The sequence below is a fragment of the Haliotis asinina genome, chromosome 15 (assembly GCF_037392515.1).
Source record: "Haliotis asinina isolate JCU_RB_2024 chromosome 15, JCU_Hal_asi_v2, whole genome shotgun sequence".
NCBI lineage: Eukaryota > Metazoa > Mollusca > Gastropoda > Lepetellida > Haliotidae > Haliotis > Haliotis asinina.
The window spans coordinates 29,985,457-30,109,721 of record NC_090294.1 but is presented as its reverse complement, the minus strand read 5'-3'; the positions used below and the strand labels follow the sequence as shown (position 1 = coordinate 30,109,721).

Sequence of the window (124,265 nt, the reverse complement as noted above, 5' to 3'; positions counted from 1 at the left end):
CTTCTGTCCATGGAGCCTCTTCTCGGCCGTCGTCACTGCCTCTGGGGGACTTCACGGTCCATTTCTGCCCCCAGGATGATGATGTCCACGGTCCTGATGGTAAAGATAATGAGAAGTTTAATGTTTGAAATAATTGATGTTATTTGATATACTTGCCTTTATGGTCCTCTGTCGTCCCTCCCGTGGTCCACTTCTGTCCATGGAGCCTCTTCTCGGCAGTCGTCACTGCCTCTGGGGGACTTCACGGTCCATTTCTGCCCCCAGGATGATGATGTCCACGGTCCTGATGGTAAAGATAATGAGAAGTTTAATGTTTGAAATAATTGATGTTAATTGATATACTTGCCTTCATGGTCCTCTGTCGTCCCTCCCGTGGTCCACTTCTGTCCATGGAGCCTCTTCTCGGCAGTCGTCACTGCCTCTGGGGGACTTCAAGGTCCATTTCTGCCCCCAGGATGATGATGTCCACGGTCCTGATGGTAAAGATAATGAGAAGTTTAATGTTTGAAATAATTGATGTTAATTGATATACTTGCCTTTATGGTCCTCTGTCGTCCCTCCCGTGGTCCACTTCTGTCCATGGAGCCTCTTCTCGGCCGTCGTCACTGCCTCTGGGGGACTTCACGGTCCATTTCTGCCCCCAGGATGATGATGTCCACGGTCCTGATGGTAAAGATAATGAGAAGTTTAATGTTTGAAATAATTGATGTTAATTGATATACTTGCCTTTATGGTCCTCTGTCGTCCCTCCCGTGGTCCACTTCTGTCCATGGAGCCTCTTCTCGGCAGTCGTCACTGCCTCTGGGGGACTTCACGGTCCATTTCTGCCCCCAGGATGATGATGTCCACGGTCCTATTTGTAGAATTAAAGAATAAATTAATGTTTCAAATCATTGATATTGACTACATAGATAATGAATGCCAAAAGTATGTATATCTTCGGAATCGGGTCCTATTTGTAGAAATAAAGAATAAATTACCGTTTCAGATCATTGATATTTACTACTTGCATAACGAATGCCAAAAGTAGGTATATATGCGGTATTGTGGAAAAATTTGTATCCTGAAATGCATGTTGTAAGGTGCACATGACGCCATGTTAAACAACAAGAGATTGAAACACTTGCCTCCCTGGTACTCGTCGGGTTCGTGGCACTCGTCCTCCCTCCCTCCCTCCCTCCGCGGTCCACTTCTGTCCATGGAGCCTCTTCTCGGCAGTCGTCACTGCCTCTGGGGGACTTCACGGTCCATTTCTGCCCCCAGGATGATGATGTCCACGGTCCTGATGGTAAAGATAATGAGAAGTTTAATGTTTGAAATAATTGATGTTATTTGATATACTTGCCTTTATGGTCCTCTGTCGTCCCTCCCGTGGTCCACTTCTGTCCATGGAGCCTCTTCTCGGCAGTCGTCACTGCCTCTGTGGGACTTCAAGGACCATTTCTGCCCCCAGGATGGTGATGTCCACGGTCCTATTTGTAGAAATAAAGAATAAATTAATGTTTCAAATCATTGATATTGACTACATAGATAATGAATGCCAAAAGTATGTATATCTTCGGAATCGGGTCCTAATTGTACAAATAAAGAATAAATTAATGTTTCAGATCATTGATATTTACTACTTACATAACGAATGCCAAAAGTAGGTATATATGCGGAATTGTGGAAAAATTTGTATCCTGAAATGCATGTTGTAAGGTGCACATGACGCCATGGTAAACAACAAGAGATTGAAACACTTGCCTCCCTGGTACTCGTCGGCTTCGTGGCACTCGTCCTCCCTCCCTCCCTCCCTCCGCGGTCCACTTCTATCCATGGAGCCTCTTCTCGGCAGTCGTCACTGCCTCTGGGGGACTTCACGATCCAATTCTGCCCCCAGGATGATGATGTCCACGGTCCTGATGGTAAAGATAATGAGAAGTTTAATGTTTGAAATAATTGATGTTAATTGATATACTTGCCTTTATGGTCCTCTGTCGTCCCTCCCGTGGTCCACTTCTGTCCATGGAGCCTCTTCTCGGCAGTCGTCACTGCCTCTGGGGGACTTCACGGTCCATTTCTGCCCCCAGGATGATGATGTCCACGGTCCTGATGGTAAAGATAATGAGAAGTTTAATGTTTGAAATAATTGATGTTGTTTGATGTACTTGCCTTTGTGGTCCTCTGTCGTCCCCGTGGTCCACTTCTGTCCATGGAGCCTCTTCTCGGCAGTCGTCACTGCCTCTGGGGGACTTCACGGTCCATTTCTGCCCCCAGGATGATGATGTCCACGGTCCTAATTGTAGAAATAAAGAATAAATTAATGTTTCAAATCATTGATATTGACTACATAGATAATGAATGCCAAAAGTATGTATATCTTCGGAATCGGGTCCTAATTGTAGAAATAAAGAATGAATTAACGTTTCAGATCATTGATATTTACTACTTACATAACGAATGCCAAAAGTAGGTATATATGCGGAATTGTGGAAAAATTTGTATCCTGAAATGCATGTTGTAAGGTGCACATGACGCCATGGTGAACAACAAGAGATTGAAACACTTGCCTCCCTGGTACTCGTCGGCTTCGTGGCACTCGTCCTCCCTCCCTCCCTCCGCGGTCCACTTCTGTCCATGGAGCCTCTTCTCGGCAGTCGTCACTGCCTCTGGGGGACTTCACGGTCTATTTCTGCCCCCAGGATGATGATGTCCACGGTCCTGATGGTAAAGATAATGAGAAGTTTAATGTTTGAAATAATTGATGTTAATTGATATACTTGCCTTTATGGTCCTCTGTCGTCCTCTGTCGTCCCTCCCGTGGTCCACTTCTGTCCATGGAGCCTCTTCTCGGCAGTCGTCACTGCCTCTGGGGGACTTCAAGGTCCAATTCTGCCCCCAGGATGATGATGTCCACGGTCCTGATGGTAAAGATAATGAGAAGTTTAATGTTTGAAATAATTGATGTTCATTGATATACTTGCCTTTATGGTCCTCTGTCGTCCCTCCCGTGGTCCACTTCTGTCCATGGAGCCTCTTCTCGGCAGTCGTCACTGCCTCTGGGGGACTTCACGGTCCATTTCTGCCCCCAGGATGATGATGTCCACGGTCCTGATGGTAAAGATAATGAGAAGTTTAATGTTTGAAATAATTGATGTTATTTGATATACTTGCCTTTGTGGTCCTCTGTCGTCCCCGTGGTCCACTTCTGTCCATGGAGCCTCTTCTCGGCAGTCGTCACTGCCTCTGGGGGACTTCACGGTCCATTTCTGCCCCCAGGATGATGATGTCCACGGTCCTAATTGTAGAAATAAAGAATAAATTAATGTTTCAAATCATTGATATTGACTACATAGATAATGAATGCCAAAAGTATGTATATCTTCGGAATCGGGTCCTAATTGTAGAAATAAAGAATAAATTATCGTTTCAGATCATTGATATTTACTACTTACATAACGAATGCCAAAAGTAGGTATATATGCGGAATTGTGGAAAAATTTGTATCCTGAAATGCATGTTGTAAGGTGCACATGACGCCATGGTGAACAACAAGAGATTGAAACACTTGCCTCCCTGGTACTCGTCGGCTTCGTGGCACTCGTCCTCCCTCCCTCCCTCCCTCCCTCCGCGGTCCACTTCTGTCCATGGAGCCTCTTCTCGGCAGTCGTCACTGCCTCTGGGGGACTTCACGGTCTATTTCTGCCCCCAGGATGATGATTTCCACAGTCCTGATGGTAAAGATAATGAGAAGTTTAATGTTTGAAATAATTGATGTTATTTGATATACTTGCCTTTATGGTCCTCTGTCGTCCCTCCCGTGGTCCACTTCTGTCCATGGAGCCTCTTCTCGGGAGTCGTCACTGCCTCTGGGGGACTTCAAGGTCCAATTCTGCCCCCAGGATGATGATGTCCACGGTCCTGATGGTAAAGATAATGAGAAGTTTAATGTTTGAAATAATTGATGTTCATTGATATACTTGCCTTTATGGTCCTCTGTCGTCCCTCCCGTGGTCCACTTCTGTCCATGGAGCCTCTTCTCGGCAGTCGTCACTGCCTCTGTGTGACTTCACGGTCCATTTCTGCCCCCAGGATGATGATGTCCACGGTCCTGATGGTAAAGATAATGAGAAGTTTAATGTTTGAAATAATTGATGTTATTTGATATACTTGCCTTTGTGGTCCTCTGTCGTCCCCGTGGTCCACTTCTGTCCATGGAGCCTCTTCTCGGCAGTCGTCACTGCCTCTGGGGGACTTCACGGTCCATTTCTGCCCCCAGGATGATGATGTCCACGGTCCTAATTGTAGAAATAAAGAATAAATTAATGTTTCAAATCATTGATATTGACTACATAGATAATGAATGCCAAAAGTATGTATATCTTCGGAATCGGGTCCTAATTGTAGAAATAAAGAATAAATTATCGTTTCAGATCATTGATATTTACTACTTACATAACGAATGCCAAAAGTAGGTATATATGCGGAATTGTGGAAAAATTTGTATCCTGAAATGCATGTTGTAAGGTGCACATGACGCCATGGTGAACAACAAGAGATTGAAACACTTGCCTCCCTGGTACTCGTCGGCTTCGTGGCACTCGTCCTCCCTCCCTCCCTCCGCGGTCCACTTCTGTCCATGGAGCCTCTTCTCGGCAGTCGTCACTGCCTCTGGGGGACTTCACGGTCTATTTCTGCCCCCAGGATGATGATTTCCACAGTCCTGATGGTAAAGATAATGAGAAGTTTAATGTTTGAAATAATTGATGTTATTTGATATACTTGCCTTTATGGTCCTCTGTCGTCCCTCCCGTGGTCCACTTCTGTCCATGGAGCCTCTTCTCGGCAGTCGTCACTGCCTCTGGGGGACTTCAAGGTCCAATTCTGCCCCCAGGATGATGATGTCCACGGTCCTAATTGTAGAAATAAAGAATAAATTAATGTTTCAAATCATTGATATTGACGACATAGATAGTGAATGCCAAAAGTATGTATATCTTCGGAATCGGGTCCTAATTGTACAAATAAAGAATAAATTAATGTTTCAGATCATTGATATTTACTACTTACATAACGAATGCCAAAAGTAGGTATATATGCGGAATTGTGGAAAAATTTGTATCCTGAAATGCATGTTGTAAGGTGCACATGACGCCATGGTAAACAACAAGAGATTGAAACACTTGCCTCCCTGGTACTCGTCGGCTTCGTGGCACTCGTCCTCCCTCCCTCCCTCCCTCCGCGGTCCACTTCTGTCCATGGAGCCTCTTCTCGGCAGTCGTCACTGCCTCTGGGGGACTTCACGGTCCATTTCTGCCCCCAGGATGATGATGTCCACGGTCCTGATGGTAAAGATAATGAGAAGTTTAATGTTTGAAATAATTGATGTTAATTGATATACTTGCCTTTATGGTCCTCTGTCGTCCTCTGTCGTCCCTCCCGTGGTCCACTTCTGTCCATGGAGCCTCTTCTCGGCAGTCGTCACTGCCTCTGGGGGACTTCAAGGTCCAATTCTGCCCCCAGGATGATGATGTCCACGGTCCTAATTGTAGAAATAAAGAATAAATTAATGTTTCAAATCATTGATATTGACTACATAGATAATGAATGCCAAAAGTATGTATATCTTCGGAATCGGGTCCTAATTGTACAAATAAAGAATAAATTAATGTTTCAGATCATTGATATTTACTACTTACATAACGAATGCCAAAAGTAGGTATATATGCGGAATTGTGGAAAAATTTGTATCCTAAAATGCATGTTGTAAGGTGCACATGACGCCATGGTGAACAACAAGAGATTGAAACACTTGCCTCCCTGGTACTCGTCGGCTTCGTGGCACTCGTCCTCCCTCCCTCCCTCCCTCCGCGGTCCACTTCTGTCCATGGAGCCTCTTCTCGGCAGTCGTCACTGCCTCTGGGGGACTTCACGGTCCATTTCTGCCCCCAGGATGATGATGTCCACGGTCCTGATGGTAAAGATAATGAGAAGTTTAATGTTTGAAATAATTGATGTTGTTTGATATACTTGCCTTTGTGGTCCTCTGTCGTCCCCGTGGTCCACTTCTGTCCATGGAGCCTCTTCTCGGCAGTCGTCACTGCCTCTGGGGGACTTCACGGTCCATTTCTGCCCCCAGGATGATGATGTCCACGGTCCTAATTGTAGAAATAAAGAATAAATTAATGTTTCAAATCATTGATATTGACTACATAGATAATGAATGCCAAAAGTATGTATATCTTCGGAATCGGGTCCTAATTGTAGAAATAAAGAATGAATTAACGTTTCAGATCATTGATATTTACTACTTACATAACGAATGCCAAAAGTAGGTATATATGCGGAATTGTGGAAAAATTTGTATCCTGAAATGCATGTTGTAAGGTGCACATGACGCCATGGTGAACAACAAGAGATTGAAACACTTGCCTCCCTGGTACTCGTCGGCTTCGTGGCACTCGTCCTCCCTCCCTCCCTCCGCGGTCCACTTCTGTCCATGGAGCCTCTTCTCGGCAGTCGTCACTGCCTCTGGGGGACTTCACGGTCTATTTCTGCCCCCAGGATGATGATGTCCACGGTCCTGATGGTAAAGATAATGAGAAGTTTAATGTTTGAAATAATTGATGTTAATTGATATACTTGCCTTTATGGTCCTCTGTCGTCCTCTGTCGTCCCTCCCGTGGTCCACTTCTGTCCATGGAGCCTCTTCTCGGCAGTCGTCACTGCCTCTGGGGGACTTCAAGGTCCAATTCTGCCCCCAGGATGATGATGTCCACGGTCCTGATGGTAAAGATAATGAGAAGTTTAATGTTTGAAATAATTGATGTTCATTGATATACTTGCCTTTATGGTCCTCTGTCGTCCCTCCCGTGGTCCACTTCTGTCCATGGAGCCTCTTCTCGGCAGTCGTCACTGCCTCTGGGGGACTTCACGGTCCATTTCTGCCCCCAGGATGATGATGTCCACGGTCCTGATGGTAAAGATAATGAGAAGTTTAATGTTTGAAATAATTGATGTTATTTGATATACTTGCCTTTGTGGTCCTCTGTCGTCCCCGTGGTCCACTTCTGTCCATGGAGCCTCTTCTCGGCAGTCGTCACTGCCTCTGGGGGACTTCACGGTCCATTTCTGCCCCCAGGATGATGATGTCCACGGTCCTAATTGTAGAAATAAAGAATAAATTAATGTTTCAAATCATTGATATTGACTACATAGATAATGAATGCCAAAAGTATGTATATCTTCGGAATCGGGTCCTAATTGTAGAAATAAAGAATAAATTATCGTTTCAGATCATTGATATTTACTACTTACATAACGAATGCCAAAAGTAGGTATATATGCGGAATTGTGGAAAAATTTGTATCCTGAAATGCATGTTGTAAGGTGCACATGACGCCATGGTGAACAACAAGAGATTGAAACACTTGCCTCCCTGGTACTCGTCGGCTTCGTGGCACTCGTCCTCCCTCCCTCCCTCCGCGGTCCACTTCTGTCCATGGAGCCTCTTCTCGGCAGTCGTCACTGCCTCTGGGGGACTTCACGGTCTATTTCTGCCCCCAGGATGATGATTTCCACAGTCCTGATGGTAAAGATAATGAGAAGTTTAATGTTTGAAATAATTGATGTTATTTGATATACTTGCCTTTATGGTCCTCTGTCGTCCCTCCCGTGGTCCACTTCTGTCCATGGAGCCTCTTCTCGGCAGTCGTCACTGCCTCTGGGGGACTTCAAGGTCCAATTCTGCCCCCAGGATGATGATGTCCACGGTCCTGATGGTAAAGATAATGAGAAGTTTAATGTTTGAAATAATTGATGTTCATTGATATACTTGCCTTTATGGTCCTCTGTCGTCCCTCCCGTGGTCCACTTCTGTCCATGGAGCCTCTTCTCGGCAGTCGTCACTGCCTCTGGGGGACTTCACGGTCCATTTCTGCCCCCAGGATGATGATGTCCACGGTCCTGATGGTAAAGATAATGAGAAGTTTAATGTTTGAAATAATTGATGTTATTTGATATACTTGCCTTTGTGGTCCTCTGTCGTCCCCGTGGTCCACTTCTGTCCATGGAGCCTCTTCTCGGCAGTCGTCACTGCCTCTGGGGGACTTCACGGTCCATTTCTGCCCCCAGGATGATGATGTCCACGGTCCTAATTGTAGAAATAAAGAATAAATTAATGTTTCAAATCATTGATATTGACTACATAGATAATGAATGCCAAAAGTATGTATATCTTCGGAATCGGGTCCTAATTGTAGAAATAAAGAATAAATTATCGTTTCAGATCATTGATATTTACTACTTACATAACGAATGCCAAAAGTAGGTATATATGCGGAATTGTGGAAAAATTTGTATCCTGAAATGCATGTTGTAAGGTGCACATGACGCCATGGTGAACAACAAGAGATTGAAACACTTGCCTCCCTGGTACTCGTCGGCTTCGTGGCACTCGTCCTCCCTCCCTCCCTCCGCGGTCCACTTCTGTCCATGGAGCCTCTTCTCGGCAGTCGTCACTGCCTCTGGGGGACTTCACGGTCTATTTCTGCCCCCAGGATGATGATTTCCACAGTCCTGATGGTAAAGATAATGAGAAGTTTAATGTTTGAAATAATTGATGTTATTTGATATACTTGCCTTTATGGTCCTCTGTCGTCCCTCCCGTGGTCCACTTCTGTCCATGGAGCCTCTTCTCGGCAGTCGTCACTGCCTCTGGGGGACTTCAAGGTCCAATTCTGCCCCCAGGATGATGATGTCCACGGTCCTGATGGTAAAGATAATGAGAAGTTTAATGTTTGAAATAATTGATGTTCATTGATATACTTGCCTTTATGGTCCTCTGTCGTCCCTCCCGTGGTCCACTTCTGTCCATGGAGCCTCTTCTCGGCAGTCGTCACTGCCTCTGGGGGACTTCACGGTCCATTTCTGCCCCCAGGATGATGATGTCCACGGTCCTGATGGTAAAGATAATGAGAAGTTTAATGTTTGAAATAATTGATGTTATTTGATATACTTGCCTTTGTGGTCCTCTGTCGTCCCCGTGGTCCACTTCTGTCCATGGAGCCTCTTCTCGGCAGTCGTCACTGCCTCTGGGGGACTTCACGGTCCATTTCTGCCCCCAGGATGATGATGTCCACGGTCCTAATTGTAGAAATAAAGAATAAATTAATGTTTCAAATCATTGATATTGACTACATAGATAATGAATGCCAAAAGTATGTATATCTTCGGAATCGGGTCCTAATTGTAGAAATAAAGAATAAATTATCGTTTCAGATCATTGATATTTACTACTTACATAACGAATGCCAAAAGTAGGTATATATGCGGAATTGTGGAAAAATTTGTATCCTGAAATGCATGTTGTAAGGTGCACATGACGCCATGGTGAACAACAAGAGATTGAAACACTTGCCTCCCTGGTACTCGTCGGCTTCGTGGCACTCGTCCTCCCTCCCTCCCTCCGCGGTCCACTTCTGTCCATGGAGCCTCTTCTCGGCAGTCGTCACTGCCTCTGGGGGACTTCACGGTCTATTTCTGCCCCCAGGATGATGATTTCCACAGTCCTGATGGTAAAGATAATGAGAAGTTTAATGTTTGAAATAATTGATGTTATTTGATATACTTGCCTTTATGGTCCTCTGTCGTCCCTCCCGTGGTCCACTTCTGTCCATGGAGCCTCTTCTCGGCAGTCGTCACTGCCTCTGGGGGACTTCAAGGTCCAATTCTGCCCCCAGGATGATGATGTCCACGGTCCTGATGGTAAAGATAATGAGAAGTTTAATGTTTGAAATAATTGATGTTCATTGATATACTTGCCTTTATGGTCCTCTGTCGTCCCTCCCGTGGTCCACTTCTGTCCATGGAGCCTCTTCTCGGCAGTCGTCACTGCCTCTGGGGGACTTCACGGTCCATTTCTGCCCCCAGGATGATGATGTCCACGGTCCTGATGGTAAAGATAATGAGAAGTTTAATGTTTGAAATAATTGATGTTATTTGATATACTTGCCTTTGTGGTCCTCTGTCGTCCCCGTGGTCCACTTCTGTCCATGGAGCCTCTTCTCGGCAGTCGTCACTGCCTCTGGGGGACTTCACGGTCCATTTCTGCCCCCAGGATGATGATGTCCACGGTCCTAATTGTAGAAATAAAGAATAAATTAATGTTTCAAATCATTGATATTGACTACATAGATAATGAATGCCAAAAGTATGTATATCTTCGGAATCGGGTCCTAATTGTAGAAATAAAGAATAAATTATCGTTTCAGATCATTGATATTTACTACTTACATAACGAATGCCAAAAGTAGGTATATATGCGGAATTGTGGAAAAATTTGTATCCTGAAATGCATGTTGTAAGGTGCACATGACGCCATGGTGAACAACAAGAGATTGAAACACTTGCCTCCCTGGTACTCGTCGGCTTCGTGGCACTCGTCCTCCCTCCCTCCCTCCGCGGTCCACTTCTGTCCATGGAGCCTCTTCTCGGCAGTCGTCACTGCCTCTGGGGGACTTCACGGTCTATTTCTGCCCCCAGGATGATGATTTCCACAGTCCTGATGGTAAAGATAATGAGAAGTTTAATGTTTGAAATAATTGATGTTATTTGATATACTTGCCTTTATGGTCCTCTGTCGTCCCTCCCGTGGTCCACTTCTGTCCATGGAGCCTCTTCTCGGCAGTCGTCACTGCCTCTGGGGGACTTCAAGGTCCAATTCTGCCCCCAGGATGATGATGTCCACGGTCCTAATTGTAGAAATAAAGAATAAATTAATGTTTCAAATCATTGATATTGACGACATAGATAGTGAATGCCAAAAGTATGTATATCTTCGGAATCGGGTCCTAATTGTACAAATAAAGAATAAATTAATGTTTCAGATCATTGATATTTACTACTTACATAACGAATGCCAAAAGTAGGTATATATGCGGAATTGTGGAAAAATTTGTATCCTGAAATGCATGTTGTAAGGTGCACATGACGCCATGGTAAACAACAAGAGATTGAAACACTTGCCTCCCTGGTACTCGTCGGCTTCGTGGCACTCGTCCTCCCTCCCTCCCTCCCTCCGCGGTCCACTTCTGTCCATGGAGCCTCTTCTCGGCAGTCGTCACTGCCTCTGGGGGACTTCACGGTCCATTTCTGCCCCCAGGATGATGATGTCCACGGTCCTGATGGTAAAGATAATGAGAAGTTTAATGTTTGAAATAATTGATGTTAATTGATATACTTGCCTTTATGGTCCTCTGTCGTCCTCTGTCGTCCCTCCCGTGGTCCACTTCTGTCCATGGAGCCTCTTCTCGGCAGTCGTCACTGCCTCTGTGTGACTTCAAGGTCCAATTCTGCCCCCAGGATGATGATGTCCACGGTCCTAATTGTAGAAATAAAGAATAAATTAATGTTTCAAATCATTGATATTGACTACATAGATAATGAATGCCAAAAGTATGTATATCTTCGGAATCGGGTCCTAATTGTACAAATAAAGAATAAATTAATGTTTCAGATCATTGATATTTACTACTTACATAACGAATGCCAAAAGTAGGTATATATGCGGAATTGTGGAAAAATTTGTATCCTAAAATGCATGTTGTAAGGTGCACATGACGCCATGGTGAACAACAAGAGATTGAAACACTTGCCTCCCTGGTACTCGTCGGCTTCGTGGCACTCGTCCTCCCTCCCTCCCTCCCTCCGCGGTCCACTTCTGTCCATGGAGCCTCTTCTCGGCAGTCGTCACTGCCTCTGGGGGACTTCACGGTCCATTTCTGCCCCCAGGATGATGATGTCCACGGTCCTGATGGTAAAGATAATGAGAAGTTTAATATTTGAAATAATTGATGTTATTTGATATACTTGCCTTTATGGTCCTCTGTCGTCCCTCCCGTGGTCCACTTCTGTCCATGGAGCCTCTTCTCGGCAGTCGTCACTGCCTCTGTGTGACTTCAAGGTCCATTTCTGCCCCCAGGATGATGATGTCCACGGTCCTATTTGTAGAAATAAAGAATAAATTAATGTTTCAAATCATTGATATTGACTACATAGATAATGAATGCCAAAAGTATGTATATCTTCGGAATCGGGTCCTAATTGTAGAAATAAAGAATAAGTTAATGTTTCAGATCATTGATATTTACTACTTACATAACGAATGCCAAAAGTAGGTATATATGCGGATTTGTGGAAAAATTTGTATCCTGAAATGCATGTTGTAAGGTGCACATGACGCCATGGTGAACAACAAGAGATTGAAACACTTGCCTCCCTGGTACTCGTCGGCTTCGTGGCACTCGTCCTCCCTCCCTCCCTCCCTCCGCGGTCCACTTCTGTCCATGGAGCCTCTTCTCGGCAGTCGTCACTGCCTCTGGGGGACTTCACGGTCCATTTCTGCCCCCAGGATGATGATGTCCACGGTCCTGATGGTAAAGATAATGAGAAGTTTAATGTTTGGAATAATTGATGTTAATTGATATACTTGCCTTTATGGTCCTCTGTCGTCCCTCCCGTTGTCCACTTCTGTCCATGGAGCCTCTTCTCGGCAGTCGTCACTGCCTCTGGGGGACTTCAAGGTCCATTTCTGCCCCCAGGATGATGATGTCCACGGTCCTGATGGTAAAGATAATGAGAAGTTTAATGTTTGAAATAATTGATGTTAATTGATATACTTGCCTTTATGGTCCTCTGTCGTCCCTCCCGTGGTCCACTTCTGTCCATGGAGCCTCTTCTCGGCAGTCGTCACTGCCTCTGGGGGACTTCACGGTCCATTTCTGCCCCCAGGATGATGATGTCCACGGTCCTGATGGTAAAGATAATGAGAAGTTTAATGTTTGAAATAATTGATGTTATTTGATATACTTGCCTTTATGGTCCTCTGTCGTCCCTCCCGTGGTCCACTTCTGTCCATGGAGCCTCTTCTCGGCAGTCGTCACTGCCTCTGGGGGACTTCACGGTCCATTTCTGCCCCCAGGATGATGATGTCCACGGTCCTGATGGTAAAGATAATGAGAAGTTTAATGTTTGAAATAATTGATGTTATTTGATATACTTGCCTTTGTTGTCCTCTGTCGTCCCTCCCGTGGTCCACTTCTGTCCATGGAGCCTCTTCTCGGCAGTCGTCACTGCCTCTGGGGGACTTCAAGGTCCATTTCTGCCCCCAGGATGATGATGTCCACGGTCCTATTTGTAGAAATAAAGAATAAATTAATGTTTCAAATCATTGATTTTGACTACATAGATAATGAATGCCAAAAGTATGTATATCTTCGGAATCGGGTCCTAATTGTAGAAATAAAGAATAAGTTAATGTTTCAGATCATTGATATTTACTACTTACATAACGAATGCCAAAAGTAGGTATATATGCGGAATTGTGGAAAAATTTGTATCCTGAAATGCATGTTGTAAGGTGCACATGACGCCATGGTGAACAACAAGAGATTGAAACACTTGCCTCCCTGGTACTCGTCGGCTTCGTGGCACTCGTCCTCCCTCCCTCCCTCCCTCCGCGGTCCACTTCTGTCCATGGAGCCTCTTCTCGGCAGTCGTCACTGCCTCTGGGGGACTTCCCGGTCCATTTCTGCCCCCAGGATGATGATGTCCACGGTCCTGATGGTAAAGATAATGAGAAGTTTAATGTTTGAAATAATTGATGTTATTTGATATACTTGCCTTTATGGTCCTCTGTCGTCCCTCCCGTGGTCCACTTCTGTCCATGGAGCCTCTTCTCGGCAGTCGTCACTGCCTCTGGGGGACTTCACGGTCCATTTCTGCCCCCAGGATGATGATGTCCACGGTCCTGATGGTAAAGATAATGAGAAGTTTAATGTTTGAAATAATTGATGTTAATTGATATACTTGCCTTTGTGGTCCTCTCTCGTCCCTCCCGTGGTCCACTTCTGTCCATGGAGCCTCTTCTCGGCAGTCGTCACTGCCTCTGGGGGACTTCAAGGTCCATTTCTGCCCCCAGGATGATGATGTCCACGGTCCTATTTGTAGAAATAAAGAATAAATTAATGTTTCAAATCATTGATTTTGACTACATAGATAATGAATGCCAAAAGTATGTATATCTTCGGAATCGGGTCCTAATTGTAGAAATAAAGAATAAGTTAATGTTTCAGATCATTGATATTTACTACTTACATAACGAATGCCAAAAGTAGGTATATATGCGGAATTGTGGAAAAATTTGTATCCTGAAATGCATGTTGTAAGGTGCACATGACGCCATGGTGAACAACAAGAGATTGAAACACTTGCCTCCCTGGTACTCGTCGGCTTCGTGGCACTCGTCCTCCCTCCCTCCCTCCCTCCGCGGTCCACTTCTGTCCATGGAGCCTCTTCTCGGCAGTCGTCACTGCCTCTGGGGGACTTCACGGTCCATTTCTGCCCCCAGGATGATGATGTCCACGGTCCTGATGGTAAAGATAATGAGAAGTTTAATGTTTGAAATAATTGATGTTATTTGATATACTTGCCTTTATGGTCCTCTGTCGTCCCTCCCGTGGTCCACTTCTGTCCATGGAGCCTCTTCTCGGCAGTCGTCACTGCCTCTGGGGGACTTCAAGGTCCATTTCTGCCCCCAGGATGATGATGTCCACGGTCCTGATGGTAAAGATAATGAGAAGTTTAATGTTTGAAATAATTGATGTTAATTGATATACTTGCCTTTGTGGTCCTCTGTCGTCCTCTGTCGTCCCTCCCGTGGTCCACTTCTGTCCATGGAGCCTCTTCTCGGCAGTCGTCACTGCCTCTGGGGGACTTCAAGGTCCATTTCTGCCCCCAGGATGATGATGTCCACGGTCCTATTTGTAGAAATAAAGAATAAATTAATGTTTCAAATCATTGATTTTGACTACATAGATAATGAATGCCAAAAGTATGTATATCTTCGGAATCGGGTCCTAATTGTAGAAATAAAGAATAAGTTAATGTTTCAGATCATTGATATTTACTACTTACATAACGAATGCCAAAAGTAGGTATATATGCGGAATTGTGGAAAAATTTGTATCCTGAAATGCATGTTGTAAGGTGCACATGACGCCATGGTGAACAACAAGAGATTGAAACACTTGCCTCCCTGGTACTCGTCGGCTTCGTGGCACTCGTCCTCCCTCCCTCCCTCCCTCCGCGGTCCACTTCTGTCCATGGAGCCTCTTCTCGGCAGTCGTCACTGCCTCTGGGGGACTTCACGGTCCATTTCTGCCCCCAGGATGATGATGTCCACGGTCCTGATGGTAAAGATAATGAGAAGTTTAATGTTTGAAATAATTGATGTTATTTGATATACTTGCCTTTATGGTCCTCTGTCGTCCCTCCCGTGGTCCACTTCTGTCCATGGAGCCTCTTCTCGGCAGTCGTCACTGCCTCTGTGTGACTTCAAGGTCCATTTCTGCCCCCAGGATGATGATGTCCACGGTCCTATTTGTAGAAATAAAGAATAAATTAATGTTTCAAATCATTGATATTGACTACATAGATAATGAATGCCAAAAGTATGTATATCTTCGGAATCGGGTCCTAATTGTAGAAATAAAGAATAAGTTAATGTTTCAGATCATTGATATTTACTACTTACATAACGAATGCCAAAAGTAGGTATATATGCGGATTTGTGGAAAAATTTGTATCCTGAAATGCATGTTGTAAGGTGCACATGACGCCATGGTGAACAACAAGAGATTGAAACACTTGCCTCCCTGGTACTCGTCGGCTTCGTGGCACTCGTCCTCCCTCCCTCCCTCCCTCCCTCCCTCCGCGGTCTACTTCTGTCCATGGAGCCTCTTCTCGGCAGTCGTCACTGCCTCTGGGGGACTTCACGGTCCATTTCTGCCCCCAGGATGATGATGTCCACGGTCCTGATGGTAAAGATAATGAGAAGTTTAATGTTTGGAATAATTGATGTTAATTGATATACTTGCCTTTATGGTCCTCTGTCATCCCTCCCGTGGTCCAGTTCTGTCCATGGAGCCTCTTCTCGGCAGTCGTCACTGCCTCTGGGGGACTTCAAGGTCCATTTCTGCCCCCAGGATGATGATGTCCACGGTCCTGATGGTAAAGATAATGAGAAGTTTAATGTTTGAAATAATTGATGTTAATTGATATACTTGCCTTTATGGTCCTCTGTCGTCCCTCCCGTGGTCTACTTCTGTCCATGGAGCCTCTTCTCGGCAGTCGTCACTGCCTCTGGGGGACTTCACGGTCCATTTCTGCCCCCAGGATGATGATGTCCACGGTCCTGATGGTAAAGATAATGAGAAGTTTAATGTTTGAAATAATTGATGTTAATTGATATACTTGCCTTTGTGGTCCTCTGTCGTCCTCTGTCGTCCCTCCCGTGGTCCACTTCTGTCCATGGAGCCTCTTCTCGGCAGTCGTCACTGCCTCTGGGGGACTTCAAGGTCCATTTCTGCCCCCAGGATGATGATGTCCACGGTCCTATTTGTAGAAATAAAGAATAAATTAATGTTTCAAATCATTGATTTTGACTACATAGATAATGAATGCCAAAAGTATGTATATCTTCGGAATCGGGTCCTAATTGTAGAAATAAAGAATAAGTTAATGTTTCAGATCATTGATATTTACTACTTACATAACGAATGCCAAAAGTAGGTATATATGCGGAATTGTGGAAAAATTTGTATCCTGAAATGCATGTTGTAAGGTGCACATGACGCCATGGTGAACAACAAGAGATTGAAACACTTGCCTCCCTGGTACTCGTCGGCTTCGTGGCACTCGTCCTCCCTCCCTCCCTCCCTCCGCGGTCCACTTCTATCCATGGAGCCTCTTCTCGGCAGTCGTCACTGCCTCTGGGGGACTTCACGGTCCATTTCTGCCCCCAGGATGATGATGTCCACGGTCCTGATGGTAAAGATAATGAGAAGTTTAATGTTTGAAATAATTGATGTTATTTGATATACTTGCCTTTATGGTCCTCTGTCGGCCCTCCCGTGGTCCACTTCTGTCCATGGAGCCTCTTCTCGGCAGTCGTCACTGCCTCTGGGGGACTTCAAGGTCCAATTCTGCCCCCAGGATGATGATGTCCACGGTCCTAATTGTAGAAATAAAGAATAAATTAATGTTTCAAATCATTGATATTGACTACATAGATAATGAATGCCAAAAGTATGTATATCTTCGGAATCGGGTCCTAATTGTAGAAATAAAGAATAAGTTAATGTTTCAGATCATTGATATTTACTACTTACATAACGAATGCCAAAAGTAGGTATATATGCGGAATTGTGGAAAAATTTGTATCCTGAAATGCATGTTGTAAGGTGCACATGACGCCATGGTGAACAACAAGAGATTGAAACACTTGCCTCCCTGGTACTCGTCGGCTTCGTGGCACTCGTCCTCCCTCCCTCCCTCCCTCCGCGGTCCACTTCTGTCCATGGAGCCTCTTCTCGGCAGTCGTCACTGCCTCTGGGGGACTTCACGGTCCATTTCTGCCCCCAGGATGATGATGTCCACGGTCCTGATGGTAAAGATAATGAGAAGTTTAATGTTTGAAATAATTGATGTTATTTGATATACTTGCCTTTATGGTCCTCTGTCGTCCCTCCCGTGGTCCACTTCTGTCCATGGAGCCTCTTCTCGGCAGTCGTCACTGCCTCTGGGGGACTTCAAGGTCCATTTCTGCCCCCAGGATGATGATGTCCACGGTCCTATTTGTAGAAATAAAGAATAAATTAATGTTTCAAATCATTGATTTTGACTACATAGATAATGAATGCCAAAAGTATGTATATCTTCGGAATCGGGTCCTAATTGTAGAAATAAAGAATAAGTTAATGTTTCAGATCATTGATATTTACTACTTACATAACGAATGCCAAAAGTAGGTATATATGCGGAATTGTGGAAAAATTTGTATCCTGAAATGCATGTTGTAAGGTGCACATGACTCCATGGTGAACAACAAGAGATTGAAACACTTGCCTCCCTGGTACTCGTCGACTTCGTGGCACTCGTCCTCCCTCCCTCCCTCCCTCCGCGGTCCACTTCTATCCATGGAGCCTCTTCTCGGCAGTCGTCACTGCCTCTGGGGGACTTCACGGTCCATTTCTGCCCCCAGGATGATGATGTCCACGGTCCTGATGGTAAAGATAATGAGAAGTTTAATGTTTGAAATAATTGATGTTATTTGATATACTTGCCTTTATGGTCCTCTGTCGTCCCTCCCGTGGTCCACTTCTGTCCATGGAGCCTCTTCTCGGCAGTCGTCACTGCCTCTGGGGGACTTCAAGGTCCAATTCTGCCCCCAGGATGATGATGTCCACGGTCCTAATTGTAGAAATAAAGAATAAATTAATGTTTCAAATCATTGATATTGACTACATAGATAATGAATGCCAAAAGTATGTATATCTTCGGAATCGGGTCCTAATTGTACAAATAAAGAATAAATTAATGTTTCAGATCATTGATATTTACTACTTACATAACGAATGCCAAAAGTAGGTATATATGCGGAATTGTGGAAAAATTTGTATCCTGAAATGCATGTTGTAAGGTGCACATGACGCCATGGTGAACAACAAGAGATTGAAACACTTGCCTCCCTGGTACTCGTCGGCTTCGTGGCACTCGTCCTCCCTCCCTCCCTCCCTCCGCGGTCCACTTCTGTCCATGGAGCCTCTTCTCGGCAGTCGTCACTGCCTCTGGGGGACTTCACGGTCCATTTCTGCCCCCAGGATGATGATGTCCACGGTCCTGATGGTAAAGATAATGAGAAGTTTAATGTTTGAAATAATTGATGTTATTTGATATACTTGCCTTTATGGTCCTCTGTCGTCCCTCCCGTGGTCCACTTCTGTCCATGGAGCCTCTTCTCGGCAGTCGTCACTGCCTCTGTGGGACTTCAAGGTCCATTTCTGCCCCCAGGATGATGATGTCCACGGTCCTAATTGTAGAAATAAAGAATAAATTAATGTTTCAAATCATTGATATTGACTACATAGATAATGAATGCCAAAAGTATGTATATCTTCGGAATCGGGTCCTAATTGTACAAATAAAGAATAAATTAATGTTTCAGATCATTGATATTTACTACTTACATAACGAATGCCAAAAGTAGGTATATATGCGGAATTGTGGAAAAATTTGTATCCTGAAATGCATGTTGTAAGGTGCACATGACGCCATGGTAAACAACAAGAGATTGAAACACTTGCCTCCCTGGTACTCGTCGGCTTCGTGGCACTCGTCCTCCCTCCCTCCCTCCCTCCGCGGTCCACTTCTGTCCATGGAGCCTCTTCTCGGCAGTCGTCACTGCCTCTGGGGGACTTCACGGTCCATTTCTGCCCCCAGGATGATGATGTCCACGGTCCTGATGGTAAAGATAATGAGAAGTTTAATGTTTGAAATAATTGATGTTATTTGATATACTTGCCTTTATGGTCCTCTGTCGTCCCTCCCGTGGTCCACTTCTGTCCATGGAGCCTCTTCTCGGCAGTCGTCACTGCCTCTGGGGGACTTCACGGTCCATTTCTGCCCCCAGGATGATGATGTCCACGGTCCTGATGGTAAAGATAATGAGAAGTTTAATGTTTGAAATAATTGATGTTAATTGATATACTTGCCTTTATGGTCCTCTGTCGTCCTCTGTCGTCCCTCCCGTGGTCCACTTCTGTCCATGGAGCCTCTTCTCGGCAGTCGTCACTGCCTCTGGGGGACTTCAAGGTCCATTTCTGCCCCCAGGATGATGATGTCCACGGTCCTATTTGTAGAAATAAAGAATAAATTAATGTTTCAAATCATTGATTTTGACTACATAGATAATGAATGCCAAAAGTATGTATATCTTCGGAATCGGGTCCTAATTGTAGAAATAAAGAATAAGTTAATGTTTCAGATCATTGATATTTACTACTTACATAACGAATGCCAAAAGTAGGTATATATGCGGAATTGTGGAAAAATTTGTATCCTGAAATGCATGTTGTAAGGTGCACATGACGCCATGGTGAACAACAAGAGATTGAAACACTTGCCTCCCTGGTACTCGTCGGCTTCGTGGCACTCGTCCTCCCTCCCTCCCTCCCTCCGCGGTCCACTTCTGTCCATGGAGCCTCTTCTCGGCAGTCGTCACTGCCTCTGGGGGACTTCACGGTCCATTTCTGCCCCCAGGATGATGATGTCCACGGTCCTGATGGTAAAGATAATGAGAAGTTTAATGTTTGAAATAATTGATGTTTTTTGATATACTTGCCTTTATGGTCCTCTGTCGTCCCTCCCGTGGTCCACTTCTGTCCATGGAGCCTCTTCTCGGCAGTCGTCACTGCCTCTGGGGGACTTCACGGTCCATTTCTGCCCCCAGGATGATGATGTCCACGGTCCTGATGGTAAAGATAATGAGAAGTTTAATGTTTGAAATAATTGATGTTAATTGATTTACTTGCCTTTGTGGTCCTCTGTCGTCCTCTGTCGTCCCTCCCGTGGTCCACTTCTGTCCATGGAGCCTCTTCTCGGCAGTCGTCACTGCCTCTGGGGGACTTCAAGGTCCATTTCTGCCCCCAGGATGATGATGTCCACGGTCCTATTTGTAGAAATAAAGAATAAATTAATGTTTCAAATCATTGATTTTGACTACATAGATAATGAATGCCAAAAGTATGTATATCTTCGGAATCGGGTCCTAATTGTAGAAATAAAGAATAAGTTAATGTTTCAGATCATTGATATTTACTACTTACATAACGAATGCCAAAAGTAGGTATATATGCGGAATTGTGGAAAAATTTGTATCCTGAAATGCATGTTGTAAGGTGCACATGACTCCATGGTGAACAACAAGAGATTGAAACACTTGCCTCCCTGGTACTCGTCGACTTCGTGGCACTCGTCCTCCCTCCCTCCCTCCCTCCGCGGTCCACTTCTATCCATGGAGCCTCTTCTCGGCAGTCGTCACTGCCTCTGGGGGACTTCACGGTCCATTTCTGCCCCCAGGATGATGATGTCCACGGTCCTGATGGTAAAGATAATGAGAAGTTTAATGTTTGAAATAATTGATGTTATTTGATATACTTGCCTTTATGGTCCTCTGTCGTCCCTCCCGTGGTCCACTTCTGTCCATGGAGCCTCTTCTCGGCAGTCGTCACTGCCTCTGGGGGACTTCAAGGTCCAATTCTGCCCCCAGGATGATGATGTCCACGGTCCTAATTGTAGAAATAAAGAATAAATTAATGTTTCAAATCATTGATATTGACTACATAGATAATGAATGCCAAAAGTATGTATATCTTCGGAATCGGGTCCTAATTGTACAAATAAAGAATAAATTAATGTTTCAGATCATTGATATTTACTACTTACATAACGAATGCCAAAAGTAGGTATATATGCGGAATTGTGGAAAAATTTGTATCCTGAAATGCATGTTGTAAGGTGCACATGACGCCATGGTGAACAACAAGAGATTGAAACACTTGCCTCCCTGGTACTCGTCGGCTTCGTGGCACTCGTCCTCCCTCCCTCCCTCCCTCCGCGGTCCACTTCTGTCCATGGAGCCTCTTCTCGGCAGTCGTCACTGCCTCTGGGGGACTTCACGGTCCATTTCTGCCCCCAGGATGATGATGTCCACGGTCCTGATGGTAAAGATAATGAGAAGTTTAATGTTTGAAATAATTGATGTTATTTGATATACTTGCCTTTATGGTCCTCTGTCGTCCCTCCCGTGGTCCACTTCTGTCCATGGAGCCTCTTCTCGGCAGTCGTCACTGCCTCTGTGGGACTTCAAGGTCCATTTCTGCCCCCAGGATGATGATGTCCACGGTCCTAATTGTAGAAATAAAGAATAAATTAATGTTTCAAATCATTGATATTGACTACATAGATAATGAATGCCAAAAGTATGTATATCTTCGGAATCGGGTCCTAATTGTACAAATAAAGAATAAATTAATGTTTCAGATCATTGATATTTACTACTTACATAACGAATGCCAAAAGTAGGTATATATGCGGAATTGTGGAAAAATTTGTATCCTGAAATGCATGTTGTAAGGTGCACATGACTCCATGGTAAACAACAAGAGATTGAAACACTTGCCTCCCTGGTACTCGTCGGCTTCGTGGCACTCGTCCTCCCTCCCTCCCTCCGTCCGCGGTCCACTTCTGTCCATGGAGCCTCTTCTCGGCAGTCGTCACTGCCTCTGGGGGACTTCACGGTCCATTTCTGCCCCCAGGATGATGATGTCCACGGTCCTGATGGTAAAGATAATGAGAAGTTTAATGTTTGAAATAATTGATGTTATTTGATATACTTGCCTTTATGGTCCTCTGTCGTCCCTCCCGTGGTCCACTTCTGTCCATGGAGCCTCTTCTCGGCAGTCGTCACTGCCTCTGGGGGACTTCACGGTCCATTTCTGCCCCCAGGATGATGATGTCCACGGTCCTGATGGTAAAGATAATGAGAAGTTTAATGTTTGAAATAATTGATGTTAATTGATATACTTGCCTTTATGGTCCTCTGTCGTCCTCTGTCGTCCCTCCCGTGGTCCACTTCTGTCCATGGAGCCTCTTCTCGGCAGTCGTCACTGCCTCTGGGTGACTTCAAGGTCCATTTCTGCCCCCAGGATGATGATGTCCACGGTCCTATTTGTAGAAATAAAGAATAAATTAATGTTTCAAATCATTGATTTTGACTACATAGATAATGAATGCCAAAAGTATGTATATCTTCGGAATCGGGTCCTAATTGTAGAAATAAAGAATAAGTTAATGTTTCAGATCATTGATATTTACTACTTACATAACGAATGCCAAAAGTAGGTATATATGCGGAATTGTGGAAAAATTTGTATCCTGAAATGCATGTTGTAAGGTGCACATGACGCCATGGTGAACAACAAGAGATTGAAACACTTGCCTCCCTGGTACTCGTCGGCTTCGTGGCACTCGTCCTCCCTCCCTCCCTCCGCGGTCCACTTCTGTCCATGGAGCCTCTTCTCGGCAGTCGTCACTGCCTCTGGGGGACTTCACGGTCCATTTCTGCCCCCAGGATGATGATGTCCACGGTCCTGATGGTAAAGATAATGAGAAGTTTAATGTTTGAAATAATTGATGTTTTTTGATATACTTGCCTTTATGGTCCTCTGTCGTCCCTCCCGTGGTCCACTTCTGTCCATGGAGCCTCTTCTCGGCAGTCGTCACTGCCTCTGGGGGACTTCACGGTCCATTTCTGCCCCCAGGATGATGATGTCCACGGTCCTGATGGTAAAGATAATGAGAAGTTTAATGTTTGAAATAATTGATGTTAATTGATATACTTGCCTTTGTGGTCCTCTGTCGTCCTCTGTCGTCCCTCCCGTGGTCCACTTCTGTCCATGGAGCCTCTTCTCGGCAGTCGTCACTGCCTCTGGGGGACTTCAAGGTCCATTTCTGCCCCCAGGATGATGATGTCCACGGTCCTATTTGTAGAAATAAAGAATAAATTAATGTTTCAAATCATTGATTTTGACTACATAGATAATGAATGCCAAAAGTATGTATATCTTCGGAATCGGGTCCTAATTGTAGAAATAAAGAATAAGTTAATGTTTCAGATCATTGATATTTACTACTTACATAACGAATGCCAAAAGTAGGTATATATGCGGAATTGTGGAAAAATTTGTATCCTGAAATGCATGTTGTAAGGTGCACATGACGCCATGGTGAACAACAAGAGATTGAAACACTTGCCTCCCTGGTACTCGTCGGCTTCGTGGCACTCGTCCTCCCTCCCTCCCTCCCTCCGCGGTCCACTTCTGTCCATGGAGCCTCTTCTCGGCAGTCGTCACTGCCTCTGGGGGACTTCACGGTCCATTTCTGCCCCCAGGATGATGATGTCCACGGTCCTGATGGTAAAGATAATGAGAAGTTTAATGTTTGAAATAATTGATGTTATTTGATATACTTGCCTTTATGGTCCTCTGTCGTCCCTCCCGTGGTCCACTTCTGTCCATGGAGCCTCTTCTCGGCAGTCGTCACTGCCTCTGGGGGACTTCACGGTCCATTTCTGCCCCCAGGATGATGATGTCCACGGTCCTGATGGTAAAGATAATGAGAAGTTTAATGTTTGAAATAATTGATGTTAATTGATATACTTGCCTTTGTGGTCCTCTGTCGTCCTCTGTCGTCCCTCCCGTGGTCCACTTCTGTCCATGGAGCCTCTTCTCGGCAGTCGTCACTGCCTCTGGGGGACTTCAAGGTCCATTTCTGCCCCCAGGATGATGATGTCCACGGTCCTATTTGTAGAAATAAAGAATAAATTAATGTTTCAAATCATTGATTTTGACTACATAGATAATGAATGCCAAAAGTATGTATATCTTCGGAATCGGGTCCTAATTGTAGAAATAAAGAATAAGTTAATGTTTCAGATCATTGATATTTACTACTTACATAACGAATGCCAAAAGTAGGTATATATGCGGAATTGTGGAAAAATTTGTATCCTGAAATGCATGTTGTAAGGTGCACATGACGCCATGGTGAACAACAAGAGATTGAAACACTTGCCTCCCTGGTACTCGTCGGCTTCGTGGCACTCGTCCTCCCTCCCTCCCTCCCTCCGCAGTCCACTTCTGTCCATGGAGCCTCTTCTCGGCAGTCGTCACTGCCTCTGGGGGACTTCACGGTCCATTTCTGCCCCCAGGATGATGATGTCCACGGTCCTGATGGTAAAGATAATGAGAAGTTTAATGTTTGAAATAATTGATGTTATTTGATATACTTGCCTTTATGGTCCTCTGTCGTCCCTCCCGTGGTCCACTTCTGTCCATGGAGCCTCTTCTCGGCAGTCGTCACTGCCTCTGTGTGACTTCAAGGTCCATTTCTGCCCCCAGGATGATGATGTCCACGGTCCTATTTGTAGAAATAAAGAATAAATTAATGTTTCAAATCATTGATATTGACTACATAGATAATGAATGCCAAAAGTATGTATATCTTCGGAATCGGGTCCTAATTGTAGAAATAAAGAATAAGTTAATGTTTCAGATCATTGATATTTACTACTTACATAACGAATGCCAAAAGTAGGTATATATGCGGATTTGTGGAAAAATTTGTATCCTGAAATGCATGTTGTAAGGTGCACATGACGCCATGGTGAACAACAAGAGATTGAAACACTTGCCTCCCTGGTACTCGTCGGCTTCGTGGCACTCGTCCTCCCTCCCTCCCTCCCTCCCTCCCTCCGCGGTCCACTTCTGTCCATGGAGCCTCTTCTCGGCAGTCGTCACTGCCTCTGGGGGACTTCACGGTCCATTTCTGCCCCCAGGATGATGATGTCCACGGTCCTGATGGTAAAGATAATGAGAAGTTTAATGTTTGGAATAATTGATGTTTATTGATATACTTGCCTTTATGGTCCTCTGTCGTCCCTCCCGTGGTCCAGTTCTGTCCATGGAGCCTCTTCTCGGCAGTCGTCACTGCCTCTGGGGGACTTCAAGGTCCATTTCTGCCCCCAGGATGATGATGTCCACGGTCCTGATGGTAAAGATAATGAGAAGTTTAATGTTTGAAATAATTGATGTTAATTGATATACTTGCCTTTATGGTCCTCTGTCGTCCCTCCCGTGGTCCACTTCTGTCCATGGAGCCTCTTCTCGGCAGTCGTCACTGCCTCTGGGGGACTTCAAGGTCCATTTCTGCCCCCAGGATGATGATGTCCACGGTCCTGATGGTAAAGATAATGAGAAGTTTAATGTTTGAAATAATTGATGTTAATTGATATACTTGCCTTTATGGTCCTCTGTCGTCCCTCCCGTGGTCCACTTCTGTCCATGGAGCCTCTTCTCGGCAGTCGTCACTGCCTCTGGGGGACTTCACGGTCCATTTCTGCCCCCAGGATGATGATGTCCACGGTCCTGATGGTAAAGATAATGAGAAGTTTAATGTTTGAAATAATTGATGTTAATTGATATACTTGCCTTTGTGGTCCTCTGTCGTCCTCTGTCGTCCCTCCCGTGGTCCACTTCTGTCCATGGAGCCTCTTCTCGGCAGTCGTCACTGCCTCTGGGGGACTTCAAGGTCCATTTCTGCCCCCAGGATGATGATGTCCACGGTCCTATTTGTAGAAATAAAGAATAAATTAATGTTTCAAATCATTGATTTTGACTACATAGATAATGAATGCCAAAAGTATGTATATCTTCGGAATCGGGTCCTAATTGTAGAAAAAAAGAATAAGTTAATGTTTCAGATCATTGATATTTACTACTTACATAACGAATGCCAAAAGTAGGTATATATGCGGAATTGTGGAAAAATTTGTATCCTGAAATGCATGTTGTAAGGTGCACATGACGCCATGGTGAACAACAAGAGATTGAAACACTTGCCTCCCTGGTACTCGTCGGCTTCGTGGCACTCGTCCTCCCTCCCTCCCTCCCTCCGCGGTCCACTTCTATCCATGGAGCCTCTTCTCGGCAGTCGTCACTGCCTCTGGGGGACTTCACGGTCCATTTCTGCCCCCAGGATGATGATGTCCACGGTCCTGATGGTAAAGATAATGAGAAGTTTAATGTTTGAAATAATTGATGTTATTTGATATACTTGCCTTTATGGGCCTCTGTCGTCCCTCCCGTGGTCCACTTCTGTCCATGGAGCCTCTTCTCGGCAGTCGTCACTGCCTCTGGGGGACTTCAAGGTCCAATTCTGCCCCCAGGATGATGATGTCCACGGTCCTAATTGTAGAAATAAAGAATAAATTAATGTTTCAAATCATTGATATTGACTACATAGATAATGAATGCCAAAAGTATGTATATCTTCGGAATCGGGTCCTAATTGTACAAATAAAGAATAAATTAATGTTTCAGATCATTGATATTTACTACTTACATAACGAATGCCAAAAGTAGGTATATATGCGGAATTGTGGAAAAATTTGTATCCTGAAATGCATGTTGTAAGGTGCACATGACGCCATGGTGAACAACAAGAGATTGAAACACTTGCCTCCCTGGTACTCGTCGGCTTCGTGGCACTCGTCCTCCCTCCCTCCCTCCCTCCGCGGTCCACTTCTGTCCATGGAGCCTCTTCTCGGCAGTCGTCACTGCCTCTGGGGGACTTCACGGTCCATTTCTGCCCCCAGGATGATGATGTCCACGGTCCTGATGGTAAAGATAATGAGAAGTTTAATGTTTGAAATAATTGATGTTATTTGATATACTTGCCTTTATGGTCCTCTGTCGTCCCTCCCGTGGTCCACTTCTGTCCATGGAGCCTCTTCTCGGCAGTCGTCACTGCCTCTGGGGGACTTCAAGGTCCATTTCTGCCCCCAGGATGATGATGTCCACGGTCCTATTTGTAGAAATAAAGAATAAATTAATGTTTCAAATCATTGATTTTGACTACATAGATAATGAATGCCAAAAGTATGTATATCTTAGGAATCGGGTCCTAATTGTAGAAATAAAGAATAAGTTAATGTTTCAGATCATTGATATTTACTACTTACATAACGAATGCCAAAAGTAGGTATATATGCGGAATTGTGGAAAAATTTGTATCCTGAAATGCATGTTGTAAGGTGCACATGACTCCATGGTGAACAACAAGAGATTGAAACACTTGCCTCCCTGGTACTCGTCGACTTCGTGGCACTCGTCCTCCCTCCCTCCCTCCCTCCGCGGTCCACTTCTATCCATGGAGCCTCTTCTCGGCAGTCGTCACTGCCTCTGGGGGACTTCACGGTCCATTTCTGCCCCCAGGATGATGATGTCCACGGTCCTGATGGTAAAGATAATGAGAAGTTTAATGTTTGAAATAATTGATGTTATTTGATATACTTGCCTTTATGGTCCTCTGTCGTCCCTCCCGTGGTCCACTTCTGTCCATGGAGCCTCTTCTCGGCAGTCGTCACTGCCTCTGGGGGACTTCAAGGTCCAATTCTGCCCCCAGGATGATGATGTCCACGGTCCTAATTGTAGAAATAAAGAATAAATTAATGTTTCAAATCATTGATATTGACTACATAGATAATGAATGCCAAAAGTATGTATATCTTCGGAATCGGGTCCTAATTGTACAAATAAAGAATAAATTAATGTTTCAGATCATTGATATTTACTACTTACATAACGAATGCCAAAAGTAGGTATATATGCGGAATTGTGGAAAAATTTGTATCCTGAAATGCATGTTGTAAGGTGCACATGACGCCATGGTGAACAACAAGAGATTGAAACACTTGCCTCCCTGGTACTCGTCGGCTTCGTGGCACTCGTCCTCCCTCCCTCCCTCCCTCCGCGGTCCACTTCTGTCCATGGAGCCTCTTCTCGGCAGTCGTCACTGCCTCTGGGGGACTTCACGGTCCATTTCTGCCCCCAGGATGATGATGTCCACGGTCCTGATGGTAAAGATAATGAGAAGTTTAATGTTTGAAATAATTGATGTTATTTGATATACTTGCCTTTATGGTCCTCTGTCGTCCCTCCCGTGGTCCACTTTTGTCCATGGAGCCTCTTCTCGGCAGTCGTCACTGCCTCTGTGGGACTTCAAGGTCCATTTCTGCCCCCAGGATGATGATGTCCACGGTCCTAATTGTAGAAATAAAGAATAAATTAATGTTTCAAATCATTGATATTGACTACATAGATAATGAATGCCAAAAGTATGTATATCTTCGGAATCGGGTCCTAATTGTACAAATAAAGAATAAATTAATGTTTCAGATCATTGATATTTACTACTTACATAACGAATGCCAAAAGTAGGTATATATGCGGAATTGTGGAAAAATTTGTATCCTGAAATGCATGTTGTAAGGTGCACATGACGCCATGGTAAACAACAAGAGATTGAAACACTTGCCTCCCTGGTACTCGTCGGCTTCGTGGCACTCGTCCTCCCTCCCTCCCTCCCTCCGCGGTCCACTTCTGTCCATGGAGCCTCTTCTCGGCAGTCGTCACTGCCTCTGGGGGACTTCACGGTCCATTTCTGCCCCCAGGATGATGATGTCCACGGTCCTGATGGTAAAGATAATGAGAAGTTTAATGTTTGAAATAATTGATGTTATTTGATATACTTGCCTTTATGGTCCTCTGTCGTCCCTCCCGTGGTCCACTTCTGTCCATGGAGCCTCTTCTTGGCAGTCGTCACTGCCTCTGGGGGACTTCACGGTCCATTTCTGCCCCCAGGATGATGATGTCCACGGTCCTGATGGTAAAGATAATGAGAAGTTTAATGTTTGAAATAATTGATGTTAATTGATATACTTGCCTTTATGGTCCTCTGTCGTCCTCTGTCGTCCCTCCCGTGGTCCACTTCTGTCCATGGAGCCTCTTCTCGGCAGTCGTCACTGCCTCTGGGGGACTTCAAGGTCCATTTCTGCCCCCAGGATGATGATGTCCACGGTCCTATTTGTAGAAATAAAGAATAAATTAATGTTTCAAATCATTGATTTTGACTACATAGATAATGAATGCCAAAAGTATGTATATCTTCGGAATCGGGTCCTAATTGTAGAAATAAAGAATAAGTTAATGTTTCAGATCATTGATATTTACTACTTACATAACGAATGCCAAAAGTAGGTATATATGCGGAATTGTGGAAAAATTTGTATCCTGAAATGCATGTTGTAAGGTGCACATGACGCCATGGTGAACAACAAGAGATTGAAACACTTGCCTCCCTGGTACTCGTCGGCTTCGTGGCACTCGTCCTCCCTCCCTCCCTCCCTCCGCGGTCCACTTCTATCCATGGAGCCTCTTCTCGGCAGTCGTCACTGCCTCTGGGGGACTTCACGGTCCATTTCTGCCCCCAGGATGATGATGTCCACGGTCCTGATGGTAAAGATAATGAGAAGTTTAATGTTTGAAATAATTGATGTTATTTGATATACTTGCCTTTATGGTCCTCTGTCGTCCCTCCCGTGGTCCACTTCTGTCCATGGAGCCTCTTCTCGGCAGTCGTCACTGCCTCTGGGGGACTTCAAGGTCCAATTCTGCCCCCAGGATGATGATGTCCACGGTCCTAATTGTAGAAATAAAGAATAAATTAATGTTTCAAATCATTGATATTGACTACATAGATAATGAATGCCAAAAGTATGTATATCTTCGGAATCGGGTCCTAATTGTACAAATAAAGAATAAATTAATGTTTCAGATCATTGATATTTACTACTTACATAACGAATGCCAAAAGTAGGTATATATGCGGAATTGTGGAAAAATTTGTATCCTGAAATGCATGTTGTAAGGTGCACATGACGCCATGGTGAACAACAAGAGATTGAAACACTTGCCTCCCTGGTACTCGTCGGCTTCGTGGCACTCGTCCTCCCTCCCTCCCTCCCTCCGCGGTCCACTTCTGTCCATGGAGCCTCTTCTCGGCAGTCGTCACTGCCTCTGGGGGACTTCACGGTCCATTTCTGCCCCCAGGATGATGATGTCCACGGTCCTGATGGTAAAGATAATGAGAAGTTTAATGTTTGAAATAATTGATGTTATTTGATATACTTGCCTTTATGGTCCTCTGTCGTCCCTCCCGTGGTCCACTTCTGTCCATGGAGCCTCTTCTCGGCAGTCGTCACTGCCTCTGTGGGACTTCAAGGTCCATTTCTGCCCCCAGGATGATGATGTCCACGGTCCTAATTGTAGAAATAAAGAATAAATTAATGTTTCAAATCATTGATATTGACTACATAGATAATGAATGCCAAAAGTATGTATATCTTCGGAATCGGGTCCTAATTGTACAAATAAAGAATAAAAAATGTTTCAGATCATTGATATTTACTACTTACATAACGAATGCCAAAAGTAGGTATATATGCGGAATTGTGGAAAAATTTGTATCCTGAAATGCATGTTGTAAGGTGCACATGACGCCATGGTAAACAACAAGAGATTGAAACACTTGCCTCCCTGGTACTCGTCGGCTTCGTGGCACTCGTCCTCCCTCCCTCCCTCCCTCCGCGGTCCACTTCTGTCCATGGAGCCTCTTCTCGGCAGTCGTCACTGCCTCTGGGGGACTTCACGGTCCATTTCTGCCCCCAGGATGATGATGTCCACGGTCCTGATGGTAAAGATAATGAGAAGTTTAATGTTTGAAATAATTGATGTTATTTGATATACTTGCCTTTATGGTCCTCTGTCGTCCCTCCCGTGGTCCACTTCTGTCCATGGAGCCTCTTCTCGGCAGTCGTCACTGCCTCTGTGTGACTTCAAGGTCCATTTCTGCCCCCAGGATGATGGTGTCCACGGTCCTATTTGTAGAAATAAAGAATAAATTAATGTTTCAAATCATTGATATTGACTACATAGATAATGAATGCCAAAAGTATGTATATCTTCGGAATCGGGTCCTAATTGTAGAAATAAAGAATAAGTTAATGTTTCAGATCATCGATATTTACTACTTACATAACGAATGCCAAAAGTAGGTATATATGCGGATTTGTGGAAAAATTTGTATCCTGAAATGCATGTTGTAAGGTGCACATGACGCCATGGTGAACAACAAGAGATTGAAAGACTTGCCTCCCTGGTACTCGTCGGCTTCGTGGCACTCGTCCTCCCTCCCTCCCTCCCTCCGCGGTCCACTTCTGTCCATGGAGCCTCTTCTCGGCAGTCGTCACTGCCTCTGGGGGACTTCACGGTCCATTTCTGCCCCCAGGATGATGATGTCCACGGTCCTGATGGTAAAGATAATGAGAAGTTTAATGTTTGAAATAATTGATGTTAATTGATATACTTGCCTTTATGGTCCTCTGTCGTCCCTCCCGTGGTCCACTTCTGTCCATGGAGCCTCTTCTCGGCAGTCGTCACTGCCTCTGGGGGACTTCAAGGTCCATTTCTGCCCCCAGGATGATGATGTCCACGGTCCTGATGGTAAAGATAATGAGAAGTTTAATGTTTGAAATAATTGATGTTAATTGATATACTTGCCTTTATGGTCCTCTGTCGTCCCTCCCGTGGTCCACTTCTGTCCATGGAGCCTCTTCTCGGCAGTCGTCACTGCCTCTGGGGGACTTCACGGTCCATTTCTGCCCCCAGGATGATGATGTCCACGGTCCTGATGGTAAAGATAATGAGAAGTTTAATGTTTGAAATAATTGATGTTGTTTGATATACTTGCCTTTATGGTCCTCTGTCGTCCCTCCCGTGGTCCACTTCTGTCCATGGAGCCTCTTCTCGGCAGTCGTCACTGCCTCTGGGGGACTTCAAGGTCCATTTCTGCCCCCAGGATGATGATGTCCACGGTCCTAATTGTAGAAATAAAGAATAAATTAATGTTTCAAATCATTGATATTGACTACATAGATAATGAATGCCAAAAGTATGTATATCTTCGGAATCGGGTCCTAATTGTACAAATAAAGAATAAATTAATGTTTCAGATCATTGATATTTACTACTTACATAACGAATGCCAAAAGTAGGTATATATGCGGAATTGTGGAAAAATTTGTATCCTGAAATGCATGTTGTAAGGTGCACATGACGCCATGGTGAACAACAAGAGATTGAAACACTTGCCTCCCTGGTACTCGTCGGCTTCGTGGCACTCGTCCTCCCTCCCTCCCTCCCTCCGCGGTCCACTTCTGTCCATGGAGCCTCTTCTCGGCAGTCGTCACTGCCTCTGGGGGACTTCACGATCCATTTCTGCCCCCAGGATGATGATGTCCACGGTCCTGATGGTAAAGATAATGAGAAGTTTAATGTTTGAAATAATTGATGTTAATTGATATACTTGCCTTTATGGTCCTCTGTCGTCCCTCCCGTGGTCCACTTCTGTCCATGGAGCCTCTTATCGGCAGTCGTCACTGCCTCTGGGGGACTTCAAGGTCCAATTCTGCCCCCAGGATGATGATGTCCACGGTCCTGATGGTAAAGATAATGAGAAGTTTAATGTTTGAAATAATTGATGTTTTTTGATATACTTGCGTCTATGGTCCTCTGTCGTCCCTCCCGTGGTCCACTTCTGTCCATGGAGCCTCTTCTCGGCAGTCGTCACTGCCTCTGGGGGACTTCAAGGTCCATTTCTGCCCCCAGGATGATGATGTCCACGGTCCTATTTGTAGAAATAAAGAATAAATTAATGTTTCAAATCATTGATATTGACTACATAGATAATGAATGCCAAAAGTATGTATATCTTCGGAATCGGGTCCTAATTGTAGAAATAAAGAATAAGTTAATGTTTCAGATCATTGATATTTACTACTTACATAACGAATGCCAAAAGTAGGTATATATGCGGAATTGTGGAAAAATTTGTATCCTGAAATGCATGTTGTAAGGTGCACATGACGCCATGGTGAACAACAAGAGATTGAAACACTTGCCTCCCTGGTACTCGTCGGCTTCGTGGCACTCGTCCTCCCTCCCAACCTCCCTCCGCGGTCCACTTCTATCCATGGAGCCTCTTCTCGGCAGTCGTCACTGCCTCTGGGGGACTTCACGGTCCATTTCTGCCCCCAGGATGATGATGTCCACGGTCCTGATGGTAAAGATAATGAGAAGTTTAATGTTTGAAATAATTGATGTTATTTGATATACTTGCCTTTATGGTCCTCTGTCGTCCCTCCCGTGGTCCACTTCTGTCCATGGAGCCTCTTCTCGGCAGTCGTCACTGCCTCTGGTGGACTTCACGGTCTATTTCTGCCCCCAGGATGATGATTTCCACAGTCCTGATGGTAAAGATAATGAGAAGTTTAATGTTTGAAATAATTGATGTTATTTGATATACTTGCCTTTATGGTCCTCTGTCGTCCCTCCCGTGGTCCACTTCTGTCCATGGAGCCTCTTCTCGGCAGTCGTCACTGCCTCTGGGGGACTTCAAGGTCCATTTCTGCCCCCAGGATGATGATGTCCATGGTCCTATTTGTAGAAATAAAGAATAAATTAATGTTTCAAATCATTGATATTGACTACATAGATAATGAATGCCAAAAGTATGTATATCTTCGGAATCGGGTCCTAATTGTAGAAAAAAAGAATAAGTTAATGTTTCAGATCATTGATATTTACTACTTACATAACGAATGCCAAAAGTAGGTATATATGCGGAATTGTGGAAAAATTTGTATCCTGAAATGCATGTTGTAAGGTGCACATGACGCCATGGTGAACAACAAGAGATTGAAACACTTGCCTCCCTGGTACTCGTCGGCTTCGTGGCACTCGTCCTCCCTCCCTCCCTCCCTCCGCGGTCCACTTCTATCCATGGAGCCTCTTCTCGGCAGTCGTCACTGCCTCTGGGGGACTTCACGATCCATTTCTGCCCCCAGGATGATGATGTCCACGGTCCTGATGGTAAAGATAATGAGAAGTTTAATGTTTGAAATAATTGATGTTAATTGATATACTTGCCTTTATGGTCCTCTGTCGTCCCTCCCGTGGTCCACTTCTGTCCATGGAGCCTCTTCTCGGCAGTCGTCACTGCCTCTGGGGGACTTCAAGGTCCAATTCTGCCCCCAGGATGATGATGTCCACGGTCCTGATGGTAAAGATAATGAGAAGTTTAATGTTTGAAATAATTGATGTTATTTGATATACTTGCCTCTATGGTCCTCTGTCGTCCCTCCCGTGGTCCACTTCTGTCCATGGAGCCTCTTCTCGGCAGTCGTCACTGCCTCTGGGGGACTTCACGGTCCATTTCTGCCCCCAGGATGATGATGTCCACGGTCCTGATGGTAAAGATAATGAGAAGTTTAATGTTTGAAATAATTGATGTTAATTGATATACTTGCCTTTGTGGTCCTCTGTCGTCCTCTGTCGTCCCTCTCGTGGTCCACTTCTGTCCATGGAGCCTCTTCTCGGCAGTCGTCACTGCCTCTGGGGGACTTCAAGGTCCATTTCTGCCCCCAGGATGATGATGTCCACGGTCCTGATGGTAAAGATAATGAGAAGTTTAATGTTTGAAATAATTGATGTTATTTGATATACTTGCCTTTATGGTCCTCTGTCGTCCCTCCCGTGGTCCACTTCTGTCCATGGAGCCTCTTCTCGGCAGTCGTCACTGCCTCTGGGGGACTTCAAGGTCCATTTCTGCCCCCAGGATGATGATGTCCATGGTCCTATTTGTAGAAATAAAGAATAAATTAATGTTTCAAATCATTGATATTGACTACATAGATAATGAATGCCAAAAGTATGTATATCTTCGGAATCGGGTCCTAATTGTAGAAAAAAAGAATAAGTTAATGTTTCAGATCATTGATATTTACTACTTACATAACGAATGCCAAAAGTAGGTATATATGCGGAATTGTGGAAAAATTTGTATCCTGAAATGCATGTTGTAAGGTGCACATGACGCCATGGTGAACAACAAGAGATTGAAACACTTGCCTCCCTGGTACTCGTCGGCTTCGTGGCACTCGTCCTCCCTCCCTCCCTCCCTCCGCGGTCCACTTCTATCCATGGAGCCTCTTCTCGGCAGTCGTCACTGCCTCTGGGGGACTTCACGATCCATTTCTGCCCCCAGGATGATGATGTCCACGGTCCTGATGGTAAAGATAATGAGAAGTTTAATGTTTGAAATAATTGATGTTAATTGATATACTTGCCTTTATGGTCCTCTGTCGTCCCTCCCGTGGTCCACTTCTGTCCATGGAGCCTCTTCTCGGCAGTCGTCACTGCCTCTGGGGGACTTCAAGGTCCAATTCTGCCCCCAGGATGATGATGTCCACGGTCCTGATGGTAAAGATAATGAGAAGTTTAATGTTTGAAATAATTGATGTTATTTGAAATACTTGCCTCTATGGTCCTCTGTCGTCCCTCCCGTGGTCCACTTCTGTCCATGGAGCCTCTTCTCGGCAGTCGTCACTGCCTCTGGGGGACTTCACGGTCCATTTCTGCCCCCAGGATGATGATGTCCACGGTCCTGATGGTAAAGATAATGAGAAGTTTAATGTTTGAAATAATTGATGTTAATTGATATACTTGCCTTTGTGGTCCTCTGTCGTCCTCTGTCGTCCCTCTCGTGGTCCACTTCTGTCCATGGAGCCTCTTCTCGGCAGTCGTCACTGCCTCTGGGGGACTTCAAGGTCCATTTCTGCCCCCAGGATGATGATGTCCACGGTCCTGATGGTAAAGATAATGAGAAGTTTAATGTTTGAAATAATTGATGTTATTTGATATACTTGCCTTTATGGTCCTCTGTCGGCCCTCCCGTGGTCCACTTCTGTCCATGGAGCCTCTTCTCGGCAGTCGTCACTGCCTCTGTGGGACTTCAAGGTCCATTTCTGCCCCCAGGATGATGATGTCCACGGTCCTAATTGTAGAAATAAAGAATAAATTAATGTTTCAAATCATTGATATTGACTACATAGATAATGAATGCCAAAAGTATGTATATCTTCGGAATCGGGTCCTAATTGTACAAATAAAGAATAAATTAATGTTTCAGATCATTGATATTTACTACTTACATAACGAATGCCAAAAGTAGGTATATATGCGGAATTGTGGAAAAATTTGTATCCTGAAATGCATGTTGTAAGGTGCACATGACGCCATGGTGAACAACAAGAGATTGAAACACTTGCCTCCCTGGTACTCGTCGGCTTCGTGGCACTCGTCCTCCCTCCCTCCCTCCCTCCGCGGTCCACTTCTATCCATGGAGCCTCTTCTCGGCAGTCGTCACTGCCTCTGGGGGACTTCACGATACATTTCTGCCCCCAGGATGATGATGTCCACGGTCCTGATGGTAAAGATAATGAGAAGTTTAATGTTTGAAATAATTGATGTTAATTGATATACTTGCCTTTATGGTCCTCTGTCGTCCCTCCCGTGGTCCACTTCTGTCCATGGAGCCTCTTCTCGGCAGTCGTCACTGCCTCTGGGGGACTTCAAGGTCCATTTCTGCCCCCAGGATGATGATGTCCACGGTCCTAATTGTAGAAATAAAGAATAAATTAATGTTTCAAATCATTGATATTGACTACATAGATAATGAATGCCAAAAGTATGTATATCTTCGGAATCGGGTCCTAATTGTACAAATAAAGAATAAATTAATGTTTCAGATCATTGATATTTACTACTTACATAACGAATGCCAAAAGTAGGTATATATGCGGAATTGTGGAAAAATTTGTATCCTGAAATGCATGTTGTAAGGTGCACATGACGCCATGGTGAACAACAAGAGATTGAAACACTTGCCTCCCTGGTACTCGTCGGCTTCGTGGCACTCGTCCTCCCTCCCTCCCTCCCTCCGCGGTCCACTTCTGTCCATGGAGCCTCTTCTCGGCAGTCGTCACTGCCTCTGGGGGACTTCACGATCCATTTCTGCCCCCAGGATGATGATGTCCACGGTCCTGATGGTAAAGATAATGAGAAGTTTAATGTTTGAAATAATTGATGTTAATTGATATACTTGCCTTTATGGTCCTCTGTCGTCCCTCCCGTGGTCCACTTCTGTCCATGGAGCCTCTTATCGGCAGTCGTCACTGCCTCTGGGGGACTTCAAGGTCCAATTCTGCCCCCAGGATGATGATGTCCACGGTCCTGATGGTAAAGATAATGAGAAGTTTAATGTTTGAAATAATTGATGTTATTTGATATACTTGCGTCTATGGTCCTCTGTCGTCCCTCCCGTGGTCCACTTCTGTCCATGGAGCCTCTTCTCGGCAGTCGTCACTGCCTCTGGGGGACTTCAAGGTCCATTTCTGCCCCCAGGATGATGATGTCCACGGTCCTATTTGTAGAAATAAAGAATAAATTAATGTTTCAAATCATTGATATTGACTACATAGATAATGAATGCCAAAAGTATGTATATCTTCGGAATCGGGTCCTAATTGTAGAAATAAAGAATAAGTTAATGTTTCAGATCATTGATATTTACTACTTACATAACGAATGCCAAAAGTAGGTATATATGCGGAATTGTGGAAAAATTTGTATCCTGAAATGCATGTTGTAAGGTGCACATGACGCCATGGTGAACAACAAGAGATTGAAACACTTGCCTCCCTGGTACTCGTCGGCTTCGTGGCACTCGTCCTCCCTCCCAACCTCCCTCCGCGGTCCACTTCTATCCATGGAGCCTCTTCTCGGCAGTCGTCACTGCCTCTGGGGGACTTCACGGTCCATTTCTGCCCCCAGGATGATGATGTCCACGGTCCTGATGGTAAAGATAATGAGAAGTTTAATGTTTGAAATAATTGATGTTATTTGATATACTTGCCTTTATGGTCCTCTGTCGTCCCTCCCGTGGTCCACTTCTGTCCATGGAGCCTCTTCTCGGCAGTCGTCACTGCCTCTGGGGGACTTCACGGTCTATTTCTGCCCCCAGGATGATGATTTCCACAGTCCTGATGGTAAAGATAATGAGAAGTTTAATGTTTGAAATAATTGATGTTATTTGATATACTTGCCTTTATGGTCCTCTGTCGTCCCTCCCGTGGTCCACTTCTGTCCATGGAGCCTCTTCTCGGCAGTCGTCACTGCCTCTGGGGGACTTCAAGGTCCATTTCTGCCCCCAGGATGATGATGTCCATGGTCCTATTTGTAGAAATAAAGAATAAATTAATGTTTCAAATCATTGATATTGACTACATAGATAATGAATGCCAAAAGTATGTATATCTTCGGAATCGGGTCCTAATTGTAGAAAAAAAGAATAAGTTAATGTTTCAGATCATTGATATTTACTACTTACATAACGAATGCCAAAAGTAGGTATATATGCGGAATTGTGGAAAAATTTGTATCCTGAAATGCATGTTGTAAGGTGCACATGACGCCATGGTGAACAACAAGAGATTGAAACACTTGCCTCCCTGGTACTCGTCGGCTTCGTGGCACTCGTCCTCCCTCCCTCCCTCCCTCCGCGGTCCACTTCTATCCATGGAGCCTCTTCTCGGCAGTCGTCACTGCCTCTGGGGGACTTCACGATCCATTTCTGCCCCCAGGATGATGATGTCCACGGTCCTGATGGTAAAGATAATGAGAAGTTTAATGTTTGAAATAATTGATGTTAATTGATATACTTGCCTTTATGGTCCTCTGTCGTCCCTCCCGTGGTCCACTTCTGTCCATGGAGCCTCTTCTCGGCAGTCGTCACTGCCTCTGGGGGACTTCAAGGTCCAATTCTGCCCCCAGGATGATGATGTCCACGGTCCTGATGGTAAAGATAATGAGAAGTTTAATGTTTGAAATAATTGATGTTATTTGATATACTTGCCTCTATGGTCCTCTGTCGTCCCTCCCGTGGTCCACTTCTGTCCATGGAGCCTCTTCTCGGCAGTCGTCACTGCCTCTGGGGGACTTCACGGTCCATTTCTGCCCCCAGGATGATGATGTCCACGGTCCTGATGGTAAAGATAATGAGAAGTTTAATGTTTGAAATAATTGATGTTAATTGATATACTTGCCTTTGTGGTCCTCTGTCGTCCTCTGTCGTCCCTCTCGTGGTCCACTTCTGTCCATGGAGCCTCTTCTCGGCAGTCGTCACTGCCTCTGGGGGACTTCAAGGTCCATTTCTGCCCCCAGGATGATGATGTCCACGGTCCTGATGGTAAAGATAATGAGAAGTTTAATGTTTGAAATAATTGATGTTATTTGATATACTTGCCTTTATGGTCCTCTGTCGTCCCTCCCGTGGTCCACTTCTGTCCATGGAGCCTCTTCTCGGCAGTCGTCACTGCCTCTGTGGGACTTCAAGGTCCATTTCTGCCCCCAGGATGATGATGTCCACGGTCCTAATTGTAGAAATAAAGAATAAATTAATGTTTCAAATCATTGATATTGACTACATAGATAATGAATGCCAAAAGTATGTATATCTTCGGAATCGGGTCCTAATTGTACAAATAAAGAATAAATTAATGTTTCAGATCATTGATATTTACTACTTACATAACGAATGCCAAAAGTAGGTATATATGCGGAATTGTGGAAAAATTTGTATCCTGAAATGCATGTTGTAAGGTGCACATGACGCCATGGTGAACAACAAGAGATTGAAACACTTGCCTCCCTGGTACTCGTCGGCTTCGTGGCACTCGTCCTCCCTCCCTCCCTCCCTCCGCGGTCCACTTCTATCCATGGAGCCTCTTCTCGGCAGTCGTCACTGCCTCTGGGGGACTTCACGATACATTTCTGCCCCCAGGATGATGATGTCCACGGTCCTGATGGTAAAGATAATGAGAAGTTTAATGTTTGAAATAATTGATGTTAATTGATATACTTGCCTTTATGGTCCTCTGTCGTCCCTCCCGTGGTCCACTTCTGTCCATGGAGCCTCTTCTCGGCAGTCGTCACTGCCTCTGGGGGACTTCAAGGTCCAATTCTGCCCCCAGGATGATGATGTCCACGGTCCTGATGGTAAAGATAATGAGAAGTTTAATGTTTGAAATAATTGATGTTATTTGATATACTTGCCTCTGTGGTCCTCTGTCGTCCCTCCCGTGGTCCACTTCTGTCCATGGAGCCTCTTCTCGGCAGTCGTCACTGCCTCTGGGGGACTTCACGGTCCATTTCTGCCCCCAGGATGATGATGTCCACGGTCCTGATGGTAAAGATAATGAGAAGTTTAATGTTTGAAATAATTGATGTTAATTGATATACTTGCCTTTGTGGTCCTCTGTCGTCCTCTGTCGTCCCTCTCGTGGTCCACTTCTGTCCATGGAGCCTCTTCTCGGCAGTCGTCACTGCCTCTGGGGGACTTCAAGGTCCATTTCTGCCCCCAGGATGATGATGTCCACGGTCCTGATGGTAAAGATAATGAGAAGTTTAATGTTTGAAATAATTGATGTTATTTGATATACTTGCCTTTATGGTCCTCTGTCGTCCCTCCCGTGGTCCACTTCTGTCCATGGAGCCTCTTCTCGGCAGTCGTCACTGCCTCTGTGGGACTTCAAGGTCCATTTCTGCCCCCAGGATGATGATGTCCACGGTCCTAATTGTAGAAATAAAGAATAAATTAATGTTTCAAATCATTGATATTGACTACATAGATAATGAATGCCAAAAGTATGTATATCTTCGGAATCGGGTCCTAATTGTACAAATAAAGAATAAATTAATGTTTCAGATCATTGATATTTACTACTTACATAACGAATGCCAAAAGTAGGTATATATGCGGAATTGTGGAAAAATTTGTATCCTGAAATGCATGTTGTAAGGTGCACATGACGCCATGGTAAACAACAAGAGATTGAAACACTTGCCTCCCTGGTACTCGTCGGCTTCGTGGCACTCGTCCTCCCTCCCTCCCTCCCTCCCTCCGCGGTCCACTTCTGTCCATGGAGCCTCTTCTCGGCAGTCGTCACTGCCTCTGGGGGACTTCACGGTCCATTTCTGCCCCCAGGATGATGATGTCCACGGTCCTGATGGTAAAGATAATGAGAAGTTTAATGTTTGAAATAATTGATGTTATTTGATATACTTGCCTTTATGGTCCTCTGTCGTCCCTCCCGTGGTCCACTTCTGTCCATGGAGCCTCTTCTCGGCAGTCGTCACTGCCTCTGGGGGACTTCACGGTCCATTTCTGCCCCCAGGATGATGATGTCCACGGTCCTGATGGTAAAGATAATGAGAAGTTTAATGTTTGAAATAATTGATGTTAATTGATATACTTGCCTTTATGGTCCTCTGTCGTCCCTCCCGTGGTCCACTTCTGTCCATGGAGCCTCTTCTCGGCAGTCGTCACTGCCTCTGGGGGACTTCAAGGTCCAATTCTGCCCCTAGGATGATGATGTCCACGGTCCTAATTGTAGAAATAAAGAATAAATTAATGTTTCAAATCATTGATATTGACTACATAGATAATGAATGCCAAAAGTATGTATATCTTCGGAATCGGGTCCTAATTGTACAAATAAAGAATAAATTAATGTTTCAGATCATTGATATTTACTACTTACATAACGAATGCCAAAAGTAGGTATATATGCGGAATTGTGGAAAAAGTTGTATCCTGAAATGCATGTTGTAAGGTGCACATGACGCCATGGTGAACAACAAGAGATTGAAACACTTGCCTCCCTGGTACTCGTCGGCTTCGTGGCACTCGTCCTCCCTCCCTCCCTCCCTCCGCGGTCCACTTCTGTCCATGGAGCCTCTTCTCGGCAGTCGTCACTGCCTCTGGGGGACTTCACGGTCCATTTCTGCCCCCAGGATGATGATGTCCACGGTCCTGATGGTAAAGATAATGAGAAGTTTAATGTTTGAAATAATTGATGTTAATTGATATACTTGCCTTTATGGTCCTCTGTCGTCCCTCCCGTGGTCCACTTCTGTCCATGGAGCCTCTTCTCGGCAGTCGTCACTGCCTCTGTGGGACTTCAAAGTCCATTTCTGCCCCCAGGATGATGATGTCCACGGTCCTAATTGTAGAAATAAAGAATAAATTAATGTTTCAAATCATTGATATTGACTACATAGATAATGAATGCCAAAAGTATGTATATCTTCGGAATCGGGTCCTAATTGTACAAATAAAGAATAAATTAATGTTTCAGATCATTGATATTTACTACTTACATAACGAATGCCAAAAGTAGGTATATATGCGGAATTGTGGAAAAATTTGTATCCTGAAATGCATGTTGTAAGGTGCACATGACGCCATGGTAAACAACAAGAGATTGAAACACTTGCCTCCCTGGTACTCGTCGGCTTCGTGGCACTCGTCCTCCCTCCCTCCCTCCCTCCGCGGTCCACTTCTGTCCATGGAGCATGTTCTCGGCAGTCGTCACTGCCTCTGGGGGACTTCACGGTCCATTTCTGCCCCCAGGATGATGATGTCCACGGTCCTGATGGTAAAGATAATGAGAAGTTTAATGTTTGAAATAATTGATGTTATTTGATATACTTGCCTTTATGGTCCTCTGTCGTCCCTCCCGTGGTCCACTTCTGTCCATGGAGCCTCTTCTCGGCAGTCGTCACTGCCTCTGGGGGACTTCACGGTCCATTTCTGCCCCCAGGATGATGATGTCCACGGTCCTGATGGTAAAGATAATGAGAAGTTTAATGTTTGAAATAATTGATGTTAATTGATATACTTGCCTTTATGGTCCTCTGTCGTCCCTCCCGTGGTCCACTTCTGTCCATGGAGCCTCTTCTCGGCAGTCGTCACTGCCTCTGGGGGACTTCAAGGTCCAATTCTGCCCCCAGGATGATGATGTCCACGGTCCTGATGGTAAAGATAATGAGAAGTTTAATGTTTGAAATAATTGATGTTATTTGATATACTTGCGTCTATGGTCCTCTGTCGTCCCTCCCGTGGTCCACTTCTGTCCATGGAGCCTCTTCTCGGCAGTCGTCACTGCCTCTGGGGGACTTCAAGGTCCATTTCTGCCCCCAGGATGATGATGTCCACGGTCCTATTTGTAGAAATAAAGAATAAATTAATGTTTCAAATCATTGATATTGACTACATAGATAATGAATGCCAAAAGTATGTATATCTTCGGAATCGGGTCCTAATTGTAGAAATAAAGAATAAGTTAATGTTTCAGATCATTGATATTTACTACTTACATAACGAATGCCAAAAGTAGGTATATATGCGGAATTGTGGAAAAATTTGTATCCTGAAATGCATGTTGTAAGGTGCACATGACGCCATGGTGAACAACAAGAGATTGAAACACTTGCCTCCCTGGTACTCGTCGGCTTCGTGGCACTCGTCCTCCCTCCCAACCTCCCTCCGCGGTCCACTTCTATCCATGGAGCCTCTTCTCGGCAGTCGTCACTGCCTCTGGGGGACTTCACGGTCCATTTCTGCCCCCAGGATGATGATGTCCACGGTCCTGATGGTAAAGATAATGAGAAGTTTAATGTTTGAAATAATTGATGTTATTTGATATACTTGCCTTTATGGTCCTCTGTCGTCCCTCCCGTGGTCCACTTCTGTCCATGGAGCCTCTTCTCGGCAGTCGTCACTGCCTCTGGGGGACTTCACGGTCTATTTCTGCCCCCAGGATGATGATTTCCACAGTCCTGATGGTAAAGATAATGAGAAGTTTAATGTTTGAAATAATTGATGTTATTTGATATACTTGCCTTTATGGTCCTCTGTCGTCCCTCCCGTGGTCCACTTCTGTCCATGGAGCCTCTTCTCGGCAGTCGTCACTGCCTCTGGGGGACTTCAAGGTCCATTTCTGCCCCCAGGATGATGATGTCCATGGTCCTATTTGTAGAAATAAAGAATAAATTAATGTTTCAAATCATTGATATTGACTACATAGATAATGAATGCCAAAAGTATGTATATCTTCGGAATCGGGTCCTAATTGTAGAAAAAAAGAATAAGTTAATGTTTCAGATCATTGATATTTACTACTTACATAACGAATGCCAAAAGTAGGTATATATGCGGAATTGTGGAAAAATTTGTATCCTGAAATGCATGTTGTAAGGTGCACATGACGCCATGGTGAACAACAAGAGATTGAAACACTTGCCTCCCTGGTACTCGTCGGCTTCGTGGCACTCGTCCTCCCTCCCTCCCTCCCTCCGCGGTCCACTTCTATCCATGGAGCCTCTTCTCGGCAGTCGTCACTGCCTCTGGGGGACTTCACGATCCATTTCTGCCCCCAGGATGATGATGTCCACGGTCCTGATGGTAAAGATAATGAGAAGTTTAATGTTTGAAATAATTGATGTTAATTGATATACTTGCCTTTATGGTCCTCTGTCGTCCCTCCCGTGGTCCACTTCTGTCCATGGAGCCTCTTCTCGGCAGTCGTCACTGCCTCTGGGGGACTTCAAGGTCCAATTCTGCCCCCAGGATGATGATGTCCACGGTCCTGATGGTAAAGATAATGAGAAGTTTAATGTTTGAAATAATTGATGTTATTTGATATACTTGCCTCTATGGTCCTCTGTCGTCCCTCCCGTGGTCCACTTCTGTCCATGGAGCCTCTTCTCGGCAGTCGTCACTGCCTCTGGGGGACTTCACGGTCCATTTCTGCCCCCAGGATGATGATGTCCACGGTCCTGATGGTAAAGATAATGAGAAGTTTAATGTTTGAAATAATTGATGTTAATTGATATACTTGCCTTTGTGGTCCTCTGTCGTCCTCTGTCGTCCCTCTCCTGGTCCACTTCTGTCCATGGAGCCTCTTCTCGGCAGTCGTCACTGCCTCTGGGGGACTTCAAGGTCCATTTCTGCCCCCAGGATGATGATGTCCACGGTCCTATTTGTAGAAATAAAGAATAAATTAATGTTTCAAATCATTGATTTTGACTACATAGATAATGAATGCCAAAAGTATGTATATCTTCGGAATCGGGTCCTAATTGTAGAAATAAAGAATAAGTTAATGTTTCAGATCATTGATATTTACTACTTACATAACGAATGCCAAAAGTAGGTATATATGCGGAATTGTGGAAAAATTTGTATCCTGAAATGCATGTTGTAAGGTGCACATGACGCCATGGTGAACAACAAGAGATTGAAACACTTGCCTCCCTGGTACTCGTCGGCTTCGTGGCACTCGTCCTCCCTCCCTCCCTCCCTCCGCGGTCCACTTCTATCCATGGAGCCTCTTCTCGGCAGTCGTCACTGCCTCTGGGGGACTTCACGGTCCATTTCTGCCCCCAGGATGATGATGTCCACGGTCCTGATGGTAAAGATAATGAGAAGTTTAATGTTTGAAATAATTGATGTTATTTGATATACTTGCCTTTATGGTCCTCTGTCGTCCCTCCCGTGGTCCACTTCTGTCCATGGAGCCTCTTCTCGGCAGTCGTCACTGCCTCTGTGGGACTTCAAGGTCCATTTCTGCCCCCAGGATGATGATGTCCACGGTCCTAATTGTAGAAATAAAGAATAAATTAATGTTTCAAATCATTGATATTGACTACATAGATAATGAATGCCAAAAGTATGTATATCTTCGGAATCGGGTCCTAATTGTACAAATAAAGAATAAATTAATGTTTCAGATCATTGATATTTACTACTTACATAACGAATGCCAAAAGTAGGTATATATGCGGAATTGTGGAAAAATTTGTATCCTGAAATGCATGTTGTAAGGTGCACATGACGCCATGGTGAACAACAAGAGATTGAAACACTTGCCTCCCTGGTACTCGTCGGCTTCGTGGCACTCGTCCTCCCTCCCTCCCTCCCTCCGCGGTCCACTTCTGTCCATGGAGCCTCTTCTCGGCAGTCGTCACTGCCTCTGGGGGACTTCACGGTCCATTTCTGCCCCCAGGATGATGATGTCCACGGTCCTGATGGTAAAGATAATGAGAAGTTTAATGTTTGAAATAATTGATGTTATTTGATATACTTGCCTTTATGGTCCTCTGTCGTCCCTCCCGTGGTCCACTTCTGTCCATGGAGCCTCTTCTCGGCAGTCGTCACTGCCTCTGGGGGACTTCACGGTCCATTTCTGCCCCCAGGATGATGATGTCCACGGTCCTGATGGTAAAGATAATGAGAAGTTTAATGTTTGAAATAATTGATGTTAATTGATATACTTGCCTTTATGGTCCTCTGTCGTCCTCTGTCGTCCCTCCCGTGGTCCACTTCTGTCCATGGAGCCTCTTCTCGGCAGTTGTCACTGCCTCTGGGGGACTTCACGGTCCATTTCTGCCCCCAGGATGATGATGTCCACGGTCCTGATGGTAAAGATAATGAGAAGTTTAATGTTTGAAATAATTGATGTTATTTGATATACTTGCCTTTATGGTCCTCTGTCGTCCTCTGTCGTCCCTCTCGTGGTCCACTTCTGTCCATGGAGCCTCTTCTCGGCAGTCGTCACTGCCTCTGGGGGACTTCAAGGTCCATTTCTGCCCCCAGGATGATGATGTCCACGGTCCTATTTGTAGAAATAAAGAATAAATTAATGTTTCAAATCATTGATTTTGACTACATAGATAATGAATGCCAAAAGTATGTATATCTTCGGAATCGGGTCCTAATTGTAGAAATAAAGAATAAGTTAATGTTTCAGATCATTGATATTTACTACTTACATAACGAATGCCAAAAGTAGGTATATATGCGGAATTGTGGAAAAATTTGTATCCTGAAATGCATGTTGTAAGGTGCACATGACGCCATGGTGAACAACAAGAGATTGAAACACTTGCCTCCCTGGTACTCGTCGGCTTCGTGGCACTCGTCCTCCCTCCCTCCCTCCCTCCGCGGTCCACTTCTATCCATGGAGCCTCTTCTCGGCAGTCGTCACTGCCTCTGGGGGACTTCACGGTCCATTTCTGCCCCCAGGATGATGATGTCCACGGTCCTGATGGTAAAGATAATGAGATGTTTAATGTTTGAAATAATTGATGTTATTTGATATACTTGCCTTTATGGTCCTCTGTCGTCCCTCCCGTGGTCCACTTCTGTCCATGGAGCCTCTTCTCGGCAGTCGTCACTGCCTCTGGGGGACTTCAAGGTCCAATTCTGCCCCCAGGATGATGATGTCCACGGTCCTAATTGTAGAAATAAAGAATAAATTAATGTTTCAAATCATTGATATTGACTACATAGATAATGAATGCCAAAAGTATGTATATCTTCGGAATCGGGTCCTAATTGTACAAATAAAGAATAAATTAATGTTTCAGATCATTGATATTTACTACTTACATAACGAATGCCAAAAGTAGGTATATATGCGGAATTGTGGAAAAATTTGTATCCTGAAATGCATGTTGTAAGGTGCACATGACGCCATGGTAAACAACAAGAGATTGAAACACTTGCCTCCCTGGTACTCGTCGGCTTCGTGGCACTCGTCCTCCCTCCCTCCCTCCCTCCGCGGTCCACTTCTGTCCATGGAGCCTCTTCTCGGCAGTCGTCACTGCCTCTGGGGGACTTCACGGTCCATTTCTGCCCCCAGGATGATGATGTCCACGGTCCTGATGGTAAAGATAATGAGAAGTTTAATGTTTGAAATAATTGATGTTATTTGATATACTTGCCTTTATGGTCCTCTGTCGTCCCTCCCGTGGTCCACTTCTGTCCATGGAGCCTCTTCTCGGCAGTCGTCACTGCCTCTGTGTGACTTCAAGGTCCATTTCTGCCCCCAGGATGATGATGTCCACGGTCCTAATTGTAGAAATAAAGAATAAATTAATGTTTCAAATCATTGATATTGACTACATAGATAATGAATGCCAAAAGTATGTATATCTTCGGAATCGGGTCCTAATTGTAGAAATAAAGAATAAGTTAATGTTTCAGATCATCGATATTTACTACTTACATAACGAATGCCAAAAGTAGGTATATATGCGGATTTGTGGAAAAATTTGTATCCTGAAATGCATGTTGTAAGGTGCACATGACGCCATGGTGAACAACAAGAGATTGAAACACTTGCCTCCCTGGTACTCGTCGGCTTCGTGGCACTCGTCCTCCCTCCCTCCCTCCCTCCGCGGTCCACTTCTGTCCATGGAGCCTCTTCTCGGCAGTCGTCACTGCCTCTGGGGGACTTCACGGTCCATTTCTGCCCCCAGGATGATGATGTCCACGGTCCTGATGGTAAAGATAATGAGAAGTTTAATGTTTGAAATAATTGATGTTAATTGATATACTTGCCTTTATGGTCCTCTGTCGTCCCTCCCGTGGTCCACTTCTGTCCATGGAGCCTCTTCTCGGCAGTCGTCACTGCCTCTGGGGGACTTCAAGGTCCATTTCTGCCCCCAGGATGATGATGTCCACGGTCCTGATGGTAAAGATAATGAGAAGTTTAATGTTTGAAATAATTGATGTTAATTGATATACTTGCCTTTATGGTCCTCTGTCGTCCCTCCCGTGGTCCACTTCTGTCCATGGAGCCTCTTCTCGGCAGTCGTCACTGCCTCTGGGGGACTTCAAGGTCCATTTCTGCCCCCAGGATGATGATGTCCACGGTCCTGATGGTAAAGATAATGAGAAGTTTAATGTTTGAAATAATTGATGTTAATTGATATACTTGCCTTTATGGTCCTCTGTCGTCCCTCCCGTGGTCCACTTCTGTCCATGGAGCCTCTTCTCGGCAGTCGTCACTGCCTCTGGGGGACTTCACGGTCCATTTCTGCCCCCAGGATGATGATGTCCACGGTCCTGATGGTAAAGATAATGAGAAGTTTAATGTTTGAAATAATTGATGTTAATTGATATACTTGCCTTTATGGTCCTCTGTCGTCCCTCCCGTGGTCCACTTCTGTCCATGGAGCCTCTTCTCGGCAGTCGTCACTGCCTCTGGGGGACTTCACGGTCCATTTCTGCCCCCAGGATGATGATGTCCACGGTCCTGATGGTAAAGATAATGAGAAGTTTAATGTTTGAAATAATTGATGTTATTTGATATACTTGCCTTTATGGTCCTCTGTCGTCCTCTGTCGTCCCTCTCGTGGTCCACTTCTGTCCATGGAGCCTCTTCTCGGCAGTCGTCACTGCCTCTGGGGGACTTCAAGGTCCATTTCTGCCCCCAGGATGATGATGTCCACGGTCCTATTTGTAGAAATAAAGAATAAATTAATGTTTCAAATCATTGATTTTGACTACATAGATAATGAATGCCAAAAGTATGTATATCTTCGGAATCGGGTCCTAATTGTAGAAATAAAGAATAAGTTAATGTTTCAGATCATTGATATTTACTACTTACATAACGAATGCCAAAAGTAGGTATATATGCGGAATTGTGGAAAAATTTGTATCCTGAAATGCATGTTGTAAGGTGCACATGACGCCATGGTGAACAACAAGAGATTGAAACACTTGCCTCCCTGGTACTCGTCGGCTTCGTGGCACTCGTCCTCCCTCCCTCCCTCCCTCCGCGGTCCACTTCTATCCATGGAGCCTCTTCTCGGCAGTCGTCACTGCCTCTGGGGGACTTCACGGTCCATTTCTGCCCCCAGGATGATGATGTCCACGGTCCTGATGGTAAAGATAATGAGATGTTTAATGTTTGAAATAATTGATGTTATTTGATATACTTGCCTTTATGGTCCTCTGTCGTCCCTCCCGTGGTCCACTTCTGTCCATGGAGCCTCTTCTCGGCAGTCGTCACTGCCTCTGGGGGACTTCAAGGTCCAATTCTGCCCCCAGGATGATGATGTCCACGGTCCTAATTGTAGAAATAAAGAATAAATTAATGTTTCAAATCATTGATATTGACTACATAGATAATGAATGCCAAAAGTATGTATATCTTCGGAATCGGGTCCTAATTGTACAAATAAAGAATAAATTAATGTTTCAGATCATTGATATTTACTACTTACATAACGAATGCCAAAAGTAGGTATATATGCGGAATTGTGGAAAAATTTGTATCCTGAAATGCATGTTGTAAGGTGCACATGACGCCATGGTAAACAACAAGAGATTGAAACACTTGCCTCCCTGGTACTCGTCGGCTTCGTGGCACTCGTCCTCCCTCCCTCCCTCCCTCCGCGGTCCACTTCTGTCCATGGAGCCTCTTCTCGGCAGTCGTCACTGCCTCTGGGGGACTTCACGGTCCATTTCTGCCCCCAGGATGATGATGTCCACGGTCCTGATGGTAAAGATAATGAGAAGTTTAATGTTTGAAATAATTGATGTTATTTGATATACTTGCCTTTATGGTCCTCTGTCGTCCCTCCCGTGGTCCACTTCTGTCCATGGAGCCTCTTCTCGGCAGTCGTCACTGCCTCTGTGTGACTTCAAGGTCCATTTCTGCCCCCAGGATGATGATGTCCACGGTCCTAATTGTAGAAATAAAGAATAAATTAATGTTTCAAATCATTGATATTGACTACATAGATAATGAATGCCAAAAGTATGTATATCTTCGGAATCGGGTCCTAATTGTAGAAATAAAGAATAAGTTAATGTTTCAGATCATCGATATTTACTACTTACATAACGAATGCCAAAAGTAGGTATATATGCGGATTTGTGGAAAAATTTGTATCCTGAAATGCATGTTGTAAGGTGCACATGACGCCATGGTGAACAACAAGAGATTGAAACACTTGCCTCCCTGGTACTCGTCGGCTTCGTGGCACTCGTCCTCCCTCCCTCCCTCCCTCCGCGGTCCACTTCTGTCCATGGAGCCTCTTCTCGGCAGTCGTCACTGCCTCTGGGGGACTTCACGGTCCATTTCTGCCCCCAGGATGATGATGTCCACGGTCCTGATGGTAAAGATAATGAGAAGTTTAATGTTTGAAATAATTGATGTTAATTGATATACTTGCCTTTATGGTCCTCTGTCGTCCCTCCCGTGGTCCACTTCTGTCCATGGAGCCTCTTCTCGGCAGTCGTCACTGCCTCTGGGGGACTTCAAGGTCCATTTCTGCCCCCAGGATGATGATGTCCACGGTCCTGATGGTAAAGATAATGAGAAGTTTAATGTTTGAAATAATTGATGTTAATTGATATACTTGCCTTTATGGTCCTCTGTCGTCCCTCCCGTGGTCCACTTCTGTCCATGGAGCCTCTTCTCGGCAGTCGTCACTGCCTCTGGGGGACTTCACGGTCCATTTCTGCCCCCAGGATGATGATGTCCACGGTCCTGATGGTAAAGATAATGAGAAGTTTAATGTTTGAAATAATTGATGTTATTTGATATACTTGCCTTTATGGTCCTCTGTCGTCCCTCCCGTGGTCCACTTCTGTCCATGGAGCCTCTTCTCGGCAGTCGTCACTGCCTCTGGGGGACTTCACGGTCTATTTCTGCCCCCAGGATGATGATTTCCACAGTCCTGATGGTAAAGATAATGAGAAGTTTAATGTTTGAAATAATTGATGTTATTTGATATACTTGCCTTTATGGTCCTCTGTCGTCCCTCCCGTGGTCCACTTCTGTCCATGGAGCCTCTTCTCGGCAGTCGTCACTGCCTCTGGGGGACTTCAAGGTCCATTTCTGCCCCCAGGATGATGATGTCCATGGTCCTATTTGTAGAAATAAAGAATAAATTAATGTTTCAAATCATTGATATTGACTACATAGATAATGAATGCCAAAAGTATGTATATCTTCGGAATCGGGTCCTAATTGTAGAAATAAAGAATAAGTTAATGTTTCAGATCATTGATATTTACTACTTACATAACGAATGCCAAAAGTAGGTATATATGCGGAATTGTGGAAAAATTTGTATCCTGAAATGCATGTTGTAAGGTGCACATGACGCCATGGTGAACAACAAGAGATTGAAACACTTGCCTCCCTGGTACTCGTCGGCTTCGTGGCACTCGTCCTCCCTCCCTCCCTCCCTCCGCGGTCCACTTCTATCCATGGAGCCTCTTCTCGGCAGTCGTCACTGCCTCTGGGGGACTTCACGATCCATTTCTGCCCCCAGGATGATGATGTCCACGGTCCTGATGGTAAAGATAATGAGAAGTTTAATGTTTGAAATAATTGATGTTAATTGATGTACTTGCCTTTATGGTCCTCTGTCGTCCCTCCCGTGGTCCACTTCTGTCCATGGAGCCTCTTCTCGGCAGTCGTCACTGCCTCTGGGGGACTTCAAGGTCCAATTCTGCCCCCAGGATGATGATGTCCACGGTCCTGATGGTAAAGATAATGAGAAGTTTAATGTTTGAAATAATTGATGTTATTTGATATACTTGCCTCTATGGTCCTCTGTCGTCCCTCCCGTGGTCCACTTCTGTCCATGGAGCCTCTTCTCGGCAGTCGTCACTGCCTCTGGGGGACTTCAAGGTCCATTTCTGCCCCCAGGATGATGATGTCCACGGTCCTATTTGTAGAAATAAAGAATAAATTAATGTTTCAAATCATTGATATTGACTACATAGATAATGAATGCCAAAAGTATGTATATCTTCGGAATCGGGTCCTAATTGTAGAAATAAAAAATAAGTTAATGTTTCAGATCATTGATATTTACTACTTACATAACGAATGCCAAAAGTAGATATATATGCGGAATTGTGGAAAAATTTGTATCCTGAAATGCATGTTGTAAGGTGCACATGACGCCATGGTGAACAACAAGAGATTGAAACACTTGCCTCCCTGGTACTCGTCGGCTTCGTGGCACTCGTCCTCCCTCCCAACCTCCCTCCGCGGTCCACTTCTATCCATGGAGCCTCTTCTCGGCAGTCGTCACTGCCTCTGGGGGACTTCACGGTCCATTTCTGCCCCCAGGATGATGATGTCCACGGTCCTGATGGTAAAGATAATGAGAAGTTTAATGTTTGAAATAATTGATGTTATTTGATATACTTGCCTTTATGGTCCTCTGTCGTCCCTCCCGTGGTCCACTTCTGTCCATGGAGCCTGTTCTCGGCAGTCGTCACTGCCTCTGGGGGACTTCACGGTCTATTTCTGCCCCCAGGATGATGATTTCCAGAGTCCTGATGGTAAAGATAATGAGAAGTTTAATGTTTGAAATAATTGATGTTATTTGATATACTTGCCTTTATGGTCCTCTGTCGTCCCTCCCGTGGTCCACTTCTGTCCATGGAGCCTCTTCTCGGCAGTCGTCACTGCCTCTGGGGGACTTCAAGGTCCATTTCTGCCCCCAGGATGATGATGTCCACGGTCCTATTTGTAGAAATAAAGAATAAATTAATGTTTCAAATCATTGATATTGACTACATAGATAATGAATGCCAAAAGTATGTATATCTTCGGAATCGGGTCCTAATTGTAGAAATAAAGAATAAGTTAATGTTTCAGATCATTGATATTTACTACTTACATAACGAATGCCAAAAGTAGGTATATATGCGGAATTGTGGAAAAATTTGTATCCTGAAATGCATGTTGTAAGGTGCACATGACGCCATGGTGAACAACAAGAGATTGAAACACTTGCCTCCCTGGTACTCGTCGGCTTCGTGGCACTCGTCCTCCCTCCCTCCCTCCCTCCCTCCGCGGTCCACTTCTATCCATGGAGCCTCTTCTCGGCAGTCGTCACTGCCTCTGGGGGACTTCACGGTCCATTTCTGCCCCCAGGATGATGATGTCCACGGTCCTGATGGTAAAGATAATGAGAAGTTTAATGTTTGAAATAATTGATGTTATTTGATATACTTGCCTTTATGGTCCTCTGTCGTCCCTCCCGTGGTCCACTTCTGTCCATGGAGCCTCTTCTCGGCAGTCGTCACTGCCTCTGTGGGACTTCAAGGTCCATTTCTGCCCCCAGGATGATGATGTCCACGGTCCTATTTGTAGAAATAAAGAATAAATTAATGTTTCAAATCATTGATATTGACTACATAGATAGTGAATGCCAAAAGTATGTATATCTTCGGAATCGGGTCCTAATTGTACAAATACAGAATAAATTAATGTTTCAGATCATTGATATTTACTACTTACATAACGAATGCCAAAAGTAGGTATATATGCGGAATTGTGGAAAAATTTGTATCCTAAAATGCATGTTGTAAGGTGCACATGACGCCATGGTGAACAACAAGAGATTGAAACACTTGCCTCCCTGGTACTCGTCGGCTTCGTGGCACTCGTCCTCCCTCCCTCCCTCCCTCCGCGGTCCACTTCTGTCCATGGAGCCTCTTCTCGGCAGTCGTCACTGCCTCTGGGGGACTTCACGGTCCATTTCTGCCCCCAGGATGATGATGTCCACGGTCCTGATGGTAAAGATAATGAGAAGTTTAATGTTTGAAATAATTGATGTTATTTGATATACTTGCCTTTATGGTCCTCTGTCGTCCCTCCCGTGGTCCACTTCTGTCCATGGAGCCTCTTCTCGGCAGTCGTCACTGCCTCTGTGGGACTTCAAGGTCCATTTCTGCCCCCAGGATGATGATGTCCACGGTCCTAATTGTAGAAATAAAGAATAAATTAATGTTTCAAATCATTGATATTGACTACATAGATAATGAATGCCAAAAGTATGTATATCTTCGGAATCGGGTCCTAATTGTAGAAATAAAGAATAAATTAATGTTTCAGATCATTGATATTTACTACTTACATAACGAATGCCAAAAGTAGGTATATATGCGGAATTGTGGAAAAATTTGTATCCTGAAATGCATGTTGTAAGGTGCACATGACGCCATGGTAAACAACAAGAGATTGAAACACTTGCCTCCCTGGTACTCGTCGGCTTCGTGGCACTCGTCCTCCCTCCCTCCCTCCCTCCGCGGTCCACTTCTGTCCATGGAGCCTCTTCTCGGCAGTCGTCACTGCCTCTGGGGGACTTCACGGTCCATTTCTGCCCCCAGGATGATGATGTCCACGGTCCTGATGGTAAAGATAATGAGAAGTTTAATGTTTGAAATAATTGATGTTATTTGATATACTTGCCTCTATGGTCCTCTGTCGTCCCTCCCGTGGTCCACTTCTGTCCATGGAGCCTCTTCTCGGCAGTCGTCACTGCCTCTGGGGGACTTCAAGGTCCATTTCTGCCCCCAGGATGATGATGTCCACGGTCCTATTTGTAGAAATAAAGAATAAATTAATGTTTCAAATCATTGATATTGACTACATAGATAATGAATGCCAAAAGTATGTATATCTTCGGAATCGGGTCCTAATTGTAGAAATAAAGAATAAGTTAATGTTTCAGATCATTGATATTTACTACTTACATAACGAATGCCAAAAGTAGGTATATATGCGGAATTGTGGAAAAATTTGTATCCTGAAAAGCATGTTGTAAGGTGCACATGACGCCATGGTGAACAACAAGAGATTGAAACACTTGCCTCCCTGGTACTCGTCGGCTTCGTGGCACTCGTCCTCCCTCCCAACCTCCCTCTGCGGTCCACTTCTATCCATGGAGCCTCTTCTCGGCAGTCGTCACTGCCTCTGGGGGACTTCACGGTCCATTTCTGCCCCCAGGATGATGATGTCCACGGTCCTGATGCTAAAGATAATGAGAAGTTTAATGTTTGAAATAATTGATGTTATTTGATATACTTGCCTTTATGGTCCTCTGTCGTCCCTCCCGTGGTCCACTTCTGTCCATGGAGCCTCTTCTCGGCAGTCGTCACTGCCTCTGTGGGACTTCACGGTCTATTTCTGCCCCCAGGATGATGATTTCCACAGTCCTGATGGTAAAGATAATGAGAAGTTTAATGTTTGAAATAATTGATGTTATTTGATATACTTGCCTTTATGGTCCTCTGTCGTCCCTCCCGTGGTCCACTTCTGTCCATGGAGCCTCTTCTCGGCAGTTGTCACTGCCTCTGGGGGACTTCAAGGTCCATTTCTGCCCCCAGGATGATGATGTCCACGGTCCTATTTGTAGAAATAAAGAATAAATTAATGTTTCAAATCATTGATATTGACTACATAGATAATGAATGCCAAAAGTATGTATATCTTCGGAATCGGGTCCTAATTGTAGAAATAAAGAATAAGTTAATGTTTCAGATCATTGATATTTACTACTTACATAACGAATGCCAAAAGTAGGTATATATGCGGAATTGTGGAAAAATTTGTATCCTGAAATGCATGTTGTAAGGTGCACATGACGCCATGGTGAACAACAAGAGATTGAAACACTTGCCTCCCTGGTACTCGTCGGCTTCGTGGCACTCGTCCTCCCTCCCTCCCTCCCTCCGCGGTCCACTTCTATCCATGGAGCCTCTTCTCGGCAGTCGTCACTGCCTCTGGGGGACTTCACGGTCCATTTCTGCCCCCAGGATAATGATGTCCACGGTGCTGATGCTAAAGATAATGAGAAGTTTAATGTTTGAAATAATTGATGTTATTTGATATACTTGCCTTTATGGTCCTCTGTCGTCCCTCCCGTGGTCCACTTCTGTCCATGGAGCCTCTTCTCGGCAGTCGTCACTGCCTCTGTGGGACTTCAAGGTCCATTTCTGCCCCCAGGATGATGATGTCCACGGTCCTATTTGTAGAAATAAAGAATAAATTAATGTTTCAAATCATTGATATTGACTACATAGATAATGAATGCCAAAAGTATGTATATCTTCGGAATCGGGTCCTAATTGTAGAAATAAAGAAAAAGTTAATGTTTCAGATCATTGATATTTACTACTTACATAACGAATGCCAAAAGTAGGTATATATGCGGAATTGTGGAAAAATTTGTATCCTGAAATGCATGTTGTAAGGTGCACATGACGCCATGGTGAACAACAAGAGATTGAAACACTTGCCTCCCTGGTACTCGTCGGCTTCGTGGCACTCGTCCTCCCTCCCTCCCTCCCTCCGCGGTCCACTTCTGTCCATGGAGCCTCTTCTCGGCAGTCGTCACTGCCTCTGGGGGACTTCACGGTCTATTTCTGCCCCCAGGATGATGATTTCCACAGTCCTGATGGTAAAGATAATGAGAAGTTTAATGTTTGAAATAATTGATGTTATTTGATATACTTGCCTTTATGGTCCTCTGTCGTCCCTCCCGTGGTCCACTTCTGTCCATGGAGCCTCTTCTCGGCAGTTGTCACTGCCTCTGGGGGACTTCAAGGTCCATTTCTGCCCCCAGGATGATGATGTCCACGGTCCTATTTGTAGAAATAAAGAATAAATTAATGTTTCAAATCATTGATATTGACTACATAGATAATGAATGCCAAAAGTATGTATATCTTCGGAATCGGGTCCTAATTGTAGAAATAAAGAAAAAGTTAATGTTTCAGATCATTGATATTTACTACTTACATAACGAATGCCAAAAGTAGGTATATATGCGGAATTGTGGAAAAATTTGTATCCTGAAATGCATGTTGTAAGGTGCACATGACGCCATGGTGAACAACAAGAGATTGAAACACTTGCCTCCCTGGTACTCGTCGGCTTCGTGGCACTCGTCCTCCCTCCCTCCCTCCCTCCGCGGTCCACTTCTATCCATGGAGCCTCTTCTCGGCAGTCGTCACTGCCTCTGGGGGACTTCACGGTCCATTTCTGCCCCCAGTATAATGATGTCCACGGTGCTGATGCTAAAGATAATGAGAAGTTTAATGTTTGAAATAATTGATGTTATTTGATATACTTGCCTTTATGGTCCTCTGTCGTCCCTCCCGTGGTCCACTTCTGTCCATGGAGCCTCTTCTCGGCAGTCGTCACTGCCTCTGTGGGACTTCAAGGTCCATTTCTGCCCCCAGGATGATGATGTCCACGGTCCTATTTGTAGAAATAAAGAATAAATTAATGTTTCAAATCATTGATATTGACTACATAGATAATGAATGCCAAAAGTATGTATATCTTCGGAATCGGGTCCTAATTGTAGAAATAAAGAATAAATTAATGTTTCAGATCATTGATATTTACTACTTACATAACGAATGCCAAAAGTAGGTATATATGCGGAATTGTGGAAAAATTTGTATCCTGAAATGCATGTTGTAAGGTGCACATGACGCCATGGTAAACAACAAGAGATTGAAACACTTGCCTCCCTGGTACTCGTCGGCTTCGTGGCACTCGTCCTCCCTCCCTCCCTCCCTCCGCGGTCCACTTCTATCCATGGAGCCTCTTCTCGGCAGTCGTCACTGCCTCTGGGGGACTTCACGGTCCATTTCTGCCCCCAGGATGATGATGTCCACGGTCCTGATGGTAAAGATAATGAGAAGTTTAATGTTTGAAATAATTGATGTTATTTGATATACTTGCCTTTATGGTCCTCTGTCGTCCCTCCCGTGGTCCACTTCTGTCCATGGAGCCTCTTCTCGGCAGTCGTCACTGCCTCTGTGGGACTTCAAGGTCCATTTCTGCCCCCAGGATGATGATGTCCACGGTCCTATTTGTAGAAATAAAGAATAAATTAATGTTTCAAATCATTGATATTGACTACATAGATAGTGAATGCCAAAAGTATGTATATCTTCGGAATCGGGTCCTAATTGTACAAATACAGAATAAATTAATGTTTCAGATCATTGATATTTACTACTTACATAACGAATGCCAAAAGTAGGTATATATGCGGAATTGTGGAAAAATTTGTATCCTAAAATGCATGTTGTAAGGTGCACATGACGCCATGGTGAACAACAAGAGATTGAAACACTTGCCTCCCTGGTACTCGTCGGCTTCGTGGCACTCGTCCTCCCTCCCTCCCTCCCTCCGCGGTCCACTTCTGTCCATGGAGCCTCTTCTCGGCAGTCGTCACTGCCTCTGGGGGACTTCACGGTCCATTTCTGCCCCCAGGATGATGATGTCCACGGTCCTGATGGTAAAGATAATGAGAAGTTTAATGTTTGAAATAATTGATGTTATTTGATATACTTGCCTTTATGGTCCTCTGTCGTCCCTCCCGTGGTCCACTTCTGTCCATGGAGCCTCTTCTCGGCAGTCGTCACTGCCTCTGTGGGACTTCAAGGTCCATTTCTGCCCCCAGGATGATGATGTCCACGGTCCTAATTGTAGAAATAAAGAATAAATTAATGTTTCAAATCATTGATATTGACTACATAGATAATGAATGCCAAAAGTATGTATATCTTCGGAATCGGGTCCTAATTGTAGAAATAAAGAATAAATTAATGTTTCAGATCATTGATATTTACTACTTACATAACGAATGCCAAAAGTAGGTATATATGCGGAATTGTGGAAAAATTTGTATCCTGAAATGCATGTTGTAAGGTGCACATGACGCCATGGTGAACAACAAGAGATTGAAACACTTGCCTCCCTGGTACTCGTCGGCTTCGTGGCACTCGTCCTCCCTCCCTCCCTCCCTCCGCGGTCCACTTCTGTCCATGGAGCCTCTTCTCGGCAGTCGTCACTGCCTCTGGGGGACTTCACGGTCCATTTCTGCCCCCAGGATGATGATGTCCACGGTCCTGATGGTAAAGATAATGAGAAGTTTAATGTTTGAAATAATTGATGTTATTTGATATACTTGCCTTTATGGTCCTCTGTCGTCCCTCCCGTGGTCCACTTCTGTCCATGGAGCCTCTTCTCGGCAGTCGTCACTGCCTCTGTGGGACTTCAAGGTCCATTTCTGCCCCCAGGATGATGATGTCCACGGTCCTAATTGTAGAAATAAAGAATAAATTAATGTTTCAAATCATTGATATTGACTACATAGATAATGAATGCCAAAAGTATGTATATCTTCGGAATCGGGTCCTAATTGTAGAAATAAAGAATAAATTAATGTTTCAGATCATTGATATTTACTACTTACATAACGAATGCCAAAAGTAGGTATATATGCGGAATTGTGGAAAAATTTGTATCCTGAAATGCATGTTGTAAGGTGCACATGACGCCATGGTAAACAACAAGAGATTGAAACACTTGCCTCCCTGGTACTCGTCGGCTTCGTGGCACTCGTCCTCCCTCCCTCCCTCCCTCCGCGGTCCACTTCTGTCCATGGAGCCTCTTCTCGGCAGTCGTCACTGCCTCTGGGGGACTTCACGGTCCATTTCTGCCCCCAGGATGATGATGTCCACGGTCCTGATGGTAAAGATAATGAGAAGTTTAATGTTTGAAATAATTGATGTTATTTGATATACTTGCCTCTATGGTCCTCTGTCGTCCCTCCCGTGGTCCACTTCTGTCCATGGAGCCTCTTCTCGGCAGTCGTCACTGCCTCTGGGGGACTTCAAGGTCCATTTCTGCCCCCAGGATGATGATGTCCACGGTCCTATTTGTAGAAATAAAGAATAAATTAATGTTTCAAATCATTGATATTGACTACATAGATAATGAATGCCAAAAGTATGTATATCTTCGGAATCGGGTCCTAATTGTAGAAATAAAGAATAAGTTAATGTTTCAGATCATTGATATTTACTACTTACATAACGAATGCCAAAAGTAGGTATATATGCGGAATTGTGGAAAAATTTGTATCCTGAAAAGCATGTTGTAAGGTGCACATGACGCCATGGTGAACAACAAGAGATTGAAACACTTGCCTCCCTGGTACTCGTCGGCTTCGTGGCACTCGTCCTCCCTCCCAACCTCCCTCTGCGGTCCACTTCTATCCATGGAGCCTCTTCTCGGCAGTCGTCACTGCCTCTGGGGGACTTCACGGTCCATTTCTGCCCCCAGGATGATGATGTCCACGGTCCTGATGCTAAAGATAATGAGAAGTTTAATGTTTGAAATAATTGATGTTATTTGATATACTTGCCTTTATGGTCCTCTGTCGTCCCTCCCGTGGTCCACTTCTGTCCATGGAGCCTCTTCTCGGCAGTCGTCACTGCCTCTGTGGGACTTCACGGTCTATTTCTGCCCCCAGGATGATGATTTCCACAGTCCTGATGGTAAAGATAATGAGAAGTTTAATGTTTGAAATAATTGATGTTATTTGATATACTTGCCTTTATGGTCCTCTGTCGTCCCTCCCGTGGTCCACTTCTGTCCATGGAGCCTCTTCTCGGCAGTTGTCACTGCCTCTGGGGGACTTCAAGGTCCATTTCTGCCCCCAGGATGATGATGTCCACGGTCCTATTTGTAGAAATAAAGAATAAATTAATGTTTCAAATCATTGATATTGACTACATAGATAATGAATGCCAAAAGTATGTATATCTTCGGAATCGGGTCCTAATTGTAGAAATAAAGAATAAGTTAATGTTTCAGATCATTGATATTTACTACTTACATAACGAATGCCAAAAGTAGGTATATATGCGGAATTGTGGAAAAATTTGTATCCTGAAATGCATGTTGTAAGGTGCACATGACGCCATGGTGAACAACAAGAGATTGAAACACTTGCCTCCCTGGTACTCGTCGGCTTCGTGGCACTCGTCCTCCCTCCCTCCCTCCCTCCGCGGTCCACTTCTATCCATGGAGCCTCTTCTCGGCAGTCGTCACTGCCTCTGGGGGACTTCACGGTCCATTTCTGCCCCCAGGATAATGATGTCCACGGTGCTGATGCTAAAGATAATGAGAAGTTTAATGTTTGAAATAATTGATGTTATTTGATATACTTGCCTTTATGGTCCTCTGTCGTCCCTCCCGTGGTCCACTTCTGTCCATGGAGCCTCTTCTCGGCAGTCGTCACTGCCTCTGTGGGACTTCAAGGTCCATTTCTGCCCCCAGGATGATGATGTCCACGGTCCTATTTGTAGAAATAAAGAATAAATTAATGTTTCAAATCATTGATATTGACTACATAGATAATGAATGCCAAAAGTATGTATATCTTCGGAATCGGGTCCTAATTGTAGAAATAAAGAAAAAGTTAATGTTTCAGATCATTGATATTTACTACTTACATAACGAATGCCAAAAGTAGGTATATATGCGGAATTGTGGAAAAATTTGTATCCTGAAATGCATGTTGTAAGGTGCACATGACGCCATGGTGAACAACAAGAGATTGAAACACTTGCCTCCCTGGTACTCGTCGGCTTCGTGGCACTCGTCCTCCCTCCCTCCCTCCCTCCGCGGTCCACTTCTGTCCATGGAGCCTCTTCTCGGCAGTCGTCACTGCCTCTGGGGGACTTCACGGTCTATTTCTGCCCCCAGGATGATGATTTCCACAGTCCTGATGGTAAAGATAATGAGAAGTTTAATGTTTGAAATAATTGATGTTATTTGATATACTTGCCTTTATGGTCCTCTGTCGTCCCTCCCGTGGTCCACTTCTGTCCATGGAGCCTCTTCTCGGCAGTTGTCACTGCCTCTGGGGGACTTCAAGGTCCATTTCTGCCCCCAGGATGATGATGTCCACGGTCCTATTTGTAGAAATAAAGAATAAATTAATGTTTCAAATCATTGATATTGACTACATAGATAATGAATGCCAAAAGTATGTATATCTTCGGAATCGGGTCCTAATTGTAGAAATAAAGAAAAAGTTAATGTTTCAGATCATTGATATTTACTACTTACATAACGAATGCCAAAAGTAGGTATATATGCGGAATTGTGGAAAAATTTGTATCCTGAAATGCATGTTGTAAGGTGCACATGACGCCATGGTGAACAACAAGAGATTGAAACACTTGCCTCCCTGGTACTCGTCGGCTTCGTGGCACTCGTCCTCCCTCCCTCCCTCCCTCCGCGGTCCACTTCTATCCATGGAGCCTCTTCTCGGCAGTCGTCACTGCCTCTGGGGGACTTCACGGTCCATTTCTGCCCCCAGGATAATGATGTCCACGGTGCTGATGGTAAAGATAATGAGAAGTTTAATGTTTGAAATAATTGATGTTATTTGATATACTTGCCTTTATGGTCCTCTGTCGTCCCTCCCGTGGTCCACTTCTGTCCATGGAGCCTCTTCTCGGCAGTCGTCACTGCCTCTGTGGGACTTCAAGGTCCATTTCTGCCCCCAGGATGATGATGTCCACGGTCCTATTTGTAGAAATAAAGAATAAATTAATGTTTCAAATCATTGATATTGACTACATAGATAATGAATGCCAAAAGTATGTATATCTTCGGAATCGGGTCCTAATTGTAGAAATAAAGAATAAGTTAATGTTTCAGATCATTGATATTTACTACTTACATAACGAATGCCAAAAGTAGGTATATATGCGGAATTGTGGAAAAATTTGTATCCTGAAATGCATGTTGTAAGGTGCACATGACGCCATGGTAAACAACAAGAGATTGAAACACTTGCCTCCCTGGTACTCGTCGGCTTCGTGGCACTCGTCCTCCCTCCCTCCCTCCCTCCGCGGTCCACTTCTGTCCATGGAGCCTCTTCTCGGCAGTCGTCACTGCCTCTGGGGGACTTCACGGTCCATTTCTGCCCCCAGGATGATGATGTCCACGGTCCTGATGCTAAAGATAATGAGAAGTTTAATGTTTGAAATAATTGATGTTATTTGATATACTTGCCTTTATGGTCCTCTGTCGTCCCTCCCGTGGTCCACTTCTGTCCATGGAGCCTCTTCTCGGCAGTCGTCACTGCCTCTGTGGGACTTCACGGTCTATTTCTGCCCCCAGGATGATGATTTCCACAGTCCTGATGGTAAAGATAATGAGAAGTTTAATGTTTGAAATAATTGATGTTATTTGATATACTTGCCTTTATGGTCCTCTGTCGTCCCTCCCGTGGTCCACTTCTGTCCATGGAGCCTCTTCTCGGCAGTTGTCACTGCCTCTGGGGGACTTCAAGGTCCATTTCTGCCCCCAGGATGATGATGTCCACGGTCCTATTTGTAGAAATAAAGAATAAATTAATGTTTCAAATCATTGATATTGACTACATAGATAATGAATGCCAAAAGTATGTATATCTTCGGAATCGGGTCCTAATTGTAGAAATAAAGAATAAGTTAATGTTTCAGATCATTGATATTTACTACTTACATAACGAATGCCAAAAGTAGGTATATATGCGGAATTGTGGAAAAATTTGTATCCTGAAATGCATGTTGTAAGGTGCACATGACGCCATGGTGAACAACAAGAGATTGAAACACTTGCCTCCCTGGTACTCGTCGGCTTCGTGGCACTCGTCCTCCCTCCCTCCCTCCCTCCGCGGTCCACTTCTATCCATGGAGCCTCTTCTCGGCAGTCGTCACTGCCTCTGGGGGACTTCACGGTCTATTTCTGCCCCCAGGATGATGATTTCCACAGTCCTGATGGTAAAGATAATGAGAAGTTTAATGTTTGAAATAATTGATGTTATTTGATATACTTGCCTTTATGGTCCTCTGTCGTCCCTCCCGTGGTCCACTTCTGTCCATGGAGCCTCTTCTCGGCAGTTGTCACTGCCTCTGGGGGACTTCAAGGTCCATTTCTGCCCCCAGGATGATGATGTCCACGGTCCTATTTGTAGAAATAAAGAATAAATTAATGTTTCAAATCATTGATATTGACTACATAGATAATGAATGCCAAAAGTATGTATATCTTCGGAATCGGGTCCTAATTGTAGAAATAAAGAAAAAGTTAATGTTTCAGATCATTGATATTTACTACTTACATAACGAATGCCAAAAGTAGGTATATATGCGGAATTGTGGAAAAATTTGTATCCTGAAATGCATGTTGTAAGGTGCACATGACGCCATGGTGAACAACAAGAGATTGAAACACTTGCCTCCCTGGTACTCGTCGGCTTCGTGGCACTCGTCCTCCCTCCCTCCCTCCCTCCGCGGTCCACTTCTATCCATGGAGCCTCTTCTCGGCAGTCGTCACTGCCTCTGGGGGACTTCACGGTCCATTTCTGCCCCCAGGATAATGATGTCCACGGTGCTGATGGTAAAGATAATGAGAAGTTTAATGTTTGAAATAATTGATGTTATTTGATATACTTGCCTTTATGGTCCTCTGTCGTCCCTCCCGTGGTCCACTTCTGTCCATGGAGCCTCTTCTCGGCAGTCGTCACTGCCTCTGTGGGACTTCAAGGTCCATTTCTGCCCCCAGGATGATGATGTCCACGGTCCTATTTGTAGAAATAAAGAATAAATTAATGTTTCAAATCATTGATATTGACTACATAGATAATGAATGCCAAAAGTATGTATATCTTCGGAATCGGGTCCTAATTGTAGAAATAAAGAAAAAGTTAATGTTTCAGATCATTGATATTTACTACTTACATAACGAATGCCAAAAGTAGGTATATATGCGGAATTGTGGAAAAATTTGTATCCTGAAATGCATGTTGTAAGGTGCACATGACGCCATGGTGAACAACAAGAGATTGAAACACTTGCCTCCCTGGTACTCGTCGGCTTCGTGGCACTCGTCCTCCCTCCCTCCCTCCCTCCGCGGTCCACTTCTGTCCATGGAGCCTCTTCTCGGCAGTCGTCACTGCCTCTGGGGGACTTCACGGTCTATTTCTGCCCCCAGGATGATGATTTCCACAGTCCTGATGGTAAAGATAATGAGAAGTTTAATGTTTGAAATAATTGATGTTATTTGATATACTTGCCTTTATGGTCCTCTGTCGTCCCTCCCGTGGTCCACTTCTGTCCATGGAGCCTCTTCTCGGCAGTTGTCACTGCCTCTGGGGGACTTCAAGGTCCATTTCTGCCCCCAGGATGATGATGTCCACGGTCCTATTTGTAGAAATAAAGAATAAATTAATGTTTCAAATCATTGATATTGACTACATAGATAATGAATGCCAAAAGTATGTATATCTTCGGAATCGGGTCCTAATTGTAGAAATAAAGAATAAGTTAATGTTTCAGATCATTGATATTTACTACTAACATAACGAATGCCAAAAGTAGGTATATATGCGGAATTGTGGAAAAATTTGTATCCTGAAAAGCATGTTGTAAGGTGCACATGACGCCATGGTGAACAACAAGAGATTGAAACACTTGCCTCCCTGGTACTCGTCGGCTTCGTGGCACTCGTCCTCCCTCCCAACCTCCCTCCGCGGTCCACTTCTATCCATGGAGCCTCTTCTCGGCAGTCGTCACTGCCTCTGGGGGACTTCACGGTCCATTTCTGCCCCCAGGATGATGATGTCCACGGTCCTGATGCTAAAGATAATGAGAAGTTTAATGTTTGAAATAATTGATGTTATTTGATATACTTGCCTTTATGGTCCTCTGTCGTCCCTCCCGTGGTCCACTTCTGTCCATGGAGCCTCTTCTCGGCAGTCGTCACTGCCTCTGGGGGACTTCACGGTCTATTTCTGCCCCCAGGATGATGATTTCCACAGTCCTGATGGTAAAGATAATGAGAAGTTTAATGTTTGAAATAATTGATGTTATTTGATATACTTGCCTTTATGGTCCTCTGTCGTCCCTCCCGTGGTCCACTTCTGTCCATGGAGCCTCTTCTCGGCAGTCGTCACTGCCTCTGTGGGACTTCAAGGTCCATTTCTGCCCCCAGGATGATGATGTCCACGGTCCTATTTGTAGAAATAAAGAATAAATTAATGTTTCAAATCATTGATATTGACTACATAGATAATGAATGCCAAAAGTATGTATATCTTCGGAATCGGGTCCTAATTGTAGAAATAAAGAATAAGTTAATGTTTCAGATCATTGATATTTACTACTTACATAACGAATGCCAAAAGTAGGTATATATGCGGAATTGTGGAAAAATTTGTATCCTGAAATGCATGTTGTAAGGTGCACATGACGCCATGGTGAACAACAAGAGATTGAAACACTTGCCTCCCTGGTACTCGTCGGCTTCGTGGCACTCGTCCTCCCTCCCTCCCTCCCTCCGCGGTCCACTTCTATCCATGGAGCCTCTTCTCGGCAGTCGTCACTGCCTCTGGGGGACTTCACGGTCCATTTCTGCCCCCAGGATAATGATGTCCACGGTGCTGATGGTAAAGATAATGAGAAGTTTAATGTTTGAAATAATTGATGTTATTTGATATACTTGCCTTTATGGTCCTCTGTCGTCCCTCCCGTGGTCCACTTCTGTCCATGGAGCCTCTTCTCGGCAGTCGTCACTGCCTCTGTGGGACTTCAAGGTCCATTTCTGCCCCCAGGATGATGATGTCCACGGTCCTATTTGTAGAAATAAAGAATAAATTAATGTTTCAAATCATTGATATTGACTACATAGATAATGAATGCCAAAAGTATGTATATCTTCGGAATCGGGTCCTAATTGTAGAAATAAAGAATAAGTTAATGTTTCAGATCATTGATATTTACTACTTACATAACGAATGCCAAAAGTAGGTATATATGCGGAATTGTGGAAAAATTTGTATCCTGAAATGCATGTTGTAAGGTGCACATGACGCCATGGTGAACAACAAGAGATTGAAACACTTGCCTCCCTGGTACTCGTCGGCTTCGTGGCACTCGTCCTCCCTCCCTCCCTCCCTCCGCGGTCCACTTCTGTCCATGGAGCCTCTTCTCGGCAGTCGTCACTGCCTCTGGGGGACTTCACGGTCCATTTCTGCCCCCAGGATGATGATGTCCACGGTCCTGATGGTAAAGATAATGAGAAGTTTAATGTTTGAAATAATTGATGTTATTTGATATACTTGCCTTTATGGTCCTCTGTCGTCCCTCTCGTGGTCCACTTCTGTCCATGGAGCCTCTTCTCGGCAGTCGTCACTGCCTCTGGGGGACTTCAAGGTCCATTTCTGCCCCCAGGATGATGATGTCCACGGTCCTGATGGTAAAGATAATGAGAAGTTTAATGTTTGAAATAATTGATGTTAATTGATATACTTGCCTTTATGGTCCTCTGTTGTCCCTCCCGTGGTCCACTTCTGTCCATGGAGCCTCTTCTCGGCTGTCGTCACTGCCTCTGGGGGACTTCAAGGTCCATTTCTGCCACCAGGATGATGATGTCCACGGTCCTAGTTGTAGAAATAAAGAATAAATTAATGTTTGAAATCATTGATATTTACTACATAGATAATGAATGCCAAAAGTATGTATATCTTCGGAATCCGGTCCTAATTGTAGAAATAAAGAATAAATTAACGTTTCAGATCATTGATGTTTACTACTTACATAACGAATGCCAAAAGTAGGTATATATGCGGAATTGTGGAAAAATTTGTATCCTGAAATGCATGTTGTAAGGTGCACATGACACCATGGTGAACAACAAGAGATTGAAACACTTGCCTCCCTGGTACTCGTCGGCTTCGTGGCACTCGTCCTCCCTCCCTCCCTCCGCGGTCCACTTCTGTCCATGGAGCCTCTTCTCGGCAGTCGTCACTGCCTCTGGGGGACTTCACGGTCCATTTCTGCCCCCAGGATGATGATGTCCATGGTCCTGATGGTAAAGATAATGAGAAGTTTAATGTTTGAAATAATTGATGTTAATTGATATACTTGCCTTTATGGTCCTCTGTCGTCCCTCCCGTGGTCCACTTCTTTCCATGGAGCCTCTTCTCGGCAGTCGTCACTGCCTCTGGGGGACTTCAAGGTCCATTTCTGCCCCCAGGATGATGATGTCCACGGTCCTAATTGTAGAAATAAAGAATAAATTAATGTTTCAAATCATTGATATTGACTACATAGATAATGAATGCCAAAAGTATGTATATATGCGGAATCGGGTCCTAATTGTAGAAATAAAGAAGAAGTTAATGTTTCAAATCATAGATTTTTACTACATACATAATGAATGCCAAAAGTATGTGTATATGTGGAATTGTGGAAAAATTTGTATCCTGAAATGCACGTTGTAAGGTGCACATGGCGCCATGATGAATAACAAAAGATTGAAACACTTGCCTCCCTGGTCCTCTGTCAGCTTCGTGGCAGTCGTCCTCCCTCCCTCCATCCCTCCATCCCTCCTTGGTCCACTTCTGTCCTTGGAATGTCTCCTTGGCAGTCATCCTGCCTCTGGTGGACTTCTCGGTCCATTTCTGCCCCCGGGATGATGATGTCCATGGTCCTGATTGTAAAGATAACGGGAATTTTAATGTTTAACATCATTGACGCTTACTACATGGATAATAAATGCCAAAAGTATGTGTCTATAGGACGGTCCTACTAATAAAGGGAAACATAGTTCATTTCATTTATACTTACCACAGATATTACGACGTAACAGGCGACTAACAGGATCGGGTGGTCATTCTTGCTGACTTGGTTGGCACATGTCATCGGTTCCCAATTGCGCAGATCGATGCTCATGTTGTTGATCACTGGATTGTCTGGTCCAGACTCGATTATTTACAGACCGCCGCCATATAGCTGGAATATTGTTGAGTATGGCATAAAACAAAACTCACTCACTCACAGATATTACTACTGCGTGAATGTGGTTTTACGCTGCTTTTAGCAATATTACAACAATGTCACAGTGGGGAACAACAAATATATAATGATGTTAACAAAGATGTTAAATGCAAAACAAATATGTCGGGTCATGAAAGTCAAGATTTAACCTGAATTTCAAACTGAAACATTGCAATACCTTACCAGATGGTGGTCACAGTTGGCCAGTACACTGCCCCCAAAGCGACCATATGGGACTTGCTCTGTCTGGGAACTACCTACTGAAGGAATTAATGGTGGGTAAGCACTAAGATATGCCATCTCTATGACAGCACCATGCAGAGCATGCATGAGGAGGCCCTATCGACCTAACCGCCTAAACTACCAGTGAAGTGCAGTCAGCACTGGGCCTACTGGGGAATGCTGAGAAAGATTTGAGGGGGGAAGATTTCCACCCGTAAGCCTCGTTTAATTTCATGATTCTACAAATAAGAACAGATGAATATTTATCAAAACTCATTAACACTAACCAATACCCTAACCCTAAGATCATTACCTAATTCTGAAACATCGGAATAATCCTAATAAGCAGAATACTTTTGAAGCAGGGGTTACGGCTGGAACTCTTACCCACAAGCGAGTTCTTGCGGGGTTCGAGGGATATATTTGTGTAAATGGTAGTCCAGATCTAAGACATACCTAATTCAATCAAAAATATCATGGCACTGCACAGACACAATGTAACCATGTTATTTGTAACAATTGCAAGATTTACAATTCATTTGTATATGCTTTACAAATCCCTTTAGATAAATCATATTACCCTTTATATAAAGAGCATGCACATAGATATCTTACCTCCTCACAGGGAAGCAGGCTGGATGAACATACTTATATAAATTTATGAAAAGGCTTATGGAACACTAGCATGTACAGATTACATTATACACTTCCAGAAATGATATACATACATGATATATAAGATACTTCTAGCCCGTTTACACATACAAACTGTACATTTATATCCTGTGAAATACACTTGGCCTATACCTCTATCAAGTACACAGGTAAATTGAATAAACACTACCATACAGCAAAATACACTAGTTACTAAAATGCTACATATGTACCAGGGCTTAAAATACATAATGGTCAACCTAAGATTCCAGATAAAGTAATACATGAACTTACCCTATGTTCCCTCGCGCAAAATATGTGCTCACTGGCAGAAGGGAGAAATAGTCTGCTGATGAGCCAAACGATTGAAGTTTGACCACACATGACTAAAACGATCACGTGGCCCCAGAGAACAATAAACCCCAATCACAGGCCAAGCCCGTGACTGCCCAAGTGACAATACCCAAGAACCTATATACAAGAGGCTAAACTATCCAAGTGCTATAGTTAACACAGTTTTTGAAGGAAATTGAATATTGCATGCCCAGGTTTATGTCATTTAATATTTAGATTTAGGATATTGATTTACTTCATATAAGATGATGATGGTTTAAAATCTAACAATATACTACTTACAAACATACTGCTACATGAATGCGAAAAGCATATGCTGGATTGTAAAAATAAACCTGCAACAGGATGTCATGGTCGCCCATTGTCCTCGGAATTTGTCACGTATCCCTTTAAACCTTGTTGAGAAAATAAGTGTATGATCTGGAAAGCTATTGGCAGTTTTATGCTGTTAGTGTTTCCCTGTGATCTCAAATGTCTTGCTAATCAGTATCCATGCCCTGATGATAGTAAGACAAGAGCGTGAGAGGAGTGGAACAATGGTGACCAATCAGCCACCCGTGTACTCCTGAGACATGCTATTGTCAGTCAATCAGTGCACCCACTTCATTGTCCACCAGTCAGTATAAACACTCTATATGTGAAGGGGAAAATAAGAAAAAGAGGTTGTAGATTTGGATGGAAAGTGAAAAATCTATGTACAGTCCATACGACTACGCACGAAAGCTTACAAAACAAAACCAGTAATAGTTCAAACTGTTTGCTCAATGCTGTCTTCTGGAATGTGCAGTTTTCCAAAAATAAATCCACAGAAATAGCTGACTTGCTTATGGAATATGACATTGATGTTTTATTCTTAACTGAAAGTTAGCTTCAAGAGGCAGGGGATGAAGCAATATATAGCTGAAATGACAGCACCAGGATTCCATCATGTCTCTCGAGAAGGAAGAGGAGATTGAGCCACAAGGACTGTCTTGTTGAGCGGATCGAACCAAAAGCATCCTTTTCCTCATTTGAAAACTTGGAAGCAACTTTTACATCCTTAGATATAGTGAGTGAGGGGGTTAAACTATAACGTCACATCGGCAATATTGCAGCCATATCGTGACGATATCATACGTGACTAAAAAGAATATATATGCATGTTATGAAGAACCTGTCTACGAAGGACAGTAAAACCGCTAGACTATCACATTTAGTATTAAAACTAGCGTGGAAACTTAAAAATAATAGTATCACTATTTGGACAGTGCAATATAAAAACAGGCCATAAATCGCCAACAACAGAGGGTAGATCACTCCTTTGATATAACACTTAAGGTTGTCTATATACAGGCCGACACCTTCATCTAAAAATAAACTTTGTGTTTTGGCGCTGCATCCCACATAAGAACTATATATATTTTACTTGTTTATGTTGTCAAATCGTTGATTGATGTTTATGTTTGTAATAACAAAGGAACCAGACAGGTAACTCTATAAACTTTACGAATCACCTTACCTTATAATATATACATAGATATCAGAACTGTTCTTGTTCTGTTGAAGTGATTCTTTACCTTTCAGTAAAAAATAATAAGGAATCAGCCATAAATATGGGATCGTTTTCAGGAAACTGAGTATAAAAGGCAATCGCCCTAAATGTTTTGTGCCATGTTTACACACCGGAGAGTAACGTAGTTTATGTCACGTGACTGCTAACTAACCCTCCAAACTCTGTTTCTATATTTTGGGAGATAGCTTAGTGGTTGGTATAGCGTGTAAAGGCCATTTCTTGTGATATTGCTGAAATTGCTTAAAACCGCTGTAAATCCATACTCACCTACTTTCATCTGGTTCAATCATACTGTGCGATTTAAATAACTGGGTGATGTTTTTCTAGTCAATACCTTAGTCAGTATTCCTTAGTCAGTATTCCGTAGTCAAGTTTAAAGCCTGAAGGCCGACAGTTGAGGTTAACACTATTTCTGGCGATTGGGGGCAGGAATGTATCACAGTGTAGTGCTACTACAGTATACTGGGAAAGCAGGGATGAGTGATATTTTGAACAAACGTCACCTCAGATCGGCCTAACAACCGCCGGATCACTGAACTTGCCATGTTAGCTACATATGTTCTTACATGTACTCTCTCGATTGCAGAACAGATACTGCGGAAGAATATGGTCAGTCTCGGGTGTAGATGGAGCAGAGAAGGATGGCTGGGTCACACGTCAGAAACAGTGCCTCAATGAAGCGTGTCTGCACTGTCTCTCAAGACGCCTGATATTGAAAGTATGTAAACCTACGTTACTTATGTTGGTAATAGTTTGTTTTCTTCAAATTTTGGTTGCGATTTATAGGTTTACGGAAACATCCTGTTGGTTATTAAGATATTAATCAATGTTCGAATATTTCTTACTTTCCATTTCGATATTGTTCGTCAGTCGAAAGTGAAAGCTAACATTTCCTAAATTAGCATCTATATGATATACATACTTATTGTGCAAGGTTCTTTTTTTTATAAAAGCAAAAGTTTAATTGAGGTTTAATATCTTGTTTTTCAACAGCTGACGTCGAAAATGAAAGTAAAGTATCCTGAAGTATCATACATTTACATGTATCTGGAGCACGAAGAAAACCGAGTTGTACTGTATCGCCTTTCAGCATTCGTTTACAAGGTACGTACCCTTCTTGAAAGTGTTATGACATATAGTAAAATGTGGTGTTACGGGTATTTTTTTTCCAGTTAGTACACATATGCATGCAAATAGATCAGTTGTGTCTATAAATTCAAAGTGTGACGATACAGAAAATTGACGATACGATACATATTGCAATATCTTAATTCGATGCACATCACGGTATGTTATCTTCAGTTATTTTCTTTCAAAATGTATATTTTTATGTCATGTAACAATGTAAGTATTGACATAAAAGTAAACTTCTAGTGAAAATTAACAGCTTAAAGGTTAAAGATACATATCACGATACGAAAAAAAGTATCGATACATTTATCGTCCGATAAAGTATCACTGTTATCGATACTAAGATATATCGTCACAGTTCTACTATAAATAGTGTTTTGTCAGAGTATTTCCTGTGTTAACTTTGATCAGGCATGAGGCAATGAGGCAATGATCTAGAAATATCCCTTCAAAATATTGACAGACGGATTCACGACGGACATCATTGACGATATGAACAACTTACATGTGCAATATTGTATTTGTCTCTTAATCCTTCTCTTTTACAATGGACACAGTTCTATTTGCTGATTCCCGGGCAACTCAACTCCAAAATACACTAGTTTCTTGTTAAAAATCTTTAAGTATTTTTTAATTGGACATGAGTCGGAATGGTTCTCATCCTTTAAAGCGCGCCACCCCAATCATTTGGCTATATTTGTGTAAATGTCGAAAATGAGATCGTAAACAATAATAAATACTTCGGTGTTACAGTCAGTAGATAAAAAGAATCTTTGAGATTAGCAATCAAATGTCTATCAGAGAGTGCGTGTGAAGTCATATTTGTCTTTGAAAAAAATCAAGAAAAAATCATAATGTCCCTTTGGATTGTTTACTTCATTCAGGCTTTTGACCTATGATATGAAGGCGTCCGAATATAAGATCAAACTGACGTATAAAAGAAAATACACAGGTTGTGTTTCTTCCAATAAAATAAAAAGTAATAAAAACTTTTGATGAAATGGAAAATGTACTTTGAAGCACACTGCAATACACGCGTGTTTTATCAGCAAAATGACACTGTAACAATAAACAGCGATGTAGTTATGACCACCGTACAAGGTTCCTACGATGGTGGAATGTTAAGGCCATTCCACGCACTGGTCGCTGGGCCCATATTCTGGCATACTATAAAACCTGGCGGCTGGGGGGCTGGTTTAAATTACTTTAGATACTTTCCTTGATACATTCACTCAACTGCCCATAAAACATGAATGTCATGGTCAAGCGTCCAAATTTCAGAATCAGAATGTGCCACCATAAATAATGATGTGATTTATCCTCATAGCTACATTTTTAAAGAAGGCATATTTTGGGAGCAATGCACTAAAACAACAACAACAAAAAAAGAAAAAAAACTGAAACGAACTATCTGCAATTCCTTTCATATATTCTGGTATATACCGAATAGAACAAATGTAACACTATCACAGAAACATTGAAAATTATAGCATTGTTTCAATTTTGACAACATTTCTCTGGTCAATCAATTCTATTCATTGTCTGGTTTGTTTCGAGGCTGTCATCACGTGGTGTATGTTGTGCAGTGTTGTCGGCACCAAAAAAATACTGAAGTCATCAGCTATTTTTCAGATCTGTCCATGTAAGTTTCAATTGCCCATGGCGCTCGATGCACCAGGGAATGGATGTTCTCTTTCGGGGAACGTTTTACATATATATGTGTACCTATATGACATGATGTAAACAAGAAGCTTTAATGAATATTTCACTTAATGTTTTTTTTATTTGATAGTAAACCATTGGATACATTGTTTCTTTTCCGTGTTATGAAGATTCGCAATTTCTCATACGGAGGAAACAGTTGGAATCAGTAAGCATAACAAATGCACCCAGCTCGATTATTTCCAGTGCACTCTGACATATATCATTTGGAGTTGCCGATCAGATTATATACCATTTTCCCCAAAAACTGTCTCATTACTCAGTGTGACAGGCATAAACTGTTTACAAAATATTTGTATGTCCACAATTTATTTCTTCATGGCAAACGCAAGATGTCTACTGTCTACACCAACCACCACCACCCCCACCCCCAACACACACACACACACACACACACACACACACACACACACACACACACACACACACACACACAAGCTACATACTTATATCTCTGAATACCACCACCTTCCTCGTCACCCCCCTACCGTCAAATAGACCCCAACCCACCCCTGCACGTGACCAATTGTTTGACCCCACCAGTAGAGCGGTGTCGGGTATTACCGAACAAGCGGCTATTGCCGAACAAAATTCCATTTCCGTGTTGTTTAGAGCAATTTTCACCCGCATGCATTGAAATGGGAACTTCCTCTACCGGAAAAACAAGTGTCTGCTCCTTAAATATATTTCAAAAGACGCGGAGAATAAAACTCAGTAAAAGACAAGCAAGTGGCATCACATCCTTAAACGTTGTACGTATATTGTCGATGAGATGGCTAAGCCAACAAGTCTTGATGAAAACTGGGATACCCCATTCTAAGTATAGCACCTTGTCTATTTAAGTGCATTACGCAGTTCCAAACCATAAAACAAAACTTTGTTAGCCATATATGGACTGTACCGTCCGATCAACACTAACCCTTCATTATGCAACCCTGTCGTCCTTTACCGAACAAGCGCCAGTGACCTCAGCAATTTTCGCTACTCAACTATATACCTAAGGGCGTTTGTGTCGCTTATTTGTTGATAGTAATAAACGGTTTTAATTGCTCCATCTGGTTTATAGAAAGTCAAGACAAACACAAAACAATATATTTGTACCTGTCTCCATTCTGTAGCCGTACGTGTTAGAACAGAACTTGCTCTGTGTACATAAATAATCATTACTTTGGAAACGTGCCCTCCTGACAAAAACACGATGATTGTTCATAAAGGAATCGGTGTTACTGTACAAGCTATTGCATTCTCTCAAGCCAAATATTTAAAAATCAGACAATTACTCCAAACATTAGTGAGGGAACAACTTACTTTTACATCAGGAACATGTTTCTTGAAGCATATCGATAAACTTTTTGGATATTCGACCGTGACCTTATAGGAATATCAAGGGTAGATAATTTCACGACATTGTTGAGATTGGTTTCCCTTAGACTGTGCTCTACTACTAACTGACGGGCACCTTGCACGTCATTTAATTATTTTCACCTTTGTCCCTGTTGAAATACGTAATTCCATTACTTTCCATGGCCAGTTAACTTGGTCTCACACTTCACAAAATACATACACGTTAATCATGCATTTAAAAGTGCTGCTTCGAATATATCATTTTTTCCTGCATTATCATCTTCCGTATGCCTCATGTTTTTTTGTATTCAGACGTGAAATAATAGACAGTGTCACTGACTTTGTGTGCAGTAATGCACATATGTGATCAAGTCGCTTTACATTCAAAACAGTTCAGTTTTCTACATAGTACACATTTATTGAAATAAAAAGAAGATGTTTAAAGACGTGTTCTACAATTGAAATACCTGATAAATAGATACGTACTGGAACAAATTTGTGCAGAGACACTGTTTAGGAATACCTGTTTGATACCTGGCAGTTATATGATTTACAAGTGAATATAAGAACTGTATTTTCAACAAAACATCAATCACGTAATCGTGTTAAAAATTTCACGGAATTTCGTGTAGATTTCGTTTCTGCTTAATTTTCGAATAGTGAATGCTTACCTTCAAACAGCTGCAATTTGAACAAAAATGAAGGAATATTTCTTCTGTGTTTGAGACAACTGTATAGCAACTTACTTAACTGACATCGTTAACTTATACGTAAATGGAATCACATGTGGTTTTTCTGTTGCCGTTACCTGGCTTAACTGACTATATTACTTTAAGCACTCGTTATGGTCCGATTTATAGTTTGTTTTTCTTCCATAATGCTCTTTCACATACAAGTATATTTCACGTTTCAGTGTAGTATATTCATCAATACCAATCAAGAAATTTTCAGTCAGGTGATGAAGATCAATACTGAAAGGATTTTTGCATTTGTCAATAACTGGTGACCCACCGGTTAGTCCCCACAGTCCCCAGCGGAGTGGCCTAACATTGGTCTGGGTGGCTATAACCACTGTATTTCCAAGTGCCCAGCGGGGTGGCCTAACATTGGTCTGGGTGGCAATAACCAGTGTATTTCCAAGTAGACGGCAGTGACGTGTCTAGAATCGTCCCTGACAACTTATCCTCCATAGACAACAAGAAAAACCCTCCACTGTACGCACAAATGAAAGAGTATATTGTTGCTCAGCACCGCACCGGACAAATACATTTTATACTACGTGAAGCGTGTTTGATCCATGCTGATATGCGAAAACTGCGTAAATATACAGGCATAAATTATTTCATGTGCTGCGTTCATGACAGTACAGTGAAGCCTCGTTAATCCGGACGGTTGTGTTTTTGAGCAAATTCGTCCGGAATGCGAATCATCCGGACTACTGAATCAAAACCCACGTCTCAGCAAGAGTTTCTTCCCTTTACCATTGCAAAAAAGACACGACTCTGGATTAAACAAATAATAAACATTTAATGTTTGTAAAGATTATGAAATGACTAATAGCAAGCACAACCGTACATGTAAATCAATTCAAGACATTGCAAAGTCTCTCGTTGTTGATTTTCCAAGAACACTGTACAATGTCACAGTCACACCAAAAAGTCCTTCATGGTCGTTTGTGTGTGTGTTACCTTTTTCATCGAATTCTTGACATCGATGATTTTCCCGAGTGATATCTCGCCTCCGATTGACTCGAAATAGGTCACCAGACTTTCCAAATAATTTTCTGCCTCTGTCGAACTGGGTGGCACCGGTGCTGGATCACTTTCCTCCTCCTCTTACTGACAATCGTCAGTTTGTTGAACTAAGTCAATGATTTCACTGTCCGTGAGTGGCTCGCGTGTTGTTTCACTGTGCTCTTTGGCGACATATTCTTCTGCACTCATAACATCCGATGAAGGAAATTCATTCAGGGTGAGTCTCAGTTCTGACAATACAATGTCATCTTCATTCACAAAATCTGAATCACCATCATGAGATATTATGTCCACATGCCTGTAGCAGTTTCTAATTGTTTTCGCACTGACTTCATCCCAACTGGTTTTCACAAAGAGAAGTGCCTGTCTCAAAGTCAGTGTCTGATCGCGTCCTTCCTCAGCACAGGTGATGTAATGCCCGACAAGCGATCTTTTGTATTTGAATGGTACATACGTGACTTGTTTTACCTGCATGGTTCCCGGGAGAATTTTATCATCATTAACTGGATGTTGAGATAACACATCAAACAATGACATATCTGACCTTGTTTGCAACGACATGCATGCTCTAATACATGTATAATATGTGAGTTATAGTTACTATATTGCACTATACTGTTATAGGACGTGTACCTTGCATATCAGTATATTGAGCGAAGGCACTTTTAAATATTAAGGCAAGACCACGGGAGAATTTTATCATCATTAACTGGATGTTGAGATAACACATCAAACAATGACATATCTGACCTTGTTTGCAACGACATGCATGCTCTAATACATGTATAATATGTGAGTTATAGTTACTATATTGCACTATACTGTTATAGGACGTGTACCTTGCATATCAGTATATTGAGCGAAGGCACTTTTAAATATTAAGGCAAGACCACACCACTATAAACAGTACGTCGTCTTTTTACTTTTCATTCTTCATAAAATTACAGTATAATGACGTTAAATCGGAACAAACTCTTCCTGAAATTGCAAGAAATCTAAATGAATTCCTTTTACCCATAGTGTCAGGTGAAAAATTCGCGGAGGACCTAGCTGCACTTTTCAGTTATTGCTTCGTTTGTTGTTCAACGCCGCTCTCAACATTATTCCAGCTATATATTGGAACTGACTAAATCATACAAATTTTGTAAAAACCTGGAGATCAGAGTACATAATATGAACGAAACGACCGCACTTGAACTTAAACACTTGTCATTGAGGACGTCAGTCCGATGAATAGCCCGGAATAGCCCGACACAAGTGTTCGGAATAGCCCGACATCATTGTTCGGGAAAGCCCGACGTCATTTTTCGGCAGAGCCGACAAGAGTGGGAAAAGTGACAATTAGATCGAGTCAAATATTTGACGGAAACAGGTTTACTAAGAGCAGGGATACTCTAAAACTCTCTATATAGGCTCCCTGCTAAGAGGGATTAACGTGTCTTCACACGTGTACATGATGTATAATGAATAGTTCGTTGCGTGTCTTAATTATTGTAATGTGTGGATGTGGTGTTAGCTGTTCGGTAATACCCGACACCGCTCTAGATGTTAATGATAATGAGAACAGTTCCTTGAACATTTTTCAGATTTGTGTCTCATAAAAGGGAAATGCCTGTCAGTGTCATCTCTTATATATTAACCCAATAAACTTTGCTTGCTGTCAAGTTCTGTCAAGTTCTGTTTTAATTAAGATCTTCCCAGTGAGTGGAAACACATCACAGAAGTGTCTTGAGTTCAAGCGTTTACCCGTCAATCGCTTCAAACCCTTTTACTCAAGATAGCAATGAAGAAACAACTTGTGAGGAAGTGGCAGATGAATACAAGACAGTCGCAGACAACTACGTCAACAGGGAATGTATTTTATACTTGAAGGGTTCGGGGCAACAAGGTGATAACCCTCAAAACTAATTTTCTGAGATTTTTATCACTAGTGGGTGTCAAGAGGCAGATCTGTTATTCCAGAAGAGTTAGCTCCCCTACCCCTGACAGTCTTGACAGTAGAGCATGCCTGCTTTTAATAAGGCACTGATTCCCATAGTTAGTTCGGCAAAAGGGTGACAACCCACAAAACATGGCGGAAGGAACCTGTTCACAAGAAGAAACTTTCCAGAGTATCATCTCTGATGTGGATAGTGATGACAGCAACCAGGACCCAAATTATGAACAAATACAGTGGGTAAGTGTATTCCGGATCACGGCTGTTCCGGATCACTGCCATGCACGTACATTAACCCCTAGAAACTGTAAATCTCGATGGATTTCTTCACTCAATCTCTCATTTTAAAGCCGAGACATTGCTCTTTAAGGTGATATATTTTATTTTACTTGATCTGAACCAGAAGTTTACTTGCGCGCCCTGTAACGAGGATACCTATCATCGCGTAATTTGCCGTAACGTCAGGAAAAGGTAACTCATTCGGAATGACCCGTCTCAAATAAGACTAGAATCAAGTTGCTTCACGTTAACACTCCATTGCATGCATATACTTTTCACCTGTAAAAAGCAACAAAAATCTTCTCTACATCTGCCATATTTTTGGAGAAATGAGCAATTTATGGAACCACATGTTTAAGTCAGTTCCGGATCACCAGAAAATAGGAATCACCTCAAGACTGCCAGCCGCCGAAAAATGTTAATTACTGTTGAAATAAAGTTATTAGTTTCACGATCTTACTTCGGTTGCCTTTATTTAAAATATATACTCACTCAAGGGTCTGTCTTAGATGTTCTTTGCACAGAGCAGATACATAAAACGTTTTGGCCTTCCTTTCGCCAAAACGTAATTTGTGGTACAGAACTGTCTGTCAGGTAAAAGGTTATGAATATTGGAAATAAGCAACTTGACAATACTTTGGGGTTGAAATTGTTTTGTTTTGTTTTCAAGTCATATTATTTTTTTTTAATAACTTGATGCATTTAAGTAAGGTACAAAACACTACAAGTGCCAAGCAGTCTTGCAGGGTCATTCAAGCAAATTCTTGATGTAGGTGGCAGTGTGTTTGCTGAGCCAGCTGGAGAACCCGTTCCACGTTTTCTCCTATGGCCTGCTGCACTGGCAGAAAAAGGAGGAGGCATGGTCATACTATGTCATTATGCTATTAACCACAGCAACAGAAAGTGACCTTTTATGACAACCAAAAATACCCTGTTACTTATGCCAGAGGCGGAAGCAATGAGGTTGGAGTAGACTCGAGCTATAGTTTGTTTCATTTTTAAACACAAGAAGATACACACTCATAAAGAGTTAAAATAGGCTGGTATTAATAGATTATGCTCGTTGGCATTACAATCAGTAATTGATGATGTGATGATAAAGGGGCACTGATGCAGAGCAATTTCCGTGGACTGGTGTAAACTTTTGTTATTGTTTTTCTCCCGTGAGTACCCGGATGATATCCCAGAATTCGTGACTGGTTCGTGGCCTCTGCTGCGCAGTCCGTAAGCGCAATTGATAGTTTAATTATAGACAGATCAACTGAGGTGAAGTCATATTTACTTCATTACAAATGTATTATGAAAACAAATGAAACACTTTGAAGGTTAATCATCTGCCCGTGGTAGAAATGGTAAAAAACTATTAGGACGGAAAAATAACGAAGCCAATGTAGTCTTTATATTTTGTCTCATAACTCTAGTTAGTTTATTGTCATACTTGTATGATTCTGAAAATTAATAAAAGAACACACGATCTGCTTATACTCATAGTAAATTTCTAACATAACAGCAACATTTATACATTGTATAGAATGCCAATGTGGATCCTATTTCACACACATACGCGATCTAGTGTGTTTTTTCTGTCATACAGATTCTGCTGAATGCTACAACAAATAAATTAAAACAAAATGCAAAAAATGAATGTAAAACAGACTATTTTTATAGCAACGATGTCAGGCTACTACCTTGTTCAGGAATGTATCCATCAATATCCACGTAAAAGAAATCGTATTCCATTCATCTGCAGGTGGTAAATAATCCTGTTCTGTGTCGTGTGTCTTACAACTGTCTCATTTGCGAAAAAGTAACACATCGTTTCACGTCTTTCGTTGGTGAAAACCAGATAAACCTCTCATTGGTCTCCCAAGATAGCACACCTGGCAACTGATTGTATGATGTCCACTATTCTAAGTAATTTAGTTAACCAATAATGAGCAATCAATCAATCAACGCAAGGGTGGTTAATTCTTTGAAGGGAGGATGTTGTTTTTGCACTTACACTTTACGAGAGGGTGTAGTCATCTACACACACTGCCTTTTCACAAATCCGCTAGAAGATAAAAGTAATTAATCAATCAGTGACTTATCGGTTAATCCTTTGATCGATGTTTGTTTTTGTAACTCAGTTGGTAAACCCTCTTGCATCACTTACATGCACATATTACATAACATACAATACATTTGCCATTACAGACCTTAATTTATAATGTTGAGTATTTACTCCAGACAGGAGAAATGCCAAATGGGAACCTTTGTTGAGTAACCGAAGTTGTGTTACTACTAATTATACCTGTTATAAATCCATTAATTGACCATCCAGAGAATGATGACAAATAACACGTGTAGGTTTACACCATCAAACGCGAGTTACAGCAAGGAAGATGTAATCTCTGTGTCGCATGCAGCCTGAAAACACTTATGGGCCGAAACTGTTTTGAGGATACCAACGGAATTTCGTACATAAGGAATACACACAGGCATTTGCTGTGTACTTGGGTAAATAGGTGAAATAAGCGTTTTTTTACGTAAGAAAATTTTCAGATTTCTCTACCAAAGGCAAAGTCATTGTTTTTTGTTTACGAATTCAAATAAATCAACTGTGTGTTGTTATTATCATAAATAATAAACCATTGTAGCTACCATAGCTACCAAAATTTTCGTAAGATATTTGCTATCACAGCTGAACCAACACTCAGAATTACCTAAATATAAAGCTTTGCAATCTTCCGTACTGAAACAAATGGCTACGTGCCTGTAGACATCATATTTTCATGTAACATGATTAAATATCGAGGTTAAAATCACTGAAATAGGATCAAATTGGATCAGTAACTATACCATCCAAGCATCCGAAAAGAACTACACTGCTGGGATAATTGTTTACGATCAGACAAGGAATACCATGGATATTTTTAAACAAATGATGGGCATCCGGCCTCCCGACTGTTTAGGTGAAGAAATTCTGCTAATATGGACAGGAGCCCAGTTCCTTTGTCCGTCACGGTCGAAGGAGCGGGCGCTGACCAATTTGCAGTTTGGTTTCGTAATAAGACCGTTGGCGAGAAACATTATTCGCTCCGCATCAGTGCCCCTTTAAAAAGTTCCTGACTGAATAGTGCGTTAAAGGTTCTGAAAAAATGGGTTATTTTGCCTCAATAATTGTACTTTACAAGTTAAAGTCGCATGTAAAAGTCACGACAGAATACTATGTATCAATACTGAAGAGATCAGTACCATAAACCATGTATGTATTAACCCCAAGAAAATATTTTCAGTCCACACTGGTACCTGGAATCATGATTCTGGAGTATGTTGTTAAGAGCAGCAGGTGTTAAAACTATCTACCAAGTGGATGTTGTTATCAACTGCAATGTTTGTTAATTATTTGTTTATCAAACACTATGGATATTGTTAACGCATCTATGTAATTAAACGCGTGTTACAAACTAATTTTTTATTGTAAACAGAGCTTTGAAGATGTTGGACATTATATTTTAAAATATTGTTTTATTCCTTCCAGATCAGTCTGCTTCATTTGCCAGCAGAAGGTCTTGTAAAGATCCTGAAATATGTTACTATGGAACATCTTCTGCAAAAAGTCACACTCGTTTTGTGAATGATAACAGCATTCTGTGGAAATGTTTTGATGACTTTTCATTTGATGTCATGTGTTTTAATGAAGATCAATTCAGAAATGTCATGAAACATTCAGCAAGTTTTAAGTATTTTGAGCTACCATATGGAGAATTTCTTTTTGAGCATGATATATTCAATGCAATATTTTTGTGTCAGCTATGAAAATCAAAGAATATGCAAACATTGAACCTTACGGACACACCAATTACTTCTCTTCAGTTTTTAAGGGTCTTGGAATTAAGTGGATGTAGAAATCTTGCAAGTGCAGAATTTCTTAACATTGGGACATGTCAAAATTTGGACTTTTTGTATGTCAGTTTTACCCAAGTGAAAGCTTCTGATCTTTGTTTTGTAGTGAAGCCTGGTCTGCTGCGTTTAGACGCTGCACAAAGTGTGTTCACGATCACCCAACTGCAGTTTAATCTTGAAAAAACCTATCACTCTGGAATGTCGTCCATGCTTGTGTCTCTTCACCCACATAGCTCAACTGAAGATCTTGCTCATTTAGGGAACATTTTCATAGATTGTGATGTTGAGATCTTTGACAAACATTAATTTGTTTTACAGGAAGATCGTGGAAGGTCTCGGAAACGCAAAAGAAGGAAAAGCAAATGAGAGATTAATAAGGAAAGAAGAGATGAAGGTAAAAGTTATAAGCACAGCAAAACATATGAACGAGTCTATCCTGCAGAATCTGTTGGACCCAATTGTGATTGTCCAAAGAAGTGCTTTGAAGAGATTGGGCAACAGAAGATTGATGAGATTTTTACAGGCTTTTGGGGTTTAGGTAATAGAGATAAACAGAATATTTGTTTGGATGTGTAGAGGTAGTACCAGTCAGTAGAAGGCATGGAAACAGAGAAAAAAGGTAAAAGAACTTGCTCTGTAGTGTACAGTGTACAAAGTGCTGAAGGTCTGTATTGTGTGAGATTAACACTGACCAATCAGTTTAACTATGAGTTGGTAATCAAATTATCCAATCCAGCTAGACTCTTCTTGTTAATATGTTCTAAATCATTACTAAAAAAGTTGTGTTGCTGTTGATTTTATTTTTTATGGTTGACAAAGTTGTAGACCAGATTAAAGATAAGTATACAGTTTCAGTCCATGTACAATACAAAACTGCAGAAGGTGTAATGTATACTGTAATGACTGCTCCACTACGTTGACATCATTGTCGTTTTGCTGTTTAGGTTTGTTAGTAACGACACAATCTGTTACTAATCTGTTGTGTTGTTGTCAAGGTTCGTTTGAGAAGACATTCTGTTTGTATTCCTTAACAAATAAATAACTTTTTATTCAACTTTGTGGTTATTCTATATTTTACTATCTAGAGGATGATCAAAGGTTCTTCCTACACAATTCTCTGTCAAAACAAGTTTCATCTTTTTCAATGGTCACTATGCTTTATCACTCAAAACCATCGGCAATAACGTGATAAGCTGTGTTCGGCAAATCAATGATAAGCCACATGCATTTATTGGATATTGTGCATATAAGTTAATACAATCATTATTTGTTATGCTATTAGAACAATGTACAACTCCCACAAATAAGATGAGCAGTTTGTTTAGGCTATGATACAAACTGTTTTCAAAAAGAGACCAATCCTGATTTTATGTAAACTGACAAACTTTAAAACTCGATTTTCTCAAAAGTAAAATTATGTGGGTTATCAACGTTTTGCCCCGAACCCTTCACTTATTGTCCTATACCTCCACATCTCTGTGAAGTCTTAGGCTAAAGCTGTAGTTCTGACATGTTTGTGTACATAAATGTGTTGATGCTGCATGAATACAACTAACGATATTACTGCATGTATTATACAGGAAGTAGTAGATGAAAGAGAAACGGTCAGGTTATCCAATTATAACCTCAATGTGTTTAACTTTCCTACACAATTCCAAAATCCTTATCATATGTTATGTTTTGTAGAACTCTTTCTCAGTAACTTACAGATTCCTAAGTTCTGTCGGAAATAGAAAAATCAAATACATCCAAGATAGCCCACTCAAGTCTAGAAAATGTGGCAAGTCTACATTTCCTCAGCTTCTGAAAATTAAGAATGTCTCAGGTCTGCATTTCATTATATTATTTGTTTTTTACTGTGAACCTTTTTTCAGTAGAATATGAACATTTCAGCAACTAGTTGTTAGCTTAGAAAAAAATCCAATTATTTTGCATTTATATCTACACTTTAGTAAGGGGAGATTATTGGAGAAATGAACATTGCGCAAGTCCAAATCGACTTATTTGGAACAGACCATGGCTTTATTCAAATGAAAGTGCAATGATGTTGTATTACAACTGGCACTTTTTAAAAATTAACTTTCCTTCATTTCAAATGATAGCGGAGGTAAAAAATGAAAAATAAGAAATAATAAGTCTAATACGGAAACTATTAAGAATGTTGCTACCTTAGAGTTTGACTATTACTATAAAAAGAAACAGACAGGAGGGGTCGTCTCAAAAGCAAAACCACGATGGGTGTCGTAGTCGGTAGCTGGTCGATATCAGCCATGATAAGATAATCCTTATGGGGAAATAAGCTGGGTAAGCAAACGGCATGTCATAACAATTTACAAATATTATCCTGTCCAGTCTATCATCAGGTGGTATACCACATATGCATCTGAGACATTTAATACGATAACTGATTTAGACTTGTATCACAACATAAACATTATGAAAGATACAATGTTTAAGCAATAGATGAGACATATCCAACACACATAAAAAAAAGTACAGAATATTAATGAGATGACCCCTTGTGCCTGTAGGCAGGACATGCATTTCATACCAGGTGAGCGCATGGTCTGTCGTCATACTTGCCCGAGAGACTTTATTTCTTCTAAGTTATGTCCGAGTAAATTTGTTTTCAAGAAACCACAGACAGATTACTTAACACAACCCAGCAATCACGTCATAGAAGGAACGATATTCAGTTAGTAGTATAGAAAATGTGTAGGAAGCTAGTCGTTTTGTTGATCTCTCGACGTCACCAAAGACATGGCATATTGTTGTGTTGCCATCAATTGCTCCTTGGGGTCGGGTGATGGTGTCACTATGCACAGATTTCCATCAGACCCTCTAGTTTGTGCTAAATGGGTTGTTTGTGTGAGCGAAGCAACCGTTGTGGAAGCTTGTGGTATATGCTATATCGGATGGTTCACACCCTACCTCGCTTCCAGGATAGAAAATGCTATTGAGATTTGTATTCTGTAATATATGAGATAATATCAAGACTACTTACTACACATTGCTGGCCAGATGGATTTTGCATGAACATAATGATTTCTTCCTCGGAGGCGAGGTTGTGGTCAAAGTGACAATATTATTGTAAGTAATGTTTAATTCACCCCCACCTTGCTTCCAAGAGTGAAACTGTTATAAAACAAACAGTGTCATGAAAAATGCTATTGTCCATCAATCAAGTACATATGTTACTATCAGAAGAAAGTAATTTTGATTTTGTAAGTCAGTAAAAACAAACTTAAATAGCATTTATTCCTCAGACCGGCGCGCCACCATTTTTGAAAATCGTGAAGTCACGGGTTAAAGTTAGTTTGAATTAATGAGATTATTCGCACGCACACCCTAGTTTATGTTGTCTGTATTATTTCACTTCACGACCAAAACAATGATTATGCTGAATGCTACGACAACAAACAAAATGCAAATATTAAAATTAAAACAAAGTAAAGTTATAGGAGCAATGTCAGCAATGCTGTTACCGTGTTTGAGGAATGTATCCATCAGTATCCACAAAAACGAGTGATATATAATTCATCTGCAGATTTCCCAAGTGATGTTTCTTTTAACAGTCTAATTAATATACGAAAACACAATGTGTTTTTCACATTGCTGTATAGTCTCATTGGTCACCCAAGATAGCACACCTGGCAACTAATTGTATAATGTGCGTCATTCGTTTAAAAAAGTAACTTAGCCAATAATGAGCAATCAATCAATGTATTGGCGGTTAATCCCTTGAAAAAAGTCGTAAGAGGCGACTAACGGGATCGGGTGGTTAGGCTTGCTGACGTTGGCACATGTCATCGGTTCTCAATTGCGCAGATCGATGCTCATGTTGTTGATCACTGGATTGTCCGGTCCAGACTCAATTATTTACAGACAGCCGCCATATACCTGGAATATTGCTGAGTGCGGCATAAAACTAAACTCACTCATTCACCTTTGAAAGAAGGGTGTTGTTTTTACACAGGCATTGACACGACAGAGTGTATTAACTATAGGTTAGTAAATGTACATGCATAAACACTAACTTTTGACAAATCCCCATTTAAATCCGCATAAAGGTAATTAATCAATCAGAGTGTTATCGGTTTATCCTTTGATCGATCCAGACACAAGAAATGCCAAGTGGGGACCTTTGTCGGGTAATCTAAGTGGCGTTACCACTAATTATACCTGTTATAAATTCATTAACTGAGCATCAAGCGAATGATGACAAGTAACGTGTAGGTTTATACCACATAATACAGATTACAACCTACCAACACCAAGTGATTTTGACGGAATCGTCTATGAAAACAAGGGTTGTAACTCGGAAACTGGGCAAAGCAGGCGACAAAACTAAATGATAGTAGATTGTGAGAACATATAACTTTCATTTTTTACAACAGCTGTTTGTACAAAGCTGTAAACCAAATAGTTTACCCCTAAAATGTAGATGAATTCTGCATAGACCCTCACATCTATACCTACTATTACGTCGCAGAGATGCACTGCTCTGATTAGTGGAAATTTCGTTTGCTATTGAGAATTGTGAGTTGTTGTCAGAAAGGTCAATTTAAGGTAATTAAAAATCGAAATGAGCAGTTTTTATGACAGGGTTTCATTTATAATGCTGTATATGAGTGATTTATGCATTTGCACACCCAGAGTATACGTGAACTTTATGTACTAGTGTTAGTTTAAGTCCGATCTGAGATTTGAACTAACCAACTCACCTGTGTGGTAGCCTAGTGGTTAGAACATTCTCTCATCACGCCGAAGGCCTGGGTTCAAATCCCAACATGTGCACAATGTGTGAAGCTCATTTCTGGTGTATCCCATCATGATATAGCTGTAATATTGCTGCAAGTGGCGTATAATTCAAAGTTAATTATTGAGCCAATGCAGCTTCCACACTTCAAGCTTGTGACTCAACCCAACAGGAATACTAGAATCTCTTTACTGAGAAAGTGTACTCACAAATATAACATGTGTTACATTTGACCACTTTCTAAAATTACATTTTATATGCATTATGTATTAAGTACTGAACACTTGTTATTAACGAAACAAACAACCCTAAGTGAGAAAGGGCTTCCTGTTTTCAAAACTATTCGATAGGAATCTTACAGATGGTCTTGAAATCTTCATAGGATGCATAGCATGACCCTGCTTAATCTGCTAAGCAGGCTGTTGACACCAAAAAATGTCATCTTTTCTACTTTCTGTTTTTAGCATTGTTTCATTATGCTCATATTGTACCATGTTCACTGTAGGCACTGGTGGTATGTGTGTTATGCAAGTGCCTGTGAACCTGATCACACATGATCAACATATTTAAAAGGTCACATGCTACCAAAAAATCAAACGAATGAAGATTTTTATGGATATCAACTTCTTTATATGAGAACACATCAGAGCTGTATTTATATGTACAGGTAAACAGTAACAAAGTAACAAGTGGAATGAATTAACGAAAGCTGGAAGCCAGTATAAACAAGCACTGATTGGAAGCCGATAGTTATGATAACAATGATGGAAGCCAATGGTAATACATTACAGATGATAGGATATGTTTACATAACACAGATAGGGAGTAAGGACGATGTACATGATTGGGGATAAGGATGGAAGCCAATGGTGATACATTACGCATGATTGGAGTAAGCATTAACTCCGAAACGTTGTGTTCTCATATAAAGAAGTTGATATCCATAAAAATCTTCATTCTTATGTATTTCACTTCTAAATGCCCTTCAAAGACTAAAAAAAATCAAACATAATTAAAACACATTTGTCACTTATTCATGACATATAATATACATTGCTGCTTTTAAAAAAACAAATAAAAAAAATTATAAGGGTACAATTTGAAGCGATTCAAAAGTGCAATATTTTGTACTTGGGCTTAGGTGTCGGCCCGGGAGAGCTACTTTTTAAATTAGCGTAGTTCCAGGAAAGCTACTTTCTCCGACGCAAGATTGTACCGCCAAAATTACTTAACTGAATAAACACTGTGATCAGTTAACCCTGACAATTACCGATTAATGGAAAAAAAGACCCCTGTGATTTTTTCATTTTTAATGCGATTTGTTTCCTATTAGGATCTCAGAGTACAGCATCTAAGTGTGTGATGTTTACAATTTTGATGAGAACTACATCTGCCTCCAACTCATATCTACTCATGTTTGTCAATTTCCTATCTCTCATTATGTATATTTATCTGATGGGGCTATACCTTCAGTCCATCATTCTTTATTTGGACTTCATTGGAGCAGGACATATGGACACAGCCGGACACTACCCCACGCACTCACTTGCCATCTTAACTCCTCCTCCTCAGAGAGACTTTGATCCATACAAGAGCTGTAGCGCCTGGCTTTCTGGGTGCATGCCCGCTCCCCTAGTAATTCTCTCCATCTTTTATTTACTCATACTTTAATATAAACAAAACTTCAAAAACATTTTCCCCTCTACTGTTGTTTAACTTTTGTAAATACCTCATCATTGCGAAACCTTTTGCCTTTGTACATAGTTGTTCACTTCCTTTGTATATATTTTACTTCCATTTCCCATGTTTTTCACCCCTTTTTACGCCTTACAAACATAATCTTATTCAACTCATCCTCACCCTCATTGCAGTTGTCCCACCCCTTTACCCACCCAACCCCAGCCCCCAATCCCCCCTCCCCCCACCCCATGCTACACTATGGACTCCCCCCACCCAACTACCTCCCTCTTCTCCATCCCAAACAAAGACTTTCCTCCCCTTAGATTCCCCCATCAAATCGACCCAATCCCCATAAACTTTGGCCTTGACCTTGACTCTCTCATTACCACTGAACCTGTCTCCCAACCAACCAATATACCACCCAAAAACAGCCAGCCCACCCCTACCATTATTCCTACCAATCAAACTCCAGACCCCACTGCCCCTCTCAATCAGCCCACAAACTCCACTAAAACTACCAAACGACACCACACATCACCCACTGAAAACACCCAAACCCACAAAAAATAATTCGCCCAACCCACCCCACCCCCATCACAACCAAAAAAGTACATACTCCTTGCATTCGCCACAAACACAAACACCCCACTCAACCACACATATTCCATCAACAAATTTGCCTCATGCCTAAAAAAACACAACATACAATACAAGTACCTAAACAATTGCGGCCGAGGTTTTAAAGTTACATTCACTGACAAACAAGCACTTAACAACACACTCACAGAAACACTCATTGATTGTAAACAAATTTGTTAGCAAGCACCTTGATGGGAGACACAAATACAAGGGGTCATCAAAACAGATTGCAGGGAAACACCAACAGACATAAAAAACTACATTGACATGGGAAACACAATCACCACACAACCCAAAATCACGCATTTCAAAACAATAAACAACAGAGAACCCACACAATACAACACAAACACACAAACAACATTCCTCACCTTCAATACCACCACACTACCCACTCACATTACATTTGGAGCTCTCACTTACAAAGTGCACCCCATCAGAAAAAAAACCCAACAATGCAAATACTGTTTCTCCTACACCCACACCACCAACACATGCAAATACTGTTTCTCCTACTCCCACACCACCAACACATGCAAATACTGTTTCTCTTACTCCCACACCACCAACACATGCAAATACTGTTTCTCCTACTCCCACACCACCAACACATGCAAATACTGTTTCTCCTACACCCACACCACCAACACATGCAAATACTGTTTCTCCTACACCCACACTACCAACACATGCAAATACTGTTTCTCCTACACCCACACTACCAACACATGCAAATACTGTTTCTCCTACTCCCACACCACCAACACATGCAAATACTGTTTCTCCTACTCCCACACCACCAACACATGCAAATACTGTTTCTCCTACACCCACACTACCAACACATGCAAATCACCTATGCTATGTCCAAAATGCGGGTCAGACACACACACAATTGACTAATGTAGATGGGACAGATATTGCATCCACTGCCACACACACGGACACACAGCCACACAAAACACATGCCCCATCAAACAGAAACACATACTCAACATAAATAAACACATCAAACACACTGACCTGCCTAAACCTGCACGCCCACACATATCTTACAAATCAATCCTCTCTGCCTCCTCCTCGTCACCCTACACCAGCTCCACCCCAAACATTTCCCTCTCATCCCTTCCCCCTCCCCCACCCCGCAAACAATCCTCACCACCCCCACCACCTAAAACAACCCGCACACAACTACCCAAGCCCATCCCACCCCCACCCCCCAAAAAAACCCCTCCTCCCACTACCAACCGCACCAACTAAACCATCCCACCCCAAACCACCACCCCCTCTAAACCCTTTCCCCACTGTACCTCCCACCCATACCACCCCAACCCCAGCACCACCCCACCCTAAAAACAAACCACAACCACCACAACCCACCAAACAAACCACATCCCCCAAACAAACCACCCTCACTATCACACCCTCACTATCACACCACAGAAACAAAACCAAAACCTAAACAAACTAGTTGAGTTCATTATAGCAGGCACCCTCATGGAAAAACCCACAGCCAAAAAACTACATGCACTCGCACACAAAACAAAACTCTACCACAAAAGCTTAGCCAGTCTCCGTATCGCCCTTAAAAAACCCTACTAAAATCAGTCTACCACTAAGCTACCTTAGCAATTACCTTCTTTCCACTTATTCAAAATTAAGCCCCATCCCATGGTCTTTATTAACTTTCTATTCAAAATTACAGTAACCATGGCACTCATACAGTGGAACTGCAAGTCTCCGAGCTCATGGGCATGAACTTAAGGCACTCACAGCCCATAACAAAATTTCCCCTGATATAATTGCTCTGCAAGAAACAAAACTCTCACCCAAAAGTTTCATAGCAGAGCAACTAAATTTCAAAATTATAGAAATACCAGTTAAAGAACTAGAAGTCCTGGCAATTAACACAAAACTTAACAATAAAGACCTCACCATTATAAATGTTTATAGAAAGCCTGATCTCAAAATTACCCCCCAAGACCTGGACACCCTTTCTAAATTCATCTCCCCATCCACCACTATCCTCGGAGACTTTAACGCTCACCACCCACTGTGGGGCACTAGAGACTTTACTGATACCAGTGGAACCCGCCTATCTGACTGGCTTAATCAACATAACCTTACTACCCTAAACGATAATCAACCCACACGCTACCCCCTTACAAACCTACAATCACCCACAGCCATAGACATCACAATCACCACACCCAAACTTACACAAGCTTGTACATCGGAGGTACACTACGACACCTGGGGCAGTGACCACTGCCCCATCACAATAACAATACAATCACACATCTCCACTCCCACCCCACCTACCAACACCCCACCCACTACCACCACAGACATCAGATACAACCTAAAAAAACCAGATTAAAACAAATTCATTACATTATGCAAACAAGTAAACATAAACACTATACAAGACCCCAACATCAACACTTTCAACGACAACTACACAAACACTATTCTAAAGATAAGAGATAAATGCATTCCCACCTTCCGGCTAAACCCAACACAAAAAACAGTCCCCTGGTGGAGCTCTGACATAATAAGCGAATAATGTTTCTCGCCAACGGTCTAATTACGAAACCAAACTGCAAATTGGTCGGCGCCAGCTCCTTCGACCGTGACGGACAAAGGAACTTAGCAGAATTTCTTCACCTAAACAGTCAGGAGGCCGGATGCCCATCATTTGCCATTATTTAAAAATATCCATGGTAATCCTTGTCTGATTGTAACAAAATAGCCCAGCAGTGTAGTTTTTTTCGGATGCTTGGATGGTATAGTTACTCAATTTGATCCTATTTCTGTGTTTTTAACCTCAATATTTAATCATGTTACAAGAAAATATGATGTCTACAGGCACGTAGCAAGCCATTTGTTTCACTCCGGAAGATTGCAAAGCTTTATATTTGGGTAATTTTGAGTGTTGGTAGCTATGGTAGCTACAATGGTTTATTATTTATTATAATAAAAACTCACAGTTGATTTGTTTGAATTCGTAAACAAAGAACGATGACTTTGCCTTTGGTAGAGAAGTCTGAAAATTTTCTTACGTAAAAAAAACCCTTATTTCACCTATTTACCCAAGTACACAGCAAATGCCTGTGTGTATTCCTTATGTAACGAAATTCCGTTGGTATCCTCAAAACAGTTTCGGCCCATAAGTGTTTTCAGGCTGCATGCGACACAGAGATTACATCTTCCTTGCTGTAACTCGCGTTTGATGGTGTAAACCCACACTTGTTATTTGTCATCATTCTCTGGATGGTCAATTAATGAATTTATTACAGGTATAATTAGTAGTAACACAACTTCGGTTACTCAACAAAGGTTCTCATTTGGCATTTCTCCTGTCTGGAGTAAATACTCAACATTATAAATTAAGGTCTGTAATGGCAAATGTATTGTATGTTATGTAATATGTGCATGTAGGTGATGCAAGAGGGTTTATCAGCTGAGTTACAAAAACAAACATCGATCAAAGGATTAACCGATAAGTCACTGATTGATTTATTATTTTTGTCAAAAGGCAGTGTGTGTAGATGACTACACCCTGTCGTAAAGTGCGAGTGTAAAAACAACATCCTCCCCTCAAAGAATTAACCACCCTTGCGTTGACTGGCTCATTATTGGTTAACTAAATTACTTAGAATAGCGGACATCATACAATTAGTTGCCAGGTGTGCTATCTTGGGTTTATCAGGTTTTCATCAACAAAAGACGTGAAACGATGTGTTACTTTTTCGCAAATGAGACAGTTGTAAGACACGCGACACAGAGCAGGATTATTTACCAGCTGCAGATGAATGGAATACGATTTCTTTTACGTGGATATGGATGGATACATTCCTGAACAAGGTAGTAGCTATAGCCTGACATTGTTGCTATGAAATTAGTCTGTTTTACATTCATTATGTGCATTTTGTTTTAACCTATTTGTTGTAGCATTCAGCCGAATCGATATGACAGAAAACACACACTAGATCGCGTATGTGTGTGAAATAGGATCCACATTGGCAATCTATACAATGTATAAATGTTGCTGTTATGTTAGAAATTTACTATGAGTATAAGCAGACTGTGTGTTCTTTTATTAATTTTCAAAATCATACAAATATGACAATAAACTAATTAGGGTTATGAGACAAAATATAGAGACGTACATTGGCTTCGTTATTTTTCCGCCCTAATAGTTTTTACCATTTCTACCACTGGGAGATGATTAACCTTCAAAGTGTTTCATTTGTTTTCATAATACATTTGTAATGAAGTAAAAATGACTTCACCTTAGTTGATCTGTCTATAATTAAACTATCAATTGCGCATACGGACTGCGCAGCAGAGGTCACGAACCAGTCACGAATTCTGGGATATCATCCGGGTACTCAGAGGAGAAAAACAGTAACAAAAGTTTACACCAGTCCACGGAAATTGCTCCACATCAGTTCCCCTTTAATCAGGGCAGCAAAATCAAATCACTGGAGGAAATTCTGCTCCACCCTCAGGCTATCTAAACAAAACTCGCAACACATGTGGAACAAATTTAAAGCCATAAAGGGTACTTTTAAAAAAAACTTCCTGGATCTCCCCACAAACAAATCTGAGGCAAACAAGTTTGCTGCCCACTTTTCGGCCACCAGTAGCTCTACCAACTACCCACCAGCCTTTCAAGACACTATTAAGAAACACCCAACATACACTCAGCAACCACCCCACACTGAACTCCCCATAAACAAAAACATCAACATACATGAACTTAAATCAGCACTCAGAAACAAAAAGTCAGCCTCAGCCCCCCGGTCCAGATACACTCACATACACTATACTAAACAAACTACCACCTAACATGCACCACATAACACTCACTCTCTTCAACCAAATCTGGACCACAGGAACTATCCCAGACACATGGAAAACAGCCAGGGTGGTGCCAATCCTCAAACCAGGGAAGCCCGGCCATGAGCCTGATTCATACCGCCCCATTTCTCTAACCTCCCACTTATGTAAAACTTTAGAAACAATAGTCAATATCAGTCTCAAGCACCTCATACAGTCGAAAAATCTTATTAAAGAGGACCAGAGCGGCTCTACTCCAAACTGGCAATGTTTAGACCACATTTTGCATTTGGAGCAAGATGTCAAAGTAGCCCAAGCACAAAAACAATACACAATAGCCATTTTCATAGACTTTAGCAAAGCTTTCGACATGGTTTGGCACAACGGCCTACTTCAAAAACTTCAAAATCATGCCATACACGGGCGGATTCTAAATTTCATTCACTCATTCCTTAATAATAGACAAATAACTCTCAAATCTCACAACACCATTTCGGACCCTTATCCATTATATAACTGGACCCCCCAGGACAGCATTCTATCTCCCACTCTACTCAACTTTATGATAAACAACATATTTCCTAATTCTTGGCCGAAAATTTCTAGAGCTAAATTTGCAGATGATATTTCCTTCTGGACCTCCTCCACATCGATTAAACAAGCCACCAATAAATGTAAATAAGTGATAAATCACATTCAAAATTGGGCCCCAAAATGGGGGTTCCTCATTAATGTAAACAAACCATGGGCATACTTTTCAAAAATCAATATATGGAAAATTGTACACCCAAACTTCACCTTAATAACCAAAAAATTGAATTCAAAAAGGAAGCAAAATTCTTAGGAGTAACTTTCGACCAACAACTAACATGGACACCCCACATTCATAACTTGGGCAGTTCCTGTCAAAAAGATCTCAATGAGAGCCATCAGCGACACAAACTGGGTGCCGACAAACATGCATTACTTAACATCTATAAAACCCTTATTCTGTCGAGACTGGACTAGGCCGCTCCGGTCCTCCACTCACTCTTCCCCCCCACAACATTCAGAAACTAATTCAGTTCAATTTCAAGCCCTTAAACTAGCCCTTGGTGCGAGAAATGGTACCTCCCTAAACACACTTCTTCTATTAACAGGCAACTTTTCAACCAAACAAAGAATAAATCACACCTCACTCACTTACTGGGCTGGGGCACAACATAACCCACTATATAAACACATCACACAAAAATACTATCAAATTAAAAAATCCACACGTAAAAGATTCAAACTTAACCCACTTAAAGCACCCTTCCTCACACACCTACACAATCTGCTACACTCACAACAATTACTCAACATACAACACACACCTCCCATTACAAGCTACATTAACGACAAACCACTACCAAACACTGACATCACTCTCAACTCCATCCTCCAACATCTCCCCACAACCACCACCAAACATGACATAGCAAACATTTTCCTCGACTACATAAACACAAACTACCCCAAGCACACCCACATATACACTGATGCATCCATTATAACACAAACAAGCTCACAGGTATAGGCATTCACGTACAACAAACACCCCCTATTACTACAAAATCACCACTACACCAATCACACTTTTATAAACACAGCAGAACTTACAGCTATACTGAGACTCTGCACTCCATCTGATCCCCTCCCTCCCCCAATCTAACTTCCTTATCCTGTCCGACTCACTCAGCTCTATTAAACAAATACATAACAAGCATTCCAAATCAAGTCCTGATCTAATACATAATATAGTCATCCAAACAGATTCTCTCACCCACCACAACAAAACATCACACTAATATGGATACCTAGTCACACACACATACCAGGCAATCACATAGCAGACACAGCAGCCAAACTAGCAACAACACACCCCTCACTCAACATTAACTTACACACATCTAAAACAGAACTTAAACAACTTATTAAACCAAACATAAAACACACAAACTTCCAACACAACATAAACACAAACAAAACTACATGGGTTACATCTATCATCACATCACCAATCACAAAAACACCCACATTCTCCAACAACAAACGCACAGACACAGCCATAAATAGACCTATCACAGGCATCACAAACCATAACCATACACTATACAAACAAAACAGACATACAGACGGCTTATGTACTCACTGCAACACAGAAGAAGACATCAACCACATATTCACACAATGCACAGCACAACAAGTAAACATAGTAGAACTACATAACAGCATTCCAGTCAAATTCCACAACAACACCCACCTACTACTAAATCCCCACATCTTCCAAGCAATATCAACATTTCTAGAAAACTCAAACATACTGCACAAAATATATACACCTCAGAAATATGGTCGTCGCTATTTCACTCTCGTTCAGAGACCGCGGTGGCGTGTTCGCTTTATCAACTGTAGTATATCCAAGGGAGGCAATTCACCTCAACCGCCACATCTCGCGTCTAACATTACAAAGTTTTTGGTGGTCAGTCGGCATGCACTGTAAAGTTGTGTCAATCACACAGTGTCCTGGGCATTTTTAGAGGTCAGTTGGTATGCGCTGTAAAGTTGTATCAATCACACAGTGTCCTGGGCAACATAAGTATTCCAGTTTTAATAAGCATAGTTTGTGTGTTTGTGTTGTTTATCTGTATATAGGTTATATGTAGCGGGTGTCATGTGCATAAAGGTACCTCCAACAGACAGTACCCAGCTGCGGTAATGGTGAGTGCAATATTTGTAGATATGTTTGTCTTCAAACCCATTCTTCCTAAATATGGAATGTTAGTACTTTAAATGTTATTATCAATTGGAATAACACCAAGTAATATTTAATATTTGTATTAATCATTCTTATAGCATGTATATTGCTTAGCAATTCTATATATTTTTGTATATTATTACAACATCAAACATCCAGTGATCAACAGCATGAGCTCAGTTGGGATGAACCGAAGACGGGTTAACCAAGTAAGCGTGCCTCACCACCTGATCCTGTTAGTTGCCTCTTACTACAAGCATAGTCATCTTTTTGGGAAGAAAGTATTGCTGAAGACCAATTCTAGCCAGTGAGTGTAGGAAATTTCCCCAGTAGGACAATTCCCCTCTGGACATTTCCACATGTCAACTTTACCTGACACCAGTTTTGTAACTAGTAGCACATTTAATTCCCCATTCATCGTAAAACTGTAGTACTATAAATGTGATGGGATCAACTAATCTGTTATTATGTGCGTTCATTTGTTAGGGGTTATGGTATTAGCTCATCAGTGCAATAGGTGTGTCCCCATTAGGTGTATGTTGGTCACTTTGGCCATTGGAATGTTTTGTATAATCCTTTCAAGTAGTTTTCAACATGGGTCTCAATATGTAGTGTCCATCAGCTCATGTAGCAAACACCTCATTACAGTATTAACGTCTCCAATAATTGCTTTCTCCAATATAAAATCACATTTACAGTACGGTATGAATAACCTGTTAGAATGCTGTCATATCCTAAATTCTGAAATGGAATTCTCTCTGAATACCCAGTTTAGGTCTGAAGCTCTGTTTCTATGAGCTGAATTCTCTCTGAATAACCAGTTTAGGTCTGAAGCTCTGTTTCTATGGGTATAGGTATACCCCATTCCAAGTGACTTTCAGGTTAATCAAATAGACAATGAACTCATTAAACTGAGTGATCCGGTTACATAATAACTGGTAATGTACTGAAATCCATTAAAAACACAATTTGACATTCATACTTTGTTTACTCACTCAAATGTCAACATATATAGTAACTGGCCCATATGTTTTAAATAAACATCTGTGGATAACTTAATCAGAACATGTCCAATCAACAACGTCGGGGACGCAACAGTATCAAACAAAGGAGTGAGTCACTTGCAGTCAATATCGTGTGTATCCACCGTGCACTGCAAGACAGTCGCCGGGGGCACTGGAACACACACATTTCTCAGAAACAGCTGTTGGATGGTCTGCCAGTGATCTTGAAGGGCCAACGTCAATTCAACACTTGTCTTTGGTCAAAACGACCATGTTCAAAAACGACCATGTTCAAGTCTTTCTTCACGTCGATAAATCTGTCGCTGCCCATCTGCAAAGGGTACGTTAAACCAGCATTAAGGCAGTCATTTGTCCTCTTTGCAGCATCACCAACTGTTTTGAACCTATTTTGCAAGTGTGATACTCGCATATTGTGGTCCTGTCGAGCTGTAGTCAAAGGTGGTGCATCAGGTCGTGGACAAATGCATCACTTCCCTTGGCCCCAAAACTTTTTGTTAGTTAACCAATGGTGTATGAATGCACATTACAATGCCTGACAATCATCAAATCTGATGAAACGCTGCTAACCATAGCAACAGTCTGATTATTTTCGTCTTGTGTCAAGTGTGACATTTTCTCAATGTGATTCAGTTTGACAATTCCGTGTGCTTTAATAGGGCACATGCACAACATTTTTAATGAATGTGGTTGTTTTTGTTCCAGGACAACAAATACCAATCACGTTTTGAATATCTTTCTGTATATATATATACAAAATCTGCCTAAACTTGTACTGTTGTAAAAATTCATATGCCCCACTGTATTCTTCTAGTGTTGGAAAGATAGCACATAATGGGTTGGAAGTGTGTTTGAAATAATGTTTCTCATAACTGGTACAATAATTTCTTCATAACAGTCATAAGTATGGTATATTGTTGTAAATAAATAGCATTATATCAACCTGTACTTTCTCTTTAAATGGGACCCGTAAAGGTACCAGGGTAGAACTTTTACTTATCTCTAAATGGTGTGTTGTTAGTACTCTTCTAGTTTTACAATAGCCAGCATACACCTTAGCAACACTATCACCTACACATTGTGGTTTCCCTCAGCCTTCCAACTTGCTTTTTGTATATTAATTCTTAAAACAACAAAGCAAGTCACCAATAGAAAAATATAAAACCATACAAAAATCAATTACTAGTATGTTATATTTATATATATTATCATGAATTTACATGCATTGTATATCGCTCTTTCTGGTTTAATGCATTGCATAATAGTGCATAGTGTGCCATGAAGTTTCTTCTGATGTGTAAGCAGTACTCTACACACCAATCAAGCTTCTTACATTTAATTAGAAAAGTAAGTATTTGTTCACAAGGTTTTTTTCACAAATTTTGTCATTGATCATTCTTTACTGCTGATATGTCATCACATTATATGAATATAAACTACTCTATGTATGGCAAAATGATGTTTGCAGTTTTGTCAAGTTATATTTCACTTTATGATATAAATTTACACCATCTGTTCCAAGTTACACGTGACCAGTGAAGGTCCCGGGGTAGAATAGGCCTTCAGCAACCCAAGCTTGCCATAAAAGGCGACTCAGCTTGTCGTAAGAAGCGACTAACGGGATCGGGTGGTCAGGCTCGCTGACTTGGTTGACACATGTCATCGGTTCCCAATTGCGCAGATTGATGCTCATGTTGTTGATCACTGGATTGTCTGGTCCAGATTCGATTATTTACAGACCGCCGCCATATAGCTGGAATATTGCTGAGTGCGGCGTAAAACTAAACTCACTCACTCCAAGTTACATGTCCATAATTTGTTTACAAAACACTAACAGAGCAAGTTCACTTTCAACAGTTCACCCTGGGCTACCATAACTGTCAGTGAATCTGTACTGGTACATGTGTACTGATACATCTTCCAGGTGTGCAACATTAAAAGCCAGTCCAACCAACCAACTCTGGAACAGCAGCATCAAACCTTCATCCTTAGTTTCACCCCACAACATCACCTCATATACAAATCTGGGTAATGAGCCACACCTGTATTTTCAGCACTGCTTCAACATTGTCATGCCCAACACCACCTTGGCATAATTCGCAATCACATGTATGTATTTGTCATTACTCATTTAACCTACCTAAAAACCTACTCTCCTGATGGGCTGAAATGTTTTCACAGTTAATGTGTGCTATTTGCCTAAAACAGAAATATGTCTGTATCACTTCAGTAACCATCAACAGCACAAATCAAGGGAAGGTCACCTACTACCTCATAGCTGACAGAGGCGATGATCTCACTTCACAGAATACTGAAATGCCTTTTGCCTACATCATCTCCTTTGCACAAAATGTATTCACCTGTATTCACAAGATCCATGTGTTGTCTTATACCTACAATATCGGTCAGCTTATGACAAACAAAACCATGCATGCATGAGGTCAATAATAATATTCCCCAAGTGTTATTTGAATCACAACAGAACACAATAAACTTTTACAAGCACATTTATTAATGCAAGCTCAAAACAACACACAATTTTTAAACATATAATGTTTACCATGTTTACTGTGCATACTCAGTTCAGCTCAGCCACTGTAAGAATATTCCCACTTCCCACATACAAGTGTCCCTCTCACTGATCCTGCAAACACCTCCCACTACCACATCAGAAGCAGTGTGGCAAACATTATCTTCTCAGGAACCCTATGGCTTATGAATATAAGCATCTCCAGAACCTACAATAATACCGCTTGAGATTACCACATTGTTTATCTGACATTATTACTAAGTTATTATGGTACATATGTATAGCACACATAACCAACACAACTAGTACCTCTTCTAGGTGCTGGTATATGTCTCCCTCCATCCTTGCGTGTCAATCTGAACATCGTACTATCAATCTCAACTCACTGTGCATCATACAACACTTGCAGTCACTTTTCGCAGCCAGTTACTTTGGCTTTCTCATCCTCATTACAAGGTACCCATTCACAGCTGAGTTGCTAGGTACACAAGTACAAGTCATAGTACTGTGTCCAGGTTAACTGCCTGTTGCTGTACCTGCAAGTAGGTGTTTGTATAAATACATGTGTCTACCATTTGCTCATATACCAAGGCATTCATGGGTTCTTGCAAGTTCAGAAGGTTGTGTTCTGTACACGAGGGGTGGTGACAACACTGAAAGAATCTGCACATAAAGATGACACTTAGTTACAGGTGGGCTCCACTGACACCTCAAGCTTGCTGCATCACTAACCTGGCCTCTTGGCTAACAAGCCCACTGCTGCTTCACATAAATGCCAGTCACCTCTTAGATGTTGGCTTTATACCCTATGTCATTGATATCTTATTGGTTCACTGTATACTTATGCAGTTCTCTTTCTTTCCTTATGTTCCACTAGTATACTTTCCATCCATAATCTGAAGGCCTCAATCGTTTAGTAAGGAGTTTACTCATGTACTTGTAAATATCTAACCTCATATTCTTAGCTTCCATTTCCTTTATTTATCCCAGTACATTTATTGGCAACATCTCACACTAAAAAAATAATTTCTACCTAATTTTTATTGGAGAGTTTTAAAAACACTATCACTCAGTCTGATGTTCCATTCAGTGCAAGTATTGAGCTTGTTCTAACAACACTTGTAATACATTGTGTTTTGTCATACTGTGAAACATGTAGGTGTCACTCCATCTTATCAGAATGTTTTTTTGTTCACCCTGTTGAGTTAGTATTTAATTTCATCTTTGAAAGTGTAATTTGAAGTACATGTGCTACATGTGTTTACTCATATGCTCGACATGTATCTATTTACTCATCATGGAGTAATATTTGCTTATAGTTCTTATGAATTCCTTTCATATGTTGTGTTATGGTATATCAAGGTAAAAACACTGAGGTTCACTGCGGTAGTCTAGTGGTTAAAGCTTTGGTCTGTCACACCCTGGTGTGAATCCCCACATGGATTAATATGTGAACCCCATTTCTGGTGTTCTGTGCCCTGATGTTGCTGAAATATTGCTCAAAGCAGTGTAAAAACAAACTCAGTCAGTCAGAAAAAGATTGAATCACCCTGTGTTAGCCTATCCCATTCTAATGAAATGGTATTAACATTTCATTCATGAATGGCATAGTTTCCAGGCCAGGCCGCGTGGAGGCCCAGGGTATCTGGCCCAAAAAGAAAAAGGGCTAAAAGGTCTCATTGAAAAAGTTCATTGTTCTACCCCAACACAAACAGCTCCCAAGCATCAGCTTGAATCATTCTTCATTGTCATGTTATCCTGACGAGCACAGTTTCTGCATTGAACACTGTATAAGAGTCTTCTAATTGCCATGTTATCCAGACTGTCTCACATCTGTTCTGTAGAGAGGGCTGGTGGGAGAGGCTTGCCTGTCATGTCACCATCACTGGTATATCTTCAGAAACGAATACTGCTGAGAGGGTCATGACTGTCATGTTATCCTCACTGACTGATATCTCTTCTCAAGTGAAGGCTGCTGTGAGGGTCTTGGTTGTCATGGTTTTATTGTCAGGTTATCCACATCTGTTTTGTGGAAAGAGCTGCTTGGAGGGTCTTGATTCTCTTGTTACCTTGGCTGACTGGCATCTGTTCTGAAGGCTGTTTTGATGGTCTTCATTGTCATGTTATCCTGGCTGACTGGCATCTGTTCTGTAGAGAGGGTTGCTTTGCAGGTCTCGGTTGTCATGTTATCCTGACTTGCTGACATTTGTTCTGGAGACAGGGCTGCTGTGAGAGTTTTCATTGTCATGCTGTCCTGACTGACTGGCATCTCCTCTGTAGAGAGGGGTCCTATGAAAGTGTTGATTGTCTTGTCATCCTGACTGACTGGTATCTGTTCTGTAGAGAGGGCTCCTGTGAGAGTCTTTATTGTCATGTTATCCTGGCTGACTGGCATCTGTTTTGTAGAGAGGGCTGTGGTAGATTCATGTCATGTTATCCTGAAACAGGCATCTGGTCTGTGGACAGGGCTCCTCTGAAAGTCTTGCTTGTCATGTTATCCTGGCTGACTGGCATCTGTTCTGTAGTGAAGGCTGCTGGGAGAGTCTTCAGTGTCCGGTTATCCTTACCACAGGCACACTGTAGCACAAATGGGTTTGTGCAGGATAGAGAATATTACAAGTCTTCTTGTGAGCGAAGTGAGCAAAGTCTGACAACATGCTTCATTCACTTTTGATTGAAAAATATTTTTTATATCAAAATAGAAAATCGACACCATTAAAGGTACACTCCCATTTCTTCACTTAGTGCTCTCACATTTCCTACCCCATGTTTACTAATTACTCATGTGAAGCATGTTTTATTTAACATTTTTAGCGCCGCTCGTGGTATTCTGATCGTTTTTTACCTCCATTGTTTTCATAAGATCCTCACACTCACATATCAGTGTACCAATGATATTGCACCTGGTTATCTATGTGAACTGGTTGAAAAGTATATCCCTACAAGAACAGTCCGTTCCAATGGGCAACACCTATTAAAGGTCCTCAACATAAGGCTCAAGACATTTGGAGGAAGATTGGTTGCATATAATGCTGCTGTTATATGGAATGCTGTCCCTATTCATCTCAAATCAGCTTCAATGCTAACCTGTTTCAAGAAGCATCTTAAGACTTACCTCTTCAATAGACTGTCAACATGTAGATATATGAAATCTGTTTGTGCTTTGAGCACACTTTTGTGTGGAGTTTAGGGCAATATAATAACCCATATTATTATTATTTACAGATTAAGATTGATATGCAGCAGAGAGGGTTCGGGTGATCCTGGCACAGTCAGGCCGGTAAGGCTCATCATCAGCTCAGGGCCCTTGCCCCTACTACATGCAACCCAGACAGTGAATGGGACTTCTCCCAGGAAACAGTGCCTAGTCTAACCCACCAAGAACTTTCCGGAGAATATGGAGGTTTCCCAACACTGCAGCGTTCTGCATTGCCCAGATTGTCAGAAGGGCTGTGCTCCCGGTGGAGAACCTGGGCACTCTCCTCATCTGCGCCAAGAGATCAGGAGGTACCAAACCAAGGGCACCGAGAACAATGGGGAGCCTAACGACTGTGTACTTTGGATACAAGCGAGACATTTCAAAGGTGAGGTCTGCATATTTATCATGCTTTTCCTGAATCTTGCCAATCACATTGCTGTCAAAAGGGACAGAATTTATTAATTTTATTAATTTTAATAACATTAATTCTACATAAAAGCACTTCTTTCATAATGGGCGAATGAAGCAGGCTAGGTAACTGTAAGTATTCCATATGAAATAATATCCTAATATCCTCCTGTTCCTACACTCCATTGAACCGGAACCTGGAAGGGAGAATGGCGGCGAAGAACAGTCTGGTATACCACAAGTTGCACTCAAAATGTTGAATAAAAAATATTTCATGTGAGTAATTATTCAATATGGGGTTGGAAATGTGAGAGCACAACCCAGTGAAGAAATGGGTGTATACCTTTGATGGTGGCAATATTAAACTTTGAGATGAAAAATATTCTTCGATCAGAAGCATGTTGTCAACCTTTGCTTGCTTTGCTCACATGTAAGAGGACTGGTCATTTCTCTATGCTAAGCAACCCATTTGCACTACAGTCTGCCTGTGTCATGACTGACTAGCATCGGTTTTGTAGAGAGGGCTCCTGGGAGGGTCTTCTTGATAATTTTATCCTGGCTCGCATCTGTTCTGTGGATATGGAGTCTTTATTGTCATGTTATCCTGATTGGCATCTGTTCTGTAGAGAGGGCTCCTGGGAGGGTCTTCATTGTCATGTTATCCTGGCTTGCATCTGTTCTGTAGAGAGGGCTCCTGGGAGGGTCTTCATTGTCATGTTATCCTGGCTTGCATCTGTTCTGTAGAGAGGGCTCCTGGGAGGGTCTTGATTGTTATCTGTTCTGAAGGTTCCTTTGAGGGGTTTTAGGCTGGTCTAAAGTCTAGACTACATGTCTGGCTTGCATCTGTTCTGTAGAGAGGGCTACTAGGAAAGTCCTGCTTGTAATGTTATCCTCACTGACTGGCATCTGTTCTGTATAGACAGCTCCTGGGAAGGTCTTGATTGTCATGTTATCCTAGCTCGCATGTGTTCTGTAGAGACGGCTGCTGGGAAAGTCATGCTTGTCATGTGATCCTGACTGGCATTGGTGTTGTAGAGAGGGCTCCTGGGGCGGCTCTTCATTGTCGTGTTTTCCTGGCTCGCATCTGTTCTATAGTGAGGTCTGCTGGGAAAGTCTTGCTTGTCATGTTATCCTGGCTGACTGTCATCTGTTCTGAAAGGGGAGCTAGGAGAGTCTTGATTGTCATGTAATCCTTATTGACTGGCATCTGTTCCATAGGGGGCTGCTGGAAGTCTTCATTGTCATGTTATTATCCTTACTGGCATCTGGTTTATATATTGATGTTGTTAAGATTAGAAATAGGGTACTCTTGATTTTAAAACATACATTAAGTCTATACCATTTTGTGCTAAATGCTGTATGTGACTGTCTGTCAGTATCACATTTGGATCAATTACAAGCCTTCTCAGTGTGAAATCCGGTTTTTTTGTGAGTATGCACTGTGCCCTGCAGTGATAGTGAGTATTTGTCCAAAATGATTGAAGACTGTTTGCCCTCTTACTGTAAAATTGTCTGTACTCTACATGTCTCACAGCTATGTCAAATGGTGCAACTGGTGGGTGAATGAACTTCGTTCTGCATCCTTGACATTTCTTTATGCGTCCATTTAAGGCGATCAGTTGGAAGTTATTCTCTGTGTGTCCAGCCAGCCGGGTATGTGATCCATGGGACATATTTTGTTCCTGTGTGCCTTTTTGTAGGAATAAATATGAAGTTTCCAATCTGTTCCCCTCATATTCTACATCAAGTACCTGGCACACACACAAATGTGCTGTAATTGTCATGAATCCTTACCCAGCGTTGTGCCCATGGTTTGGTGCCTTGTGTTTTCGTTTCACATCTTTTATTGTCCTCCATATGTGTTTGCACTGAGCAGCCTCTACAGATATCTGCCATTGCATGTAAATCTGAAACAACACATTCATATTTGTTTAAAGAAGTTCACATTACTGTTAATTGATTATACATTTTGGAAGTGTTCATTGGTGTAATTTACTCTTTCAAGTTATAATGCATGTAACTCAGGTAACTAATAGAGTAGTATGTTTCAGTAATCTGTACTTACCAGCTTCTTGCAACAAATTTGATGCTATATGTACTCTGGACTCAGCGGTATCAAATTTGGTACACATGTTCTCCCCATCAAGCAGAATGTCAACAAACTGAAATTTGAAATCGGCTCATTCGTAAGAATTTGGTTTAATGTTTAGGGGAGTAATGTTAAACTGTGGTTACTGTTGTCAGACATAATAAGGTCACTCATTTATTTAAAATTTTTAAGCAGTAATATTGTTTCGATTTTTTTTTACGTCAGCTGTGTCTGTTGCCAATTCATTTTAGCTGAAATTAGTTTTCAAAAAATGTGTGTTACCTTCATCACATATATACCACAGGTTGTGGAGTCTTGTTGTAATTGATGTTCTCTTGTGGTCAGCTTCCATCTTTTCTGAAGTGTTTCCTTGTCGAGTAAACCTATTTTACATCTGCTTCCCAGTATTCTCCGCCAAGCTGACAAAACTGCCTCTTTACTCTGATGTGATGTGTCTTCACCCATTGGGTTTATAAATACTATCTCATAATTCTTGGGGTATACCACAAACAATTGTCAATGCCTTCCTGTCACATGAGGAGCCAGTATCATCTCTTTTGAGAGAAGATCCACCTGTCCCCAAAACATGTTCTTTTAAACAATATTCTTTGCTTTATAGTTTGCAAAAGGACACACAGTTCATTCTTTATTTCGTTACTAATTCCATAACACAAAGAGCATCTTACAGAATAATCTAGTATTAACAACTCATATTCTCATCACATGCAATCTGTTTATGAATGAGCAGAAATACATCTTTATAACTAAGTCTGTTTGGGTAAGTCAGTTATCAAGTGCACAAAACTCTTGAAATAGCAGATCTGTGAACATCAGGGATGGAACTGGCCTTCACTGTCCAATTTTTGTCATGAGTAGTACCTAAAGGGATTTGGTAACCCTGTTAGTTAACTTATTTCACACATCATCATATCCTACATGCTGCTGATCACTGTATTGTCTGGTCTAGACTCAACATGCCACCATCATATAGCTGGAGTATTGCTGAAATAGCATGTCAGCTGTAATCACTTATTAGTTAGAGTATAAAATATACTACTTATGAAAAAAATAGGATAAATTGAGCACTTATGTAGGATGTATGAGTGCTACCCACTGGTGCTGTGAGCACAGGGGCCCCAGATTCCCCACAAATAAGTTTGACCATGTGAGAAGGAGGCACGTGCAGCTACAAGCGGAATAAATTTCATCATCATGCTCTGCAGTTGCACTAGCCTACATCTACTCTCCCTTTCACAAACCAAATGGGTTTGCCATGCATCGCCTGCCTCTCGTGAACATGTTCCCTGTGCCTTTCCAATTTATCCCTGTTTGCCAGTAGTATATATCTTGCTTTAAATGTCCCAGAGAGAGTGGGGAGACATAAATGTTACTTTATACCTCTTGAGCACATGTTTGTATTTGTCCACCAAAGGTAATCCTAGTGTAAAAAATGCCTATGCAAACTTTTGACAATGATTGCATTTCTTACATTCATGAATGCTGGTGGTTGTCCATGCTTGAGAGTCCATCAGGTATACATCATCTCGGTCTGCACATCTAACACTGAAGTATGCATTGAGTATATGTGAAAATGGTAAGCAATCATTTCACTCAAAAATACATGTCCTGCAGTCTCACGATTCAGCATTGTTCCCTGTGTACATCTTGACAGACCACCAGTACACAACTGGGCTGTTGTCACATGTGAGTGAGTGAGTTTAGTTTTACGCCGCACTCAGCAATATTCCAGCTATATGGCGGCGGTCTGTAAATAATCGAGTCTGGACCAGACAATCCAGTGACCAACAACATGAGCATCGATCTGCGCACTTGGGAACCGATGACATGTGTCAACCAAGTCAGCGAGGCTGACCACCCGATCCCGTTAGTCGCCTCTTACGACAAGCATAGTCACCTTTTATGGCAAGCATGGGTTGCTGAAGGCCTATTCTACCCCGGGACCTTCACGGGTCGTGGCATTAAGCAACTGAGAAACTGATTTAAATACATGCTGCTACAATTTCAGCTGTATGTTCAAGTTTATTTTGTTATGTTTTATATAAGTAAAACATCATTCCAAAATTATGAAGCCAAATCCATGCATAACAATTTTGTGTGAAACTTACTCTTTAATCCATGGCCATCAGTATTTTAGTGACATGATTGTGCAGGTTACCTAACAAAAATAGTAGGTGTTTCATTTGTCACATAAGTATGCCATCATCCAGTTTCATACTAATTAGTTGATGTGGAAATACCTCATCTTAACTTCATACCCTGGTCTTAGTGCTCTGAAGCTTTTCCCTGTCAGTTTATGTCCATGAACTACAGCCATCACCGCATTTGTGTTTGAGTGTAACCTCCATATGGACTTATAATCCAAAGGTATTGGTAGCTGAAAGTAACATGAACAATAATTGTCACTTCTGTAATGTTACATCTTCACATATAATTATTATTCTTTCCAGTATAGACTTGCTCTTCATGCTGCATACCAGGGGCATATTTTTCTCATTATTGGTGTTGACCACCTTCAGCATTTTGGTAGCTTTATTTTTAACATCAAACACCGATGTATCCTGTCCAGCCTAAATTGTTTTCAGTCAAAAAAAGTAAACCATACTTCAGTCAAATGTGTACATTCTGCTGACAATGTTAACTGATTAACTTACCGGTTCACTGTGTCTCCTGTTGATCAGATGTGTCTCCTCTCCTTCATTCTGTAAAGAATGGGGCAGTTAGTTCTTTACAAGTTCATATTGAAACCCAATGAAAGTGTTTGTACATCTACATCAACATAAAGGCACAGGTCATATACTTACCTTTTTGTTTGTGTTAGCATCTGTTGTTGGCTTTATGAAATTTCTTTTCCTCTTTCTCCCTTCAAATGTTGACAGGGGTAGGCCGTCTGAATCTTCATCTTGCTCCTGCAATTTGTGATATTATGAGAATATTCACTGTGCTACCTATAACACACGTACACCATACAATAGAATGTTTCCTTTGGGTCCACTAGCACATATTTTCATGTATAAAAAACTGAAAGATCATTTCTGTGCATTGCAACTATGAGTATTTAACATACCTCTGAGCTTGTGTTGTTATCGGAATCTCTTGTCAAGTCTATTGATATTGTCCTCTTTCTCTTTCCATCCTCAAATGCAGCTGACTCTGCCTATTAAGGTAGAATGTTCTTTTTTATATTTACCTTCATAATATCACAAACATTTAAAACTTCATAGGTACTTGTTAGCAGTGTTGAGAATTGGTTGAAATATTTCTCTCATTATTGGTTTATGACTAATGACCATTCTCCAAAACAAACTGGTAGGTGTCATTTTTCACTTTCCTGTTCAGGTTTTTATTGCAGATTAGTGTTAAAAAAAACATGTTATGTGTTTGGGTTATTTTTGTGTTATATCTGGAAAATGCACACGTATATGCAAATTTCACATCAGTGTAAAATCATGCAACTTGCTAATTTAAGGGGATCAATAATGTTTCACTTCAGAGTCTTCTATAAATATTAAGTCAAGTGTTTCAAAATATAAAACACAAAACATAAAAAATATAAAACAGAAGTTAAAAAATCATTTTACATGCATTGTATTGTGAGAAAATGTTATCAACTGCTTGGTTGTTAAGTCATTTTTGATTATTTCAATTAATCAGACCACAACAACTTGCTAGTATGAAAAAAGTAAATGTTATCAGATAGATTTATAAGATGTACCAGTACCTAGACATATATATAACATTCACATTCCATGAAAAATAAAACACAGTGCTTGGAATATCTAAAAATATGTCTTGTTTTCTTTACATACTTACCACGAAACTTGCCATAGTAGGTAGGTCATCTTCTGTTTCGTCATTGTCCTAGAAGTGGTCGGTGTCACATAAGTATATGTATGATTTCATATTGGATTGTTAAATCTATACATCATTGAAGCCTTTGGTGAAAGATCAAAGGCACTGACAGTACTTTATCACGCAATAATGTGCACTTTTTGCATTACGTCACAATATGTTGGTGTCACTGCATCATTCTAGTCTGCCCCCTCATAACTGAACTCTTGCATTTAATACATCACAATGTAACTAACGTCATGATGCATGTCATCACCTCATACAGCCTACTGTTCCAAGGTTTGCACTTCACTCAATCACCTAACATCACTGGTGGATACATAACATTTATATCGTTTTATGGTTTACGCTAGTCACAGATGTTCTTAAAATATTTTAGAGAAGATATTTAACCTGAATGTAAATTGTCACCAAACTGCATTTCCATAAGGGGCAGACACTTGTTAAGAACAACATGTTAGTTAGCCCTGTGCAAGGATTCTTATTTTAGGTCACCAACAACAGTTTTTCTTTACTGCCATAGATTAATAGAAATAAACCCATAAGTGTGTCATACAAGTCATACGAAACTCATGCAAAATTATATATTAATAAAAGAATTATCACTTGTTTAGTATCAGTTGTGTGACACACTTGCTCATATAATAATCTCTACATCTTAAGAAATCAGTTAATTTGAGGAACTGTTTCATGGCAATTAATTACTTTAAGAAATTCCTGATTTTTTAAAACACAGCATTGATCCAACCTTTCTTTAAAGAATTAAGATCATTCTAGTACTTTGCAAGTGTATGTACTTTACTTACCTCCATGGTTTTGTTGTGCTCTAATTTCCTCTTTCCTTCCTCAATTACTGGTGCTGACTTTGCCTAGTATGAGATAATGTGCATTCTGTCTTTACCAGCATGTTTTGACAGATTTGTGATTTCATAGGTTTAGACACTTGCTAGTATTGAAATGTTATGTTATCAGATGTTTTAATAAGATGTGCCTTAAGTGTAACTTATGCATTCTACCAACAATATGAGGCAGTGCTAAGAGTGTTTTAATGTCTTGTTTTTTCTACATACTTACCATGAAACTTGCCATAGTAGGTAGGTCATCTTCTGTTTCGTCATCGTCCTACAAGTGGTCAGTGTCACATAAGTATACGTATGATTTCATATTGGATTGTTGATTCTATACATTCATTTCAGTAGAAGTCATTCTCTGATATTTTATGTGAGGTTCGCATGTCTTTTTAGTTCTTAACACAAGTGCTATCAACCAGAATAATGTTTTGTTTTAAATGTCATTATGAAGTTGTATCCCACTCACATTTTTGTTCACAACTAAACCAAACTTAGTAAGTAAAATTAGTAAAATCTGTATTTAGTCTCTTGTTTAGGTTACCTGGTAATATCAGTAATAGAAAAACAAATACTTAGGAGATAAACATACTGTGTTGGAAAAGTCATAGGTATATAGCAAAATTGTAATAGCTGTAAATTTGATTTAAAACCGAACGCGTAGTATGAGGTTTTAAGTTCAAAATTTAGAGCTATTATAATTTTATTACATGTATATACATCTGATTTTCTAACACATTACGATGTCCATTCTACCATAACAGGATTATTTTCAGATTTTCAACAAATACATGATGTGTTGGAAAATCAGTGGTATATAACGTGATTATATACCTCTGAATGATTTTGATTAACCAAGCAAAATCCAGCACTTACTGAAGTCATGATATAATGTTGTATATATATTTGAGTATTTTTTGTGATTCATATGCTTCTTAATAGTTCATTTTCATGACCTTTATTTACCACATGTTTATGATTGTACATTTTTGTAGAGCTCGCAAATTCACAAATGTTGATTATGTTCCTGTTACATGTGTTTCTGCTTTGTGTTCACTCTAAACATATTTCTGTTTATACACCTATCTTGTAAAGTTCAGTACAAAGTTGGATCAACAACAATAAAACTCATACCTGATGCTATTCCCTATAGTGCTTGTATCGTATCTTTCCTATCATTAAATAAGGCTCAAGTACTGGCATATACAAATACTGTCTGAGTATAGCTGTAATGCTGCTGAGTGTGGCGTTAACTAACGTAGACACATGTACATTTAACTTACCTCAGCTCTTGAAATACAAGCTTTATTATCTTCTGACTCATATACTTTGTGCTGGAAGTAATGATAATTGGTTGTTATTAAATCATTAAAAGAAACAGTCATTTTTAGGACACATTATATAAAAATTCAGTTGTGTTAAGTTGCACCTGCTTTTTATTCCTAATTTTCTTGTAAAATGTAATATTACATCTTGCACATTCAAAATATGTACACTTTACATACCTGTGTGTTTGTGATGTCCTCAACAGATTCTCTTGTTGAGGCTATTGTTTCTGTCCATGTCCTGCTTTCTCACTCAAATGCAGAGGTGGCCCTCGTCTAGTATGACAGGTTCTATCTTTACTTCATAGTATTACATATTTATGACTTCATAAGTGCATTGCTGTATTACACAGACATGAAAACATTTTAATTATATGTACCCAGAAATAAACATAATACATGTAATTAGATTCTACAAACAGTATGACACTGTGCTAAGAATGATATGTTTTGAGTTTTCACTGTTTACACTTACAGTGATACTTGCCTTATTTTGTTGGTCAAACACAGAATGTCCATGCTCCAGCAAGTGGTCAGTATTGTTTAAGAAGCATGCAAGTATGCAAGTATGATCAATTATCACCATGACTATAAACTAACATTAAAGGATCAGTTTATTACCAGAAAGCATAGAGCTGATTGTTTTAGTTGGAATAATAGTCGTCCTGTTCCTCCTTATTGTGTTTTTTGTTTGTTTGTTTTGTTTTTTTGTTTGTTTTTTGTTTTTGTGTTTTTTAATTTGCTCTTTCTTGTAAAGGGTTACCTTTTTGACAGCATTTCTGGAGACACTTGAAAGCCATTTTGCTTTCTCTGCAAGTAAACTTGTGAAAGTTTATCTCTTGAGCGTTAACTTCTCTTAGAAGCAATACATGCATACAACATATGTCATATTTGGGATTTCACTTTCTTAGTAAAGTACAAATTCTAGTACTTTTTGGTTGAGTCCCATCCAGGATTCGAACCTGCAGTCAGGCACCTAATCACCAGCACACAAAGTCAGCTGCCTAGCCCTCTCAGCCACCACGACTTCCACAAATGAAAGTCAGACAACTGGTAGTCTAGACTGCGTACTTTGTGTACCCCTCTCATAAGTGTAAACTGGCACGGCATGCATAGTCATAAACTCATTATTATTATTTTTCTGATATTTGAATAATCATTCACTATTTATAGCTACCTCAATACTTACGCATCGCATCGTATGTTTCTTCTTGTTGAGCAAATACTTTTTGTGTACTTTACACTTCAGGAAATTTACAGCTGCTCTAGGCATCTGCCTATGTTTTTCCTTCTCTGAAAACAGTTCCTGTTTTGAACAGTTTTCTTTATCTTTTCTAGGGACTGGTTAGCCTCAGTCACTGTTTCCTGGCAGTTGCAGCTTGACAGCAGATCCCTCAACTCACACAGCAACCTCACGCTTACTTGTTTCTCTTGGGCAGTGCCAATATCATCTGTATGAGCCTTCATTGATGTGCCAATTGACTCTTCACCATTTGTGTTGCCACGTGAAGGAAAATCTTCTAAAGATGCTTTTGTGACTTTGACATTGATGACTGTTGGCAGTGTCTCCTACAATCCTTGCTTATATGTAACATTGGAGTGTTTCTGTATTCCTTGGGTAAGGCTTCCCGTGGCAGGTTGTTGCTATACAATGTGGCAAGAATATGCTTACATGGAAGAAAATGTCATCAAAAATCATGGCAAGGACAGAGATCTTTGGTACCCCTATTTAGAACAACACTGTAATTTTTCACTTGATAAGTTGTTTCACCTGTGTGAATAGACTCCGTTTGCATAGCTTCATTTAGTCTCTTTCTACAGTGTTCAAAGCATGTCCACCCTCTCCAATTCAAGAACCCAGGGACAGAATCCTTCAATGCCATCTTCATTTTGTCATTCTTTTCATAGTAACTGCAATGACATTGCTTATTTTTAGGATATTTTGCACCAGTGTATATAGTTAACAGTAACAGTAACCTGTTCTGTATTGTACTTAATTGTGTTATTGCTGCATACAATAATTGCTTGTATTTTGATAACATAATCTGGTTCTATTTACACCATGCATATGTATCTAGTATATACCATGTACCAGAGAAAAGTATTAGAATTGAAGTTATCATGCTAATCAATACATGTATGTACAAAATGTGGCAAGGCACTGTAAAATCAGTAGTGACTCTTGTCACTAGTGTGATGTACGTACATTTTCATTTTACATTCGCTGTGACGCACTTCCACATATTGCAGTGGGTTACATTTGTCTAATAAATGATAAATTCTCATTTGCAACTGTAACCTCTTCTGTTTGTGAGAAATTAAGAGTTTCTATTTATTGCTTTCATCTCTTTACATTCTCAAAAAAGGGCCATAGGTAGCAAAGGGGGCAGGGTGGCAGCGGCCCCCTAAATGTTTTTTAGAGAATACATTTTGTGCATCAAAGCCTCTGAACTCCATATAACACTTTTGCGTTGATAGAACCCCCTTTATTTAGAAAAATTAACTTATGCCTTGCAGGACATAAGCATTTCACAATCGGCAACATCAATATTCCTTTTTCAAAGCATACAGTGAATCAATCCATCAAGAAATATTCTGTAGGACTTTCTTATGCCAAATGCTAATATCTTAAACAATGCATATAACAGTACAGAAAGAATAAAGCCTGCATTTCTAGTGTGGGCTTACTTGCATGAAAACATGACATTAGCAAACCATGTATTCATATCCTGCATTTAACCATTACCAAATCAGATGAAATATCTGAATTACCTCTGTTGTCTGTTGTTGTGGTGTTTCATTTTAAGTGCAATCAGCCCAGTTATGGTCATGTCTGTAGAATATTTCTGCTCTCTTTTTAACAGAGAATGAAGCCTCTCAACACCATTGTTTGTTGTTAGTCCCACATGTTGGTCAAAATGTCTGAAGGCCATGGCCCATGGCTGAAATTGTAATATTATGTATCACATACAAGCACAAATTCATATGTTTATGTTAAATATTTCTGTACAAAAGAATTCCATTGTTATTGTACTACAATGTACAAGAATGTTTCATTGACATAAACAGGCACAAGTGTGGCCAAGATCATTACTGATAAATTATTTAAATTCTGAAACAGCTGTACAATAGTCATTATGCAAAATGTAAATATATACTGGCATATAATGTCATATGGAATATGACATTTAATATAACTATTTGAAAAAAATGTGCATATATTCTGGATAAAAGTCATATTATGCATTCAGTATGTGATTAGGTGAAGACATGTAGCATTCACACAACTGACTTCAAATCCCTTAAGGTTTGCAGTCAATACAGTGCTTATTTTTTTTCATATACCTTAGGTGAGCACAGTCAGAAGTTATCCATATACTCCATGAAGTGTTTGTTGTGCCCCCACTTATCTCTGAGTTCCTGAACTTGACTTCCATAGTCCAACTCTTCCAAGCAGGGCATTATATTGGACAAGCTGGATAAAAGCAATAATATGTTCATCTCAATGTAAGTTAAGCTGCAAACAGTTAGAAGCACAGATAGAAGGAAAGCATAAGTTGTACCTAGGGATAAAAGGTATTTTTAATTGTTTGAAAAGTATTTTATGTCATGTATTAATAATTATCTTAGAAACTATGTACACATTATTAGGTACCACAGTCCTGAGTCATCAGACAATTTACTTCAAGACAAATTTTAAGTCATTAGAAGCTGGAACATAAAAAAATAAATTCTGAAAAGTTAAAGATTTTGTTGACATGTACCTAAGACAGCGAATGTGAGGTTTGAAACAAAGCATTAGTTATGTATGTGTCAAATATTTCAAAATTTTGGAATATGCTTCCAGAAGACATAATACACCATTACCAGATTCCAAAACTTGCTGCATGGAAGGATTGACATACACTGGGATATGTTAAGGGATTATTTTACAGAAACTGGTTATGATTATTCATGTCTCATCCTTATACACAATGATCTCAACACAGATCAGTGTTACACCTATTTTAGAGGCTAAAATGTGTACCTATGTGTGTCATTCCATTAATGATCAGCATTCTTCTTTATGTTTACGAATGATATCAATCTTCCAAATGAACAGTGCCATATGAAACTTGTACTGGATTAAAGCAGGTAGATTCCAAATGTAAGGTTAGATTCCAAATGTAAGGTTTAAATCAACTCTTCTTATCTGAAATTGGCATATTTTCATTTAAATAAATTACTACATTTATATAAACATCAGATATACTTCTCTCCTACACACATCTAACTCTGCATGCATTTGGCATGCATTGCAATCGTCCTTCATTTACATAATGCCGTATGTGTTTCCTATATACATGCACAACTTGCTGCATGTATGTTTTACTGTTCTTTATTCCATAATGGTAATAATATTAATAATGATAATAAAACGTCTTTGCAATGAATTTACAGAGACTGTCAGACACCTTGTCAGTGGATGCCCTTCCTTGGCACAAAAAGACATGATGGCATGGCTCGCTACTTTTACTATCGTCTCCGCCATGCCTGTGGCTTTGACCCCGAGGTCCATCCATGGTACGACCCTGAACATGTCCAGGGCGTCCTGGAAAATGATGCTTTCAAACTTCTCTGGAATAGGCCAATATACAGCCTGAGACGAATTCCAGCCAACAAACCTGATCTTGTCCTTTTTGATAAAACCAATGAAACTATTTATATCATTGAATTTTCTGTCCCTTTTGACAGCAATGTGATTGGCAAGATTCAGGAAAAGCATGATAAATATGCAGACCTCGCCTTTGAAATGTCTTGCCTGTATCCCAAGTACACTGTTGTCAGGCTCCCCATTGTTCTCGGTGCCCTTGGTTTAGCACCTCCTGATCTCTTGGCGCAGATCAGGAGAGTGCCCGTGTTCTCCACCGGGAGCACGGCCCTTCTGACAATCTGGGTAATGCAGAAGGCTGCAGTGTTGGGGAGCTTATTCTGGTAGTAAATTCCAAGGTTAATCTTTGACATCGCCAGGCTCTTCCCAAGCACCCATGGCCGTAACGGTCCTGTCCCTCATGAGCAGATAACATCTACTTGCAAAGGAGTAGCCAATGGGAGACTACTTTCCAACCCATGGAAGTTTCTTAAAGTTTGCATTCCAGCAACATAACCTCCACTGTAGAGGTGGTATGTGGATATATTAGGAGCGGTGACCATAGTTTAACCTAACGACTGACAACACCTATGTATTACTATCAGTTTCAAAATTTACACTTTTTAAACATAAGAACCAGCTTGGTCTTGTCTGTATGCTTAGGGCATCAGTACAAACGTATTGCATCCTAAAGTTATCCTGCAACACCAGCTGCATAAACCTTTAGAACATAAGAAACACTGAACACAATGGCTTTGCGGATGTCAAGAGATTCACAGCTATACTTTAAAAGCAGAGGTATTTGTATAAACAAGTTACTAATAGGGACATTGCGCACCCAACATTCGTATAGTTATATTCAAGCGAATACTGTCTTACTTCCTTGGTCGCAACCGCAGCTATCAAGACGTGAGTCTGTGTCGTCTCTTTTCAGCTTTTCAAGTAAGTCTGTGATGACTCCTTGTTCTTCGGAATTCCTGAAATTGTGCATAGATTCGAATATGTTGAGTGTATTTTGAAATGTTAACGTCCATGTCTCTTAAGCTGTCTGTTCATTTAGTAGATTAGAAGTTGTATGCTAACTCGTATTTCTGACTTTGAACATAGTTTCATCATTAATTCTTTGAGACATTGACATTTGGAAAACATTTGTGTATGCAATACTAGAGTTAGGTTTTGGTGCACTATTTCTCTTTGAGATGGGATATCGTAACACATTCACAAGTCGTCAATCAACTCTTTATATAATGAACTATAATCCTGCGCAGTGTAATTTACACATATGGGGCAGTTTACGCATCACCTGTTATTTCGCAAAGCTGTCTGTATGTGGTTGTATAAATCCTTCTTCGTAGGGCTGATCATAAATTCCTCTACCTTAGAGCCAACTTCTCTCGGTCGCGTTTCACCAGTTTCCACAACCTCATGTATTTTGTTAATCACTAGTTTGTCGACTCTGTTTGTGCCGCTGCTATCCTGTAAGTCAATATTTTCTCTAATTAACTAGCGAAAAATGAAACACATTGTGAGAGACACTTGCAACATGTTCCTTACTTGCTATTGTCTAGAATATAGGCGCATACAAAAGTTACAAATAAGGGATGATGGTCATGTAGCTTATCTATAGCTTCCGGTTCACATTTGATTGAATACCACGCGCACAAGTGATCTTAAATACATATGTATGTATGTCGAATGAAGCATACACTTGCAGGAAGGACCGTTCAGTATGTTTTATCTTACTTATAGTAAACTTCCATTATGGCGAACTGACCGATTTAACGAAATGTTTCTTGGTTACAGCCACTTATTTCATAAAATTGTCGATTGAAATACATGTAACATGAAAATTTGGAAGTATTTTTAAAAGGAAGGAATTTTAACACGGTGACAATTTCAAAGTCGAAATGCGTACAAGAAAAATCCTGATACAGCGACCTATTCTTCTTCCTCCCCTTGAGCTTGTTAACACAGTGTTTACTGTATAGCAAGAATAATAACTCTAACAACGATACAGTAACTTCTCACTACTTAACATTCGCATGCGGACATTGATGCCTAGCTTTCTAAGTGTACGTACACAACACCCAGATGACATTGTACTATACCTCGCCTGTGGAATGTTCTAAATGGTCTTCGGGTCTCGGAAATGAAACAATAAAGCGTCGTTCAAAGTGATATTCTGATAGTCTCTCTTCAACCAATGCCTTCTTCAATTCAGCTGCGTATTTTTGTCGTTTCCTTCTGTCACCTTTCTCGGCCTGTATATGATGGAACCATTTGAAAAGTGCCTTTGCGTTTCCAATTTCGCACATTCGCGTCATTTGTGCCTAATCTATTTAATCGGATCTACAAACCATGCAAAAAGAACATTTAGCTGGTAACACCTTGGCTCTGGCTTTTGTGGACTACACTAAGTACGTAGTCTGGACTGCCAATGGTCACACTTCCATGTTTATGAAAATGCTGTGGCTAAGTGGGTTAGATCGCTGACAGTTAATTGGCGATAAGGTGCCTCACTGTTAAAGCTCTGGGCTCTGGGTTCGAAACACAGATGGAACTCAAACCCTAAACGTTAACCAGAACTTATTTTCCTAAATATGACGTGTTTAATTTCCCCCACTCACGTATAATGTGCATTGGGTTCGAAGTGAACATGTGTTATCCGACTCAAGTTGGAAAATATGATTATCTGACACTACTTTGATAATGAACATAAGCATTGCAGTCTCACCTTTTCATACGGGAAGCACAGCGTCTCCCTGACGTGCAGTTTTGCGTCACAGTGAAGTTTTGGAATCGTGAACAGTGGCTGTCTGGTAGATAACCTTGCGTACTGGTGCTCCGAAGGTGGTTTTGTCTTCTGGAATAATGCAAATTGGATAAGTGATGAGCATGAGGGTGATTTGTAGATTTAAAGCCGACATAATAAATGCAGTGATTAGATTATATGAACGAATTGCTTTGTAACTTTTGCCCAAAAAGTGTTATGGATCTCGGCATGAAGTATGATTGTACCAATTATATTCCACTACTGACAACCGAATTCATTGCTCCGTGTACACAACTAGACGAATTACTATTATCATCAAAGAAAAAGCTTAGTTGGGGTTTGACTAAGATTAACTGTCACTTGAGTATGAAATACATTCAACAATGTCGGGTAATATATACTGTGTGGTGTAATGCTTTCATAATTCAAAGTGTGGCATTATGTTCAGGAACTCGCTGTCTTTCACAATGCTTTGTTCTAATATTATATGTATCACGTAGACGGCAGGGCACATAATATACTTCCATCTTGCATTTACTTAATATGATAAGAAGGTATCCTCCACCGTTTTGGTACTTGATTACAATTGTAAGCCTTATATTTGTTATCAGTCCATATTTATAAATGAATAAATAGCAAAGAAGTAAATTTAACACTACACAATCTACAAACGCATTATAACTAAATCACACGAATCTCAAAAATAATATAACAATATTTCCATCTCACATTTACATGTAACTAAATCATATATATAGCTTATGGTTGTCCTTGTGCCCTTTGCTGTATTTACAATCCCATGTCTTCGGTGATACTATTAAGAACAGGGATCCATCTTTTGGCTTCAAATTTTCATTCCTGCCATTCAGCAGAATGAGCGGGTTTTCTGATGCCGTCGGTATATCTACATAAGCAATGACAATGTACATATATATAGAAACAGAATTGTATGGAGACACAACGAAAACCTTTCATACAGAACAAGAGATGAGCCTTCACCTAAATCATGGAAAAGAGGTAAATGCCGTTTTCGAACATTAGAATTCAGATACATATTTTGTTATCACAGCCAAAATCCGTGATACTGGCATAATGCTTACTTACAGTTTTCATTGTAGTGCTTTTTAGGGTTTTGGCTCTTGAAGCTGTATCCTGTAATGTTGCAAAAGTGGGCTTTAGCAAGCACAGCACTTTCGTTGTTCTCGAACTCCTGTGTGAATTCGAACCTGTAAAAATATTGCCATATTTTATACGAATGTTTTCATTTGCATCATATGAAATGCAGAACACATTCTAGCTTGCAAATTCATATATCTATGTTAATTGTTGCTGCTTTGAGAAAATCACAAAATGGTACATTCAACATATTTGTTAAAAAGAATGCATAAACAATCTTACTAATCCTTTTACTGGAATTACACGTTGTATCACTAATGTTCATTCTTCAACTAAATCTATTCAGAAATATGAATTAGGATTCTTTCACTTACTCGTTTTCCATCTTCATTTGATAGTGTACTGATCAGCTCAAACTACGTATGTGGTTCTCGCTGAAAGTTTCATATGAAACTGACCTGCTTGGGAAAGCCGTCAGTGTCCACAATTCTTAATCCCCATGCGGTATAATGCGGTAGATAATGTGGCCCCGAACATGAATCTGTTGCCTCCGTAGCCCATTGCCCACAAACGTGGAACTCAGTCTCATTGTATTTTTTTCTGGTTTCCTAAGATGTTGATGTACATTTTATGTGCAGACATTTCCTATCTATCTGGGCTCTAAGGTATTGTAAAAATTCGATGAATACGGTGGTTTCTGAACGAGAGTATGGTCGCTGATCGAGAGTGGTGATATGTAATTGTAGCTGCCGTGGTCGGAGCGTGTGTGGATGCACCCCTGTGTTGAAAACAACGGTTGTAACAGCACTTAAACGTGGAACTCAGTCTCATTGTATTTTTTTCTGGTTTCCTAAGATGTTGATGTACAGTTTATGTGCAGACACTACCTATTTATCTGGGCTCTAAGGTATTGTAAAAATTCGATGAATACGGTGGTTTCTGAACGAGAGTATGGTCGCTGATCGAGAGTGGTGATATGTAATTGTAGCTGCCGTGGTCGGAGTGTCTATGGATGCACCCCTGTGTTGAAAACAGCGGCTGTAGAAGCACATAAACGTGGAAGTCAGTCTCATTGTATTTCTTTCTGTGTTTCTAAGATGTTGATAAACATTTTTATGGAGACATTTATGACAATATTTGAGCAATAAGGTTAGTGTACGAAGAGATTAAACAAATACCAAAGTATTCTCTACTGGACAAAGGAAGTTGGGGATGTTGGTTATTTATGATTGATATCTATGATATTTGATTTAGTGTGTGACTGAATACTTAGATCATTGTTCAACATTTCAAAATTTTCATACAGTGTATACCTATTTTTGTGCAGTGTGAAACACGTACTAGGATAAAGAAAATGGAATCAATAAAATAAAACATTTCTTAGCCTTTTATTGCTGATTTTACAATTCTAATATATTTCGCATTAATACATTAACAGTTATATGGAATAATACGCGCGATATGAGAAGGTGTACCACGCGATAAATGTAGTCCACCACCGCGGTGTTTAAACGAGAATGA

The 124,265-nt window shown here is 41.7% G+C and overlaps 1 long non-coding RNA gene across 1 annotated transcript; it reads left to right on the top strand.

Annotated features, from left to right (window-relative positions):
- Positions 1-80,092: 80,092 nt before the first annotated feature.
- Positions 80,093-118,654, top strand: LOC137265793 (uncharacterized). Its single transcript, XR_010954941.1, has 3 exons — positions 80,093-80,305; positions 84,551-84,626; positions 115,564-118,654. It is a non-coding gene; the product is annotated as an uncharacterized lncRNA (long non-coding RNA).
- The last annotated feature ends 5,611 nt before the right edge of the window (positions 118,655-124,265 follow it).